Source organism: Lissotriton vulgaris, chromosome 9 (assembly GCF_964263255.1).
Source record: "Lissotriton vulgaris chromosome 9, aLisVul1.2, whole genome shotgun sequence".
Lineage (NCBI taxonomy): Eukaryota > Metazoa > Chordata > Amphibia > Caudata > Salamandridae > Lissotriton > Lissotriton vulgaris.
In genome coordinates, this window is record NC_141697.1 from 564,739,100 (window position 1) to 564,883,278 (window position 144,179).

General features: G+C 48.8%; 1 protein-coding gene across 1 annotated transcript; it reads right to left on the reverse strand.

The window, feature by feature from the left end:
- Positions 1-18,428: 18,428 nt before the first annotated feature.
- On the reverse strand, positions 18,429-115,332 carry LOC147691809 (adenylosuccinate synthetase isozyme 2-like). Its single transcript, XM_086938105.1, has 13 exons — positions 115,126-115,332; positions 114,304-114,406; positions 111,801-111,869; positions 111,414-111,464; positions 111,179-111,245; positions 107,976-108,083; positions 107,445-107,526; positions 81,406-81,532; positions 81,086-81,240; positions 80,756-80,880; positions 74,141-74,238; positions 63,382-63,531; positions 18,429-19,100 (listed from the first exon to the last, which is right to left on the reverse strand). Exons 1-13 carry the CDS (start codon positions 115,279-115,281, stop codon positions 19,048-19,050), a joined length of 1,344 nt encoding a protein of 447 aa, XP_086794231.1. The 5' UTR covers positions 115,282-115,332; the 3' UTR covers positions 18,429-19,047.
- Between the last annotated feature and the right edge of the window lie 28,847 nt (positions 115,333-144,179).

The window sequence follows — 144,179 nt, forward strand, 5'->3', positions numbered from 1 at the left end:
TACATCACCCCTAGTGCTCTATAGCAGCTACTGAATGGCACACACAACAGTCCATCTGGTGATGCGTAGTCTCTTAATCAGTGTCTTCTAACCTGTAGAACTAAGGAACAAGTTACTTACCTTCGGTAACGCTTTTTCTGGTAGATACTAGATCTGCCTGTGGATTCCTCACCTTGTGAATATCCCCCTTGCGCCAGCAACATTCGGAAATTCTTTTTTGTAGCCTCGCGCCGACGTGGATAGGACGTCACAGAGACACGGCTCCGCTCGCGACTCCGCTGACGTCACCGACGGCTATAATAGGCCCACGCCGGCGTGATGACATCAGTTCCGCCTTTTTTCCGTGCCATCGAGGCACACGGACGAACCAATGACAGTAGATATATACAAAGTATACACAGTACACAATAATCAAGGCAAAGCACACAGTGTAAAGCAAATGCAGGAAAGCAAATGAAACATTTCCTTGACATCAAAATAAATATACATTACATTACAATAACTCCGGCATAGAAGAGTGGACAACGGGGAGGCGGGTGGGTCAGTGAGGAATCCACAGGCAGATATAGTATCTACCAGAAAAAGCGTTACCGAAGGTAAGTAACTTGTTCTTCTGATAGATACATCTGCCGTGTGGATTCCTCACCTTGTGAATAGAGTCCCACAACAGTCCCCACTCCCGGAGGAGGGTGTCCACTCTTCTAAACCAGGAAATCCTGAAGGACAGAGCGCGCAAAGTGGCCGTCCCTCCTGACTTCGGTATCCAAGCAGTAATGCTTCGCGAAAGTGAGGAGGGAAGACCAGGTTGCCGCCCTACAAATGTCCTCCACAGGAACACCTCTAGTCAAAGCAGAGGTAGTTGACTTAGCTCTAGTGGAATGAGCCCTAATACCCTCTGGAGGTTCCTTACCGGCCAAAGAGTAGCAGATCTTTATACACAGAACGATCCATCTTGATAAAGTTCTTTTATGGACCGCTCTTCCCTTCTTGCAGCCAGCAAAGCCAATGAAGAGTTGATCGTCCAAGCGACAGTCTTTAGTTCTGTCCAAATAAAAAGACACCGCCCTCTTAGGGTCCAGACGGTGCAACCTCTCCTCCTCCTTGGAAGGGTGTGGGGGAGGATAAAAAGGTAGGGAGGGTAATGGATTGACCAAGGTGGAAAGGAGTCACAACCTTAGGAAGAAAAGCAGCCCTGGTCCTTAGAACCAACCGATCAGCATGTATGGACAGGAACGGGGGCTTGGAACTAAGAGCTTGAAGCTCACTCACACTCCTTGCCGAGGTAATTGCAACTAGGAAAACTGCCTTAAAGGTTAAAAGCCTCAAAGGACATTTATGAAGAGGCTCAAAGGGAGAGCCCGTCAGAAAAGTCAGAACAAGATTCAAGTCCCACTGAGGTACAATAGAAGGAGTGGGAGGAAACTTGTTTACAAGACCCTTCAAAAACCTCAAGACTACAGGAGACTTAAAAAGAGAGGGCTGATCAGGCAAACAAATAAAAGCCGACAGCGCCGAAAGATAGCCCTTAACTGTGGCAACCGCCAGCCCCTGTTGCGCCAAAGAAAGAGCAAACCGGAGCACATCTGATAAATGTGCTCTCAACGGGTCAATATCATTCTCACCACACCAAATAACAAACTTAGACCATCTATAAGAATAGACAGTCTTAGTGGAGTCACGTCTGGCAGACAAAATGACATCCACCACATCAGGTGCAAGAGAATAGGAAATCAGGTTGCCCCGTTCAATCTCCAGGCATGAAGGTGCAATGTCTGGAGGTGGGGGTGTAGAACCTGCCCCTCCATTTGAGAGAGGAGGTCTGCCCTGAGAGGGAGACGGAGCGGCGGGTGAGAGGAGAGGTGGAGTAGATCTGTATACCACACCCTTCTTGGCCAATCCGGGGCGACCAATATAACTTGGGCCTGGTCTTGGCGAATTTTCCTCAGAACCCGAGGAATCAAGGGTATTGGAGGAAACGCGTAAAGGAGTTGATTTCCCCAACTCAACTGAAACGCGTCCCCCAAGGCTCCTTGCTTCGGATACTGGAGACTGCAGAATGACGGGCAGTGAGCATTCTCGCGAGTGGCAAACAGGTCCACCTGAGGAGTCCCCCACGTCCGAAAGACGTGACGAACCACCTCCGGATGAAGCCTCCACTCGTGGTCGGCAGAGAACTGCCGGCTGAGACCGTCGGCACGCACGTTCAGAACTCCGGCCAGATGATTTGCCATCAGACAAATCTGGTGGTCCTGAACCCAGGACCAGAGACGCAGAGCCTCTCTGCAGAGACACTGCGACCCCACTCCTCCCTGCTTGTTGATGTACCACATCGCGGTCGTGTTGTCCGTCAGGACTTGGATCGACTGACCGCGAAGGGAAGGGAGGAAGGCCTTGAGCGCCAAACGTATCGCCCGCAACTCTAGAAGGTTGATGTGAAGCAACCTTTCCTCTGGAGACCAAAGACCCTTGACCTCCAGATCCCCCAGATGAGCACCCCACCCTAGAGTGGATGCATCCGTTATCACCGTGGCCACCGATGGAGGTAGATGGAAAGGCTTCCCTTGCGACAGGTTGCCTTCCACGCTCCACCAAGACAGATCCGCTGCAGTTTCTCTGGAGATCTTCACCGACTCCCCGAGATCTCCATTGTGCTGATACCACTGCCTGCGGAGACACCACTGGAGTGCCCTCATGTGCCAGCGTGCATGGTTGACCAGGAGAATGCAAGAAGCCATCAGACCGAGCAGGCGTAGGACCTTCAGGACTGGAACGACCGCTCCAGGGTAAAACAAAGGAATCATTTCCTGTATGTCACGAATCCTTTGAGGTGGAGGGAATGCACGACAAACAGTAGTGTCCAGTACGGCACCTATGAACAGGTTGCACTGGGAGGGCACCAGGTGAGACTTGGGTACATTTACCGAAAAACCCAACCTGAACAACAACTGAGTTGTCTCTTGCAGATGATGGAGCACCTTCTCTGACGACTCCACTTTGATCAGCCAGTCGTCCAAATACGGGAACACAGGTATCCCCGACCTCCTGAGATGAGCTGCCACCACCGCCATCACCTTGGTGAAGACTCGAGGCGCAGTAGTAAGACCAAACGGAAGGACCGCAAACTGGTAGTGCTGCGACCCAACCGTGAAACGGAGATACTTCCTGTGCGACTTCAGGATGGGTATATGGAAATACGAGTCCTGCAAGTCGAGCGACACCATCCAGTCTCCTTCCATCAACGCTTCAAGAACCTGAACAAGGGTGAGCATCTTGAATTTCTCCTGCTTCAGATAGAGATTCAATATCCTGAGATCCAGGATTGGACGAAGCCTGCCATCCTTTTTGGGGATCAGGAAATACCGGGAGTAGCATCCCTGACCCCTTTCCTGCTCTGGGACCACCTCTATCGCACCCTTTCGTAACAGAGTTAGAACCTCTTCCTGCAGAAGAGACAGATGTTCCTCGGAGCAAAAACCTTGACAAGGAGGGTAAACAGGGGGAAATTCCCGAAAGGGAAGGGCATACCCATTTTCTACAAGATTGAGAACCCAAAGATCTGTCGTAACCGATCCCCAATCCTGTAGAAAATGGGTAAGCCGACCCCCAACCGGACCCACATGATCCTGAATGGCGGATCTAGGGCTGCTTTTCTGCGGCAGGGGGGTTGGAAGAGGTGGAGGAAGAGGAGGGCTGACGTCCACGAGGACGCGCTCTTTGCTTTCCCCTGTACGATCTGTACACTAAATTCTGCTGCTGCTGCTGTAGCTGCTGCTGCTGTTGGCCTTGCCGGAAGTTCCGAAAGGAGCGACCAAAGCCCCTGAACCTTCTGCTGGAAGAAGTGCCCCTGATCTGGAGGCCCAAAGACTTCGCTGTTGCTCTGCAATCCTTGAATCTCTCAAGAGCAGCATCCGCCTTTTTCCCAAAGAGACCTGAGCCATCAAAAGGAAGATCAAGCAGAGTCGCCTGAACATCAGCCGAAAAAAGTCCGATGACTTCAACCAGGCTGACCTCCTAGTGGCAACAGCGGTGCCCATAATACGAGCCACAGAGTCAGCAGTGTCCAGACCACTTTGAATAACCTGGCGGGCTGCCGCCTGAGTGTCACAAATCACCTCCTCAAAATCCTTTCGGTTGGCGTCAGGAATTTTTGGAGCCAGGATACGCAAGGAGTCCATTAAGGCATGAACATACCTTCCCATTAGACAAGTGGCATTAGTTGACTTCAACGCCATGCTAGCCGATGAAAAGGTCTTTTTTGCCACCTGGTCCTGTTTCTTTGCTTCCTTCTCACAAGGAACCTGAGGAAAGGCACCAAGACTCTTCTTTGAACAGGCAGCCTGAATGACCAGGCTCTCTGGCGAAGGATGTGAAGACAGAAAAGCCGGGTCCTCAGGAGCAGCCCTGTACCTCCTCGCAACACTCTTCGAAACCGCAGGAGCCGACAAAGGTTTCTTCCACACTTCCATAATAGGATCAGTCAAGGCATCATTGAATGGAAGTAAAGGCTCAACCACAGAATTCGGAGAATGCAAGACTTCTGTGAGGATATTAGACTTGAACTCCACTGTAGGCAGAATCAATCGAAGAAGTTCAGCAGCCTTCCTCATAACCAGATGGTAAGGCTGGATATCCTTAGAGGGAGCACCCGAGCCTGAGGGCAACTCCCACTCGAGAGAAATCAAGAGTCCCTGAATCCGCCAATTCCTCAAAACAGCTCTCCTCTAGTTCACCTTCTTCAACATCAGACTGTGAGTCCATGTATCTCTGCTCCTCCAAAAGGCGTTGAGCTTCCCTTCTGGACCTCTCCTTCACACGCCTCGCAGCCGGATCCACCTGCGGCTTTGACGGATTCGGGTCCGGCGCCGGTATCGAATCTGACGGCACAGAAGAATGCCCTCGAGGATGATCAGGAGCAGGCGACGCCGGAATCGGCGTCGACGACTTCGGCGGAGCCGGGAACTGCCAATGCGGCGTCGGAGCCGGCATGTAAGGCATAAACAGAGCTGGAGGATAGGAGTGAGGAACTCCCAGGCTGAATGCCAAAGGACCCATGGGACCCGAAGGTGCACCAGAGGGGTACCACGCCCTTGAGAAGACACCATACATTGCGTTAAGAAATGCTGAACGGTCCTGGCCTGGAGCAGGAAAGGGCGGCTGAAAACCATCAGGCCGGTCCTGAAGAGGGATCGGATTAGGCTCTTCGACAGGCGCGGAATCCACATCCTCCCGGGCCTCTTCCTCTTCTCGGGCCGGGGACGGCGCCGGGGACGGATTCGGAACCGGAGAAGCATTCGGAGCCGGAGATGGAGATCGCCCACGCGACTCAGATGGCGAGGCCTCACCTTCATGCTCAGAGACTTCGAGGGTAACCACCTTCGAACGTACCTTCTTCGGTGACCTCGACCTCGACTCCGACTCCTTACCAGACCAACGTCGGGACTCATGCCTCCTCTTCTTGTGCTTCTTCTTAGACTTCGAAACATGATCAGACGCCGACTTCGAAGACGACCTCTCTCGAGAAGCAGATCTCGACCTCGCCCTGGACTTCGACCTCGCCCTTCGAGAACGAGACCTCGACGACTTCTCCTTTCCAGCTTTCACCTTAGGAACCAGAAGTTTGGCTTCTCTCTCCCTCAGGGCCTTCGGATTCATCTTCCGACATGAAGAACAATCCTCCACATCATGGTCGGAACTTAAACACCAGATGCAGTCTTCATGGGGTCGGTAATGGACATCATTTTACCGCACTCCCTGCAGGGCTTGAAGCCGGTTTTCTTGGATGACATCTTCGAAGAGACAGGATACAGAGAAGCAGAAATAAACAACAAAACGGCAACAATGTACCAGTAGGCTACAGAGATTCCCGATAACCGTTAGCGTCGACGACGCGGAAAAAAGGGAACTGATGTCATCACGCCGGCGTGGGCCTATTATAGGCGTCGGTGACGTCAGCGGAGTCGCGAGCGGAGCCGTGTCTCTGTGACGTCCTATCCACGTCGGCGCGAGGCTACGAAAAAGAATTTCCGAATGTTGCTGGCGCAAGGGGGATATTCACAAGGTGAGGAATCCACACGGCAGATGTATCTATCAGAAAAACCCACATCTATCACACCAGTGGGGATTTCCTGTTAAGAGCATTTTCCCCTAAAATGTGTTACCCTCATGTTTCAGAAGATTGCTTGTAGATGTTAAAAGAAAAAAGAAAACAGCATTGGCAATTAGTTTTCAGTTTAACAAAGTCCTTGTTTGACGTTCCTGCACCCTCATCACGAATATTCAGAGAAAAAACCCTCAGAGGCCCAATCCTCCAGCTACAACATACAGGTAAAGAAATAATCTCCATTATGTGCCCTTTAACGATAATTAAGGCTCTCCGTTTTTACTGATTTTTACGGATATATACAGAGAAAACATTCATTTTCTTGTCTGTAATTATTTTTAAAAAGGGATAAATACGGAAATTGGGTTGCTTTTTGAGTAATTCTAAACACGGTCTGAGGGGGGCGTGGCCAAGATGGCGGCAGAGTAGGACGTGCTTCTCTGTCCCTCTGGCGCCGCCTGACATTGCGCTTTGCATATCACCCTGACTAGTGCCCATCTTCGCTAGCAACGGTGCGCTCATGTGTCCCCCAGCTGCCCTGACGACATTGGGGCCCCTATTTTGGCGAGCTGCGCAGACAGAGTGGCTCCAGTCGGTGAGGCCTTGACCGGCTCCGGGCCGAGCGGACCTCTTAGCTGGAGGAGAGTGGAGGCCTGTGCTCACCGGAGCGGCATTGCGGCGGCCGAGTGCTGTTGGCCCCGTACTGGAGGTGTGGAGTGTGGCGCTGCGGCCTTGGAGGAGACGGGCAGCGGCGATGAATCTGGAGAGGCGCACGCAGGAGTGTGGAGCTGCGGCCTGACCGGGAGGAGCAGGGGCGGCCTAGACGTCTATTGCGGCGGCGGTTAAGGCCCCCGCGGGTCGGGCGTGTGCTCCCGCGCTGCGAGGCCTCGAGCAACGGTTGAGGGCGCCTTCTACCCTGGCTCGCTTCGAGTGAGGTGAAGAGCGAGAGGGCGGCCCCGGGAGACTTGAGACTCGGTCCGCAGGCCGGCAGACGGTGCGAGGCCTGCGCGAGTTGGCTAAGCGCTGTGACCGCGGCATTGAAGGCGTAAGCAGCCTTCCGTTTGCGATTCCGGTTGCCCTTGGATCAGGGGTCTTGTTGCCTGGAGGGGTCGGATTCCTTGGAGGTTGACGGCGGGCCCGGCCAGCAGCAGCGGATTGCTATTTCTTCCCCCCCGGATACCCATGAACGGTAACTCTGCGGGCGGCTGGGAGAGGCCTTGCCGGGGGGTATTGGACTGATTGCCTGCTTCTCGACCCGCGTATCGGCCTTGTCTCGTGGCGGCTTTCGGAGAGGCCGCTCTGGTGCGTGGGTCTGTGAGCAATTTGGGAGTCCCATGACTGCTTGGCTCCCGGACTCGTGGTACAGCAAGGGAGCGCGGGAGACGGCGAACGGCAGGCTTTAGCCCTGTGGAGTGGCCGGCTTTTGGGCAGTGCGGCTGGGGTCTCCCTTCAATCGTGCCCCAGCAGAAGAGGGCCTCTCGCCCTTGTGTTTGGACCGGGGTCTGCAGATTTGAGCATAGGGGTGCAGGAGCCCATCCCTGGCTGGTGCCCTTGTGCAGGCGGATCGTTATTGAACTGGCCTGGACTGTGCTACCCCTCTCCCTTTGGCGACGGGCCGCAGCGACCTGGATAGACTGCTGGGCCTTTGGGACATTGGCCGCTCTTCCGGGCACGGGGTGGGCCTGCTCTCTCCCCCCCCCCCCCCCCCCCCTGCTTTTGGAGATCTCTGTTGAAGCTGAACTTGTGTCTGGGGGCGAAAGTGTGGGCTCTCGGGTGGGCCCCTGTCCGTTGGCTGTGCCTCCTGCATAGCTTTGAGTGCTGGGGCACGGGCACTTTCAAGGGGCAAGATGGCGGCGGCCAGAAATCGAAGAGATAAACCCCTGAAGGATGTGCCCAATAGGTGACGGGGCAGTCTACCTCACCGGCTGCTGATAAATCCCAGCGCACTGATGATAGCGAAGCGCTGGCGCCAAGGCCTTCACGCTAGAATTGTTCTCTGCCATCAAGGAGGACATTTCAGAGCTTCGCTCACAACTTGCGTTGGATCTGAGCGAGATGAGGCGCGATGTGGACGCTGTGGGGGAGCTGGTGGCGACTCTTGAGGAGCATGACCTGGGGACGGCGGAGGACATCCATCAGCTCCAGCAAGATGTGATTAGCCTCACGAAGCAGAACCTGGACTTTCAGGCGCATGCAGAGAATAGATCTCGGCGGAATAATATTCGGATTAGGGCGGTTCCGTGGAAAGGAGAGGGGAATGGTCTGCCAGAGTATGTAGGAGCCCTTTTCCGCCAGATCCTAGATCAGGAGGACCTACAAGATATTCAATTGGACAGTGTCCATCGTGTGGGTCTGCCGCGGGGGCCAAGGCCCCTCCCCCAGACATTTGTGTGCGCGCACGGTTTTCAGCTCTAGGAGAGGATAGTCCCGAAAGCACGTGAATCTCAATCCCCTCTAATTCCACGACCACCATCCTGCGTTTTTCCAGGACTTGGCGGCCTCCACGCTTGTCAAGCGCAGGGAATTCAAACATATCACTAATCATTTGAGAGAGCAGGGCATTCCCTACTCGTGGGGTCACCCGTTCCGGCTAATTTTCAAGTTAAAGAGCAAGCTGGTTCAGGTCTGCTCCTTGGAATCGGCCTTTGACATTTTGGGACTGAAGCAAGCCGCTCCCACGCCTAGAAAGGATAGGTCGCCTAAAAGGCAGCGCAGGCGCTCAGCAGAGTGGCAGCGAGTTGGGAAGCCTGCTTCCGCTACTGACTTGTCAGCGGGCCTGCTGGAGAGGGGGGCTGCGGTTGCTTCCGTGGCCTTGATCACAGACACGTCCGGGGTCTCTTGAGGCCCGACGGCTTGGCACTAGCTGGGCCAGTAGCTGGCGCCGGAGGCAAACTGTTATCTCATGAAGTTTGATAGCACCCTTATGTCCTTGAACGGTGACGAGTCCTGTATCAGGAACTGGGAGGGTGAGATGTTGGTGTCATGTTCCCCTGCTACTGGGGCCGGTTTAAAGGACTGTTTTCTCTGCTCTTCTGTGATTTTTGAGTCCTTTGTTCATCTGGGTTTTCATGTGCTTGGGGCTGGGGTGGGGGGTTTGGGGTTGTTTTAGGGGCTCCGCATCAGCTTTCTGGGGAACGGTGCGAGGATCAAGGGAACAGGTGGGGCAATGTGGTACAATAGGGGCTTCAGAATAGGAACATGCTTTGGCTGTCTTTCCCTTTCATTGTTGCGATGGGCAGGGAATTGAAGGTAGTGAGTCTCAATGTCAGGGGTCTCAATAGCCTGGTGAAACGCGCTGCTATTCTATCCCTCCTGGAGGATGCGCAGGGTGGTGTGTGCTTGTTGCAGGAGACCCATCGCCTCTCTAAAGATGTCCGGCGCATGGCAGACAAACGCTTCCTGCTCCAGCTATGGTCCTCGGGACCGGATAAAAAGAACGGGGTGGCCATTCTTTCTAGCGAGCGCATTGTAAAATTATCTCCCAAGTGGTGGACATTAAAGGTAGATTTCTGGCTGTTCGCGCGCAATGGGGGAGATGCAATCCACAATAGGGTCCATTTATGCCCCAAATGTGAAGCAGGACTCCTTTTTTGCAGGCTCCTCTCACAGGTGTTGGCGTTGCCGGACGCCCCGATTCTGGTGGGTGGCGACCTGAATATTGTTATGGAAGCGGGGGTTGACAGGTCTGAGCAGAGGTCCCACCAGGCAGGGGAGATGTCGCAGGGAGGAAGCAGTGGCTCATAGAGAGAGGGTTGCATGATGTATGGCGCGTTCAGTATCCCCAGGAACACGACTATACCTACTACTCGGCGGCCCATAAAACATATGCACGTTGCCACGTCCTCTCTTGCCTCATTTGTCAGCAGCAGATATTGTGCCGGGTTCCTTGTCAGACCATGCGCTTATCTCAGTTGTCCTTACTTCCAGCGGCGCTAGGCCTCTGCCGGCGGGCGCCTTCGCGACTCCTTGCTTCACCCAGACTCTTTGGTTGCGAAGATATGTGACACTATCACTCATTACCTTGCCAAAAAGGAGGTAGGGGATACGGCTCTAGAATCGATCTGGGAGGCCCTGAAATTAGTAGTGCGGGCGAATTTATAGCGATTGCAGCGGCATATTCCCGCCTGCGCAAAGAGAAGCGCACTGAGTTGGAGAAGGAAGTTGGTGGCTTGGAGGAGATTCAGAAGAGGACTGGGGCTCCAAGGGTTTGAGGGAGTTGGAGGCGAAGCGGCGCATGTTGAAGCACCTTGACCTCGATAGGGCTGCGCATACCTTATTACATCTGCAACACAAGTTCTATTTCTGTGGGGACAAATGGGGAAGGATGCTTGCGCTCAGGTTGTGGACGCACACTTAATCGACCACTATCCAACCCATTACGGACCCTCTAACAACAGAGCACACAACTGATACTGCCATTGTGGATACTTTTCACTAGTTCTATCAGACCTTCTATAAGAGGGAGGGGCGGCTACTGGGGGGGTGGCGGATTATCTTGCGTCGTGTGACGTTACGCCCCTCCATTGGGAGATTCAGCGATCCGCATTGAGGAGGTCATCTCTGCTTTTTCAAGGTTGAAGGTAGCTAAATCCCCTGGGCCAGATGGCTTCTCCGCTATATTTTATAAAACTTACTGCGTGGAGCTGGCTCCTCTTTTAACTTGCCTTTTCAATTCCTTTCTTGATACGGGAGTGGTGGCTCCGTCCAAGGCAGAGGCGGCGATTAAGGTCATTCTCAAACCTGGGAAGGACCCTTAAGAGTGTGGCTCGTTTAGGCCGATTTCGCTGCTCAACATCGATGCCAAATTGTTTGCGGGTGTGCTGGCTGCGAGGCTTAGCCCCTTGATGGACGGAATCATTAAGCCGGATCAAGCGGGATTTATCCCAACTCGGCAGGGGTGGGACAACAGTTGCTTCACCTCATGGATTTGGTTCATCGCTCTCGGACGCAGGCTTTCTTGCTTCCTATCGACGCGGAGAAGGCCTTCGACCGAGTAGACTGGGACTACCTGTTCGCTGTGTTGAGGGCGTTCGGAGTGGGGGATAATTTCCTGCGGTGGGTGCAGTGCCTATGAGGCCGTGCGTGTAAATGGCTGTAGATCTGCCCTTTTCCCCATTAGTAGGGGAACGCAACAGGGGTGTCCCCTCTCCCCGTTGCTTTTTGCGCTCTATATGGAGCCCTTTGCTCAGCGCGTCCGGTCTAGCATAGATATCACCGGGATCAAATTTGGGGCTGATACCCATAAGATCAGTCTATACGCAGACAAATGTCATTCTGTCCTTGATCCACCCTCATTCCTCCTTGCGGTGTCTATCGACGGAATTCCAAAAGGCAGCGGGATATAAAGTCAACTTCTCCAAATCACAAATTCTTAATATTTCCGTCCCTGAGGCAGACGTATTGGATTTGAGGCAAGATTTCGCCTTCCAATGGGTACACTCCGACATTCCATACCTGGGTGTCCGATTGGCCCCATCTATTACCAAAACGGTGTCCCTGAACAAAGGTGCTGGTTGATCATGTCGCCAAAGCCCTTTCGGACTAGTCCAGTCTTAACTTGGCCTGGTATGGGAGGTTGGCTGCGATAAAAATGACTGTACTTCCCCGTATATTATACCTCTTTCAAATGCTACCTATGAGTCCCCCGCTGGGCACCCTGCGGAAGCTGCAGGGGCTCCTCAATAGGTTCTTATGCAACAATAAAAGGGCACGGCTGGCGTTGTCCATAGCGACTACCCCGAAGGCGGCAGGTGGGCTCGGCTTTCCCCTATTGATGGCGTACTTTCAAGCATCTTGTCTTAGGTACATCGTAGAATGGAACAGGCCCCAGTCTAGTAAGCATTGGAACTTTATGGACCAGACAGTAGCGGGTTGTAACATATGGCGGGAGTTGTGGTTACTGCGAAAGCATAGGGCTTGGGGTCTTCATTCCTCCCCAGTGACTTCCCCGACTGAAGGCATGGGATCAACTGGCGCAGCGAAAGGGGTAGACTATGTTCCCCTCCCCAACGACCCCTATCGTTGATAACCCGGACTTTCCACCGGGCCACGCATCCTCAGTCTTCCATCGCTGGCGAGAGGAAGGCTGTAAGAGGGTGGGTTCCCTCTGACTTGGATGGCCTGATTCCGTTCACCTGGTTACATACGGAGTTCTTCCAGCTGCCAATGGCTGATGGTTTTCACTACTCGCAAGTGGCGCATTGGGTGACCCAGCCAGCCAAAGTTGCCTCCATGTCCCGGCCCTTGATGGCGTTTGAAAAATGGTTGGTCTGCAAGAAAGACGACTGTAGACTCATTTCGAAGTTGTATGCAATGATTTTGAGTCAGCCTCGGAGGCAGCGTACGCCTGCACAAGTCCGCTGGGAAACTGAGTTAGGACGTCAGTTGACGAGAAAAGAGTGGGAGCATGTTTTCTATTGCGCACAGCACACGACCTCTAACACTGCAGGTACCGAGTTGGCCTACAAGGTGGCGGCCTATTGGTGGTATACTCCAGCGCCAGTTAAGGCATGGGATGTCACGAAGTCAGGCCTCTGTTGGCAGGGGTGTGGTCTCACAGGGACACTGGCGCACTTGCTATGGCATTGCCCGAAGCTGGGGCGGTATTGGACCATGATATTAGATGAGTTGGATGCTGCGTTTCAGATTACATTCCCCCGGAGGCCTGAACATGTGCTGTTGGGGCTTCCCCACCCTAAGTTCTTTCCCTTGCGCTCGCTGAAAGGCAGGCAGATTGCTTTGGCTTTGTTGGCTGCGAGGCATGTTCTCCTGGTGCATTGGGGTTCCCCGACTGTACCTGACACCAGAGACTGGATTCAAAGACTCTGGCAAATTCTAGCTACGGAACAGTTCCTGTTGGGAATGGATGGGAAAGGGCTCTGAATATGCTAAGCTCTGGGGCCCGAGAAGTGACACGCCCGAAGTACCTACAAATCCTGCAACTCATTCCTTTAGAGCCTGAGCCTGAGGGGGTTAAGCCTGTTTGAGTATTGCCTGGTAGAGCTGGTGGATCCTGGAGAGTGAACAGTGCAGGTCGAAGCTGATGTAGAGTGGGTTGGGAGTGGGAGGGGTCTTTTTTTTTCTGGTTCGTTACTTGATAAAAGCGGGGGTCATTGCTCAGGTGGGGCTGCTCCTCAAGCTCTTTCACTACACGAGGTCGTCCTCCAGGATGTTGGCCCAGACACTGTGTCATTAGTATAAGACTACGCCCTACCGGCAAGTTGAAGTAGGCAGCTGGGCTGTGTTCCATGACACGTTCCCGCACAATAAAAATGATTGACTATAAACACGGTCTGCCATGACTGCCAGGCCAATAAATGTGTGGGTTGATAGGAAAAGGGGTTAGAAAGAAAGGAATTTTAGTAAATAGGCTTTAAAAGCAGTAGATAGCACAAGGTTGATACTGAAATGTGTATATTTGCATGTATGTGCACTGATTTATCTTCCGCTGGTCTTTACAGAGCTGAAACATGGCAGGCATTCAAGTAGGAGTGCATATTTATTGGTTAAATAAATGTGGAAATATACAAATTTCAGCTTAATTTTTTTAACAAACCCCAAAATAAATATGGATAAATACAGAAAAAATTAGCAAAAAATAAATATGAATAAATACAGACGGAAATGCCCCCCTAAAAAATACCATAAAACCGGGAGCCCTAACCAGAATATGCAGAACAACTAAAAAAGCCTGCCATGAGGTCAGACCTAGAAACATGTATAGAAGAAGTGAACGCGTTCGATAAAGATTATCAGCACCTGAAATCTATTTCTGCAACCAGTCGGGAAAGCATGGTCTGACATTTTGTAGGCTTCTCCACATACAGATCATCAGAAATCAAGGTGGGCAGGGATTCAAAGCTACAATTTGACGCGCCTCCTTCAAAAAATTTGTTTTGAAGGCTTACAATAACAAAACCATCATGATATAGGAGTGTGATCTGAGAACGCCTTAAGATTGGTTTAGGGACAGGAGTGCAGAGAAAGTTGAACATGGACTATCTCACGGTTGGTGGGAGAGATGAGCAGGTCATCTATCCGTAATATAGAAATTGTGTGATCTGCGTACAAGGGCTAAGTGGCCGAATAAAGGGACACACAGAAAACAGCACAAGACTGACAATATATCTAATTCAATGGTATAGATCCTTCATTTAAAAAAAAAAAAAAAAGTCTACTACAGTTCAGATGTTGAATCCATTCTCCTGAGAGTTCTCTCAGGCAGGAGCAGTGGCCATAACAATGTGCAGGAGGGAGTAGGGAGCACTAATGTTTCAATTTCCAATATTCTGCAAGGTAGCGACACTTAAATACAGATCTTAAGACTCTAAAAGGTGCCTCTGGCTAAACTAAACGCCAATCCATTCTCCTTTGTTCAAGGTATCTCCGCCTGCATGGATACCCCCAGGCCCTGGAACGTTTCTTTGTTGCAAAGATGATCCATTCACATTTTGGGGTTCACAGGTACAAAAGAACCAATCCCTTACTACAATCAGACTGCAGCAGTGGCCTACCTTACACACTCTTGTAGACATAGGAATTACCTGGAGGTAAACTTAACACACCCACACTGACTCCATCCCAGATAAACCAGTTGAAATCACGTTTCCTTCGGTTGGTGGGAGCGTGAGGTGGCATGGAAAGGTTGTGTGTTTTGCCATAGGAGATGGTCAGAAATCCACAATGGAGTCGATCTCTGATAAATTCCTTTTTAAGATTAATTCCATCCATTGGAGACCTTAGCCCTGGATGATCAGCTCAGACCTATTATCCAGAGACGGAAGTTTGGAGCCAGCAAGTCCTTTTACATTCACCTACTTACGCCTGGCTGCAACAGAATCACAGAGAACTGCTAACAGTCTACCATAAACACAGCACACAAGAAAAATGGGGCAGCAATAAAGTACTGTAAACTTAACAGGCAGTAGGGAATTTATATGCAAGCGGAGCTGGTGCATTTCTCAGACTACAACTATCTAAGATGGCAGGATCAGGTGCAGTTAGGTGAGAGTAGGGATGGTTGCAAATAGTGTCAGGCTTATAGCTACACCCTTGGTAATGCCAGGTCATGCACAGACCAGAATCAAAACTGAACGAGGTGAGCGAGTTAAATCGCCATAAGTGGCAAAATTAAAAAACAAACATTCTAGTGATGCCAAGTTTGGGCTTTGCAAGAAAAGAGGATCAATTGACCTGGTACATTTGCCAGTACCTTTAAGATCTTCTACTCGCCTCAACTCATCAGAATACTAACCCATTTGAGGTACCAGGATGGCAGGACCTACCATATTGTAAGGCTTCCAGTTATGCTGGTAGGTGGAAACTAGAATAATATAGGCCGTGGGATGAGGTTATGAACCATTATTTCGCTCTTGCACTAGTTATTATGACCCTCTCTTGCCACCACCTCGCCCTATATTTTAAAGCAAGCAGGTGCAAGTTTAGAGACAGAAACCAGGATGTGCATCACAATGTCCTCCTTAAGATTAGACTCAATGCACCATTTTAGGCCACTACAACAAGGTGATGGATGGAATGCTTGAAGAAAACTGATCCACTGGCTATCGCTCATAACCGTACTCAAGTACATCGTTTTACGCCACCATGCCACCTCAATTTGGACCCCTCTATTTTCAAATCAGTCTTGACCCTGCTTCAACAGGAACAGTCCAGCTAGATCTGCCAGGCCCTCCCTGAACCAGGACACAAGCAACCCAAGACTGGTTTCATCCTTCAGTGGGGTGTAGCTTGGCTTCAGTGGTTCAGAGAGCCACGTCTGGGTATACCAGTCACACTTAGGGCGGTAACTGAATAACAAGGTGATGGATGGGATGCTTGAATGAATCTCAGCCACTGGCAATCACTCTGGGTAACACCCCAGTCCATCGTTTTTCGTCCACCATACCACCTCAGTTTGGACCTAGCCAAAGGCAAATCAGTCTTGGCCCTGCTTCAATAGGAACAGTCCCTACCTGAGGTGCCCGGTCAGGTCCCCACTGAACTAGGTAATACCAGTGGTTGAGATTAGTTCAAGCATTCCATCCATCACTTATTTATATTTTTAGAGTGTCGCCCTAAAAGGGGCGAGTATGCCAGACGTGGGTCAGTGCACAGAGTGTCACTGGAGTCAAGATATACATTGCTAATGAGCACCTAACTAGGTCGAAATCGGTCGGTCCTATGTCGCTTGCATTCCGGGTCAGGGAGGACCTGGCTTAGCAGTTCAAACTGGACTGTTCCATTGGAGCAGGTTCAAGACCGATTTGCATATGGCAGCGTCCAAACTTGGTTGACGTTGCAAGCAAAATAACGATGGATTAAACTCAGATCTGGGACAATGGGCGAGTGAAAAGTTTCAACACTCCGGCCATCATTTATTTAGTGATGTTGCTACTCTGGAGTAGTCAATAGCATCTCCTGCTCAAAAATTCCCCTTTGGCTCAGCTCCCTTGTGACCTGCATGGTCCCATCCCTCACAGGTTCTCCAAGTACTATACTCCCTGACATATGCCTGTGATCACGGTAGGGTGCAACCTTCGCAATCACCACCTCCTCCTTCGGAGTGGCGCACCTAAGTACATCCTTGGGCAAGAAAAGGTAATGGTACGCGGGGACAACGCATACCAGGCTGTCAACATCCGTGAGGATGCCGTGGTGTGCCACTGGATGCACTGATGGCCTTGGGTACGGTGGAACAGCCCTTTATGTATGCTGCTTTGGACAAGCAGGGATTCAGACCGCTTTCCCTATCTTTGATGCAGCTTTTATATGCAGATCCGCTGGCTCAGCTGACAATGAACAGGGTCACGTCGAGGGCGAAGCACGAGGCAGGACTGCCAGCTTTCCCCATTAATTTTTGTCTTGGTGCTGGAGCAATTAGCGGTCTGGATAAGGGGCAATCCTCTAATCAGGGGGCTGAAATGGTTTGTAGATTGGGAGGACAGTATTTCCCTCTATGCAGACGAAATCTTGCTAAATGTGGCAGACCCGGACACTACACTAAATACTACACATATTTGAGTTGTATCCTAAATACTCTGGGTATACCATAAATTGGGACACATCGTTAATTTAGGTACTCCATGGAAATAGATACCCCATGCTCCCCAGTGACTGTACAACACGGGTGGTGACAGAGGTGTTCCACTACCTGGGAATTTTTGTCTCTAGAGACACTGATGTCTTTCTCGAACACAACCTAGAGCCCCCACTTACACGTCTGCAAGGTGATGTCCAGCACTGGAGAGCCCTGCCACAGTCCCTATTGGGGAAAGCATCACCGCCCCGTATTCTCTAGATCCTGCACAACACACCATACCCGGTTCCGCCCTTACACTACCATGCGGTGGACACTGCTGTTCGTACACTCCTTTGGGATGGGGGAGCCACCAGGATATACATCCCAAAACGGACAAGGGGCTGACATGATGGCAGAATAGCACCCTTCAAAAATACTACTCGGCAGCTCAGCTCATGATGGTAAATCGCTAGGTTCAACTCCCCTCACAGCGATACAGAACGGACGAGCGAAATATGTAACCAGGGAGCTACCTTCGAGCCATCTATGGAGGGAGACAGTGCAAATCACTAACTAGCCCAATTTCATTATGGGGGGAGGTTTAACGTCCTGTATCATGACCGTTTGTAGAAGGGCCATGAAGATATCAGCAAAGTGGTGATTATTAAATATATGGGAGGCAACAAACCTAAATAGCAAGGATTGTCTCTGGGTGACACTGGGCATTATGGATGGCCAAGCGTGACATAGCTAAGATGTGGAGGGCTACGTTCACCCCAATTTTGAGGGAATGGAAGGACAACATGGACTGGTTTATACAAGCGGAGAGGGTGATCTAAGAGGGCTGAGGTTGTCCACATAAACGGTCGAAAGTGGAATATAGATGGATGCTTGGGGCAGCTGTTAGAGTCGACCAGGTGGAGCGGTCTTAAAGAACTTTGCACGAAGGGGCTGAAAAATGTTGGAGGTTGGGATACTGTGAAGAAGTCAGTGGAGGTTGGGATACTGTGAAGAAGTCAGTGGTGCTCGTCCACTGTTATGTATCTCAATACACTATACCATGATATGTGCTGTCATCGTAACGTTATGTTCGATTATTTCAATGAAAAGATTTGAAAGAAAGAAAAAAACAATGTCTTGCACATCGTATTAAAAACTTTTAACTCTGACAGCAAACCATAAGCTGGAATTTTCTGACTTTGTCCAACTATGGTTGCATTGAAAAGAAAACATGACATATTGCAGATCCTGGGTCTTGGAGGAGAGAATGTGTTTGAGGTCAGTCACCTAAGAAGAACCTTTTCCAAAATGTTACAATAATTACATCTCTTTATTGAAGTTTTTCTCAATCAAACAAGGTGTTCAAAAAAAATAAATGGAATCAAGTGCTCCCAGCTACATCGGACATCAGACCTCAGCCCTGCACTCGTAGGGTGTGCATGCACACAAAGGAAACACACAACTCCAGGTCCAAAACTCTACCTCTGTCTGCAGTCCTCAAGAGTCCAGGAGGGAAAAATACTCTTTGAAAACTTGGCTTGGCAATGACACCAAGGATGGAAAGCAGGCTGTTAAGTAGACAAACAACAAGACGAAAGTGATAAAGACACCAGGTGACCCCCTCCCCACACACTTTCCCTGGAATGTCTCTTAATAATGAGGGACCTTCAGTAAGAGGTATATAGGCTAAAGTATTGGGAGAAAGCATGCCATCAATCGGCATGCTCTTGAGCGCACTCTGCTTATTTACAATATAAAACAGGGTTGGGTTCATTAAAAAGTTCATTTGGAGGAATAGAGAACCAGTGGATCTTCCCTCCCTACTGATCCTGTGTACGTCTCCAGCTGCAGTCCTTAGGAGTCAGGAAGTGCTCTTTAGAAGAGAGAAGCCGGTCCATCCCAGAGAGCAAGATAAGGCAGTGTGTGATCCTCAGAAGAGCTTAATTATTGACTCGCGAGATTTACCAACTCCGATCCATTTAACTGTAGGAAAAAGAAATAGGAGTCATCAGTGAGGACCACCATATACTGTTCCACATTAAACAAACAAATCTGGTGTTCTGTAATCAATACCACATACGTGTATTGCCTACAGTTTGAGGCTACATCTCACGTAGAGCCACGGGTCTGGAGGCCACATCTCACGTACAGCCCCAGTTCTGGAGGCTATATCCAGATTATACAACCCAATTCTTGAGGTCCATTCATTCATTCTTAAAAGCTTTATTTAATCTTAAATACAAACAGAGATCATAAAAGCACATACACTATTAACAAGAATAAAATTCATCAAAAACTCCAGTAAATACATTTAAGGGACAGATAAATCCCAATTTTTGAATTAGCTCAAAAATTAGTTCCAAAGCTGTCTTTTCTTTACACGGGCCCAGAGGAAGTTTGCCATTACATAGCTAATATAAGGATCCGCAAGTTTTTTGAGATAGGTAAGGGCCACTCTACATTGCCTAAAATGGTGCAGTTTCAAAACTGGTAATAAATATCTTGCTCGCTCCTCTTTGTACAGATCACAGAATAAAATAATATGCAAGCCGGATTGATCTGACATTCCGTCACATGGACAAGCAGAAAGGTCGCTAAGCTAATATTTTCCCGCTGGATACCCTACCAACAGTGGAAACAGATTCAAACTGAATCTTACTATTATGAATTTGTGTTTTAGATTTAAAATCTCCTCTAAGTAATGATAGTCAGACTCTAGTAGGGGTGCAAAACTTGTATGTCATGACTGATGCCTTTTCATTTGTGTATCTCTGTACGCTCGTGGGCCATGTTAGCCAAAAAAAATTTTTTTAAATGTCTTTTGAAATTTGGAGACAATTGCTTGGATTTTTATACAGGTCCTCCATGCCCAGTCTAATCGGAGTCGATCTTACATAGCCCAACCATCTTACTTTGTGCACATTATCCAGCTTGAGGCAGTCCTTTATGATTTGTTGTGCTAGGGGGGAGCTTGTTCTTTCTCCAGATTGAGTGCCATAGCACCAAAGGGGCTAGTCTCATCTGATCGCTGATAAACGGAAAATCCAATTCCGCATGGCAGTTAAAATTGGGGCATGAAACCTGTAAGGCAATTAACCGTTTCAGAAATGTATCCTAAATAGTCTGCACATGAGTAATATTAGAAATACCCCACACCCCTGCTCCATAGGTGGTCAGGGATACTGTCTTTGCCTTGTAGATACTTTTTATAGTTCTTAGAGCCCAATCTTTTAGAAAATCTAATAATACCTGCCAGGCTTTTTTCCATTGCCAACCCCCTTTTTCGGTCGAGGACCGGAAATGCTGGCTTTGCCAGCTTCCGGGAGGAGTCGTATGTTTCTTAGTAGGGTCGTTTAACCCTCCTCTCTCCTTCATTGGCTGGCTTCCTAAACAGAGGCCAGCCATTGGAGGAGAGAGCCATCACTCTGATTTAGCCCCGTCTCTTTCGGATTCGGGGGAGTACATTTTGCTGTTCTTTAGCTCGTGACGTTGTCCGTCACTCAGGACAGCAAAACACGCCCCCGAATCCGAAAATGGCCGTGTGTTTCTCCGAGGCATTTCTGCTTTGCCTGCCTCGGAGAAGCGTGGTCATTTGGAGCGCTCCTCTCTCACCGAAGCACGAGGCACGGACGCGGTACTGGCTGAAGGCTGCAGGTGAGTCACGCAGCTTCAAGCAGCTCTTTGTGTCTGGTGCAGCAATCTACAGGGCCCTGTTGGTGAAGACGGGGCACGCACACATCTGCCGGTGCCCTCCTAGTACAGACGGCTGCAGCCGGCAGAGGACTGATCCCCTGTGTACAAGCAATGGCGAGCTGAGTGCGCCGGGATTAACCTCCTAAGTGGCGAACATGGACCTCTGCCATCCGATCTCACAGAGCAGGAGTGGGCGACTGCTGAGACAGCAGCCTGTCCACGGTACGTGTGCCTGAGTCCGTGCCTACCCGTGGTCTCAGAGCGAGCCCCGCACACCCACAGCCCCGAGCAGGGGGGAGAGCAGGCGGGGCGCGGCGTTGTTAGTGGAGAGATCCTCGGAGCTCCGCTGTCTCGGAATCGCGCCTAGAAGGCTGCGCTCTACCACAGCCGAAAACAGGGAGGGGGGGGTTAGGGCGGGCAATTTACTGTGTGCAGGGATATCGGGGGTTACGGGCGCATAGAATCGGAAAAGCGTCCACTGCGGTGCTCACCGAAGCAGCGAGCAGGCGATGTGAGAGGGAAGGCATCTAACATCCACCCCTCACCACAAATATATAGCACCAAAAAAAAGTTTCGGCTTTTCATCAGTGACCACCGAATAATTAACAGACGACGCTGAAAGCGGAGCCTGGAAGCTCGTGACCTGCCTCTCTTACCGCAGGGTATTAAGACACAGAGGTGGTGGGGGGATGGGGGGGGGGGGGAGTGAGACAGCGAGCGGGGGCAGAGTAGAAAAGAAAAAGAAACAAGAAGGAGAAGGGAGTGAGAGGGATAGGAAGAGAAGTGAGTGTGACAGAGAGATACACGGAGAAAAAGAGAAAAGGCGACAGCCAGGAAAGGGAAGGAAAGAAGAGACTGCAAAAGAGAGAAAGTGTGGGATGGGCAGAGAGGTACACCAAGCAAGGAATGAGACGGAGAAAACGAAGGCGAGCACGAAGTGCAGAGGAGGGAGGGCGGGATGGAGCAAGTGGAGCTAAGGGGGATGAAAATAGCGGAAGGAAGAAATGGGAGAGGAGATGGAGAAATGGTTGAAAGCGAGAAGTGCTGAGGAGAGGGAAGCGACGGACGCAGGGGCCCGTCAAGGGAGCGCGCCAAGCCCTCCGGGTTAGAACCGCAGAAGAAACAGGAGACTCCGAAAAATCGAGGAATATTAAGCTGCGATCCTGGCACTGGGGGGTTCGGAGGGTTTGTGAGCAGAGGGCTGCCTTTTGCCGCCTGTTCTCTGCAGCCGGTGAAATCCAACCCCGAAAAACTACTTAACATGGTGCCCTGAATCCTTTCTGCAAGCCTGGACGTGGGGCACTGGTTATCAGAGCATGGGGCCCTGAAACTCCATGTGTGCTTGGGCGTGGGGCCCCTGTGGCCGTCCCTGCGAGGCTGGCGCCCACCCGTACTCTGTGATTGGGGCCACAGGACAGGGGGCCCGGTCCTCCTCCTGTGACGGAATATACTGCGGAGGGCCGGGCCAGCTCCCCGCACCAGGCCTCACATTCCTGCTCAAGAACTTTTGCCTATTTTAGTAAAAGAAGGTCTCAGGGGAGAGGGTAAGGGAGAGAGAAATACGATTAAAGAGACGGGAAAAACACGGGAAAAACAACAGGGAGAGAGAGAACCCGAATGGGACTCGGATAAGGGTGCAAAAGGCATAGAAAGAAACAACATGAGAGGCAGAAAGGACAGGACTGTATAGCGCCACGAAGGGAGAACTATGGTTGAGTGGAGCGGGAGAAAACAAAACGCACTTCTCAGAGCTCCATTGGTCTCACATTGTACATCTCCCTCACTAAGACCCCATCAATCACACCACGTACATTTCAGATCTCACCAATCCGCAGCCTGTACATGCCCTTGCACCCGGAATCTTCCTGCCCCACACACAGCATGTGCGTCACAGACCTCCATCATTCGCAGAGTTTATCACTGATGCCACGGGTCACAGCCTGTACATCTCTCCGGTGCTTCTCTTGTACAAGAGTACGCAGGGCCCAAAGCTGTGCTCACGGAGCCCTCGGCTGGCGTCATTGAACGTCTGGGTGCCAGAACCAAGGCTTTTTAGTCTTGAATTCACCTCAACCCTCTTTCTTAACCAGGCACTCCCGCCTCTTTATCTCACTCTTGAATGTTCTTTTTGACCCCTGCCTTCCATCTTTGTCACTGTTTTCCAAGCATTCTCTTCTTCCCCCTTTTGTTTTTCTTTCTCTTGCTATTATCTTCGTCTGTTGAGGAAAAATAAGTCCCTGTCTCCAAATATGAGTGCCAATGGGTACCAAAATGCAACCTCAGACCAAATCCAGAGGCAAATGTATGAATGAGGCAATTCTCAGAGCATTGAATAGACCTTTTAATCTGAGGAATACTATGCCATATTTACCTCCGTAACGGGCCATGTTGGTCTGTTGGGGATATTAATGGAGCCCAGTGTGACGGGACGTTCATGAATGTGCTGGGTCTATGGGGCAATATTATGCATGTAAATGATGGCCATAAGATCCATAGATGTGAACACTCAGGGAGTTTGGAATTAACTCTATCTCCCAGCTTCGCAGACGGAAACATGAATGTGTGTGTGTGTGTCTGTGTGAGCGTGCCTGGGCGTGTGTGTGCATCTGTGTATGTGTACATGCCTGTGTGTGGTTGCCTTTGTATGTGAATGCATGTCTGTGTGTGTGCGCGTGCCGGGGTGTGCGCATCTGAGTATGTGCGCCTGTGTGTATGTTTGTGCATCTGTGTGGGTGCGTGCCTGGGCGCAAGTGCGTATCAGTGTGTGCATCTGTGTGTGTGTGCGCGTGCCTGGTCGTGTGTGCGCATCTGTGTGTGTGTGTGTGTGTGTACATCTGTGTGTGTGTGTGCATCTCTGTGTGTGTGCGCGCGTGCTTGCCTCTGTGTGTGTGTTAGCCTGTGTATGTAAAAGCATTTGTGCGTGAGTGTGTGTGCCTGTGGGTGTGTGCGTGTCCAGGGCAATGCAATCCTTCACTTCTTTCAAGATTAACATAAAAATGAATGTTCTGTTTGTACCACATGTGCCGTTGTCAGAATGAAATGACTGCGGATGTGGCCAGGCCTCGCCTCCACATAGGGTTCTGATTAGGTCTTTCCCGCCAGCCTGACGTGTTTTTACAGTTAGGCGGAGCTCGCTTTCTTGCCGGGCCTGGGCTCCCGCGGCGTTGAATATGTGCAGTGTTATCTAGGAGTCTCCCCATATCCTGTAAAGTGAGTAAAGCGGGGTGCAGTAGTGTTGGGGTGCAGAGAGAGTGGAGGACGAATAGAAGAACTTTGAGTTAGAAGTTTTAGGTAATTCACAGAAATATTCACATACATTTTCCCTTCTCTCCCTCTCCGATTCCCTGCCTCCTGGCTGCGCTTGCTTCCCTGCCCCCTGGCTGTGCTTGCTTCCCTGCCCCCTGGCTGTGCTTGCTTCCCTGCCCCCTGGCTGTGCTTGCTTCCCTGCCCCCTGGCTGTGCTTGCTTCCCTGCCCCCTGGCTGTGCTTGCTTCCCTGCCCCCTGGCTGTGCTTGTTTCCCGGCCCCCTGGCTGTGCTTGCTTCCCGGCCCCCTGGCTGTGCTTGCTTCCCGGCCCCCTGGCTGTGCTTGCTTCCCGGCCCCCTGGCTGTGCTTGCTTCCCGGCCCCCTGGCTGTGCTTGCTTCCCGGCCCCCTGGCTGTGCTTGCTTCCCGGCCCCCTGGCTGTGCTTGCTTCCCTGCCCCCTGGCTGTGCTTGTTTCCCTGGCTGTGCTTGCTTCCCTGGCTGTGCTTGCTTCCCTGGCTGTGCTTGCTTCCCTGCACCCTGGCTGTGCTTGCTTCCCTGGCTGTGCTTGCTTCCCTGGCTGTGCTTGCTTCCCTGCACCCTGGCTGTGCTTGCTTCCCTGGCTGTGCTTGCTCCCCTGGCTGTGCTTGCTCCCCTGGCTGTGCTTGCTCCCCTGGCTGTGCTTGCTCCCCTGGCTGTGCTTGCTCCCCTGGCTGTGCTTGCTTTCCTGCCCCCTCGCTGTGCTTGCTCTCCTGTGTGTGTGGCTCTGTGTGTGGCTCTGTGTGTGGCTCTGTGTGTGGCTCTGTGTGTGGCTCTGTGTGTGGTGGGGGGGCTCTGTGGGTGTGTGTGTGGGGGGCTCTGTGGGTGTGGGGGGCTCTGTGGGTGTGGGGGGCTCTGTGGGTGTGTGTGTGGGGCTCTGTGGGTGTGGGGGGCTCTGTGGGTGTGGGGGGCTCTGTGGGTGTGGGGGGCTCTGTGGGTGTGTGTGTGTGGGGCTCTGTGGGTGGGTGTGTGTGGGGCTCTGTGGGTGGGTGTGTGTGGGGCTCTGTGGGTGGGTGTGTGTGGGGCTCGGTGGGTGGCTCTGTATGTGTGTGTGGGTGGCTTTGTGTGGGTGGCTCTGTGTGGGTGTAAATGCAATAGGTCATGCATTTGCGAGCGATTAACCTATTGGCATTGTAAATGACACTGACATTTATTTAACGATCAAGCTATTGGCAATGTTAATGACAATGCCATTTATTTAAGATTAAAAAAAAAATGTCATGAGCAATGCCAATAGCTCTACCTTTAATAATGCCGAGACCATTGCATTGTAAATGCTTGTTTAATCTTAGGTGCCCACGTATGGTGCTTATCAAATACGACACTCAAGTTGGGGAAGGAATCGACTAACTCCCATTTGCGAGCCCCTAAGTAGAAGGATGGGGTTTTACCTCGCCCTGCTTGCCTTGCTATTAAGATAAACGATTTTGATTCCTTTACCCTTAGATCAAGGGAGCTCATAAATGCAGTAGAAGCGTTTAGCATATGTTGCAACGCTCTCCCCGTTCTGGCCACTAAGACATTATCCTCAGCATATGGAAGGAGAGGAAGTGATAGTGACCCGAAATTTGGAATGTCCTGGGGAATATCTGCCAGTGCCGCTCCTACCCTATTCGTTTATAAGGAGAAAAGGAAAGGGGTGAGAACGCACTCTTGCCTAACTCCTCGTAGAATCTTAAAGGAACGGGTATAAGCCCAGTCCTTACCATAATGCACTGAGGCGGTAGTCTGGGAGTAGAGCTGTCTAATGAACAGGAGTATTAGAGGATCCACCCCATGGCCTCCATTATCTCCCACAGCCTACTATGATTTACACAGTCAAATGAGGTTGAGAGATCCATGAAGGCCATGTAGATTGATTCACCTCTAGCCCTGGTATATTTTTCAACTATAAGGCTTAAGTTCAGGAACTGGTCAATGGTACCTCTGCCCCGTTGGAATCCGTATTGGGCTGGGATCAGTATATTTTTGTTATTTGCTCATTCTTCCAGCCGGTGGAGTAATAGCTGCCCCATTAACTTGGAGGTGCTGTCCAGGAGAGATATAGGCCTATAATTTCCTGGCTCGCTTTTGGCTCCCTTTTAAAAAATAGGAACGATAACACGTGTGCCCCATGATGCCAAAAGGCCATCTTTGGCAATGGCATTAAATACATTCTGTAATAGGGGTGTCCATAAGACATGATCTTCAAGAAACAGGTCTATGGTGACCCCGTCTGGGTCTGGGGCCTTGACACTGCTGCACCTATCCAGCCCTTTAATTATTTCCTCAAGGGTAAATACAAGAAAGTCAGTTTGAGGGACTGGGGGGATGCTCCAACAGCTGGGTTACCCCTGACCCAAAGATGTTCTCAAAATGAGCCACCCAAGCATCCTCACCCACATGGGATTCTAGGGTTGATCAGTGGCATCCTTAAAATAAGGTTGGTTACCACCCTCCAGAAGTCCCTGCCATTGTTAGTTATGGCAGCTCTATCCAGTTCTTCCCAGGCATCTTCTCTCAGGGCTTTCCCACTCTGCTTCCTAGAATCTTTATATATCTTTCGTAAGAATGTTATTCTCTCTTGGTTTCTGGGTACTTCTTGCAAGGATTCATGAAGGGTTTTTAGGGCTTAGGAGCATGCCCAATCAAACCAATGCCCCCGCTGATGCCTTACTTGAAGTTCTTTTACGGAATAAGGCCTTATTTACAGCCTCTAATAATTTTGAGAAATCCTGGATGATACATTCAGCAGATGGGTTTATATCCAAGCAATTTTGTATACGGTCCAGATTTTCTGTTATTATTCCCAGGGTTGTGTTTACCTCATCTACGGTAGAACATGATTCCACCAGAGTCTGTTTCCCATCTAGGATATCCGAAGTCATGATGTAATCAATAGGCGACTCATTCATTGCGTATGAAGGTTGTTACAAATTTCCCTTCATGTCCAATCGGTCTGTTTCTTATCTCCAGGTTTCTAATGGTCATAATTATTATTTATTTATTTATTTATGAGGCTTGTAAAGCGCGCGGCTACCCCCAGCGGGGGTGTCCCAGCGCTAAAGACTACAGGCTAGAAAGGAAAGGCATACTTATACAGAAGAAAATAGCCAGGTCTTCAGTCGGCTACGAAAAAGTGATTCAGACGGAATGAACCTGAGATCTAGTGGGAGGTTGTTCCAGAGTTTGGCCGTCATAACTGTAAAGGCTCTACCGCCCATTCTGGAGCGACGGAACCAAGGGACTATCATAAGCCGTAGGTTGTTAGACCGTAGGGATCTGACCGATTGGGAGAGGACAAGTCTCTTTCGTAGGAATCCTGGTCCTGACCCATTAAAGGCCCGAAAGGCAAGAGTCAGCAACTTAAACTGGATGCGACTGGAGATGGGGAGCCAGTGTAGCTCTTTACGGTAAGATGCAACCGACTGACGGTAGGGGATATTGCCAATCAGCCTCGCCGCCGCGTTCTGAACGATCTGTAGGCGTTCAATCTGATACAGTGGGGCCCCCGCGTACAGATATGGAAAAATCTTTCACATCATGCGTAGTTTCCAAAAACAGGCTGCTGTAACCTTGTTTATTTGGGTTTTACACGAAAGGGCATCGTCAAACTGAAAGCCCAAATTGCGAACAGTTTGAACAGGAATAGGGGGGGGGGGGGGGGATTGAGCACAGTAGGCCACCACAAAGTAGGCGGTATTGTGATTTTTTGATTAAAAAACAAGACCTTATCGGTGTTGAGCCTAAGATGGTTAGCAGTCATGCAGGAGCATATTTCGCCAAGGCAGTGCGGAAGTTGGCGAAGCTGGAGTCAGAGTGATCTCTAAATGAAAACACAAGCTGTGTATCATCAGCATAAGAGATCACTCTGACCCCCCACGACTCCACCACCTTAGCCAACGGGGCCAAGTAAACATTAAAAAACAATGGGCTCAGCGCAGAGCCCTGCGGAACTCCACAGACAAGGGGCTTACTCTCAGATTGAAATGGTTTAAGGAGAACGCTCTGCGTTCGTCCATTAAGAAAGGAGCTGATCCACGACAGAGCGGGACCATCCAATCCAATCTGCTTTAAACGATCCAATAGTATCTTATGGGACACCGTATCGAAAGCGGCGGATAGGTCGAGGAGGACCAACATGGCCTCCTCGCCCTTATCCACACACTCTCGAATGGTCTCAGAGACCTCCAGGAGCGCCGTCTCAGTACTGAAACCAGTTCTGAAACCTGACTGGGAATCATGTAGCAGAAAATTGGTCTCCAAATAGTCCGCAAGTTGTAACTGTACGGCCTTTTCCAAGACCTTCGCTGGTTTAGGGAGGAGGGAGATGGGGCGGTAGTTACAAAATTGCGCCGGGTCCACATCCACCTTCTTCAGGATGGGGACTAGCATAGCCTCCTTCCAAGCCGTTGGTAATTGGCCCAGATGTAGTGAGGAGTTCCAGATTGAAATAAGTGGTTCGATCAGAAGGGGAGCTAAGCTACCCATGACCTTGGGCGGGACCGGGTCTAAAGGGGAACCAGATTTACACTGAGTGCGCAGTTTAAGTGCAGACTCAGTGGTGAGATCCTTAAAAGCTACCAATGATGGCGAGGTATAATCCTTGATCTTAGCAGTAGGAGGGGATAGTACAGGAGTTAGGGCAGACGGAAAAGAGGAAGTAATTCTCTCAATTTTGTCTTGGAAATAATCAGACAGACCATTGCATAGGGTCTGGCTAGAGAGGTTCTGGGGAGTCATAGCGGGAGCGATAATCTAGCTCTGGCAGCCTCATCTGGAGTAAAGTGTCCAGTTCTGAAGGCCACACGTCCAAAATTAACATATCACAGACAAGCCAGAGAAGAGCTGCCAGGACATTGCAAGAACTATACAATACATCTAAAAACAAAGATGCAAGGATTAAAATCTTAATAGCTTACTAAAGAGACAGGTGAGTGGAAACAACTGTAAGAGTAATGGGAGATGGACAGGGATGAGGCATATTCTTATAAACGTGTGGGTCTAGAAGGACCATGATGCGAGATACAACCTAAGATGCAGACTCAACAGTAGCAAAGACAATCTTCAGAGAAAGGAGGACAAATGTGTGGAACAGTCTAGGGGTGTAGAATTTTATAAAATATCTGCTTTCCTTGGGAAGGGATACATCATAAATGTACTTGTCCTGTAAAAACTGAATCCACTTGTTACTTTGGTGCCATGCTATGAGGTGACAAATTATGGCAGTGTTGTCATTTCTTCAGAGCTCAGATAATAGCCTGATTATGAAGGACTTGTTATTATATAAGTGTTTGTATTCTTGTAATACCTCCTTTCAGCAAATCTATTTACCAGAGATGAAAATGGTGAGAAGTGGTCGTTCCAGGGTTGGAATACCCTTTTGAATCTGCACACAATATGAATCTGAACAGTCTTCACCAACTGCACTGTAATCTCTTCAGATACGGGGAGGGGTTGGAAATTTGCTCCAGACAAGGGCAGAATTAAAACTTTTTCCAGGACGGGAAAAACAGGGATTGTAGGGAGTGAACTTGCAAACGCTCATCAAACGTCATAGAGTTGCAACACCCACTTCTTTAAATTCTTGTGAATTCATGAAAGCTGCACATGCGCACCAACGCAAAGACATACCATGTATTCGTTGTGAGCAAAGAGTAAATTTATCATAACAGACCTTGGCTACTATTATTTCACTAACTTACTCTGAAACGTGTATGCTGCCAATTGAAGTCACTTTTGTTTTACTCAGATTATGCCCCTTAGTTGTGGAACACACTTGAGTGTCACCAGTAACGAATAGTTTTGAAAAATGAGCAACACATTCTCAGATAACAGGTCCACATTCGTGATGCTACGGCATCCTAGTGCTCTTTTGAAAAAGCTGACTGGCACACACGATAGACCATCTCATTATGCACAGCCTTCAACCAGCAGGTCTCTTAATCAGGATCTTCTCATTTGTGGAACAAAGGAACCCATAAATACAATGGACAATGGCAATATGCAAATCAGCTCTGACCCTGTTGCCCCATGGGAACAGTCCAGTCCGAACTACAAAAGCCATGTCCTTCCCAGAACGGAATCGAAACCGGTCCGGTCCTCGGATGCTTGATTCCGTTCTGGGAAGGACATGGCTTTTGTAGTTCGGACTGGACTGTTCCCATGGGGCACAGGGTCAGAGCTGATTTGCATATCGCCATTGTCTAACCCAGGGTGGTGTGGAGTGCAAAAAAACGATGGATTAGGACCCAGATCTTTTGACTGGGTTGAATGTGTGACATTGATCCACATTCGGTCCATCACCTGTTGTTTTTGCAATTCCGCTATAAGTGTACTGGGGATGCCCAGAAGTGGGTCCCAGGCACTCCACACCACTGGAGTCAAGCTAGCCGGGCTGATGAGAGGTGTTACCTCGAAACCGGTCCGGTCCTCGGATGCTTGATTCCGTTCTGGGAAGGACATGGCTTTTGTAGTTCGGACTGGACTGTTCCCATGGGGCACAGGGTCAGAGCTGATTTGCATATCGCCATTGTCTAACCCAGGGTGGTGTGGAGTGCAAAAAAACGATGGATTAGGACCCAGATCTTTTGACTGGGTTGAATGTGTGACATTGATCCACATTCGGTCCATCACCTGTTGTTTTTGCAATTCCGCTGTAAGTGTACTGGGGATGCCCAGACGTGGGTCCCAGGCACTCCACACCACTGGAGTCAAGCTAGCCGGCCTGATGAGGTGTTACCTCGAAACCGGTCCGGTCTGGTCCTCGGATGCTTGATTCCGTTCTGGGAAGGACATGGCTTTTGTAGTTCGGACTGGACTGTTCCCATGGGGCACAGGGTCAGAGCTGATTTGCATATCGCCATTGTCTAACCCAGGGTGGTGTGGAGTGCAAAAAAACGATGGATTAGGACCCAGATCTTTTGACTGGGTTGAATGTGTGACATTGATCCACATTCGGTCCATCGCCTGTTGTTTTTGCATCTCCAGGATCTTAGCAAACGCGGGCAGGAGAGAGATGGGCCTGTAGTTGGCCAAAACCTCAGGATCCAGACCAGGCTTCTTGAGTAGAGGAATGATCATCGTCTGCTTCCAGGCCTGCGGGACCACCACCCCCCCCCCCCCCCCACTCAAGGAAAGGTTCAGAATGGGATTCACCATAGGATTGATGACTTCCGCCAAAAATTTGGCGGGGCACGGGTCAAGAGGCGATCCAGATTTAAGTTTGGTCATAAGTTCCAGGGACGAGGGAACTGAAAGTGGCAGAAAGTCTGCCAAACCCGGAACCGAACAAGCTGTTAAATCAGACCCGCCCTCAATGCTGGGAAATGATACAGCCACCCTTAGGGGGAAAGAGTCCTGGATCGATTGTATCTTGATGGTAAAAAAGTTGGCAAGGGCACTAACCCACGGCTCAGAAGGGGCTGCCTGGGTCGAGAGAGTGCGAGGGGCCGTGAATTCCCTCACAATAGTGAAGATCTCTTTACAGGAATTCGAGGCAGTCTGAAGCCTCTTTGCAAAGTAACCTTTTTTTCGAGGAGGATGTCGCGGTGGTAAGCTTTAACAGATGTCCTGTAAGCAAGCCTGGCCGCGGAATCATACTGTGAGCGCCAAGCCCTCTCTGCCACCTTGCACTGCCGCCCCGATGCCGCTAGCGCTTCAGTAAACCAAGGGGCAGAAACCAGTTTGGCTGTTTTTCGGGGGGCCATCACAGGGGCAAGATCGTCCAGCCTGTCCTTCAGCCACGCTCGCAGCGACTCCAAGTATCCAGGTCTCCGGTCATAGGGCAGGGATAATCCAGACATGCCTGTGCCAGCATTTCTGGGGTCACTCGATGATACGCCCTAGGTGCTTGGCACAATTGCCGAAGAGCAGCACTAGATGGTTTTTTTGCCCCCAACACATAAAATTTGACCAGCCTGTGATCCGAACAGAGCACCGGAAGAGGTGTCAACATCTCAATAGAGATAGTGGAGAAAACCTGATCCAGGGTATGGCCTTTTTCATGCGTCGGTCCAGAAAGATACGGGTAGAGGCCTAAAGGAGCAGTCACATCAAACATTTTGATTGTGTCTGGGTCGGAACCATCATCCATATGGAGATTAAAATCTCCGGCCAGTATGAAATGTTCAGACCTCAGCACCAGTGCAGAAACTGCCGCCTGGAGCTCATCAAAAAAGGAGCCTACCGATCCAGGGGGCCTGTAGACTAAGAGCCCTTTAAAGGATTGGTGAGGCGATAATACTATGGAGAAGGCAAGAGATTTACATCCAGTGATAACATCCATAGGAATAGTGGAACAGGTGGCGAGTTTATTCACCACAAGTGCCACACCACCTCCCCTCCCTTTCAGTCTATCTTGTGAGGAAATATAAATTTTTGGTCATGTTATGTTCCCTAGCGCGTACCCCACCGACTCCATGTACCTGCTTAAAGTGCATGTAACTTCCCTCCTGTGCCAGCTATGAAGACGCAAATACATTTGCGTCCAACGTTAACTTGTCCTCTTTCAGATCCACCCTGAATGGATTATATAGTCCGTTCCTAAGTATGCAATGCCACCGTCTTTTTGCAGTACACTTTATGTGTTTTCCTGCTCTGGCCGAGTAGGCCCTGAATTTCTGCCATCGAGCCTCTTTCCTGGCTCCTGACTGACAGCCTCTGCCCAGGCTACCTCTGTACCCGTGAACTCTGACTTACTTTCAGCGCGGCCCCTCGCGCTCAGCTCAGCCTGCTTTCTGCCAAGACTGACTATAACCTTCGAGTTATCTGTTCCGCTCCTCGAGAATGCATTCCTGCCTACTAGCTCCAGTAAACATCCTCTCCAGCTGCAGAGCCAAAGGGCCGACCTGTCTCAATGCAAGTAATTCATAGCCTCTGTTACCATGCTTCCATGGAAGGCCCCGTGCCCCCACGCTTCTCATGCAGACACTTAGGCGCTTATACACGCATCCACAGTTAGCATAGAATAGCTTCTGCCCTAGAGACCTTTCCGCCCAGATAGTATGGTTCCTAAACATCAGATATCAGATACGATAAAAGTACAAGTTGATCTGACATGCCAGACTTCTGTCTCTTTCCGTCAGTGTAAATGTCAAGTCCCCTGCACCCCGTCAATCACACGTCATGCAGCTGCGCGCGCATCCAAGCTTCCGATTTCTGCTGACATTGCAACAATTCTGTTAGCACCACCCCTTGGTGCCACCCACTTGCGTCACCCATCAGTGACGTTTCTAGTACACACCTCTAGTTCACGCCTCTTGATTACGTACTAGTACCACGTGTATACTGTTATCTTGTCTTCTCTCAGCTGTTACGCCTCTTGCATTATTACTTATGATGTGAATTAAGTATATAAGCTATGTAATGTCAATAAAGTTTGCTCTATCCCTTCTGACACCCCTGTGGTGGTCAGAACATGATATCCTGGTCACGACCATTCCTTTTTAAGGAATAAAACCCCTAAGAAACTCTAACACCACGGACTCTGTCTTTTTTTCATTCCGATTGAGTTATTATTGATTAAGTACTTACCTGCATAGAAATTAAGAGTAAATTAATTATTTACGTCATTTTGGCGCCCGAACAGGGACCCTCCCCCACCTCACGCGCCGGTTGGCGCATTGCAAGCTCTGTCCCCTGCCGTCTGTTAGACGGAACCTACGCGTACCGGCAGGATTTCCTGCATCTCCCTCTGACTCAAGGAGGTGACGAAGACTGCGATCAGTGCCCAGACGAGGCGGTGAGGAGTGCGGAGGATCCCGACCAGAGCCTAGCCGAAAGAAGCAAGGTCCGAGGTGTCAAGAGGCCCACCAGGTTTCCGAAGTTTTCCGAAGTTTTCCGAAGTATCGAGTCGAGTCTAGTCGAGTTTTCCGAGGCCTTCTGTTTCCGTGCTTCCCGGTGAGTACCATTGCTGGGTCGTATCTAGACGGGTTTGGGTACGCAAGTCCGGTCTGCACTGTTTTTAGGCAGTGTATCTGTACTGTTTAGCAGTATATCTAGTATTCCGAATTTTTGCACTGTTACACCAGTGTATCTGTACTGTTGAGCAGTACATCCAGTATAGGGGGGTAGTCATCTATGTCTTAAATGTTCTTATGTGATTAATGTCGTGGTATGAATGTGACTGTTTAAATGTGTATTATTGTGTTTCTCGTATAAACTAGCTATCAAGAGTATTAAGGAATAAGGATTGAGCATTCAGTAATAAGTAAGCAAAATGCCGTTTTTCAACAAGTTAAAACAGATAGGAACTAGGAAAGGGATACTGGAGGAAGAAATTCCTATTCCCCCTAGGGACACTCCAGGTAACTTTATGTACAACAAACATGGCATAGATGCCATATTATATCTAGATTTATGGGCCGATTACACCAAGCACCTAGACGAAAGACACAGATGGCCTGTTACCGGAACATGGGATGCCGAGTGCATCATGAAGGTAGAAGAAGCATTATGGAAAAAGAAAGCTAGACAATCCCAGAAAGACGCCATAGAATTCTGGCGTAAGGAATCACATAAGCGTGCTGAGAAAGCACTCCGTAGAGAAGACAGACTTAAAGAATCAGAAAAGGCCCGAGAGAATGAATTAGTTATTGAAGGGATCCGAGTAAAAACAGAACAAATAGACCGTGCCCGAAACAATCTTGTAAACGGAATGTATCTCGCGGCCGAGGGCACATCTGAAGGCCTATCAGAAATACCGAAAAACTTACCGCCACCATTAGTTCCAACTAAAGTAATGCATAAGACTACTAAAGACATATTCTTAAATGCTTATCTAGAGGATGTAGCACCAGCTTACACCAATCTGCCTGTTCGTGCCCTGCCTACTGACAGGGATGGGGGTGGCACTACGCCCCCAGATCATGTTCCGCCAGTACCGCGACAGACCTCCCCTGTTCCGCCAGCTCCGCCACTTCCCGCACCCAAGATTGACCTACCGAAACAAGTCCTACCTGATCCTACTAAACGACAAACTCAAGTTCAGATCCAGACTCCGCAGAGAGATAATGCCCAAGCGTCCGCCTCAGGAGGTGCGACTGCGGGTCCTCGGACCCCGCCATTAACACACAGATTCAATTTAAGGGACACGCAGAATCCTTTTACGTTCCAGTCCCCCCGCCTTGACGCATTAAAGGAAAACATGTCAGTTTGTAGATATGATCCAGTACCCGGAAAAAACGATCTAATGATATTGGCATCACTACGATTAAGATCTGCTACTGATATCTTGCTATGCTATGTAGGAATGAAGGAGCGCCTCGATAGAATATATGAGTTTGTTCAGACAGGGAAAGACCCTGACAGTATCAAGGATGCCATGGATAAACAGAAAGTTGACATTCAAGCACAGATATTACGATTTTTCATAAATTGTCTAATAAGAGAACGAGACAGACCTGAGACAGATTAAAGTGAATTAGATGCACTAACCAAGTGGGGTCAAAATATAGCCGAAGGAAAACATGACAGGGGGGCTTGCATAGCCAGTATGTACCAGAAAATTAGAAGGGCAGTGATAACGGCACACCAGAAAGGGAATGACAAAGCTTCCTCCGAGGAGGAAGAAGACCTTGCAGAACAAAGAAGGTCTACAGATACTATAGCGTATGTAGGTAAGGGAAACTACCTTAGGAAAGGCATCCGTCCGGAAAACAAGAGAGTTTTTCTCTCTGCTTTAACAAACCCGAATTCTTCTGAACATCAGTTCCAGGAAACTGATAAAAGGCTTCGAGACCGAATGGGGTACCATGTACTCAATACTATGGATGAACAGGAACTAGCCCGGTCAGCCGTGTTATGGGCCGAAAACCCAGACATATATCATGATGATACGTTAGCACAGACATTCTTGAACCTTTCCCCAGACGAGCAGAAAATAGCAGGTGTATACATGATTCAGCACCTCCTCATCAAGTACAGAAACCATCATTCCGACCCAGGTCCCTTACACGAAACATTAGAAGCCCTACTCATGGATAGATGGAGAGGTTTCAGTACCAAGTTGATACAAATAATTCTAGAGCAACGACATAAGTATAACACCTTTATAAGTTCTGAATATGTTCCCCCCCCGCCCCCAGAAAGAAAAACGTACCACATGCAATGCCTGAGTGGCATTGAAAGTCAGAACCCCTTACGAGAAGTACACCCAGTTATGGGTGCGGATCAAGTTTTGAAGCGTGTGTATGTCCACACACCACTGACTAAGTTAGAACTGTTAGAAATTAAGAAATTAGTCCCGTGTCACGATAAAGACCCTGCAGGTTTTCACAGAGAGCTCAAAGACATGTTGTTAATGGGGGATTATACGTATGATGATATTATGAAAATGTTAAAAGTACTGTTGCCCACGGGCATTTACGAGAAATTAAAGGAAAAGGATTGGGAGGTGGGAGAGACAAAGATAGCATGGGCAGAAATAGAAGACGAAGAAAGCAAACGAATCCCAGGGGTAGGCCTTGGGGATAGGACTAAAGCATTGCCCGGATTAATAGTACAGGTTTTGCCAAGATTATTGACGACTAGAAAGGAAGATTGGGACGCCATCTCGTCCTGTAAACAGAAACATGATGAAGATACTAGTGACTTCTATTCAAGATTCGAGAAATGTTTCATTATAAATAGTGGCCTACAACCAAGCAGCGAGTCATATCCACACCTTTTCGTATCAAAATTAGTCGAGAATTCCCTACCGTTAGTTAAAAATAGAGTGTACAAAGTTGAAAGTACTTGGCAGGCAAATACGCCATCCCAGATGTTACAAATGTTACAATATCATCAGAACAGAATTAGGGAAGAACAAGATCAGGAACAGAAGCGTATGAAGGACACAAAAATGAAAATGTTAGTAGCTCAGACGGTCCCCGCCGACGGTCAGAGAAAAGGTGGGACCCAGACGAGTCATACTACAGCTCCCGTTAAAGGGACATGTAATTATTGTAAACAGCCAGGTCATTACGTACATGAATGCCCAGTCCTGAAACATAACATCTCAACAGGTAAAACTAAAGAAAGACCGCATCCGCCTAGACAAGATCAGGTTCAGCAACAGACCTCACAAAATGTACAGCCAATGCAGAATACACAGCCTATGCATGCTCCCTCTCATACAGCACAGACAGTAGCAGTACCACAGGCACAGCCCATTGCCGCGACTCAGCAAGTCTCACAACAGATGTACCAGTATGCCCAATCTGCATATCCAGATTACCCCCGATATACATGAAACAGCCTAGAGAGGGAAGGTGGTTTGCCTCTTATTGAAATTCCTGTAGATCAAGAAGGTCCTTATGTACACAGTCACGTATTGGGAAAAGACAGAAAGTTTTTAATTGACACAGGGGCAAGCCGCACCACTATCAGTCATAACGAAGTCCCAGGGGCACCCCTCTCAGGCTCACAGAACGTTTCCCTTGGTTTTTCAGGACAGCCTATTGTAAATGAAGTATCAGAACCAGTACCGTTGGCCGTGGGTCCATTATCACGAGTTACAGATTTGTTACTTACGAAATCATGTCCAGAAAATCTGTTAGGAATTAAAACACTGAAGGCTCTAGGAGCCATAATATGCTGTTCCCCGGAGGGAGTTAGACTCTTTCTACGGGATTTCAAGGGTCATTATGTTTTACGAGATTTTGATGTCAGATTGAAAAATGTACCAGAACACTTGTGGGCAAAAGGCCCAGCTGATGTAGGTTGTATGCATATCACTCCATATCGTGTTACACTCAAGACAGGAGTTGTTCTACCCAGAATCAGACAATACAAGTTACCACCCGATGCTGTAGTGGCTTTACTGAAAATCATTGAAGAGCTTATTGCCCAGGGAGTGGTCGTAGAGACCGACTCCAATATCTGTAATTCACCCATCATTCCAATTCTTAAACGTACAGACCCCAATGCACCGCCAGTATATCGGCTGGTGATTGATCTTCGAGAACTGAACAAATGCATTGTACCACAGTACCCTGTGGTCTCCGATATCTCTTCCCTATTGACTGCTATTGATTCAGAAGCAACGTTCTTTACCGTAATTGACCTCAAGAACGCTTTCTTCAGTGTACCTATTGATCCGGAGAGCCAATATCTCTTCGGATTCAGTTTAAATGGACGAAGTTTCAAATTTTCCCGCACACCTCAAGGATTCACAGAAAGCCCCAGCATCTATAGTCAAGCACTGAAAAGACAATTAGATTGTATTCAAATGCCAGTTAACACCGCTTTACTGCAATACGTCGATGATCTACTGATCACCGCACGAAGTGAGCCCGAATGTGAACAAGCATCATTGACAGTTTTACATTTCCTGGCCGACAAGGGACACAAGGTGTCTCCTTCGAAGCTACAATTCTGTGTTCAGCAAGTTGTGTACTTGGGTCACTTGCTGTCCAAAGTGGGGAGACAGCTCACTCCCGATCGCATTCAGTTAATTGTAAATATGCCAAGACCCCAGACACAAAAGGAAGTGCGGGCCTTCATAGGCCTCACCTCGTACTGCAGACAATGGATTCCTCAATATGCATTTCTAGCTAAACCACTCATCCAGTTAACGACACAGGAGGCAGCGACTTCGACTGTCCTCCCTTGGACTCAGGAACACACACAAGCCTTTGAGGAATTAAAGAAAGCATTATGCCAAGCACCAGTTTTAGCGACACCATGTTACAGCAAACCGTTTACACTTTTTGTTACAGAACGTAACGGTACAGCATTGTCTGTCCTCACTCAAGATCAAGCAGGTTCACATAAGCCTTGCGCTTATTTTTCAAGTACATTGGATTCAGTAGCCCAAGCACTCCCTGCGTGCTTAAAGTCAGTAGCAGCAACAGCGCTAGCAATCAGACAGAGCGATTCAATTGTTTTAGGCCATCAGTTAACAGTACAAGTTCCACACTCTGTAGAGGTTCTGTTAAACAGAACCCAAACTCAACACTTGACTATAGCACGACTGACCGGTTACGAATTGACACTATTCCAGCCACACATAGAAATCAGACGCTGCAGTATCTTGAACCCAGCAACACTGTTACCTACAGTTATGACAGATCCAGCTCCGCATGATTGCATAGAGATCATTAATGCAGTAACAAAGCCCCGACGAGACTTAACAGATGTTCCATTGACAAATCCAGACCTGACACTTTATGTGGATGGTTCATGTATGAGAACAAGTACAGGAGAGTTAGTGGCCGCGTATGCCGTGACCACTGAAACTGAAGTTAAAGACACACATCGTATTGATACACTGTCTGCTCAAGCGGCAGAGCTCATCGCTCTGACCCGAGCCTGTATTCTAGCCAAGAACAGAAATGTCAACATATACACTGATTCCCGTTATGCGTTCGGAGTCGTACACGACTTCGGCATGCTGTGGCAAGAACGAGGTTTCTTGACCTCTCATGGTGCCAAGATTCAACACGGTCCCCTCATTCAAGCACTGTTAGAAGCAATACATCTGCCTTCAGCCATATCCGTCATGAAGTGTAAAGCACATACTAAAGTCACAGATTCTGTTTCCCAGGGTAATGACCTGGCAGATCAGACAGCAAAATATACAGCACTGACTCACACTCAGACAACTGATACGACAAAGACAATAGGACCGACAAATTGCATGACCGTCAGGGATCCTGCACTAGATGTTATCGACATTCAGACACATGCTACTCCAGAAGAAATAAAGAAATGGATTGAACTAGGAGGGATCCAGACAGATCAAGGTTGGATGACGAAGGGAAAATCTACATGGTTTCTCCCTGACTCTATGGTTCAAGTCATGATAAATACAGCACATAGCCCAGCACACCTAGGAGAGAAAGCGATGTTAGACAGTCTACAAAATCTCTGGAATAATAAACACTTACGAGCAGCCGCAAAACAGAAAGTGCGTACTTGCATGATCTGTTGTCAGTTCAATCCAGGTAAAAGCGTCCCCGTAGAGCAAGGTGGCTTTCACCCTCCCGATCACCCTTTTGAAGTCCTCCAGATGGATTATATCCAGATGGACCGTTGTCGAGGATTTAAATATGTTCTCGTAGTTGTCTGTGCTCTGTCCCGCTGGACCGAAGCATACCCAGTCCCAGATTACACCGCTCCGACCACTGCCAAGCAGCTGGTTCGTGAATTCTTCCCACGATATGGCTTGCCTCGTGTCGTGTACTCAGATAACGGTCAGCCATTCTCATCTACCTTAATGAAAGAAGTTTCCTTATTATTAGGATACCAGTGGAAGTTCCATTGTGTCCGACATCCCGAAGCCGCAGGCCTTGTAGAGAGGCATAATCAGACACTAAAGATCCGCCTTGCCAAAATATGTCAGGAGAAAGGGGTCGACTGGATAGTCGCCCTGCCAGTGGCACTATTCTACATGAGAATGGTCGCCCATTCGAGATCAGGGCTATCCCCGTACGAGGTGGTCTTTGGCAGACCACCGAATATGTGGGGGACGCCCATTCCGAAAAAGATTACTGATGTTGATTGTAATATGTTGACAGATTACCTTGCCTCCTTGATGTCTGCACTCCAATCATGTCGTTCACAGGTTGCCGCAGCCTTCCCTGACAACACTGATGTAAAGCCACACGACGTCCGTCCTGGCGACATTGTGGTAGTTCGCAACTTCGACAGAAAGAGTCCGCTGGAGCCCCGCTGGAAGTCCCCGAAGACCGTTCTTCTCACAACAAGGACGGCCGTGAAAATCGAAGGAAGAAAGGGGTGGGTTCACACGAGTCATATAAAAAAATTCTCCGGACTGAAACCTGATCGAGACTCGTCCACCCCCACCAAAGACTGTGTCGAACAAAAAGACTTTACAGAATCGGAACGAGAAAGAACTCCTCAAGAAAATTATCGCATGAAATTACGATCTAGCAAGTCAGACAGTTTAATTGTTTAAGTCCTCCCCTAGGTGAATCGGTTAAATAGTTTCTGACATGTATCCCCTAGATCGAGATAGAGAGAGAGAGAGAGAAGCAAAGAAACGTACATACTGTAAATCACTTCGTAGTCACTGTATAGTGACACTATTAATCATGTTTATTCTGAGTATTTTAATTATTGTTGTCAGCATCGTTTTGCCTATCTATTACCCTATTTTCAAGCGTGAACAATCTACTTACAATGTATCTGCTGAACACACTTTTAGTGAGTTACCTCCGCACGAGCTTTCCTACAGACTTGCGCTGCGCAACAATACATTCATTAGTATGCTACATCATTCTCATCAAACTAACAATGCTACAAATTGCTGGATATGTGGCCGACTCCCTCCCTACCAGAATTACAAGGGAGCTCTGCCCCTCTTTCCGTACCCATTCACTCACAATGGCTCCTGCGGAGCATGGTTTAAGATAATTAATTCCTTAGATCCTGATATTGCTGTTTTCGATGGGGGCTGGGTTTGGGGAAATCTGAACTTAGTCCTGCTAGACGTCTGTTACCCAGATAAGGAGGGACTCCCCACTAGAATAGGAACTGATCTAGAAAATGAAGTGTATGGATTAGGTAATTATACAATTAGCCTTATGATTCTCACTGTTGAATCTGAAGCTGCACCAGTTCTACCCATTATGTCCGTATTGCCAGTCACTGGTGAATTATGTATCAAGAAGAAAGGTTCAGTACACTTAGGTCATAGTAAATGCACTACTGTGGTCGAATTCAGTGATCATGGAAAATCGTCCTTTAAAACTACTAGTCATTCTTACTTTGTTTGTGGCCATACCGCATACATACGTCTACCTCCAGATTGGGATGGTACCTGTTACATTGCATTCCTTCTGCCACCCGTTTTCCTAGCTCCCCCTGATTACCATAGAAATGCCAATCTAGTAAAGAACAGACTCAGAAGAGATATTCCACTTGTCGACTACACAGAAACGGCATGGGAACAGTACACCGACTTTAATAAAGGATTCTTTTTCTTTTTAGGACCTGTTCAGAATAGTAAACTAATACGCAGATTAACTAGAACACTTGAAGCAGTAGTAAATGAAACTGCCTCCGCCTTAGGTAACTTAACGGAAGAGCAGTCCGCCATGCGGGTTGTTGTCCTTCAGAATCGTCTTGTTATTGACGTCATCCTGGCAGATAGAGGTGGAGCCTGTAAGGTCATCGGGTCAAGTTGTTGTGTTTTCATACCACAAAACGCACCATCTGTATATCAAGCTATCACCCGTCTCCATAAAATTGCAAATCAGATACATCAGAATCCAGGCACCTGGACTTGGTCCGGTTGGTTCTGGACAACGTTAACAGCTTGGGGATGGAAGATCCTATCCTTCCTAGGCATTGGCCTAGTCCTAGTATTCAGTTGCTGCCTGTGCCTGCAGTGTGGGCCAGCGATTTGTGGACTGTGTGCCACGTCATGTATTGAACATTCCAGTTCTCTCAAAACGTAAACGAAAGAAAGAAGAACAAATGATGTTACAAGAACAATCTGATCGATTTATGAGGATCGATATATCATGAAGGGTCCGTAGGGAACAAGGAGGGAATGAGGAAATATAAATTTTTGGTCATGTTATGTTCCCTAGCGCGTACCCCACCGACTCCATGTACCTGCTTAAAGTGCATGTAACTTCCCTCCTGTGCCAGCTATGAAGACGCAAATACATTTGCGTCCAACGTTAACTTGTCCTCTTTCAGATCCACCCTGAATGGATTATATAGTCCGTTCCTAAGTATGCAATGCCACCGTCTTTTTGCAGTACACTTTATGTGTTTTCCTGCTCTGGCCGAGTAGGCCCTGAATTTCTGCCATCGAGCCTCTTTCCTGGCTCCTGACTCTGACAGCCTCTGCCCAGGCTACCTCTGTACCCGTGAACTCTGACTTACTTTCAGCGCGGCCCCTCGCGCTCAGCTCAGCCTGCTTTCTGCCAAGACTGACTATAACCTTCGAGTTATCTGTTCCGCTCCTCGAGAATGCATTCCTGCCTACTAGCTCCAGTAAACATCCTCTCCAGCTGCAGAGCCAAAGGGCCGACCTGTCTCAATGCAAGTAATTCATACCCTCTGTTACCATGCTTCCATGGAAGGCCCCGTGCCCCCACGCTTCTCATGCAGACACTTAGGCGCTTATACACGCATCCACAGTTAGCATAGAATAGCTTCTGCCCTAGAGACCTTTCCGCCCAGATAGTATGGTTCCTAAACATCAGATATCAGATACGATAAAAGTACAAGTTGATCTGACATGCCAGACTTCTGTCTCTTTCCGTCAGTGTAAATGTCAAGTCCCCTGCACCCCGTCAATCACACGTCATGCAGCTGCGCGCGCATCCAAGCTTCCGATTTCTGCTGACATTGCAACAATTCTGTTAGCACCACCCCTTGGTGCCACCCACTTGCGTCACCCATCAGTGACGTTTCTAGTACACACCTCTAGTTCACGCCTCTTGATTACGTACTAGTACCACGTGTATACTGTTATCTTGTCTTCTCTCAGCTGTTACGCCTCTTGCATTATTACTTATGATGTGAATTAAGTATATAAGCTATGTAATGTCAATAAAGTTTGCTCTATCCCTTCTGACACCCCTGTGGTGGTCAGAACATGATATCCTGGTCACGACCATTCCTTTTTAAGGAATAAAACCCCTAAGAAACTCTAACACCACGGACTCTGTCTTTTTTTCATTCCGATTGAGTTATTATTGATTAAGTACTTACCTGCATAGAAATTAAGAGAGTAAATTAATTATTTACGTCATTTGCCTAAAGATATTATAATCAGGGGGAATTGCCGTGGTAATATCGGGATTAGAAAGCTCCCCTAACCACGTCTCTGTCAACATCAAGCACAGAGGCTTTTCCGTGACCAGAAGATCGTAAATATCTAGAGCATGTCTGCTCAGTGATCTAGTATTTAAGAGCAGGCACAGATGCTTCACACTGTCAGCCTCCCTGTCAGATATAGTGGCCGGGGCATTGCCAGGCGACCACCCACAGCCAGGACACCGCCTCTTACCCCTATATCGACCCAGGAAGACTTTGTGACAGGAGCACGCAGCCCTTTGCAGGGACCGGAGCTCCACCGACGTATAACGGAGCATAATGACGATGGGAGTAGATATCACATGTAGACCAGCCCAGCCCGTCACACCGGTAGCCTCCGGGACGCTGACGGGCGCAGACTGGCTGAACTCTGGCATGACTCCGGCGGGAAACCAGCGTTCCCACTGCACGTATCCGCTGCGCGTATCCGCTGCGCGTCCACGTGACCTTATGTAGAGGTCTAGCGTCCTTATGACGTCTAGACCGCCGAGCAGAATGGCGCCGTCAGGCGTACACTCACCCAAGATGGCCGCCAAAAAACGAGTGACCGGGACAAGGGCCCGCAAAACGCGGTGCTTATAATATTAATGTGCAGGCAAGTGGGCAAGATGTTTAAAAACAGGGGAACAGGCAACACAAGTAAAATAAAATAGAAAATAGGCAAGTTTAAAAAGCGCTAAAGCGCGCAGCAAGCAACAGAACAATAGTAATGAGTGCTCTCAGTTCCACAACACTCAGTTTTATACTGGTGCATCCAACTGCCCAATTCATACTCCTTCGAACACAGATCGGGTATTAGCTGTCACAACATTGTTCATACCAAATAAATGGAGACTCAGGAAATTCAAGTGCCAAATTCCAGTGATACATTTATCCAACAACATCGAGCTTGCAGATCAAGCACGGCCTAATCAAATCAACACTAGTTCAACCCTGAAGGCAGTCTGGATACCAAGATACCTGAATCTGTTGCTTGGCTAGCCTCAACATCAGGGTTGGAGACAAATGCTGACAGAGCGCTACCTCTGCTAGATAATTAAGTAATTCAGAAGGAGAGAGCAATGGACTAGTAGCTCTAGCCCATGTGACCAGATTGATCTGCACATATATTTCCAAAGCTTCTTCTCTATAGTTCTATTGCGCACTGTGATAGCAACGTTAACATATCCTTCATCACAGCAATGGTCTACAGGCCCTCAAGATATCACCTAACCTTCCTCAATGAAATCCTTCAATCAACTCTCCACCTCCATAGCAATGCCAACAAAATCCTGATGACAGAAAACTTCAATTATGTCAGAAGTCGGACGTCACGGACCGACTTCCTCCATTCTCTTCCCCCATGATCCCCCTTTTTTTTCTCCTCAGTCTTACGATGCGGAAATCCCAGGTGCCGAATTAGAGTGGCCGTCCGGTTACTGGCCCTTTAACTTCGACCAGGAAGGAGCCGCAGACCCAGCCCCGGAGTCGGGGCCTCCGCTGACGAGCAAGATCTAAATCTCGACGACCAATGAGGAGGTCGAAGCGGAGAAGCAGGAAGTATCCGGAGTTGCTGACCCAGACGCCAGGACCACAGGACTCTAGTCGAGTGCCCAGATCCCGAAGGGAACCTCAGCGAGACCTCTAGAGCCAGGAGGCCAACCCTACGCTTCGCCCCGCCACTTCCACGGAGGAACGTGGCTCCAACAGGTGCGTCAACGTCTCCTGGGTCCCGGGAAGAGGGAGGATTGCCCCTGCCTGGGTGGGGAAGCCGGGGAATCAACTGGGTAGCCGGTTCTCTCGCTGCTCCCGGTGTTGGCCCCCCCCCCTTACACATCGTAGGACATGGGTGATCCCTCACCTCCCTTCCGAACACCTAAAGAAACTGTGCCTGAAACTTAAGGCTTTCTTTTCTTTTGTCTACATCCCCGCTGCCTGGAACAGGGATGACAAACAGGCCAGCCGATACCCTTCGACGGGAGTCCCAGTATGAGAAGACGCTCCAGACCCCCTCCAAGGACACTGTGTACCTTATTCCCCAAAAGACTGATATTGAAAAAGATATAATAAAATGACCTTATGAAAAGAGCAGCTGTCTACGTCCTTTATCCCTGCCTCGTGACACATTGTGGAGAATGCGGGCACTGTGAACTCCATAGCATAACGAACACGGAGACTCTAATCCAACACATTGTGGAGAACCAGAGAAAACTCGAATGGGCAATAGAGCGCCAGATGACGTCGGCTCAAGCCGATCGGGATACCTTCAAAGAGATGAAGGCTCAGCTGGATACTCTCCTCAAGGTGGCTGAACCCCCACCGGCCGGTCTGGGATTGAGGACCGGTAGACCATCCATAGCTGGCCCCGCGGTGTCACTCCAAAAGTACGTCCCTAGCGAGGACCCCCGACGCCTTCCTTCTTAACTTGGAGGGTGCCGCTCAGGCCTCAGGTTGGCCGGTTTCCAAATGGCCCTTCTTTCTGGCACCCCTTCTGACGGGGGAGGCGCAGGCTGCGTATCAAGTGGCCAACGCAGGGGGTGTGACCCCCTATGAAGAAATTAAAACTACTATACTTGACCATCTTGGCCTGGATAGCGAGGCTTATCGGGTAAAATCCCGGAAGGAAAGGGGCCTTCCAGGGGATACACTCAAAACCCTCTTCTTCAAGCTTAAGCTAGCCGCTGATAAATGGCTGAAACCTGGGGAGAAGAACAAGGAAGAAATTATGAACACGATCTACTTGGAGCAATTCCTGGAGGCCCTACCCATTCCCACCCAAAGGTGGTTGGGACAGCATTCAAACCTATCGGCGGACCAAGCCGTGGAAATGGCGACTTCATTTGCCAGGGCGCAACCCCGGACAATTCCCTGGGAGCCAGAGAAGGGAAACAAAGGGGTACAGACACCAAGAAAACCCCTCAGGCCTATTAAAGCCTTTGAAAAAAATACTGCCCCAACGACCAGAGAGCTATGCCCCTCGCGGACCCCAGTGCTTCGACTGCGGTATGTGGGGCCACATTGCTAGAGCTTGCCCTAAGAAAAGAACCGAGGAACCAATGGACGTGAGCTACGCCCCCAGAGACCTACTGTACACCACCGAAATGGGAGCCAGCTATTATGTAAGTCTCCTGTTTGAGGGGTCTTGGATAACCGCCCTCTTAGACTCTGGGTGTAAACAATCAGTGATACAGAAGGCCCTTGTCAAACCCCACCAGGTTATACCAGGACGCCAGGTAGCCATCCTGGGCGTACAAGGGGATGTGCGCGTTTATCCCACTGCTCGGATCTCCCTGCAGAATAAAAGCGCTATTAGATCCACTGTGGTTGTAGGCGTAGTCCCCACACTCCCAGAGAGACTCCTGTTGGGCACTGACAACCCAGACTTCCTTGCCTTGTTCATGTCCTACATTGATAAACAAATCCCCACTCGACACACAAGAGTGACACCAGCCCTTTTGTCCCCCGATCTCTGGGCCACCGATAAAAGCTTTCACTGGACCCAGATCAATGATAACGCCCTGTCTCATGCCTGGCAAGAAGCACGCACACCAACACACCGAACAGGGAGGACGTATCCCTCCTTCCAAATACGTAACGGACTCCTGTATAGAGTAGCTGACGCCAGTGCCCCCTTCCAATTGCTAGTACCCCGAGACTTCTGGACCAAGTCCTGTTCTTTGCACACTCCCATCTCCTGGCAGGTCACTCAGGGGCGGACAAGACAACACAGACCATATTACGACACTTCTATTGGCCTGGGATATACGCCCAAATAAAGAGATACTGGCAGGAATGTCCGGTATGTCAACTAAAGAATCCTTAACCCCCTGCTCTACCGCTTCAAACCATGCCTATCATAGGGAAAACCTTTGAAAGGATTGAGATGGATCTGATGGGACCCTTCCCTCGGTCGCCCAGGGGCTTTCTCTATGCACTAGTCTTAGTCGCCTATAGCACCAGATTCCCCTAGGCCTTTCCCTTGCGTGCTCCCACCACCCAGGCCATAGCAGACAGATTGGTGGACTACTTCTCTAGAGTAGGATTTCCCCGAGAGATACTGACAGATCAGGGAACTCCATTTGTATCAAAACTCATGGCTCAGGTCTGTAAGTTGTTGGACATAAAACACCTTAAAACATCAGTATACCATCCACAAACTGATGGCCTTGTGGAGGGATACAATGGTTCCCTGAAACTGACCCTCAAGAAGATGCTGACCAGCGAAGGGAAGGACTGGGATCGCCTCTTGCCCCTGGCCCTTTTTGTCATAAGAGGGCAAGTCCAAAGCAGTTTAGGGTGCTCCTCTTTTGAGCTCCTATATAGACGACAGCCAAGGACATTGCTGGATATGACAAGGGAAGATTGGGAAAAGGAGGAAAACGCATCCCAGGAACTCCTAGAGTATTCTCAGCATCTCAAATCCCGCATAGGCAAGTTACGGGATCTAGCCCATACCAACCTAGAGAAAGCACAGAAACGCCAAGAACACTACTACAATAAGGGGAAGAAATGGCGAACCCTACAGGTGGGAAATTAGGCCTCGGTACTCCTTCCTAAAGCCTTGTCTAACATCAAAACCAACTGGAATGGGCCCTTTCGGGTAGTGGAGGTTCTGGGGAAAACAACCTACCGCCTACAAATGGGGCCCGGACGGACAAAGACTCTCCACATCAACGTCCTAAAGAAGTGGCTAGGCCCCCTCCCCAAGAACGTTCAATTGACCCATCCAGAGACCTGCACCCTGGAAGATCTAGTTGTGAATGACATCCTTTCCTGCTCCCAACTTAACAATCTATTGACCCTCCTGGTTCCCTTTAAATCCATGTTCTCCGATCTACCAGGAAAAACTCCTCTAGTCGAGCATGCCATTAACACCCAAGCAGGAAAGGTCATTAAACAAAAACCATATCGGATACCAGCAGCTCGTTGCAACGAGATCTCTGCTGAGGTTGCCAGCATGTTACGCCTGGGAGTTATCCGCCCTTCTCAAAGCGAATGGTCATCTCCCATCGTATTGATACCAAAACCTGATGGGTCTATCCGCTTCTGTATAGATTTCTGCTGAGTTAATTCCATCTCAGACTTCGATGCCTACCCCTTGCCTCGTGTAGATGAATTAACGGAAAAGCTCGGGAATGCCAAGTATATCACCACGATCGATTTGACCAAAGGGTACTGGCAGATCCCCCTAAAGGAGAGCGATCAGAAAAAACGGCATTCTCGACTACTGAAGGCCTCTTCGAATTTACTGTGTTACCCTTCGGGTTACATGGGGCCCCAGCAACCTTTCAGAGGTTGATGAACAGGATCTTGCAGCCACACCAATCTTTTTCCTCAGCCTATTTGGATGACATCATGATTTATAGCGCTTCTTGGGAAGACCATCTGAAACAATGTCATCTGAATCTGAGGGATCTATATGCTGCGGGCCTGCACATCAACTCAAAAAAATCCCGTGTGGGATTCCATCGAGTAAAATATCTTGAGATACCTATTGGGGTATGGTTGCATAGCTCCTCATGAAGAAAAAAAAAAATCAGAGCCATCCAGGATGCTCCTCTTCCCCGCACAAAAAAAGATGTACGGGCGTTCCTGGGTCTCCTTAGATATTATAGGAGGTTCATACCCAATTACTCTGCCATAGCAGCCCCCTGACTGACCTCCTAAAAGGGACACAAAAGAACGGAGCCATTCTTCTTTCCCCCACGAGTCTTCAAGCCATTACAGACTTAAAACAAGCCATCAATAGCAGACCTGTACTCACGTCTCCCAACTTGAGTCTCCCTTTTATCCTTCAGACTGATACCTCAGACCTAGGAATCGGGGCTGTGCTGTCGCAGGTCACCGAAGAGGGGGTGGAGAAACCTATAATCTTCATAAGCCGTAAGCTGTCCCCAAGGCAGAAGAACTACCCCATAATAGAGAAGGAATGTTTGGCCGTAAAGTGGGCCATAGAGAAGCTAAGATATTACCTCGAGGGCGTGCATTTCACGCTATTTACGGACCGTGCTCCTTTAGTGTGGATATGCCACAATCGGGGTACCAACCCAAGAATTCTGAGATATTTCCTATCCCTACAACCTTTTTCCTTCCAAGTTCAATATCGTTAAGGAACAGCCAACTCCAATGATGACTTTCTCTCAAGAATCCCTCTCGTCCCCAAACGAGACGAGTCTAGGGGAGGGGTGTGTCAGAAGTCGGACGTCCCGGACCGGCTTCCTCCATTCTCTTCCCCCATGATCCCCCCTTTTTTTTCTCCTCAGCCTTACGATGCGGAAATCCCAGGTCCCGAACTCGAGTGGCCGTCCGGTTACTGGCCCTTTAACTTCAACCAGGAAGGTGCCGCAGACCCAGCCCTGAGGCGGGGCCTCCGCTGACGAGCGAGGTCAAAATCTCGACGACCAAGAGGTCGTCGAAGCGGAGAAGCAGGAAGTATCCGGAGTTGCTGACCCAGACGCCAGGACCACAGGACTCTAGTCGAGTGCCCAGATCCCGGAGGGAACCTCAACGAGACCACTAGAGCCAGTAGTCCAACCCTACGCTTCGCCCCGCCACTTCCACGGAGGAACGTGTCTCCAACAGGTGCGTCAACGTTTCCTAGGTCCCAGCAAGAGAGAGCATCGCCCCTGCCTGGGTGGGGAAGCCGGGGAATCCTCTAGGTAGCCGGTTCTCTCGCTGCTTCCGGTGTTGCGCCCCCCCCCCCCCCCTCACACATTGTAGGACATGGGTGATCACTCACCTCCCTTCCGAACACGTAAAGAAACTGTGCCTGAAACTTAAGGCTTTCTTTTCTTTTGTCCACACCCCCACTGCCTGGAACGGAGACGACGGAGAGAGGCGGTCGCAGTGAATCAAACAGGCCAGCCGATATCCTTCGACGGGAGTCCCAGTGGGAGAAGACCCTCCGGATCCCCTCCAAGGACACTATGTACCTTATTCCTCAAAAGACTGATATTGAAAAAGATATAATAAAATCACCTTAAGAAAGGAGCAGTTGTCTACGTCCTTTATCCCTGCCTCGTGACAAATTAGTACGTCCCCTCTCCTTCAAACAGGCCATGAATGGTCCGATGCACCCAAGTGGTTACACGCTGGGTCTGATCTTGAAACCTCAAACGCAACAATACACCCAGAGATATGGTCAGACTTGTTTCAATTCCATTATCCAAACAACCAACCTACAAACCCAACAGCTGCATCAGTAAATACATGTCTTTCAGTCTCATCAGACACGTCACAAAACGAATGCAGGAAAAGTTAGAAAAAACTTGTACTACCATCAAAGCAAGTCAATAAGACTGAATTGACTATGAAACCCTGTAGCACAATATCTTTCTTATCTGGTCTAGACACCCTATAATCAACCAAAGCCAAAAACACAATTTGGGCATTAAATCAAGTGGTTCTGTTACGAACTAGCCAAACTGAAACACACAAACAATCTAGAAAGCCACTGATGCAAGTCAAATCAACTAAAACGCAACATGCTGCAAGGGACACAGGAGAGGGTGCCGTAGAGCCATCAAGAGAACTAAAAAACATTACTTTGCCAAACACATTAAATTAGACATCCAATCAAACAAAAGAAATCTTCACTATTGAACAGCAATTGTTTAATTTTGAAGTCCTGAAAAATAAAACTAGGCACATCACAACAAAACTGAGTACTTAATTCAGTTCACCACTTCAATTGTACTGCTAAAATGAGTTTTCCCTTATTCACCCCCCCCCCCAAACAATATGAAAACCCCCGAAAATTCTAATCCTGGAACTCAAGATGACAGTACCTAATTCTCCTATGGACATTGGCTTAGCCCCATATGCTTCAAAAAACACTTGTAAATATGAGTGGCTGATACAACAATCGTGATCAAAGTCTCATTTTTTTTTACATGTTCAAGCATTTTGAAATGAGCAATCATTATCGCTATCCTAAATAAATCAACAGAAAACCCTAAAACCGTATCGCCATAACGCCAGTATTTGGCTAAATAAGGCTTTCAGCTTCCCCGATCAAAGGTTGCTGAGAGCTAATTACGATCTGCCTTGGGTTGTCTTTCACTGAAGGATACTGAACATGTGCACAGCATTTAGACTCCAGTCTCAGAGGGAGTAGGAGCCCGGCTCTTGGCCCTGAGAAAATGGGCAGCGAGACTTGGGTCCAATTCCTTGCAGTGTTCCATAGAAACAAAGTTGCTCAAAGAACCCCACCCCCTATCTTTTGTGAAACTGCATTTTCATATAAATTAGGGTATACCATATGTGACATTTTCCTGCAAACGTTTCTTCTCAAGTTACATGGTTCCTTCATTGCCTGGATGGGAAAAGGATCTCCAGTGCAATGCACACATGACAAAGCCGTTTAGGAAATGTAAAGCAAGGATTTGAGAAATATCAGCCAAGCAAATTTACAAGACACTGCTATGTAGATTCTGACTAAATAGCAGATACACAGATGAGCCAAACTTCGTAACAAAGCTGGTATTATTTAAATCAATATGCCACCCTGCTCTTTTCCACTACATTGAACTGGCATTTCCCACTGCAAGAGATGGGGATAAACTTGGTACTCTATTCAAAACAGCGACCGAGTCAAAAAGAGAGAATCTTTAGTCAATTCTCATGGAGGAAACCATTGTAATGTACTATTCCAAGATAATCTCAATGGCTGGATATAATACACTTGAAAGGCTTATTATCCAAACTAGTTACATTTACAGATCGAATCTAAACAAGGTGGTTCTTCCAATGGGCCAAGCAGCTGGCATGGATCTAACAACTGTAATATGTATCAAAGTGATACACAAAGAAAGCATTCTTTAAAGGAAGGCATTTGAGATCTGAACTCTTGGTAGTGCCTGTGGCTGCTAAACAAGGCATGATAATCTGACCAACATACAAGACTTCCTTTCTAGAGCTTGGTGGCAATACATCATTTAGCAACTTGTTCAATCTTCATCAGAACGGTTCCTGAAAAAGTCTCCCAGTCTTGAAAAAGTGTCACTTACGAGGAACAGATAACTGAAAGAAGATGAAACTTGCTAAATTTAGCCAGTCAGAGAAGCAATACTAATTGGGCCATTTAGGAGCATTCACCGTCACGTTACACCTCCTGTATCTCAATACATGTATATCACCTTGAAAACTAGAAGCAAAGGGGGCAAGACATTGAATAGTTGAAGGTTCCTGCTGATGAGAAATAAATGATTTGTGAAACCTATCCCTATACCCTTCCAGGAAGCAAACAGAAGGCATTTCATAGCTCATTCAATAGCTCAACAGGAGGCCCCCGTTTCAGAAAGAGAAGAGGGAACACCTCAGCTAGTCTTCACATGGGGATGTAGAAGTCTGTTCAGAAAGTCTACTTCAATGTTGTTCTCCCATGCCAAAAGACGAATATTTGAGGGGGTTTAAGTCCAGAGCTTAAGACTCGGCTCCCATAAATGGGAGTTCGAAATTCACACAGTTGATGAGCTAGGCCCTAGTTTCGGTAAATTAAGAAAGAACTTCAGTGCCAAGAATTTGGACTTACTGGCCGATTCCTGAGACCACAATGTATGTATTTAGGGGGAATATAGGAGTAAATCCTTCACTGTACACCGTGGTGAAAATTGAGGGGGTCAGACTCCAGTAAGGAGCCCAGGCTGCATCAAAGAAGGTTGATCTTCATTTAAGGCTGTGATACTCCAAGCACGGCCCTCCTGACCTTTATATGCGGCCCCCTGGGCAGCAGCAGCACTGGGCTTCTGTTAACTCGACTCAGCACTAACATGACATTTAGAAAAAATATATACAGCAAGCACTTATTTAAAGGTTAATTGCAGTTAGGGAAAGGAAGTAACTAGGCCCTTGACTTTAGGAACACCTTGATTTTTTTTAAGACAGCAAACGTGTAAACATACCATAGTCTTTTAAAAATTCAAAAAGTTTATTTCATAGACCTGTAGAACCATTTCAACTTACTAAATCAAATTATAGCAGTGCACTTAAAAGTTTTTTTCTTTAAGTGATGGTTTCAAACATGAATTTAGAAAGGTTCATGCCCCCCTACCCTGACAACAATGCCATTAGTGATTACATCCAATCACATGAGGTGGTTTTGAACAGCATGCATCCTGAAATCATGTATTTCGAGTTCTTCTTATAGGTGATAATGAAAAAAAGGAGGAATTGAAATAAAACATTTGCCCAGGGTCACACAATTTGGACAAGTGGAGAAGCCAGGATTCATCCCAGGTTTTCTTGTTTCACATTGCACAATTAATTTCAGCCACAAAATATATATGCATTGCTCCCCCTACACTGACTTGACACCCCGCTGGCATCAGTGTGGCACTCGGTCACACCAAAGACTGAACTTTGCGGCCCCCAGGAAAATGTTTGAGTACCCATGATCTAAGGTAAAAGAACCAGTACCCACAGTTTCCAACAACAGTCTCCAGTGCTGTGGCATATGGTGTTTTGGACTCCTTTCAGCCACAACGAAAGGGAAACTTGTACGCTAAATGCCACGCCTTCTCAAACCCCCAACCTGAGACTTACTATCTTGAACGCACGTAAATTAAGGTGTCATTAAGAACCACACATCTTTCAGGAGCAAATGAAGTAAAAAAAAAATTCAGGTCATGGGGCACTGGGGGATTATGTTCAATGTCACATCAACTACTCCCATCAACTACTACTGCCTCAATCTATGGTTGATACCAAAAACGAAACAAAAAACGTTATTACCAAAGAAATATCTGGACCCAATCCGGAAATGGTGGGATAATGCACACCATGTGAATCAAGAACAGGTTTGTACTGCAAAACTGAAGCTGTGTGTTGGAACCAGGGAACGTTTGTCCAACTCTCAGGGGAGAGATAAGGGATTCCTACAGAAGCTTGGTCCCAAAGAAAAATCCCAGACAGACAGGCCTTGTACACCATGACCAAGTAAACAGGACACTAAATAGTAGTACACCCAGAACACCAATTAGTATTTGTGCGAATCTGCTTTTAAGTCATTTGTGCTGAAAGATCCAGATTTTAGCCATTGGCTAAAAAAAGGCATTAGCGTAGTCCTCAAATGCAGAGCAAGAACAGCAATCGTAAATGACGGCAGAGACTGAGTTAAGAGCAGGACTACCTTGCACTCAGAATACACAAAGTAAAAATAACATTTGCCTAAACTGCTCTCATAACAGGAAGAAAATCCTATTAGGCCCAGTCGGTAAAATCTTTTCCATTCTCAAAAAGTCTGTGAACTACCTATTCCAAATGGAAATACCAAGTATAAATAGGTTGGTTCGCACAACTCCGAAACATAGTGGGTTGAAATTCGAACGACCTAATCAATATTCATGAGTTAGGTTGCAAATTGTCTCACTACAACTGGACGCCATCGCAGTGATGGTGGCCTGCTGGAGACCGAAAACCAAAGAGAAGAAGAGGTATGCAGTTCCTGTGGGGGAGGAAGGAGGAGGCTGGGTCAACACCCCTACCCTAAGGTGAAGACGGGGTGTCTCCCAATTTAGAAAGTGGGACTCACACACCCGGGAGGATGTCAGGCTTCATCATAGGGCTTGCTCCTCGTCAGGCCGGCGCTGCAATGCCTGACGGGCACCCTATGAGGGGCTCTTGGAGAAAAGATGGGATCTGGCAGTAGCCAGGACGGTGGCATAGTTGCTTTCTGCGGTTCGACTTGGTGTCAGTCGGTTTAAGTGAGGTTGGTCAGCCCTGGGAAGAGAGACTGATAACATGCGATTTTGGAAAGTTGATTTTGAAGCCAGAGGCTTGTTTGAAGGCTTCCATCTCCTGCATCAGAGGAGGTAAATAGGTGGGAGGTTTTGTCTGCGCAGTCATCAGCGTAGAGTGTAATTTATGCTTCCTGCACCCCTTCTATAGTTCCCCAATACCAGTTTCCATGCATATTCATTCGGGAAGGATAGAAAAAAAGTAGAAGGGACAGAGGGGAATCCCGAAGAGTGGCCCTAGTGCTAGCAAAAGAATGCGACATCAATCCATTGACCTGAACAACTGCCTTAGGCTGCAGTTAACTGCATCATATCCAGCAGCAGAATTGCACGCCGAAGTACACATAGCCAAAAAACAGGCCTAAATAGCCTTGTCAGGGGGTGGGCTGGGAGTTCCCCAATTAAGATACTATCAAGCAGCTCAACTCCGTTACATGGTAGAATGGTCTAGGTCATACACGGAGAAGCACTTGTGCTTCCTAGATCATGCTGTGGCCGGCATAAAGATTTGGAAAATACCATGGCTGCCATAACCAGACCGCACTCCAGTGATCTGTGCCACCACAGGAGTCTGGGACATGGTACAATGCCAGTGTAAGCTCTCTAACCGCAGAGCACCCAACCCCCTTTATAGGGAACCCATATTTCCCGCCAGCAGTACATGGACCTTCATTCGCGCCCTGGCAAGCTCCCAACTGCAAAAGGCTGGGTTAACTCGGAGGTTGACAGGATTATGGAGCTTAAGGAATCTATCCCCAACTAATGTCTCTTACAGATATATCGTTACACAAGTAGTAACTTGTGCATCTGAAAGAGACACTTTAGTGATAGATTCCTTACCTTAGAATAGATACCCCAGCAATACCAACCCCGGTGGTGGGTCTGCAAACCAATAATCACACCAGAAACTCCTGGAGGACGGAACGGCCAAAGAAGCCATCCCTCCGGACTTAGCTGTCCAGGCAGTAGTGTCTTGCGAACGTGTGCAGCGAGGCCCACGTAGCTGCCTGACAAATGTCCTGCAAGGGGACTCCTCGGCCCAGGGCAGTAGTAGTCTCTGTGGCCCGAGTGGAGTGGGCCCTCAGCCCAACAGGAGGTTCCTTCTTAGCCTAGGAGTAACAAGCTTGGATGCACAACACGATCCACCAAGAGATGGTCCGCTTGTGCACCGCCCGTCCTTTCCTAGCGCCCACGTAACCAACAAAGAATTTGTCATCCCCCGGAACTGGCATTTGCGATCCAGATAGTAAGAGAGGGCACGTTTTGGGTCACGACGGTGGAGCCTCTCTTTCTCTTTCGAGGGATGCGGAGGCAGAAAGAAGGTTGGCAAGGTGATGGACTGCCCGATGTGGAAGGCTGCGACTACCTTGGGCAGGAAAGAGGGTTTTGTCCGCAAAACAACCTTGTCCGAATGGACCGAAAGGAAAGGAGGTTTAGAGGAAAGAGCCTGCAGCGCACTCACTCTCCTGGCAGAGGTGATGGCAACCAGGAAAGCAGTCTTAAGTGTAAGAAGACGGAGAGGACAGTTATGAAGCGGCTCAAAGGGAGCGCACATCAAGTAAGTTAGAACCAGGTTCAAGCCCAATGGGGCATCACGAAAGGAACAGGAGGAAACATACAAGTGATGCCCTTTAAGAACCTGTTTACAATGGGGGACTTGAACAAAGAAGGCTGATCAGGTAGCCTTAAGAAGGCTAAAAGGGCAGAAAGGTAGCCCTTGATAGTGCCCAGAGCAGAGCCCTGCTGGGCAAGAGAAAGAAGGAAGAGGAGAACCTCAGAAAGAGGGGCATTGAGGGCAGAGGTGATGGCAACCAGGAAAGCAGTCTTAAGTGTAAGAAGACGGAGAGGACAGTTATGAAGCGGCTCAAAGGGAGCGCACATCAAGTAAGTTGGAACCAGGTTCAAGCCCAATGGGGCATCACGAAAGGAACAGGAGGAAACATACAAGTGATGCCCTTTAAGAACCTGTTTACAATGGGGGACTTGAACAAAGAAGGCTGATCAGGTAGCCTTAAGAAGGCTAAAAGGGCAGAAAGGTAGCCCTTGATAGTGCCCAGAGCAGAGCCCTGCTGGGCAAGAGAAAGAAGGAAGAGGAGAACCTCAGAAAGAGGGGCATTGAGGGGATCCACAACCTTTGCTGTGCACCATGCCACAAATCTGTTCCAGCTGCAGGCGTATACAGAGTTTGTGGAGGGACGCCTGGCTGCCAGAATGACATTACAGACTTCAGGAGGCAAGTCAAATGGCCTCAACTGTCGCCGCTCAATCTCCAAGCATGGAGGTGGAGACTGGGCAGGTTCGGGTGGAGGACCGTCCCCTGCTGCTGCAACAGAAGGTCCTCCTGAAGAGGCAGACGAATCGGAGGACCGACTGACATACTGAGTAGCTCAGGATACCAGCACCTCCGCGCCCAGTCCGGAACCACAAGGATGACCTGGGCCCGGTCATGCTTGATTTTTTTCAGCACTCTGGGCAGAAGTGGTATAGGCGGAAAGGCGTACAACAGACCGCAACTCCACTCGCGACGAAAAGCGTCCCTGACCAGAGGCCTCTGATCTCCGCCTCTCCCATGTGGCCTCCACAGCCCTGGAGGGACGCGTCCGTCACAAATACGTGCTCCGGTTGGGGAAGGGAGAGGGATCTGCCGCTGACCCAATCGCGGTCCGTGAGCCACCACTGTAGCTGTCTCGCAGTGCCCTCCGAGATCAGGACATGGTCGGAAAGGTTGCCCTGATGCTAGGCCCACTGAAACTTCAGGTCCCACTGCAGAGCCCGCATCCGCCACCTGGCGTGATGCACCAGAAGGATGCAGGAGGCCATCAGCCCCAGAAGCCACAGCGTCAACCTGACCGAGACCCGGGATAAAGGCTGAAAAATCGGAATCAGAGCCGGAATATCCCGGACCCGCTGTTCGGGAGGATAAACCCAAAACTGCGCCGAGTCGAGGACCGCTCCGATGAAGAGGAGCTTCTGAGAGGGGCACAGGCGTGACTTTGGCACATTGATGGAAAACCCCAGCTGGTGCAGGAGGTCCGCCGTTGTCTGGTCGTCGAGGTAGGGGAGGACAAACCCCTAACCTGCGCAGATGAGCTGCGACCACCGCCATCACTTTTGTGAACACCCGTGGGGCGCTGGTAAGGCCGAAGGGGAGCCGGTAAACTGAAAGTGCTCGTGGCCTACTGTGAACCGCAGGTAGCGCCGGTGGGCAGGCAGGACGGGGGATGTAGAAATAAGCATCCTGCAAGTCCAACGCTACCATCCAGTCTCCTGGGTCCAGGGCAGCCAAGACCTGAACAAATGTCAGCATTTTGAACTTCTCCTTCCGGAGAAAGCCGTTGACGTTCCGTAGGTTCAAGATAGGGCGCAGGCCCCCTTTGCCCTTCTTGGGTACCAGAAAGTAGTGGGAGAAACAACCACACCCTACTTCTGGCCCAGGAACGCGCTCGATGGCCCCCTTGGCCAAGAGGGCCGTAATTTCCTCTTGCAGAAGTTGCAAATGATCCCCCTACACGCGGTGATATTGCGGTGGCATGGCTGAAGGAGTCGTCTCGAAGGGGAGGGAGTAGCCCCTCCGGACGATTTGCAGCACCCACACGTCCGACATGACAGTGCGCCAGTGGAAGTGGTGATGGCCCCCCACTGGCGTCACATGGGCCTGAAAGCACGGACTAGGAGGGTTTCGGGGCAGATGCTGCAGGGGAAGGTGTGGACTGGCCTCGCCGTTGTCCCTGACCGCCACACAGCGGTTTCCACAGCCGCCACCGCACTGTGTATTAGTCTGCGGCGAGTGGCTGGCAGCACATGTGGGCGCGCCCTTTCCTTGGCCACGAAAGGAGCGAAAGGCACCCGTTTGATGGCGTGGGGCCGAGAGGCCCAAGGACTTGGCCGTAGCCCTGGAGTCCTTAAAACGCTCAAGCGCATGGTCTGCCTTGTCGCCAAGGAGGCAACGGCCATCAAACGGCATGTCCAGAAGGGTGGCCTGGACATCAGCCGAAAAGGTGGCGGTCCTCAACCAGGTGTGGCGTCGAACTGCCACCGTCATTGCCATCGCTCTGCCCAGTGAGTCCGTGGTATCCAGCCCACACCGGATGGCGTAGCGTGCCGCATCTCGACCCTCCACAAGGGCTTGGGCGAAGTAGAGGCCTGGATAACCAGGCTCTCGGGGGTGGGATGGGTGGACAAGAAGCAAGGGTCGCCCGGAGCCAAGCGGTAGCGTCTGGCCACGTTCCTATCCACAGGCGGACCTGTAGCGGGCCTGGACCAGGTGCCCAAAAGAACGTCACACAAGGCCTCATTAAACAGCAGCAGAGGCTCAGCCGAGCTGGACTGCGGTTTAAGGACCTCAGTGAGTGAGTGGGCCGGTTCGTGGAAATAAAAATCTCCGTACGACGTCGAGAGCGGCGCCGCTTCGGCGCCGGAACAGAATCGAGGGCAGTGGGGGCATGCGGCGCCGGGGCCTGAGCACCCGATGGCGTCGGAGCCAAAGCACCCAACCCGCTAGGCCCCCCCCCAGCCAGGACCGCTGGGCCCGAAGGTGCCATGGAGCCCGGCGGAGGAGGGAGAGACCTCATGGCCATAAGGAACCGCTCGATCTCCTCTGGCGTCGCATCGTGCCCAGGGACCGGAGGGTGTGGGGCAGGTTGTGACGCCTGCGACTCCGCCGGAGCCGCGTGGGTGGTGTCACCCGAACCTCCAACCGCGTCGGGGTGGGTCGGAAGAGCGAAGACGCCTTTCAGACCTCTCATGCCTCTTACCTGAGGACCTTGATCCCGAAGACCGATGCCGACTCTCGGAGCTATGAGGGCTCCGACCCCGCGACCGGTTCCTCGACCTCCTGTGGGACCGGGACCCTGAACGGCGCGGGCCGACTGCCGGAGCTCAAGTCGCTTGCGGGACCGCTCCCGCCTAGCCTTAGACGGCAGGGCCCGGCAGTCGGAGCAGATTCGGTCGTCGTGGTCGAGGCCTAGACACTGAAGACACCAGCGATGGGAGTCGGTAACAGACATCAGTCGGCTGCACTTGGAGCAGGGTTTGAACCCGGGCATCCCTACCGGCCCAGTAGGAGTCGAATGACTCGAGAAAAACAGATCAAAAGATCAAAAAAGTTTAGTAAAAAAATGACTAAGGGGTAGAGCTTCTCCGTATCTGCTCTAGCTGGCGCGGAAAAAAGAACTGATGTCAGGTCGCGAGGGCGACGTCTAAGTACTCCAGCGACGTCATTCCGGCGCTAACGACGGCTACGGAGCCACGGACGACTCCTACCGACGCGCAGGGGTATTGCTACGCAAAAGTTTCCGGATCCAGTCTGACGCCTGGGGATATTCTAAGGTAAGGAATCGATCACTAACGTGTCTCTTTCAGATAAGTTCTTTAATGGCCTACTAGTGCTCTCTACGTCACCAGCACAAGGACGCTGGGAGCATGAATGTGAACGCACCTTCACTGCCAAAGAATGAGGCGATATTTGGCACAGGGCCCACACTTTTGCATGCAGTGCGTATGGTAAGGCAATTATAGTCAAGATTGCCCTCCACTGGTACTTTACACATGTGAGGGTGGCTAAGTGGAAACAAGGCAGGATGCAATTTGGAGGCAGGGTGGACAAACTGGCACACTTACACATCTTCTTTGGCACTGCACCAAATTAAAATAATTTTTTGACTGACATTGAGATTTGTAACACGATATCCCAAGATTCCCCAGTTACATCCCTTTAGGACTTCCAAATCCTCTTATACACCCTTTAAAGTAGTTGAGGGGGCAGACTATTACACTAGCACTTGGTGCAGCTAAACAGGTCCTCTTGCCTCACTGAGGCTCAGACTTGGTGCAGTCACACCTCGACTGGCATCCCATGTGTTATGGGATCTCCTGGGGATGGAGAAATTAACTGCAGCCATATCCAGTACGCAACCACACTTTGATAAAACGTGGGGGCCTTGCGTAAGAATCCTGTTAGATGAAATCAGGGAGCTAACTTGCTAAGCCTACTTAAGAGTTCTTGGCCTTACCCACTTGGGCCATGATACTAAACGAGGTGTTAGGGACGGCTTCCCCTATTTGTTCCCTGTCTTTAGTACTTGTTGCTCTACATTCTTATCTGTCCTGAGCTGTCGGGGGGGGGGGGTGTTTAATATCGATCCCTTCCTCCCCCCTCTTTCTTCCCTTGGCCCTCTCCCCATCCCCCCCGCCACCAGATTTACCTCCCACCTTCCTACCAACCAATCTTCCCATTATCGTGATTTTATTATTGTCCCCCACCAGCCTTTGGATGTAGGTGGGATTAAAGTTGTATTGAAGATGGACTAAAATCAATAAAACAGAGTTAAACCTAAAATTACCTAGCACCAAGGACAGCGTAAACAGCTGCCTGGGATGCACATGGTTTGGTAATACCTGTAATAGGAGAACGAGGAGAAAAATTGAAGGTTGCAAACACATCCCTAACCCAGGAGTGGCTTAGTTTTTACCAGTTAGTCACTGGACAGCCCCAAATTAGGGACAACAGGTGGAAGGGTTCAATTTGAATGCTGAAGCCAATGCTAGATCTCTCTTCCAAGAGATGAGAGCATGGTGAGGCCACTCCCTTCTCGGCCCTCAGAGGGTTTGGCTTGTGTTGAACTGTGTTGAAGACACTAGGAACTGCAATGGGGGAGACCTCTGAATGTTTTCCTCTCAGATTTCAAGGTAAAGAACCTGTTTTGGTGTTTAACAGCACACTCCCTGAGGAAAGGTAGGAGAGCACAGGTTCTGCAGCTGGTTACAGGAACTCTAGTTTTACAAAATGGCAAAGAGGCTCTGGATCAGTGAAATGGTATACGACTGCAGGGCTAATATAACAGTGGTAGTTCTTGGAGGTGGTGTAGACATGAGGTTTCGTTAAAGCAGTCTGGAAAGGGGCATGCTAGATAAGCTCAGAAGCCCTAATTCATCGTCAGTGACCAACATGCACCAGAAAAACAGCCGTATGTATTTTCAGATACTTAACAGGCCACAAAACATATCCTGCTGCATTTCCACTATGCGCTGAAAAGAAAAATAAAACAAATACTAAATGTCTTTTCCTTATTTCTAAGGGTATCTTTAATTTATTTTTAGGCCATACACAAACTGTTGACGGTACAAGTCGGTGCCTTTTGTTAAATTCAAGATTCAAAACCGATCTATTCAGAGAAAGACACAGCATGTCGCAAATGTATAGTGTTGACCTGCTATGGGAGAAAAAGGAATAGCTAACAAACTGACATCCAGCTGCCCGAGCACTTTCAAAACGAAACGTCAAACTGTGGATTAAAGCTCAAAGAAAAACAGCTGTTTAGAAAAAGAAATTCAGTTGAGGAAAAACGAGAGAATAAGAAAGAAAAGATCCATTAATATGCATGCTTAAAATTAGTAAAGGTTTTAATTGATGGGGAAAGTTTCAAAGAAAAAGAATTCAGGCACATCAACATTCTGTGAGTGCTCTATTGCAGGATGTGATTGGCTCCTTCTCACTCCAGATTAATTTATCTCCACTCAGCAGATACCAACACTCACAACCCAGCATACTGCTTGTTGTATGTGAAGGTAGCGAGGTTTCTGCGATCACCTACAAATCACCTAAAGGTCACAAAGTTGTTTTCTCAGTGCTCTCCGCTGAGAGACATGGATAAGACCAAACCGGTACGCCTTTGCCTCATCTTCGGATACTGGGGATTAGAGAATCCAAAAGTGAGCAGACCCAGCCATTAGAAGGGGCATTACAAGCCCAGAGAAAGGATTGGGCACTGAAAGAGGTAATAGGGACAACAAGGTGTATTTTGTTTATGATTTAAACATACCTGGCACTTGCAGATACTCTTCAATGAACCGGATGTATTTCTGTGCATTCGCTGGCAGGTCTGAGAAGCTCCGGGCGTCCACTGTGCTGCACTTCCACCCTTGGAGAGTTGTGTAATCCACATCTACCTTATTCAGCACCTCTTGATTGGCTGTGGAGAGAAATCATTTGAAATAAACGTTCTGCTCTCTGATTTGCAAGGACCCGTGCCCTCATAGAACATCCAGTCTCACACTCAACGTACTCCCAACTGGGGCAGAGGATCAAGAAGACTGCAGCTGCACAGACTCGATAACTCTGCTGCAGAGCCAGTGAGGTCAATGGGGCTGCAGCTGCACAGACTAGAAAGATCACAACCACAGAGATTGTAACCACAGTGAGTTAGGAAGCCCACTGTTGTACAGCCCCAGAGATCGCAGCCATCCAGCTGTAGCAGTCGAATTAAGTCAACAGTTACAGTTTCTAGCTTTCCGGGGGCCATCCAGCTGAACAGATCCAGCCCTATCGAAGGGCTAGTGTTTCCACTAGCATTAAAAAGTGGAAGGCTAAAAAGAGTGGAGTTTAAAAAGCGTACATAAAACCTCTCTAAGATAGTGGCCTGGGTAATGTAATCCTGCATATAGTGAATCTGAAAACATCAGACGTGCTAAGAATCGAGCTCAATTCACATACCGAAAGTGCTTTTAAAAACAAGCATTTGCAATGCAATAGGTCTCGCATTTGCGAGAGTTTGAGCTATTGGCATTGTAAATGACAACGCCTTTTATATATGTGTTTTGAAAACTTGCAAACGGTGTGAAAATACGCACTTTGTACTTATACAAGCAAGGTTGGCAGTAAAGAACAAGTTACTTACCTTCGGTAACGCTTTTTCTGGTAGATACTATATCTGCCTGTGGATTCCTCACCTTGTGAATATCCCCCTTGCGTCAGCAACGTTCGGAAATTTTCTTCGTAGCACGCCGTCGTGGGCGACGTCACAGGAGCACGGCATCGCGCGCGACTCCGTCTGACGTCACCGACTCCATATTAGGCCCACGCCGGCGTGATGACGTCAGTTCCGCCCTTTTTTCCGTGCCTTCGAGGCACACGGACGGACCAACGATAGCAAATATGCAAATATACAATGTACACAGTACAAATAGAACCAAATCAATACAACAGTATTATAATCATATATACAAAAAGACCAGGTATAGCAGAGTAGACAAACGGGGAGGCGGGTGGGTCAGTGAGGAATCCACAGGCAGATATAGTATCTACCAGAAAAAGCGTTACCGAAGGTAAGTAACTTGTTCTTCTGATAGATACATCTGCCGTGTGGATTCCTCACCTTGTGAATAGATTCCCACAGCAGTCCCCACTCCCGGAGGAGGGTGTCCACTCTGCTACACCAGGAAGTCTTGGAGGACAGAACGCGCAAAGTGGCCATCCCTCCTCACCTCGGAATCTAAGCAGTAATGCTTCGCGAAAGTGTGGAGGGAGGCCCAAGTCGCGGCCCTGCAAATATCCTCAACAGGCACACCCCTAGACAAAGCAGATGTTGCAGACTTTGCTCTAGTTGAATGAGCTCTAATACCCTCAGGAGGGTCCTTACCCGCAAGGGAGTAGCAGATCTTGATGCACAGGATTATCCATCTGGAAAGAGTGCGCTTGTGCACCGCTCTGCCCTTCTTGCAGCCAGCAAAGCCAACAAACAGCTGGTCGTCCATCCGGAAGTCCTTAGTCCTGTCCAGATAGAAGGACACCGCCCGCTTAGGGTCCAGGCGATGCAGTCTCTCTTCCTCCTTAGACGGGTGAGGGAGAGGATAGAAGGTAGGAAGGGTAATGGACTGCCCAAGATGGAAAGGAGTCACCACCTTAGGCAGAAAAGCAGCCCTGGTCCTAAGAACCATCCTTTCTGCATGAATGGTCAGGAACGGGGGTTTGGAACTTAGAGCTTGAAGCTCACTTACCCTCCTTGCCGAGGTGATTGCAACGAGGAAAATAGTTTTAAAAGAGAGAAGCCTCAATGGACACTTGTGCAAGGGTTCGAAGGGAGAACCCATTAAAAAGGTCAGCACAAGATTCAAATCCCACTGAGGAATAATAAAAGGGGTAGGAAACATATTCACAAGACCCCTCAAGAATCTCACAACCACCGGAGACTTAAAGAGAGAAGGCTGATCCGGCAAACATAGAAACGCCGATAAGGCCGAAAGATAGCCCTTGACCGTGGACACAGCCAAACCTTGCCGCGCCAGATAAAGGGCAAACTGTAAAATATTAGACAAATGAGCCCTCAAAGGGTCAATATCCCTCTCCCTGCACCAAGAAACAAATTTTGTCCACCTATAGGAGTAAATGGACTTAGTGGTGTCACGCCTGGCAGAGAGAATGACATCCACCACCTCGTGTGGAAGAGAAAAAGAACTCAAGTTGCCCCGTTCAATCTCCAGGCATGAAGGTGTAATGTCTGGAGGTGGGGGTGTAGAACCTGCCCCTCCAACTGAGAGAGGAGGTCTGCCCTGTGAGGGAGACGGAGCGGCTGGTGAGAGGATAGGTGGAGTAGGTCCGAATACCACACCCTTCTCGGCCAATCCGGGGCGACCAAAATGACTTGGGCCCGGTCTTGACGAATCTTCCTCAGAACCCGAGGAATCAAAGGTATGGGGGGAAACGCGTAAAGGAGACGACCTTCCCAACTCAACTGAAACGCGTCCCCCAATGCTCCTTGCATCGGATACTGGAGACTGCAGAATGAAGGGCAGTGAGCATTCTCGCGAGTGGCGAAAAGATCCACCCGAGGAGTCCCCCACATCCGAAAGATGTTGCGAACAACCTCCGGGTGAAGCCTCCACTCGTGGCCGGCAGAAAACTGCCGACTGAGACTGTCCGCACGCACGTTCAGAACCCCGGCCAGATGATTTGCCACCAGACAAATCTGATGGTCCTGAACCCAGGACCAGAGACGCAGAGCCTCTCTGCAGAGACACTGCGACCCTACTCCTCCCTGCTTGTTGATGTACCACATCGCAGTCGTGTTGTCCGTTAGGACCTGGACCGAACGACCGCGAAGGGAAGGGAAGGGAGGAAGGCCTTGAGCGCCAAACGTATCGCCCTCAATTCCAGAAGGTTGATGTGAAACAACCTTTCTTCCGGAGACCAAAGACCCTTGACCTCCAGGTCTCCCAGATGAGCACCCCACCCGAGAGTGGATGCATCCGATATCACTGTGGCCACTGATGGAGGTAGCTGAAAAGGCTTTCCCTGTGACAGATTGCCTTCCACGCCCCACCAGGACAGGTCCGCTGCAGTTTCTCTGGAGATCCTCACAGACTCCCTGAGATCTCCGTTGTGCTGATACCACTGCCTGCGGAGGCACCACTGGAGCGCCCTCATGTGCCAGCGTGCATGACTGACCAACAGAATGCAAGAAGCCATCAGACCGAGCAGACGAAGGACCTTCAGGACTGGAACGACCGCTCCAGGAAAAAACAAAGGAATCATTTCCTGTATGTCGCGAATCCTTTGAGGTGGAGGGAATGCACGACATACAGAAGTGTCCAGTACTGCACCTATGAACAGGTTGCGCTGGGAGGGCACCAGGTGAGATTTGGGTACGTTTATCGAAAAACCCAACCTGTGTAACAACTGAGTTGTCTCCTGCAGATGATGGAGCACCATCTCCGGCGACTCTGCTTTGATCAGCCAGTCGTCTAGATAAGGGAATACAGGAATCCCTGACCTCCTGAGATGCGCCGCCACCACTGCCATCACCTTGGTGAAAACTCGAGGCGCAGTAGTAAGTCCAAACGGGAGGACCGCAAACTGATAGTGCTGCGATCCCACCGTAAAACGGAGATACTTCCTGTGCGACTTCAGGATTGGGATGTGAAAATACGCATCCTGCAAGTCGATCGACACCATCCAGTCTTCTTCCATCAGCGCCAGAAGAACCTGAGCAAGGGTGAGCATTTTGAACCTCTCCTGTTTGAGATAGAGGTTCAAAACCCTGAGATCCAGGATACGCCGAAGCCTGCCATCCTTCTTGGGAATCAAGAAATACCGGGAGTAGCACCCTTGACCCCTCTCCTGCTCTGGAACCACCTCTATCGCTCCCTTTCGAAACAGAGCCAGGACTTCCTCCTGCAGGAGAAGCAGGTGGTCCTCCGAGCAATAACCTTGGCAAGGAGGGTAATTGGGAGGGAACTCCTGAAAAGGAAGTGCATACCCATTCTCTACGAGATTGAGAACCCAAAGATCTGATGTAACCGATTCCCAATCTCGTAGAAAGTGAGTAAGCCGACCCCCTACTGGCCCTACATGATCCAGAATGGTGGATCTAGGGCTGCTTTGCTGATGCGGGTGGGGGTTGGGCATTATTGGAGGAAGTGGAGGAAGAGGAGACTTGACGTCCACGACCACGACCCCTCTGTCTACCTCTATAGGACTTATATAGAGGGTTCTGCTGCTGCTGCTGTTGTTGGCCCTGCTTGAAGGGACGAAAAGAAGATTTTCCAAAACCCTTGAATTTTCTGGCTGCAGACCCTCTCATCTGCAGACCCAACGATCTCGCAGTGGCACGGCTGTCTTTAAACCTTTCCAAGGCCACATCTGCCTTCTTACCAAAAAGGCCAGATCCTTCAAAGGGTAAGTCCAACAAAGTGGATTGTACATCCGCTGAGAAATCAGATGATTTTAACCATGCGGCACTCCTAGTTGCAATGGATGAGCCCATAATTCTGGCAACTGAATCCACAGTGTCCATGCCGCTTTGGATGACCATGCGGGCCGCAGCCCGAGTGTCAGAGATGACTTCATTAAAGTTTTTTCTATCCTCCTCAGGAAGTTTTGGTGACAACTGCTTCACTGAGTCCATCAGCGCGTGCACATATCTACCCAGAAGGCAAGTGGCATTTGACGACTTTAGAGCCATGCTCCCAGAAGAGAAAGTCTTCTTCGCAGCCTGATCCACTTTTTTTTGACTCTTTGTCAGCAGGCACTTGAGGGAAGGAGCCTGCCGCCCTATTAGAACAAGCCGCCTGAACCACAAGACTTTCCGGAGACGGATGCGTAGAAAGAAATGCAGGGTCATCAGGAGCCACCCTATAGCGCCTTGCAATAACCCTTGAAACTGCAGGAGCAGACAACGGCCTCTTCCAAATTTCCTTAATTGGATCTGACAAGGCATCAGTAAACGGCAAAGTTGGCTCCACAATTGAGGATGGAGAATGCAGGACTTCCGTGAGAATGTTGGGCTTGTACTCCACCGTGGGCAGCTTTAAGTTAAGAAGCTCAGCAGCCTTCCTAATAACCACATGATAAGGAGCCACGTCCCTTGATGGTGCATCAGAAGTCGAAGGCAGACCCCACTCGGGAGAGAGTTCCAGACCACTAGCATCCCGAAGCTCTTCGAAGTCATCACCATGATCAGGAAGCTCACCTTCCTCCACATCTGAACTCTCATCATCCTTTTGCTCGAGAAGACGCTGAGCTCTTCGCCTCGACCACTCCATTCGAATCGAAGTCGACGGATCCGGTAACGACTCCGACGGAGCCGGTTCCGACGTCGCTCGAGGAACCGAAGCAGGAGGACGAGAGTCAAGAACAGGTGTGGCACCTCGATCTCGACTGCGAGGTCGATCCGGAGTCGGCGAAGCCGCATGCGGAGTCGAGGACCTCGGTGGAGCCGTACCGAGCCAAGGTGAAACAGGCGCCGGCATGAAAGGCATAAATGGAGCAGGGGCATACGACTGAGGAATACCCAGGTTGTACGATAACGGACCCATGGGGCCACCAGGCGCTCCAGCGGGGTACATCGCCCTAGAATAAACTCCAAACATCGCATTGAGAAAATGCGAGGGATCCTGTCCAGGTCCAGGGAAGGAAGGGTACGGACCTACCGGATGTTGCAATGGAGGCCGACCCGACACATCCTCATCCTGACCTTCTGGATTCACAGGAGTCTCCGCCGAAGCCGGTTCTTGAACCACCTCCTCTTCTTCATGCTCCGAGGAAACCGGCTCCGGCGCCGGAGAACCCACTCTTGACATAGCAGGTGAAGGAGAGACAAAGTCCTTACGGTGTTTGTGAGACTTTCTCTTCGAGTCAGAGGAATCCTTCCCCGAATGATGTCTCGAACTGTGCTTCCTCCTCTTATGTTTTCTCCTCGAAGAGCTCGAAGCATGCCCGGAAGCCGACTTAGATCTAGACCTAGACCTTTCTCTGGACTTCGACTTCGCCTTGGACCTCGAACCAGCTCTGGACCTCGACGCCGATCTCGACCGAGACCTTTGCTTCGACTTCGATCTCCGTGACGTAGATCTCGAAAGTCGCCCAGAGTCCTTTTTCACCTTCGCCAAGAGCAACTTTGCTTCACGCTCCCGAAGCGCCTTCGGATTCATCTTGAAACAGGACTCGCAGTTCTTGACGTCGTGGCCCGATCCAAGACACCACAAACAATCCTTATGCGGGTCCGTGATAGACATCATGCGGGCACAAGACCTACATGGCTTAAAGCCTGTTTTCCTCGACGACATCTCCGGAGAAGAACAAAGTCGCAAGAGAGAAACAGTGACAAATAATAGTCAGAAAGATACTAGGTATCGCTGAAGATCCCGAAAACCGTTAGCGTCGGAGACGCGGAAAAAAGGGAACTGACGTCATCACGCCGGCGTGGGCCTAATATGGAGTCGGTGACGTCAGACGGAGTCGCGCGCGATGCCGTGCTCCTGTGACGTCGCCCACGACGGCGTGCTACGAAGAAAATTTCCGAACGTTGCTGACGCAAGGGGGATATTCACAAGGTGAGGAATCCACACGGCAGATGTATCTATCAGAAAGAGGTGCAGTTACTGCCAGCCTTGCTTCTCGTAAGCAAGGACTATAAACATGCTTGCACGTTTTCAAAACATAAATAACAAGCATTTGCAATGCAATAGGTCTCGCATTAGGAACTTTGAGCTATTGGAATTGTAAATGACAAATTTTGTATTTATGTGTTGGTTTTGAAAATAGCTAAATTAATAGCTTTGTCATTTACAATGCCAATAGTTTTAACTTTTGCAAATGTGACACCTATAGCATTTGTAATGCAATATGTGTTGTATTTACGTGACTTAGATGTATTGATATTACAAATAACAATGGCTTTTATTTTTTTTAATAATTAAAACTTAAATAAAAGTTCTTGTAATTTATAATGGTAATAGCTTAAACTTTTGTAAATAACTTTTGTGAAGATTATGTTCAGTGTATTTTATTGTGACGAAAATCCAAGAACAGAAGTGAAATATTAACATCTTTTTGTGACATTTGTAATAATGCTTGAAACATTGAGAGAACATATTTGAACCAGTTGTTGAATGGTTGCACAGATTGATTCTGTGGTAGCGCACAGTGATGTTGTGGTGGTGCTGAGTGAGAGCGATAAGACAGACAGACAGAGGGAGGGAGGGCGATAAGAGACAGACAGACAGAGGGAGGGAGGGCGATAAGACAGACAGAGGGAGGGAGGGCGACAGACACCCTATCTCGCTGACCGAGGTGCCCCACCTAGCAGCTCCAAATTTTCTTGTCCTAAGAGTTGCAAAATGTGGGGCATTTGGTGCCATGTATCAGGAAAAAAGACTGAATAGTGGGACGACTCTGCAGAGAACAAGATGGCTGGCCACCCTTGCAGCAAGGCAGGTTGATAATGTGTGTGGTACATAGATTGGTGAGTAATCTCTGATCTCAGATTGGAATAATCATAACATATCTTGAATGGGTTAGTATCCCTGCTGAAGACACTGTAGGTCACAGGTTTGCAATTGTGGAAATTGTTCGCTGGGGTAAAATATTTTATTGTGGAGATAGTTATGTAATGTGCAGGTCACAATTGCCAGTTCAAGTGAAGTGCCCAGCTGCAAATAGCACAAATACGTACAATTAATTATTTCCAGGTTTAGCACTCAGTTTTTTGTTCTTCTATGGTTAACATGAGTTCCATTGAGTTTGGTAGTATTGGTACATACGGGCGCAGGAACAGGTCTCGTTTAGCATATGGCTTTAATTGCCTATTGCAACCACTAACGTGCTCAATATAGGGTCATAGTATTTTGTGGCTGTTTACTCTGTGGTGTTGGCCCAACATTATGGCTTTGATAATATGAAAAAGTATTTAATTACTGCAAAAATAACCAGCTTAGATCTGTCAGCAATAGAAGTTGCTCTTTATGTCTGGGCGTGGTTTCAGACTCGAGACTCGCGCTCTCCCGAGGTGCACTCACTCACCTCTTCCCACTGTAAGTGGCTCTCTCTAGGTAACTCCCCTCCGAGATCTTAAAGTACAAGGCAGGCAAGTTGGCATTTAACTTAGGCAATCTGTACTGGAGCAAGAGATGATGTGATGGGGTTGGTCCCTAACACACTTTTGGCATAGGAATAGTCGTCCAGTCCTCCTTAATCGAGATGGCTTTCTTTTTTGCCAGCACAGCCACAGAAACATCATATTGCACTCGATGGAAAGACAACACTGTAAACGCATCACAGCAAAGTGATACCACACAGCCACAAACACGCACGCACGAAACCCACCTATACGTCACGCATAGACTTTGCCAGATAAGCTCTAAAATTTTGTAGCATTGGAGAAGAACATTTCTACATTTTTTAGTAGTCAAATGTAAGCAAAATGAGGGTCGAATCAGCCAAGAGAAGATAATTTGCTATGGGGCAACACTTGGTCATCAGAAAGGCATTATTTCACAGTTCATGCATACTGCGGGTGCATAAATGCTATTAAACAAGGAGCGGCTGAGCCGATGGGGGGAGGGAAAGTGAAAGCACGCGATTCGTGTGCTGTGCTGCCGGGTTCTCTGCCGAAGGAAGACAGGAGTTGGCACGCGCGGACAAGAGATGTGCACGCGCATGGAGTGCACATCTCCTGTCCGTGCATGCCACCTCCTGTCTCCCTTCGGCAGAGAAAGCGGAGACTATAGGCCTCGCCAAGGGAGCAGCGCATGCGCTGCTTTTCGCCAGGCCGAGACCTAAAAATCTTGATTGGGTCTCCAGCAAGGTGGGCAATTCCCTGGGGTAAGCAAGCAGAAAGCATTCCCCTCCCAATGCTTGACATTTAAACCTGGCTTTACCAAAATATGTTGGCGATAACATGCGAGAAAAACCCATATCAAAATGAGATATTATGTAAAGAATAAAGGGGACCCCTTAAGAGAGTACAAGGGCTTGCTATGGCAATCCCAAAGTGCTCGGCTAGAGGGTAGTGTGGTCGAGCAGCCTTAGGCTTAACTGAGGAGTGCAAGACATCTGAAAATACACACAATGGTCAATAAATGAGACACCACTCAAGGAGGAGATCCACCCCAATTTACAAAAATAGCAAGCATCTTTATACATGTTTGGGCATCAGTAGAAAATCGTTTAGGTAAGTGTGTTTTTAAATACGAATTTCCTTTCATTCAAAAAGTTGACAGTGCAATTTCTGGAGGCTGCAATGTTTTTCTATGGGAGGAAAAGTCAATACAGCATTCAGGTATAGTGCAGTGACTTAAGGGACCCTTCTCCAGGAGTTAGGGTGAGTGGTGGGCAAGGTCCAAGGCAGCACCAGCAGAACAGCACTTGCACCACTAGGGCAGCCGGGTGCATAGGAGCACAACAACGCCAGGAGTCCAATATTATTCTATACGAAACTGTTGAGGGCAAAAAGAGGCTGCAGGTTTTGACTGGGGGACCACTGAAACAGCGCAATTATACTTTCTATGGGTATTGCACAAAAGAAAACAATTCACATGAGAACAAGAGCAAGGATGCATTCATGTTGTTTATGTGGATTCAGCTTCTCCTGGAATAAAGAAAGACACAATGGGCTAGATGCATCATTGTAAGGTTTTGCGATTCCTTATTTGTGATTTTTAGGGAATCTCAAATAAGGAATCGCAAAATGGTATGCATGATTTTATTCGCATAATATTTGCGATTCGGTAATCGCAAACATTATGCGAATTCCTAATTGCGATTTCGCAAATCCCATTGATTCCTATGGGCCAAAAGGCCCATAGGAATGAATGGGAAGGCATTCACATTTTGCGAATTTCAAATTGCGATTCGCAAAATGTGAATGCAATTTCAAGGGTGCAGGGGGGGGGGGTTCAAAGAACCCCTTCCTGCACCCCTGAAATTGAATGTAATTGCAATTTACCCACACACACACACATAACCCAAGGCCATGTGTGTGTGTAAATGAAAACTTTCAAATATGCAACTAGTGCATGTTTGAAATTTTCGGTAAATTAACATAAAGTTCAACTTCATGCTAATTTACCCCTTCCAAATTGCGAATTCGCAATTCCAAAGTAATCATGCATTGCATTTAAGAAATCGCAAAATTGCTGTTTCTTAAATGCAATCGCAATTTAAGAAATCGCAATGAAATTGAGATTTCTTAAATTGCGAAAATGGCAAAATGCTTCATGCATCCCAAAAACGGGATTTGCATTCGCAAACGGCCGTAATGTGCCATTCGCACCGTTTGCGAATGCAAAAACCCTTGATGCATCTAGTCCAATATGTGAAGCAAGATGGCAACTAGACATTAGCCACTTGAAATACAGGTCTACATCAGCTATAGTTGACCTAAACGTGAGCAATACACAATCTGTACTTTTGTGTGTTGCCACCGCTGAGGCTTCCCTAAAACGGTCTACAGACTTGGGTATCACCTATGCTAATATCCTCCAATTACAACTGTGCACCCTCTTTCCACAACCTCATATACTGACCTGGAAAGTATGGAATCTTTTTTCCGTTCAGGCAGTACTCCACGCCTACTTTAATCTCTTCCAACCCATCCAGGATATCCAGCTTGGTCAGAGCAATCCTGCAGAAAACACAATAGAGTTAACCAGTGTTTTTTTTAATCCTGTAAGCACCACTGTCCTACATTAGCACCAAAGAGAAGGAAACGCTCAAAGCAACTGGTAGAGAGACCAAGGTGCCCCAGAAGAGCCCTGCCATGATTACACAACTCTGACTGGATGCAGAAACAAGAACTTTAGAAAGGATTATTTGGCAGACGAAGGAGTGATGGAAATGAGTTCCGTAAACCAAGATCTGACTAGAATAAAGTTTTTACTGAGATTTAGGGAAATCGCAATGAATTAACCAAGGGTAAACCAAAGAGTATCAGCTGCAGTGCAAATTTGTCAGAAAGAGAAAGTCCAAGGAGTAACCCATTGTTCAGACACCCCAGGATATTGCGGCATAGATTTGCAAATTTTGCAGCACAAAAAGTGAAATTTTGCGGTACAAAAAGTGACATTTTGCTGCCATTCTTTCGGCACTTTATTTTACTTGTAATCATTACTTTTCTGTCTTAAATCAATGGAAACTGTTTAAGCAGAGTATTCCACTTTCAAATAGGCATGTTTAAAAAGTGTCTGAGAGTATTAGTTTGCTATGCCAAGTCCCCAAGTCCTGTAATGGCTTGCAGCAACATTTTTCCCATGTTGCTGGCAGGCAATCAGAGAACCTGCAGGACTCCGATTTCCGCAGGAGCAATACGGCCCAAGGGAAATAAAAATCCCTGAGCCAATCGTAACGCTCTACTTTTAAATTTGTGGTCCCGCAATAGTCTAAGACACTCTTGCATGACTAAATTCACCCCTGCTGGGTTCCGAAACAAGAATAGAGGGGATGCGTTGGTGCTCAATGCGGTCTACTCTAGTCTCAGAACGGGGTGTAGGCACCCCTTCCATGACCGGTAGTTTACGACCTACCACAAACTAGCATTTTGGGTGAAAGTCCGGGTCTTGCGGTAGATTCCGATCATTTGTTATTCACGATAGGCAATAAATTAAGGCCTTCCAGCCCTTGCATCTGTTTGCTAGAAATTGTGGAAGGTGACAGCTACATTTCATGCTTTGTAAGAGACTGAGTGAGAGTGCTGTGGAAATACACAGCCCGTGAGTGGACAGAGAGAGGGCAGGAGGTGAGCCCACGAGTGGAGCGCGCACGCTTGAGAGAGCAGTCTGCTCATTTCCAAGCACTGCACTCATGCGTGTGGCGCGCCGCTGCGAGCTCCCGCAAGGTGGACGCCGCCACAAGCAAGAGTGCAGTGCTTGAAAATGAGCAGAGCGAAAGCTAAAGGCCCTCCTATGCAGAGCATGCAAGCTGCGTAGGCGAGACCTAAAAAGAAAAAAAAATAGATAGCAGAAACTCCTGTTGTCGCTTATGGGGAGGGCTGCCCTTTACAAAATGAAATGTATTCACATCCTATAAAACTCATTTGAGGTTCTGGATTTCTTCTTCAAAAACAGTGGACACAGTGACCAGGACGCCATTATAGGATGGGGAAACTCCAAGAATAACCCTGCCTACGCCGACTACGAAATGCCTAGAGTGTGGAATTGCTTCCCCCAGTCTGCATCCAGGAGGATTCTGGACACTGGTGGGAGCGTGGCCATTATCCTCCTGGACCTCAGCGCCGCGTTCGATACGGTGAACCATGATCCCCCTCCTGGCCCGCCTTAACAACTTGGGAGTCACGGGGAGCGCCTCGAGTTGGCTCAAATCCTTCCTGGAGGGAAGGGCCTTCAAGGTGTTCGAGGAAAACATCTCCTCGTGCCCGGTACCATTGCAGTGTGGGGTCCCGCAGGGATCTTCCCTGAGCCCCACGCTGTTTAATGTGTACATGGCTCCCCTGGCGGGACTAGTGGCACCATTCGGGATCCAGCTGGTGAGCTACGCTGATGACACCCAGCTTGTGGTCTCCTTGAACAGGAACGGGTCCTCCTCTGTTAATCTGAGGATGTGCCTTGAGGCGGTCGCGGGATGGATGGACCAGTCTCAGTTAACCCCTTAAGTGCTGCCTCGGTGCATTGGCCGACAGCAGCACTACCTCCCCAGTGCTGCGCACGACCATTGGACGTCCATTCAGCACTAGTTCCAATGGACAGCGCAGCACTGGGGAGGAATGTTTAATAGCATCTATGAGGTTAAAGCTAAATGGAGGAAAAACGGAGGTGATGCTCTTGGGGAAGGGAGCCTCCTTCGATAACTCAGAGGCTTGGCCACTCTGTATGGGATTAGGACCATTGCCGAAACCAGAGATCAAGAGCCTCGGTTTCTGGCTTGACACAGAGCTTTCCTTCCGTTATCAGGCTAGGAAAACCACGGCCACTTGTTTTGGATTATTAAGGATGATCCGTAAGATCCTCCCCCTGTTACCGGAGGCAGCAAAAAGGACACTTGTCCAATCTCTGGTTCTATCAAGGATAGATTATGGCAATGCCATCTACCTGGGCGCCCCTGCAGGGGTAATCCAGCGGCTCCAGATCGCACAAAATTTTGCAGCTAGAATCCTGACAGGCACTGGCCCTAGGATGTCAGCTAAACCGGCCCTGAAGAAGCTCCACTGGCTCCCAGTGAGGGAACGGATTTCTTTTAAGGCCTTATGTATTACACATAGGGTCATGCATGGACAGGGTCCGGTCATTTTGAGGACCTTGATTAGGCCCTATAAGTCCCGGAGAGACCTGCGCTCAGATGATCAGAATTTAGCTGAGATCCCGAGAGTCCGTAGATCTAGGACCGGGGGTCGTCTCTTTTCTCTGAACGCAGCCAGGCTGAGGAATTCGCTCCCCCCCCCCCCTCCGACATGAACCCAACCTGCTGATCTTTAGAAGGAAATTGAAGACCTGGCTTTTCAGCAGAGTATAAAGCTAGATTTATACAGTGATGTAAATAGCTCCTGATCCCGTCGCTGTGTACTCTCTGGGCTCCGTACAGCGCTGGGATGCTCCTGAGTAGCCATGCGCTATATAAGAGTCTGAAAATAAAAAAATAATAATCTCTACTACTAGGCAACACAGCTCCACTTGGTCAATGATTGGGCTTTCTCATCACAACAGGAGCCATGGCTATTGGCAGACAAGCGAGCGATGGACCTGGAGGGCTACATCTGTTGCATATATAGGGCAGGAAGAAGTTACATCCTTCTCTTCAAACAGCGATTGAAATCTGGAAAAAAAGCAACAAATGCTCTAGGGTGGAAGAGTAAAGCCATGCTCGAAACCCAATCACTTGCTAGGGTACAAGTGATAGGTCATAAGAAATGGAACCTACTTTGTTTATCGAAGGTGGGTGATGGATGGTCCGATGGTAAATTTATACCCTTTTCCAAACTGCAAGATAACGAGATGGCAGGTAACCCATACCTCCGATACCTGCAACTGTCATAACTTTCTTATGAAGTTGGTGAGGGCGATCTCGTAAGCAGGGGCAGCTGCTCCGCTGAGGCGGAGCAGCGTTGCCCCACTGATCTCAGAGCAGTGGAAAAGGGAAAATAAAGCGATAATAGCAAGGTTATCATCATTTTATTTTTCTCTTCTGCGGGGCTGATAGCTCAGGGAGGAGAAGTGGACTGCACACTAAGCTGGCAGAACTGCTTGGCTGGCCGTCTCGGACACAATCCACTCCGGTCAGACTACTAAGCAGCTCTGATCGTCCTGAGCCCAGGACTAGAGTTGCAGAGCTTCTCAGAAGAGCTGCAACCCGACTTCCACTTGTCTGTTTATAAATTACATTGCAGGCGTGTTGTCCAGAAAGATCTGACCTCAAGGGAGGAAGGCCTTTAGCACCAGATGTATCGCCAGTAATTTCAACAGCTTGATGTGCAACATCTGCTCTATTAGAGACCAGAGGCCTCTGATCTCCAACCTCTCCAGACGGGCTCCCCCACCCTAGGGTGAAGACACTCGTGATCTCTAGTCACCGGAGAGAGGGTGAATCTGTTTTCCTTATGTAAGCTGTACACAGTGCACACACACACACACACACACACACAGATCAGCTGGAAGTCACTGGAGACTTTGCACAAGCTTCCCGCACAACAGAAATCTCCACAGCTGTATCAAAGGATGATACCCATCCTCCAAAAGTTTGTGATTTTTTGGGTAAGGGGGGGGGGGGGATGAGGGCTAGGTTGCTTCCCTGGAGTGGTTGGGGAGAGGACAAAGAGGAGGAGGTGGGTAGGGAGCAGGATAGCTCGTGTTCGACGTTTGCCTCCTCTTCTATATTGCTTGTAGAGGAGTTAACGGTCAACAGCTTCAAAAAGAAAAGCCCCTGCGGAAGTCACGAAAATTGAAAACAGAGGTCAGTCTCTGGGTTGTATTCGAAGAACAACAGAGCAGGCCGTGGCTTTACTGTCCTTAAATCTCTCCAGTGCAGAGAAGGCATTGGAGAGGAGATCAATCAAAAAGGAGTTCCATTAGTACCAACTGTATGTATGGTGAAAATCCCGAATTTCTTAACCAGTAGAGCATAGGGAGACTGATGTCCTCATAGCTCTTACCACCGATTTAGCAGAATCCAGGCCAGACTATCACCTGCTTTGTGGCAGCATTACTATCTCCAATCAGCTCTGTGATATTCGGAGATGGTGGTGTTGTGTGGTGTGCCAGTGGCGTTGTTTGCAGCACCAGAAAAGTGTCTAGCTCAGAGGAAGAATGCATGATGACCAAAAGATGTGGCGTCACTCTCAGCATTGATACCGTTAATATATTTGGAGTAGGAGTTACATTTTTAAAAGTCTCGGGGGCAATGGTGCGAAGGGAGTCTGGTGGTAGGACAAATGCAAACCTCCTAAGAGTAGGCTACAGGACCATTGAGGCCATCCACCACACCAGAAGGGACCATGGCTCTGCAGAAGATGCTGAACATAGTGTTCAGAAAGGCGGATGGATTTGTCCCAGGTGTTGGAAACTCTGGGTACAGGTGATGCAGCTAGGGCCTTGGAGACGGTGCAGCAGGCGGTCGAGTGCCCGACCAGGCTCAGAGTCAGACCGAGACAAATGTTCCAGATCTTCCGTTTGTTCTTCCGTTGGTTCTTGGTCCAACGCTGGGTGTAGTTAAAGGTCGTGGTTACTTGCTTGGTGACATGTGGCGGCACGATTCATGCCCCCTCTTTTTCATATGCTTCTTTCTAGAGTATTTTGATGCAGGAGGTGACTCTGGTGTCTTCAACGTCAATCGAGATTTAAGCACCCACGCCGGTCTTCCCTCTCTGGCCATAAACATTTTGGCCTCTCATTACTTGAGTGCTTGGGCATGCATATCTTTTTTTTTTTTTTACACAGTGCACAGGTAAATCACATTATGGTCAGATGCCTAGGACCACCCGCATATGTTGTAAGAGTCCATAACAGACATCTGCCCAGCATAGTCCTGACAAGATTTGAATGCAGACTGCGTATTCGCAACATTTCAAAGGAAAACTGCACCAAATAGTTTATTCAAGAAAAATCCTCCACATCATTGACACTTCTGAGGCTCTACTACACGTCCATGGTGCAGAAAAAAGGAGAATGGACATGCTAACTGAATGACTTTCAAGCTCCAGTAACCTCACAAGACGTCATGCGTGGTACCAGGTGGAGCTGGCACCCCTTACAAAAGTAGAGGTATTGAAGAGTTTCCGGAACCATACAGGGACCTGGGATATTTAAAAGGGGAGGAATCCACAGGTAGTTTTTATTATAACACTCAAATTAGACAAATAAAGTAGCCAGATCCTACTATTTTAGGGAGTATAACTCATTATTTTACCTACCAGTACATAAAACACATTTTAAAAAGATAACGCTGCAAATAGGCTGAATCTTATTGTTGTGATAAAATGTACACCATCATAGGCGAAGTCATGGGTTCTAAAGGACACCTGCTATCACGGTACTACATATACTGCCGATAATCACCGACTACCGAAGGTTCTGTCTAAACCAACCAAAGAGAGTGGCAGATCAAATTAGAGATTAAAAATTTCCACTGTGCTATTTAAGTTAGATAAAGCTAAATGGTTTTTTTACTACCCTTACCACTGATAATCGGCTGCCACTGGGGCTTCAATCCACAGCTAGCTCAAACACAGATTCAAATTTGCATTTTTTGATCTCAGGGGCCAAGCTCAACTTCTCATCCGTTATAAGCAATTCGGTCTCGAAGTGCTTTAAAATACTTAAGGACTGTACAATATCAGGCAGCAGTAAATGTCATGCAAACGATACAAGGGTATACAGGATTACATATGTTCAGACACTGTTAGCTGCAGGGGGAAACACTTCTCTTTGAAGAAGTTCTCCTACTGCAGGCACGACATCCTTTGGTGCCTTCTTTACCCCCGCCATCCACCCAGTTGTCCGTGCCTTCTCCTCCGCCCGCCCTCCCATTGTCTGTGCTGTCCCACCCTCCCGCCTGCCCATTGTCGGTACCTTCTCCCCGCCCTCCCTCCCGCTGTCCGTGATGCCTACCATTTGCAATGCAATAGGTCTCAATAAATGTGAGACCTATTGCATTACAATTGCTTGTTTGTCCCTGCCACACTGAGTAAAAATGCTTACGCGCTGAATCCGTTGATCATGTGGGCATATCGAACGAGGACCAGGTCCAGCCAACCACAACGCCGCTTCCTCCCTGTAGTCACCCCAAACTCCCGGCCGTGCGATTGCAACAGATCACCAATGGCCTGTGGATGGTAGAAGAAAAAAAACTTGACTACCAAAGGAGTTTAGAGCATCGAAAGATCTTCTTGAGAATGTATGTGATACTTCTCCCAAAAGGCTGCTGTGCAATAGCAAAATCTTAAGAGAATGGACAACATCCACACAGCCTTGTGTGCTGCACAAGCTCCCAGCCCTTCCTCTAACAAGACAGGGACAATAGGCACTCACGTTAGTCTGCTCTGTTGGGAAGGCTCCCACTCCAACCCGGGTAGTGTAGGCCTTGACAACCCCATACACCTTCCCAATGTATCGAGGTGGGATCCCGAGGCCTGTACAGACTCCGCCCACCGTACAGTTGGAGGAGGTGACAAAGGGATAGGTGCCTGCAAGCAAGGAAACAGAACAGGATTAAGCAAAAAAAAAAAGAAAGTAAATAAAAGTTTTTAAAGTTAAAAACAAATGTATCTTCTCTGTGCTCAGCAGGGTATCTCAACAAACAAGACAAGAAATTACATTAGAAGTAGAAAGTCGAATAGTGGATCTCTTACCAAAATCTATATCTAACAGAGCTGCGTTGGCCCCCTCTACTAAGATCTTTTTCGGGGGTCCATGCAAGGCTTGGTACATGAAGTAAACACCGTCCTTCACAAGGGGTTTTATCCTCTCAGCATACTCCTGGAAATCGAATGCAATATTACTGAGCAAGCGAAATAAGAGATGTGCAGGATTAACAAGTGCAACATAGGAGGTATTTTTCCACAAAAAAAGACACGGGCCCTTGACATATATATTTGTCCAAGCCATTTACCCCTATTATATCAGTATGGATACACTTCAGGAATATTAGATTAGGATCAAGCACAGCTATTTTAATAATTCTTTTGTGATTCAATCTTTCAAGGTATCCGAATGTTCTTCATGATGTGCTCATCGTGCAAGGTGGATCTTTTTTTGTGGATCCTTTTGTATTATCAGCATAGTTGCCACTACTCTAATTTTTTCTTTCTACTCTTAAGCTTCATTACACCAGATCGATGGTCATTTACCCAGGATCAGTCAAATATTTTTAAAGTATATGGTTAAACTTTTAGATTATCTGATATGCCATCTTAAATGCAGCCTACAAACAGTCACCCCACTCACCAAGTATGTCTGAGAAAGCTTCTGTCTAATATAGAAATGCTTTAATGGTGTTTATGATTAGATTCACTTGTTTGTATGCTTATGAAAAAGTTCACACCACAACATCAATAAGTACATCCATTTAACAAAAACATACATAAAACAGTTGGCTCACACAACACAATTTAACACAGTGAGCTATAGTGTCTAACAAATTAAGAATTCGTATTTCTTTAAGTATGTTTTGCACCACTGTTCATGAACTCCCAAAAAGAGGAGTGTGCCCATTCAATAGGCCCAAAAATCCATTGATTCAAAGATTATGTTGAGCTTATATAACCTATACATCTCCTATAATGAACTAATTCTCCTCCAAAAGACTAAAATCTATGGAAAGTAGGGCTCTCTATTTGTAGGCGTTCTTGATTTTGATCCCTCCCCATGGGCCTAAACGGGACAAGGCCCTGTTTGGTAGAACATTTACAGCAGCATCACCAATTGGATATCACAGTTACGCCCTGTGGGCACTTGATGGGTAGCAAAGTCAAGGTGCACTCTAGGAGATAGGAGGTGGTTAGAGACTCCGATACAGCATACAAAAACAGATAATCAGTTACATAAATTAGTTCTCTGATGAATAAGACTATTTAAAAGTAAATAACATGACAAAAAAGTAGGACATTTGTACTAAAAAAATAAAAAATAAAAAAAGATCAACTGAGACCCAGAACACTAATAGTTTGTTATGTTTTCAGGCTTCACCGACCAGGGAACTTTTAGCGGTCCGCAGGCAAAAGCCTTTTGTGGGCCATACCAAAAACTCAAAGGGCTCACTGCACACCATTGGTTGGCTTGTCACCCGCATCTGCCCGCTTCTTAGTCAATGGCGTGCCTCCTTCTTGTGTTAATCCCACTCATGGAGCATAGCCTCTTCAACGGCCTTTCGATTAGTGGACTTTTGTCCTTCCACCACTAACATTTGGGGGATATACTGATTTTCTTTTTTTGATAATCACTCCATGAGAGTGCCTGTGTTCTCTCGATTTTTATCCTGTCCTGCTTACCCCAGTTCAAATACAACTCACCTGTTTTATCTGTTCCATCCACTTTTGCTTCCCTACACTTCACTAAACTTCAAACGTCAATTTAATTTACTTATTTTTTTTCTTGCTGATGTAAGTAGCCTCATGGCATCTACTATCGTTTAATTAAAAAAAATAGCGCTTGCGTCCTTGCGTAGATGCCCACATACATAATGAGATGTCCAGCAACAGCGGTTGTGTCATCGAACCTTTTCCCCTTTTACTGGCGATGCTGCACAGCACTGGAAAAAAGCATTTGCATAACCAATAGGTCAACAAAGCGAGAGCTATTGGCTTGGTCATTGCTTGACCTAATAGCTTCGTCAGTGCTTGTTATAACATGGAACTCTATGACCAGGTGGATTGGGGACTGGTTTGGGCAGGGTCATGGGTGCCCAATGTTGCCTTCAGGAGTTCTCTGGTCTACTGACAGCCAATCAAGGGACAGGATGTAGCCTTGCGGTTAGAGGGGTCGACCTCGAAGCTGGGGAACCTGTTCGAGTCTCGGCAACGCCGCTCAACATCCTGTGATTCTGGGCAAATCCCTTAATCTTCATGTGCCTAACAAAAATGAATGTGTCCGTCTGTAACGAAACTGGTGCTCATGTAAAGTGCTCTGATACCCGATGTCTTGGGTCTAGTTCGCGCTATATAAAACTATAATTTTTTTTTTAAATCAATAGGACAAAAAAATTAAAGACAAAACGTATGAATGCATAAAGCTTGCTATTAGTCTGCTCTCCCCTACATTTTGTGTAAACTGGGTGTAAGTTGAGACAATGCAGTAGGTTTGAGTTGTTTAGCCAAGTTTCCATTAAAAAAAAAAAAACATCCAAAATGCTGCAAACCCAAAAAATCAAGAGTCCAAACAGATTAGTTGAGGGTTTTTAAAGGTCAGCTCACACAAAAGAACAAGTTACTTACCTTCGGTAACGCTTTTTCTGGTAGATACTATATCTGCCTGTGGATTCCTCACCTTGTGAATATCCCCCTTGCGTCAGCAACGTTCGGAAATTTTCTTCGTAGCACGCCGTCGTGGGCGACGTCACAGGAGCACGGCATCGCGCGCGACTCAGTCTGACGTCACCGACCCCATATTAGGCCCACGCCGGCGTGATGACGTCAGTTCCGCCCTTTTTTCCGTGCCTTCGAGGCACACGGACGGACCAACGATAGCAAATATGCAAATATACAATGTACACAGTACAAATTGAACCAAATCAATACAACGGTATTATAATCATATATACAGAAAGACCAGGTATAGCAGAGTAGACAAACGGGGAGGCGGGTGGGTCAGTGAGGAATCCACAGGCAGATATAGTATCTACCAGAAAAAGCGTTACCGAAGGTAAGTAACTTGTTCTTCTGATAGATACATCTGCCGTGTGGATTCCTCACCTTGTGAATAGATTCCCACAGCAGTCCCCACTCCCGGAGGAGGGTGTCTACTCTGCTACACCAGGAAGTCTTGGAGGACAGAACGCGCGAAGTGGCCATCCCTCCTCACCTCGGTATCTAAGCAGTAATGCTTCGCGAAAGTGTGGAGGAAGGCCCAAGTCGCGGCCCTGCAAATATCCTCAACAGGCACACCCCTAGACAAAGCAGATGTTGCAGACTTTGCTCTAGTTGAATGAGCTCTAATACCCTCAGGAGGGTCCTTACCCGCAAGGGAGTAGCAGATCTTGATGCACAGGATTATCCATCTGGAAAGAGTGCGCTTGTGCACCGCTCTGCCCTTCTTGCAGCCAGCAAAGCCAACAAACAGCTGGTCGTCCACCCGGAAGTCCTTAGTCCTGTCCAGATAGAAGGACACCGCCCGCTTAGGGTCCAGGCGATGCAGTCTCTCTTCCTCCTTAGACGGGTGAGGGGGAGGATAGAAGGTAGGAAGGGTAATGGACTGCCCAAGATGGAAAGGAGTCACCACCTTAGGCAGAAAAGCAGCCCTGGTCCTAAGAACCATCCTTTCTGCATGAATGGTCAGGAACGGGGGTTTGGAACTTAGAGCTTGAAGCTCACTTACCCTCCTTGCCGAGGTGATTGCAACGAGGAAAATAGTTTTAAAAGAGAGAAGCCTCAACGGACACTTGTGCAAGGGTTCAAAGGGAGAACCCATTAAAAAGGTCAGCACAAGATTCAAATCCCAATGAGGAATAATAAAAGGGGTAGGAGGAAACATATTCACAAGAGCCCTCAAAAATCTCACAACCACCGGAGACTTAAAGAGAGAAGGCTGATCCGGCAAACATAGAAACGCCGATAAGGCCGAAAGATAACCCTTGACCGTGGACACAGCCAAACCTTGCTGCGCCAGATAAAGGGCAAACTGTAAAATATTAGACAAATGAGCCCTCAAAGGGTCAATATCCCTCTCCCTGCACCAAGAAACAAATTTTGTCCACCTATAGGAGTAAATGGACTTAGTGGTGTCACGCCTGGCAGAGAGAATGACATCCACCACCTCGTGTGGAAGAGAAAAAGAACTCAAGTTGCCCCGTTCAATCTCCAGGCATGAAGGTGTAATGTCTGGAGGTGGGGGTGTAGAACCTGCCCCTCCAACTGAGAGAGGAGGTCTGCCCTGTGAGGGAGACGGAGCGGCGGGTGAGAGGATAGGTGGAGTAGGTCCGAATACCACACCCTTCTCGGCCAATCCGGGGCGACCAATATGACTTGGGCCCGGTCTTGACGAATCTTCCTCAGAACCCGAGGAATCAAAGGTATGGGGGGAAACGCGTAAAGGAGTCGATCTCCCCAACTCAACTGAAACGCGTCCCCCAATGCTCCTTGCACCGGATACTGGAGACTGCAGAATGAAGGGCAGTGAGCATTCTCGCGAGTGGCGAACAGATCCACCCGAGGTGTCCCCCACATCTGAAAGATGTTGCGAACAACCTCCGGGTGAAGCCTCCACTCGTGGTCGGCAGAAAACTGCCGACTGAGACTGTCCGCACGCACGTTCAGAACCCCGGCCAGATGATTTGCCACCAGACAAATCTGATGGTCCTGAACCCAGGACCAGAGACGCAGAGCCTCTCTGCAGAGACACTGCGACCCTACTCCTCCCTGCTTGTTGATGTACCACATCGCAGTCGTGTTGTCCGTTAGGACCTGGACCGAACGACCGCGAAGGGAAGGGAGGAAGGCCTTGAGCGCCAAACGTATCGCCCTCAATTCCAGAAGGTTGATGTGAAACAACCTTTCTTCCGGAGACCAAAGACCCTTGACCTCCAGGTCTCCCAGATGAGCACCCCACCCGAGAGTGGATGCATCCGATATCACTGTGGCCACTGATGGAGGCAGTTGAAAAGGCTTTCCTTGCGACAGATTGCCTTCCACGCCCCGCCAAGACAGATCCGCTGCAGCTTCCCTGGAGATCTTCACTGACTCCCTGAGATCTCCGTTGTGCTGATACCACTGCCTGCGGAGGCACCACTGGAGCGCCCTCATGTGCCAGCGTGCATGACTGACCAACAGAATGCAAGAAGCCATCAGACCGAGCAGACGAAGGACCTTCAGGACTGGAACAACCGCTCCATTGAAGAATAAAGGAATCATTTCCTGAATGTCGCGAATCCTTTGAGGTGGAGGGAATGCACGACATACAGAAGTGTCCAGTACCGCACCTATGAACAGGTTGCGCTGGGAGGGCACCAGGTGAGATTTGGGTACGTTTATCGAAAAACCCAACCTGTGTAACAACTGAGTTGTCTCCTGCAGATGATGGAGCACCATCTCCGGCGACTCTGCTTTGATCAGCCAGTCGTCTAGATAAGGGAATACAGGAATCCCTTACCTCCTGAGATGCGCCGCCACCACCGCCATCACCTTGGTAAAAACTCGAGGCGCAGTAGTTAGTCCAAACGGGAGGACCGCAAACTGATAGTGCTGCGATCCCACCGTAAAACGGAGATACTTCCTGTGCGACTTCAGGATTGGGATGTGAAAATACGCATCCTGCAAGTCGATCGACACCATCCAGTCTTCTTCCATCAGCGCCAGAAGAACCTGAGCAAGGGTGAGCATTTTGAACTTCTCCTGTTTGAGATAGAGGTTCAAAATCCTGAGATCCAGGATAGGCCGAAGTCTGCCATCCTTCTTGGGAATCAAGAAATACCGGGAGTAGCACCCTTGACCCCTCTCCTGCTCTGGAACCACCTCTATCGCTCCCTTTCGAAACAGAGCCAGGACTTCCTCCTGCAGGAGATGCAGGTGGTCCTCCGAGCAATAACCTTGGCAAGGCGGGTAATTGGGTTAACTCCTGAAAAGGAAGTGTATACCCATTCTCTACGAGATTGAGAACCCAAAGATCTGATGTAACCGATTCCCAATCCCGTAGAAAGTGAGTAAGCCGACCCCCTACTGGCCCTACATGATCCAGAATGGTGGATCTAGGGCTGCTTTGCTGATGCGGGTGGGGGTTGGGCATTATTGGAGGAAGTGGAGGAAGAGGAGACTTGACGTCCACGTCCACGACCCCTCTGTCTACCTCTATAGGACTTATATAGAGGGTTCTGCTGCTGCTGCTGCTGCTGCTGTTGTTGGCCCTGCTTGAAGATTTACCAAATCCCTTGAATTTTCTAGCTGCAGACCCTCTCATCTGCAGACCCAACGATCTCGCAGTGGCACGGCTGTCTTTAAACCTTTCCAAGGCCACATCTGCCTTCTTACCAAAAAGGCCAGATCCTTCAAAGGGTAAGTCCAACAAAGTAGATTGTACATCCGCTGAGAAATCAGATGACTTTAACCATGTGGCTCTCCTAGTTGCAATGGATGAGCCCATAATTCTGGCAACTGAATCCACAGTGTCCATGCCGCTTTGGATGACCATGCGGGCTGCAGCCTGAGTGTCAGAGATGACTTCATTAAAGTTTTTCCTATCCTCCTCAGGAAGTTTTGGTGACAATTGCTTCACTGAGTCCATCAGCGCGTGCACATATCTACCTAAAAGGCAAGTAGCATTTGACGACTTTAGAGCCATGCTTCCAGAAGAGAAAGTCTTCTTCGCAGCCTGATCCAATTTCTTAGACTCTTTGTCAGCAGGCACTTGAGGGAAGGAGCCTGCCGCCCTATTAGAACAAGCCGCCTGAACCACAAGACTTTCCGGAGACTGATGCGTAGAAAGAAATGCAGGGTCATCAGGAGCCACCCTATAGCGCCTTGCAATAACCCTTGAAACTGCAGGAGCAGACAACGGCCTCTTCCAAATTTCCTTAATTGGATCTGACAAGGCATCAGTAAACGGCAAAGTTGGCTCCACAATTGAAGACGGAGAATGCAGGACTTCCGTGAGAATGTTGGGCTTGTACTCCACTGTGGGCAGCTTTAAGTTAAGAAGGTCAGCAGCCTTCCTAATAACCACGTGATAAGGAGCCACGTCCCTTGATGGTGCATCAGAAGTCGAAGGCAGACCCCACTCGGGAGAGAGTTCCAGACCACTAGCATCCCGAAGCTCTTCGAAGTCATCATCATGATCAGGAAGCTCGCCCTCTTCCACATCTGAACTCTCATCATCCCTCTGCTCGAGAAGACGCTGAGCTCTCCGCCTCGACCACTCCATTCGAATCGAAGTCGATGGATCCGGCAACGACTCCGACGGAGCCGGTTCCGACGTCGATCGAGGAACCGGAGCAGGAGGACGAGAGTCATGAACAGGCGTAGTACCTCGATCACGACGAGGTCGATCCGGAGTCGGCGAAGCCGCATGCGGAGTCGAAGACCTCGGTGGAGCCGTACCGAGCCAAGGTGAAAGAGGCGCCGGCATGAAAGGCATAAATGGAGCAGGGGCATACGACTGAGGAATACCCAGATTGTAAGATAATGGACCCATGGGGCCACCAGGCGCTCCAGTGGGGTACATTGCCCTCGAATAAACTCCATACATCGCATTGAGAAAATGCGAGGGATCCTGCCCAGGACCAGGAAAGGAAGGGTACGGACCTACCGGATGTTGCAATGGAGGCCGACCCGACACATCCTCACCCTGACCTTCTGGATTCACAGGAGTCTCCGCCGAAGCCGGTTCTTGAGTCACCTCCTCTTCTTCATGCTCCGAGGAAACCGGCTCCGGCTCCGGAGAACCCACTCTTGACAAAGCAGGTGAAGGAGAGACAAAGTCCTTACGGTGTTTGTGAGACTTTCTCTTCGAGTCCGAGGAATCCTTCCCCGAATGATGTCTCGAACTGTGCTTCCTCCTCTTATGCTTTCTCCTCGAAGAGCTCGAAGCATGCCCGGAAGCCGACTTAGATCTAGACCTAGACCTTTCTCTGGACTTTGACTTTGCCTTGGACCTCGAGTCGTCTCCAGACCTCGAACCCGCTCTGGACCTCGACGCCGATCTCGACCTCGACCTTTGCTTCGACTTAGATCTCCGTGACGTAGATCTCGAAAGCCGCCCAGAGTCCTTTTTCACCTTCGCCAAGAGCAACTTTGCTTCACGCTCCCGAAGCGCCTTCGGATTCATCTTAAAACAGGACTCGCAGTTCTTGACGTCGTGGCCCGATCCAAGACACCACAAACAATCCTTATGTGGGTCAGTGATAGACATCATGCGGGCACAAGACCTACATGGCTTAAAGCCTGTTTTCCTCGACGACATCTCCGGAGAAGAACAAAGTCGCAAGAGAGAAACAGTGACAAATATTAGTCAGAAAGATACTAGGTATCGCTGAAGATCCCGAAAACCGTTAGCGTCGGAGACGCGGAAAAAAGGGAACTGACGTCATCACGCCGGCGTGGGCCTAATATGGGGTCGGTGACGTCAGACGGAGTCGCGCACGATGCCGTGCTCCTGTGACGTCGCGCACGACTGCGTGCTACGAAGAAAATTTCCGAACGTTGCTGACGCAAGGGGGATATTCACAAGGTGAGGAATCCACACGGCAGATGTATCTATCAGAATAGGATTATACAATTAATGTAGCTCACATAGTTGGGAGTTCCATTTCACAAGGTAGTCACCGAGTGGAGACCAGTGAAGGACTGTACTGGTTTTAAGTTGTTGCAAGGTGACTAGATAATAAATAGTTAGAATAGCCAAACAATACCTCACTCCCAATATATTACACCTAAGGGCACGGTGTCTTCAAACTGACCAATCAAGATTTTCAGATATCAAGGGCACAGACAGGATCTCAAGCAAGAAGGACATGGAACTGGATTTTGAAATCAATTGTCAATCACAGATCTACACATCTCCAGAACTGTTTGGGCTAGAATGCCTTTAATACTGTTTCAGGTTCAGGGCGACCACCTCCAGCCGAATAGATCTCTTTACAACAAATGCGCTACAACGCATTCCATTACAACGCAGTTGTTACAACGCGAACCATTACATCGCAAGTCGTTACAACGAATTGCTGTAGGGGGCATGCTGGATTTAGGAATAGTATAATTTACTATTCCTACTCTAATTTGTGCAACATTAGGGAAGGAGTTGGATTGTAAATCCAACACCTTCTGCCCCCTACAGCAAGTCGTTTTAACGACTTGCGATGTAATGGTTCGTGTGGTAACAACGCGGTCATTGTAACGACCGCATTGTAGCACATTCTTTGTAAACAACGTCTCCCGTCTCCAGCCACCTGGACACTACCATTAAGCCATGGGAGAAGAGAACACGCATATCTCTCTCTTGTTCCAAGCTGCCCCTAAAGCACCATTCAAGTTGACAGTGCAGCTTCAAAACACCCAGGGTCCTGAAGAACAAGTTACTTACCTTCGGTAACGCTTTTTCTGGTAGATACTATATCTGCCTGTGGATTCCTCACCTTGTGAATATCCCCCTTGCGCCAGCAACATTCGGAAATTCTTTTTCGTAGCCTCGCGCCGACGTGGATAGGACGTCACAGAGACACGGCTCCGCTCGCGACTCCGCTGACGTCACCGACGCCTACAATAGGCCCACGCCGGCGTGATGACATCAGTTCCGCCTTTTTTCCGTGCCATCGAGGCACACGGACGGACCAATGACAGTAGATATATACAAAGTATACACAGCATACAATAGTCAAGGCAAAACACACAGTGTAAAGCAAATGCAGGAAAGCAAATGAAACATTTCCTTGACAACAAAATAAATATACATAACAGTACAATAACTCTGGCATAGAAGAGTGGACAACGGGGAGGCGGGTGGGTCAGTGAGGAATCCACAGGCAGATATAGTATCTACCAGAAAAAGCGTTACCGAAGGTAAGTAACTTGTTCTTCTGATAGATACATCTGCCGTGTGGATTCCTCACCTTGTGAATAGAGTCCCACTCCCGGAGGAGGGTGTCCACTCTTCTAAACCAGGAAATCCTGAAGGACAGAGCGCGCAAAGTGGCCGTCCCTCCTCACTTCGGAATCCAAGCAGTAATGCTTCGCGAAAGTGTGGAGGGAAGACCAAGTTGCCGCCCTACAAATGTCCTCCACAGGAACACCTCTAGCCAAAGCAGAGGTAGTTGACTTAGCTCTAGTGGAATGAGCCCTAATACCCTTTGGAGGTTCCTTACCGGCCAAAGAGTAGCAGATCTTTATACACAGAACGATCCATCTTGATAAGGTTCTTTTATGGACCGCTCTTCCCTTCTTGCAGCCAGCAAAGCCAATGAAGAGTTGATCGTCCAAGCGACAGTCTTTAGTTCTGTCCAAATAAAAAGACCCGTCCTCTTAGGGTCCAGACGGTGCAACCTCTCCTCCTCCTTGGAAGGGTGTGGGGGAGGATAAAAGGTAGGGAGGGTAATGGATTGACCAAGGTGGAAAGGAGTCACCACCTTAGGAAGAAAAGCAGCCCTAGTCCTCAGAACCATCCGATCAGCATGTATGGTCAGGAACGGGGGCTTGGAACTTGGAGCTTGAAGCTCACTCACCCTTCTTGCCGAGGTAATTGCAACCAGGAAAACTGCCTTAAAGGTTAAAAGCCTCATAGGACATTTATGAAGAGGCTCAAAGGGAGAGCCCATCAGAAAAGTCAGAACAAGATTCAAGTCCCACTGAGGTACAATAAAAGGGGTAGGAGGAAACTTGTTTACAAGACCCTTCAAAAACCTCAAGACTACAGGTGACTTAAAAAGAGAGGGCTGATCAGGCAAACAAATAAAAGCCGACAGCGCCGAAAGATAGCCCTTAACTGTGGCGACTGCCAGCCCCTGTTGCGCCAAAGAAAGAGCAAACCGGAGCACATCTGACAAATGGGCCCTCAACGGATCAACATCATTCTCACCACACCAAATAACAAACCTAGACCATCTATAAGAATAGACAGTCTTGGTGGAGTCACGTCTGGCAGACAAAATGACATCCACCACATCAGGTGCGAGAGAATAGGAAATCAGGTTGCCCCGTTCAATCTCCAGGCATGAAGGTGCAATGCCTGGAGGTGGGGGTGTAGAACCTGCCCCTCCATCTGAGAGAGGAGGTCTGCCCTGATAGGGAGACGGAGCGGCGGGTGAGAGGAGAGGTGGAGTAGATCTGTATACCACACCCTTCTTGGCCAATCCGGGGCGACCAATATAACTTGGGCCCGGTCCTGACGAATTTTCCTCAGAACCCGAGGAATCAAGGGTATGGGAGGAAACGCGTAAAGGAGTTGACTTCCCCAACTCAACTGAAACGCGTCCCCCAAGGCTCCTTGCATCGGATACTGGAGACTGCAGAATAACGGGCAGTGAGCATTCTCGCGAGTGGCAAACAGGTCCACCCGAGGAGTCCCCCCACGTCCGAAAGACGTGACGAACCACCTCCGGATGAAGCCTCCACTCGTGGTCGGCAGAGAACTGCCGACTGAGACTGTCCGCACGCACGTTCAGAACACCGGCCAGATGATTTGCCATCAGACAAATCTGATGGTCCTGAACCCAGGACCAGAGACGCAGAGCCTCTCTGCAGAGACACTGGGACCCCACTCCTCCCTGCTTGTTGATGTACCACATCGCGGTCGTGTTGTCCGTCAGGACTTGGATCGACTGACCGCGAAGGGAAGGGAGGAAGGCCTTGAGCGCCAAACGTATCGCCGGCAACTCTAGAAGGTTGATGTGAAGCAACCTTTCCTCTGGAGACCAAAGACCCTTGACCTCCAGATCCCCCAGATGAGCACCCCACCCTAGAGTGGATGCATCCGTTATCACCGTGGCCACCGATGGAGGTAGATGGAAAGGCTTTCCTTGTGACAGGTTGCCTTCCACGCTCCACCAAGACAGATCCGCTGCAGTTTCTCTGGAGATCTTCACCGACTCCCCGAGATCTCCGTTGTGCTGATACCACTGCCTGCGGAGACACCACTGGAGTGCCCTCAGGTGCCAGCGTGCATGGTTGACCAGGAGAATGCAAGAAGCCATCAGACCGAGCAGGCGAAGGACCTTCAGGACTGGAACGACCGCTCCAGGGTAAAACAAGGGAATCATTTCCTGTATGTCGCGAATCCTTTGAGGAGGAGGGAATGCACGACAAACAGTAGTGTCCAGTACGGCACCTATGAACAGGTTGCGCTGGGAGGGCACCAGGTGAGACTTGGGTACATTTATCGAAAAACCCAACCTGTACAACAGCTGAGTTGTCTCTTGCAGATGATGGAGCACCTTCTCTGACGACTCCGCTTTGATCAGCCAGTCGTCCAAATACGGGAACACAGGTATCCCCGATCTCCTGAGATGAGCTGCCACCACTGCCATCACCTTGGTGAAGACTCGAGGCGCAGTAGTAAGACCAAACGGAAGGACCGCAAACTGGTAGTGCTGCAACCCAACCGTGAAACGGAGATACTTCCTGTGCGACTTCAGGATGGGAATATGAAAATACGCGTCCTGTAAGTCGAGCGACACCATCCAGTCTCCTTCCATCAACGCTTGAAGAACCTGAACAAGGGTGAGCATCTTGAATTTCTCCTGCTTCAGATAGAGATTCAAGATCCTGAGGTCCAGGATTGGCCGAAGCCTGCCATCTTTCTTGGGGATCAGGAAATACCGGGAGTAGCATCCCTGACCCCTTTCCTGCTCTGGGACCACCTCTATCGCACCCTTTCGTAACAGAGTTAGAACCTCCTCCTGCAGAAGAGACAGATGTTCCCGAGTGCAAAAACCTTGACAAGGAGGGTAAACAGGGGGGAATTCCCGAAAGGGAAGGGCATACCCATTTTCTACAAGATTCAGAACCCAAAGATCTGTCGTAACCGATTCCCAATCCTGTAGAAAATGGGTAAGCCGACCCCCAACCGGACCCACATGATCCTGAATAGCGGATCTATGGCTGCTTTTCTGCAGCAGGGGGGTTGGAAGAGGTGGAGGAAGAGGAGGGCTGACGTCCACGAGGACGCGCTCTTTGCTTTCCCCTGTACGACCTGTACACTGAATTTTGCTGCTGTTGCTGCTGCTGCTGTTGGCCTTGCCGGAAATTCCGAAAGGAGCGACCAAAGCCCCTGAACCTTCTGCCGGAAGAAGCGCCCCTGATCTGGAGGCCCAAAGACTTCGCTGTTGCTCTGCAATCCTTGAATCGCTCAAGAGCCGCATCCGCCTTCTTCCCAAAGAGACCTGAGCCATCAAAAGGAAGATCAAGCAGAGTCGCCTGAACATCAGCCGAAAAGTCCGATGACTTCAACCAGGCTGATCTCCTAGTGGCAACAGCGGTGCCCATAATACGAGCCACAGAGTCAGCAGTGTCCAGACCACTTTGAATTACCTGGCAGGCTGCCGCCTGAGTGTCAGAAATCACCTCCTCAAAATCCTTTCGGTTTGCGTCAGGAATTTTAGGAGCCAGGATACGCAAGGAGTCCATCAGGGCATGCACATACCTCCCCATTAGGCATGTGGCATTAGTTGACTTTAAGGCCATACTAGCCGATGAAAAGGTCTTTTTTGCCACCTGGTCCTGTTTCTTTGCTATCTTCTCACAAGGAACCTGAGGAAAGGCACTAAGACTCTTCTTTGAACAGGCAGCCTGAATGACCAGGCTCTCCGGCGAAGGATGTGAAGACAGAAAAACCGGGTCCTCAGGAGCGGCCCTGTACCTCCTTGCAACACTCTTTGATACCGCAGGAGCCGACAAAGGTTTCTTCCAAACTTCCATAATAGGATCAGTCAAGGCATCATTGAATGGAAGTAAAGGCTCAACCACAGAATTTGGTGAATGCAAGACTTCTGTGAGGAGATTAGACTTGAACTCCACTGTAGGCAGAGTCAATTGAAGAAGCTCAGCAGCCTCTCTCATAACCAGATGGTAAGGCTGGATATCCTTAGAGGGAGCACCTGAGCCTGAGGGCAACTCCCACTCTGGAGAGAAATCAAGGGTCCCAGAATCCGCCAATTCCTCAAAACAGCTCTCCTCTAGTTCACCTTCTTCAACATCAGACTGTGAGCCCATGTAACTCTGCTCCTCCAAAAGGCGTTGTGCTTCTCTTCTTGACCTCTCCTTTACACGCCTCGCAGCCGGATCCACCAGCGGCTTTGACGGATTTGGGGCCGGCGCCGGTATCGAATCCAACGGCACAGAAGAATGCCCTCGAGGATGATCAGGAGCAGGCGACGCCGGAATCGGCGTCGACGACTTCGGCGGAGCCGGGAATTGCCAATGCGGCGTCGGAGCCGGCATGTAAGGCATAAACAGAGCCGGAGGATAGGAGTGAGGAACTCCCAGGCTGAAAGCCAAAGGACCCATGGGACCCGAAGGTGCACCAGAGGGGTACCACGCCCTTGAGAAGACACCATACATTGCGTTAAGAAACGCTGAAGGATCCTGGCCTGGAGCAGGAAAGGGCGGCTGAAATCCATCAGGCCGGTCCTGAGGAGGGATCGAATTCAGCTCATCGACAGGCGCAGAATCCACATCCTCCCGGGCCTCTTCCTCTTCTCGGGCCGGGGACGGCGCCGGAGACGGATTCGGAACCGGTGAAGCATTCGGAGCCGGAGATGGAGACCGCCCACGCGACACAGAAGGCGAGGCCTCACCTTCATGCTCGGAGACTTCGAGGGTAACCACCTTCGAACGTACCTTCTTCGGTGACCTCGACCTCGAGCCCGACTCCTTACCAGAGCGACGTCGGGACTCATGTCTCCTCTTCTTGTGCTTCTTCTTCGACTTCGAACCATGATCTGACGCCGACTTCGAAGACGACCTCTCTCGAGAAGCAGATCTCGACCTCGCCCTGGACTTCGACCTCGCCCTTCGAGAACGAGACCTCGACGACTTCTCCTTTCCAGCTTTCACCTTCGCAACCAGAAGTTTGGCTTCTCTCTCCCTCAGGGCCTTCGGATTCATCTTCCGACACTAAGAACAATCCTCCACATCATGGTCGGAACTTAAACACCAGATGCAGTCTTCATGGGGGTCGGTAATGGACATCATTTTACCGCACTCCCTGCAGGGCTTGAAGCCAGTCTTCTTGGATGACATCTTCGAAGAGACAGGATACAGAGAAGCAGAATAAAGTAACAAAACGGCAACAATGTACCAGAAGGCTACAGAGATTCCCGATAACCGTTAGCGTCGACGACGCGGAAAAAAGGGAACTGATGTCATCACGCCGGCGTGGGCCTATTGTAGGCGTCGGTGACGTCAGCGGAGTCGCGAGCGGAGCCGTGTCTCTGTGACGTCCTATCCACGTCGGCGCGAGGCTACGAAAAAGAATTTCCGAATGTTGCTGGCGCAAGGGGGATATTCACAAGGTGAGGAATCCACACGGCAGAAGTATCTATCAGAAATAACTTTCTGCAAAGCCAATTCTTGTTAACTCGATGTAAACCCTCGATGCTTCTGAAAAACATCTTTCCCCAAGGCAATAACCTTGGGGAAGCATGCATGGCTTTAATGTTGAACATCACTGTCCTAGACCAACTCCAGTGACTGGGGAGACTGTCAGGCCAGAAAAGAAGTGCACAGCGCAGGACAGAAACGCATCCCAGACCATGCTAATCCCTTTACCCAAGGCCCTTTCACAGCACAGTTCTCTTCTCGAGGTAATACCTTACAATTGGCGACGTCTACTGTGCTCTCTGCTACTGCCATTACTGCTCCATCTCTTGTCAGAAGCAACAGTCCACTTTAAGGACTAAACTATGCAATACACTCCTAACAGGTTCCTTGTCAGAACCTCTTTAAGAAGGCCACAGGGCAATCAGGGAATACCTGGCCAAACCATGGTGGTTTTGGCCCTTTCACTCCTGATGTCCCGGGGTCCAGCCTACTATGGATCCTGAGCAACTGGACCAAGTACCTCTTCTGCAATTGACAGAGTGGTCGGGGCTCTAGTATTTGTCTGGCAAATCCCAGTCCCACCTTTCCTGCAATATGGTCGGTAATTCCTCATTCACTTGTAGCCACATCCAGGGAATGATGACTAGTAGGCCTTACTCAAAAGTGCCTCTTTGATTCTTAGGAAATAGTCAAAAGTGTCTTTGGGGCTGCAGCGAGTTCCCCCCGGGCACAACAGGCCCGACTCAAATGTTACCCACTCCTGCAGCAGGGAAGTGTTCAGTGTTCCAGTGGGTGCCCCAACCGCAGGCACTTGCAAAATCTGCTCCTGTTTGGAGAAGTCACGCTGCTCGAGGTAGATGCAGCAGCACCCGACAGGCATAGGCTCTCTCCCAAGCGGCATTGCCAGCTTCCTCAATGATCAGAGATGCTCCCAGCTTTCCTAGGCCCAGCAAGTCTGTTTTCCCAGCACTGGGATGGGGAGGTTGATCTTCATGCTCCAGATCGGATCCCAGCAATGGAGCGACGTCCTCCTCGGTGTCCTTCAAAGTCCTCAGGGTCGGTCAGGGTCAGATCTCAAAGTACAGGCTCCACCCGCAGGTCTCAGCTTCTACTTTCTCAGGAAAAAGCTAGAGCTTTTGGCAAAACTCAGTACCAGCAGCCCCTTCTGGCATACAGGGTTGCCACGGTACTTGCAGTCAAATCGTAGGAGCCTCCGGTGCAAACACCAACATCACAGTGGAACCTCCAGGCATACGGGGTCGCAGCTGAGCCATACACGAGTCTTGGTGGGCTTGTCGGAACAAATACTTCAACTGTGTGAGGTTTGTCCAGGCCCCTTCCTTGTGGTCGATCACTGAATCAAAGAGCAATCTTCTGAAGTTCACAGGGAGGGGGAAGAGTCTCTCCCTTCCTCTAGTGGGTCCCACCCAGCTCACAGGTATGCAGCAATACACAAATGTATTAGGGGAGGTGGGGGGGGGGGGGATCCTCTACTCCTCTTGCCTTCACAAAGCAGGCCTGGGATCCCCAAAATGGAACCCAGGGTCCTCCATGTAATGTACTACTGCAGGCACAGTTTAATCAGTGTATGGACACAGGACACATACTGTCACGTCCATGTACTGTGCCACACCAGGCAGGCATACAACCAGTACACACAACCACTCCATGCACACAGTTCAGTACTGTATGTATCCTTTCTGTATTGTACCATGGTGTACAATTTGAAAACATACACACTGTCAGCACACACACTCGCCATGTGCATGCTGCACAACACTTCACCATCATGTACTGCAATTCTTGCAAGCACACATACACCCAGCACATGCTTCAATTACGCATACACTACACAGCACTAAGTCTCTTATGTGATGTATTCCTTGTAGGCATACATACATTAAGTAAATGCACCAAAAATGCTTGTACTGTTCAGCACTGCTCTATCCCTATATTTTACCCTTCCAAGGCGCACACAGCTCCAGCTCAGAAAAGCACAAAGCAGCAGAACTTTTAAATGGCTGAGTGAGTTCATCAGCCGTACTCCAGTGACACAGGTTAACAAGCATTTGCAATGCAATAGGTCTCGCATTAGGAAAGTTTGAGCAATTGGTATTGTAAATGACAATTTTTTTATTTATGTGTTGGTTTTGAAAATAGCGAAATTAATAGTTTTGTCATTTACAATGCCAATAGTTACATTTGCGAAAGTTATGACACCATTTGTAATGCAATATGTGTTGTATTTACGTGACTTAGATGTGATATTACAAATAACAATGGCTTAAATTTTTTTTTAAGAATGAATACTTAAATAAAAGTTATTGTAATTTATAATGGCAATAGCTTAAACTTTTGTAAATAACTTTTGTAAAGATTATGTTCAGTGTATTTTATTGTGACAAAAATCCAAGAACAGAAGTGAAATATTAACATCTTTTTGTGACATTTGTAATAAAGCTTGAAACATTGAGAGAACATATTTGAACCAGTTGTTGTTGAATGGCTGCACAGATTGATGCTGTGGCGGCGACGAGTGATGTTGTGGCGACGACGAGTGATTGCGTTCATTGATGCTGTGGTAGCGCATGGTGATGTTGTGGTGCCCCCGAGTGATGCTGTGGTGATGCGATAGAGTGAGGGCGATAGTTATGCTATGCTATGTTTTGTTATGCTATCCTTTGTTTTGCCATGCTATGTTATGTTTTGTTATGCTATGTTTCGTTGTGTTTTGTTATGCTATGCTATGTTTTGTTATGCTTTGTTTTGTTATGCTATGCTTTGTTGTGTTATGCTATCCTGTGCTATGTTTTGTTATGATATGCCATGCTATGCTATGCTATGTTTTGCTATTCTGGTGTGTGGTTGTGTGTGTGTGTGTGTGGGGGGGGGGGGTTATGTGTGTGTGTGGGGGGGGGGGGTTGTGTGTGTGTGGGGGGGGGGTTATGTGTGTGTGTGTGTGGGGGGGGGGGGTTATGTGTGTGTGGGGTTGTGTGTGTGGGGGGTTGTGTGTGTGGGGAGGGGTTGTGTGTGGGGGGGGGTTGTGTGTGGGGGGGGGTTGTGTGTGGGGGGGGGTTGTGTGGGGGGGGTTGTGTGTGGGGGGGGTTGTGTGTGGGGGGGTTGTGTGTGGGGGGGGTTGTGTGTGTGTGGGGGGGTTGTGTGTGTGTGTGGGGGGGTTGTGTGTGTGTGTGGGGGGGTTGTGTGTGTGTGGGGGGGTTGTGTGTGTGTGGGGGGGTTGTGTGTGTGGGGGGTTGTGTGTGTGGGGGGGTTGTGTGTGGGGTTGTGGAGGGTTGTGTGTATGGGGGGGGTTGTGTGTGGGGGGGTTGTGTGTGTGTGTGGGGGTTGTGTGTGTGTGTGGGGGTTGTGTGTGTATGTGGGGGGTTGTGTGTGTAAGTGGGGGGTTGTGTGTGTATGTGGGGGGTTGTGTGTGTATGTGGGGGGTTGTGTGTGTAAGTGGGGGGTTGTTTGTGTAAGTGGGGGGTTGTGTGTGTAAGTGGGGGGTTGTGTGTGTAAGTGGGGGGTTGTGTGAGGGGAGTTGTGGGGAGTTGTGGGTGGGAGTGGGGTTGTGGGTGGAGGTTGTGTGTGTGGGGGTTGTGTGTGTGGGGGGGTTGTGTGTGTGGGGGGGTTGTGTGTGTGGGGGGGTTGTGTGTGTGGGGGGGTTGTGTGTGTGGGGGGGGGTTGTGTGTGTGGGGGGGGGTTGTGTGTGTGGGGGGGGTTGTGTGTGTGGGGGGTTGTGTGTGTGGGGGGTTGTGTGTGGGGGGGTTGTGTGTGGGGGGTTGTGTGTGGGGGGGTTGTGTGTGTGGGGGGGTGTGTGTGGGGGGGTTGTGTGTGGGGGGGGTTGTGTGTGTGGGGGGTTGTGTGTATGGGGGGGTTGTGTGTGTGGGGTTGGTGTGTGTGGGGGGACGGTGTGTGCGGGGGGGTGGTGTGTGTGGGGGGCGGGGTGGGTGGGTGTGTGTGGGGGGTTGTGTGTGTGGGGGATTATGTGTGTGGGGTTGTGTGTTTGGTGTGTGTGTGGGGGTGGGGTTGTGTGTGGGGGGATGTGTGTGGGGGGGGGGTTGTGTATGGGGGGGTTGTGTGTGGGGGGTTGTGTGTGGAGGTTGTGTGTGTGGGGGGGGTTGTGTGTGTGGGGGGGTTGTGTGTGTGGGGGTTGTGTGTGTGGGGGTTGTGTGTGTGGGGGGGTTGTGTGTGTGGGGGGGTTGTGTGTGAGGGGGGGTTGTGTGTGAGGGGGGGTTGTGTGTGTGGGGGGGTTGTGTGTGTGGGGGGGGGGGTTGTGTGTGTGTGTGGGGGGGGTTGTGTGTGTGGGGGGGGGTTGTGTGTGTGGGGGGGTTGTGTGTGGGGGGGTTGTGTGTGTGGGGGGGTTGTGTGTGGGGGGGTTGTGTGTGTGTGGGGGGGGGTTGTGTGTGTAGGGGGGTTGTGTGTGTGGGGGGGTTGTGAAGGGTCGGGCCTGTGGCTCGGAGAAGGGGCTCAGTTTCCCGAGGGAGGGCTACTGCCTGCTCGGCCCAGATGTTACAGTCTGCTCGAGAGTCTCTGGCACCGTCAGAGATGGAGAGAACATTCATCCTGGGGGGTAAATACTAGGAGGGAAGGGCGGGGGGAAGAGAGGGAGGAGTGAGATCACAAACAGAGTGTGAGAAATTTAAAACAAGCCGCACAGGACTAGATGCTTGACCGCTATTATTTAAGATGTAAATAAAAAAAAATTTAAAAACGAGTTGGCCGAGCCGTGCGGAAACACATTTATTGGGAGGGTGTAACACCCCAAACACCTTTCCCGTCCCTAAAGATGTGCCTCTCTCCCTGCAGGCTCTGAAGAGACGGCTGTGTAATGGGGGGGGGGACTGTCCGTGCTGATTGTGAACTCTTACGGACGGTTTGGACAGGCTCCGAAGAGGCAGCTGTGTACTGGTAGGAGCTGGCTTTCACTGGAAGGGACAGTCGGTGATGTCTCTGAAGAGTAGCCGCTGTCTATTGGGAGGGGATAACCGGACAGGCTCAAGAGTGTTGTCTACTGAGAGGAGCTGTGTGTGGTTGTGTGCTGAGGGACAGTCCCTGGTGCCTCTGAAGAGATTGCTGTTAACACAAAGGAGCTTGTACGCAGTTGTAGAGACAGCCCCCGCTCTTCAGAGACTGTTCTGTACCGAGAAGAATTTGCATGTGCACGAGAGGGACAGTTGTGTAAGGGGGACAGTCAGAGCTAGCTCAGAGTGAACTGGCCAGCTCACATATCACATGGAAAACTAAAGACTTCTCGTGACTCGTGAAACTGGAAATGTAAAGGGAGTGTCATGACCCCGCACATAGCAAAAGGAAGGCTGCAGGAAATAAATAAATAAATATTGCATTGATCTGTCAAGAACCTCTTATCTTATCCACTTGTTTAAAAATCACCCATTACTTTCTGGAAGTCGGAGTCAGTAGTGTCTAGGCTCCGTGTAAGAAAAAATGTTTGAAATAAAAAAAGTATGTGTATCAACCTAAGGGATGACTGAAAAATGTGTAAAACAGGTGAGACATGGCGCACATCGACTCGCTAAAGACAGCTTTCTTTCCGAATGAAGTACTCCCATGTCCTGTGGAAGACAAATGCAGCCGGGGAAGAACGCTTCATTTTAAAAGGAGAGCGCATGACGGTCACTGCTTAAGAGTGCATGTCTACTCTGAGAATTACATGAGCAGCTGAAAGCCACCAAATACTCATGTGGTGGCACTCATGCAAGGAATTCTGAGACGTCACAGCCAGCTCATAGAATACATGGAAAACTAAAGCCTTCTAGTGACTCGTGAAACTAGAAATGTAAAGGGAATGTCATGACCCCGCACATAGCACAAGCTCTCGGCATTGCTGTGGCGGGTTTGTGGGGTTGTGTGTGGGGGGTTGGTTGTGTGTGTGTATGTGTGTGTGTGTGGGTTGTGGGAGGGTGTGTTTGTGTGTGGGGTTGTGTGTGGGGGGGGGGGGTTGTGTGTGTGTGTGGTGGTGGGGGGGGGGGGTGGGGGGGGGTTGTGAAGGGTCAGGCCTGCGGCTCGGAGAAAGGGCTAAGTTTCCAGAGGGAGGGCTACTGCCTGCTCGACCCAGATGTTAGTCTGCTCGAGAGTCTCTGGCACCGTCAGAGATGGAGATAAAATTCGTCCTGGGGGGTAAATACTAGGAGGAAAGGGCGGGGGAAGGGGGAGAGGGATCACAGAGTGTGAGAAATTTAAAACAAGCCGCAGAGGACTAGATGCTTGACCGCCATTATTTAAGATGAAAATAAAAAAATAAAAACAAGTCACTAAGGGCTGCATGCAGGGGAGAAACTGTTCACTGACCGGCACCCAGTTCGCTACATAAGACCACAGTGCAGCGGCCACTCGTTTCCACTGTAAACAGGTAGGGATCACGATCTCAATGGCAGGCTGACTGGACCCACAAAAAAACCTATGGGTATAATCAGAAAGGGGGGGCGAAAGGGGTGTTTTGCTTCAAAGAAAACCTTAGCATGATTGGATCCGTATGTATACCTTTTTGATTTATTAAAAAAAATAAACGGAAACCTAACACAAGGCGTCTGTGCAGCAGACGCTATGCTGATAAAAGTTACGCAGATGCAGTTTTGCTAAAATAAATGCTGTGCAACCTGCCAAATCACACACGCTACCTTCTTGATTAGAAAAAAGCTGCAACATAATGCGCGGCATCCATGAAGTGGGCGCTGTGCTTATGAAATCTAAGCTACAGGGATGTTGTGTTAAAATGAAAGCCACACGGCCTCCATGCTCACATTAGAACTATGCCTTGGGGAGAGGATGTTGTCTCACAGCTAGACTGCCGACTTTGGAGCTGAGGGGAAGTCATTAAAAAAACGTGGTGCGCGCGCCACGATGTGATGGGAGTGCAGCTCTGAGAGACACAATAGTGCATGTATGCACGAGGACCTGTGGCGCACACTGTGTGCTCATGGTGTAAGTCCATGAAGACGTAGAAAGTGAGCCAAGGCTACAAAAACACATGAAACCGGACAGAAAAACAAAAGGAAACTAAATTACTGGGATAGCCCCGGAGCAGAGAAAAGTGCCCCAACCTGAAGTGTTGTGGACAAGAGCTCAGCGAGGTGGCAGTTAGTCTCGGATATGTACAGCCTCTTTGGTGTGGAGTTTAGGCCAGGTGAAACAGAGCAGTTTTGGCGAGGGGTTGGGAATGTAAGTAGTGCTCGTGTAAATAATGACGACCGAGCAGCTGCGGCGATGGTAATGTAGCTGGTGCTGGTATAAAACGCTCCAATGCCTTTGTGTTGATTTCGTGCTTAAAAAACTCCCAAAAACAAATCAACCGAATAAAAATTGACGGAAGTAAAATTTAATTAAAATCCGACGGGCGGAATTGCGGTCAGTCAGTGGAGGAATCACAGACAGCCTTTTGAAGGTACCGGCGACGGAGTTTAAGTAAAGCGATTGCTGCCTTTTCACTTTTCTAAGGTGCCGGTGGGTGAGTGTAAGTAAGTAACAAGCTCTCGGCATTGCTGTGGCGGGGGAGAGGTAGCGCATTCCTTTGACGTCTGATGGGCTGGGAGCCTGTGAAGTGATGCGAGGCAGAGACAAATGGTGGAATGGTGGTGTGTGAGCGGCTTCCTTTTAAGTCTGATTGGGTGGGGGGGTGGGGGGGCGGGGAGCAAATGGCGAGCGCGCGCACGGAGCACATGCACTGTCCATAATACGCATTCAAAAGCCCTCTTGGTAAGCTTTCCTGGAGCACCTCTCTATATCTCTCGCATAGCGATTGCTTACGCAATACGCTAGGCGAGACCTACAAAGGATCTGCTTACTCCTACTGATCACTACACCATATGCTGCCACCAGCGTGCTTCGGCGGTGACCTTCCAACACTAATAGGGTAGCTAGTGCTTCAGGCACTCCTCCTTGTCCAACAAGAGTACAATCTGTGATACAGGTCTACGTCATGGCACACATGCATGATCCATGTTTGCCTATGACAAAACCACAAAATATCAGTATTAGGAATCCAGACAATAGTACAGATGGGCACTTAGGACAGGGGTACACGTCTTATCATGCAGAGAAGTTTTTCGTCCCAACAAACCTTACGCAATGTCACTTTCAAAGGGAGTCTAAATTACTTTCCTTGGCTGCTTCTGTCAAGCCAGTAAAGGAGGGGGAGGGACAACTATGTTGCCATAGTTGTCCACCAAGTAGCTGTAATGTATGACAAGGCCTAGAGAGGTTCTCGCGTGCAGGTGGGAGACAAGGACCTCCCAGTTCAGGAAAAAAAATGGATTTAGCTTCAAGAAGCTTAATATTACAACTGCCCACTTGGTGCTCAGAGTACGCCACAGAAGACAGACCAATTCAGGAATTGGCTGTATTAAATGGTCAGTTTGAACACAAAAATATATCCTAGCCAGTCAGCACCTGGTACAACATCCCTGGAATACCACTTGGGCGCTCTGCAGTCAAAAAGTAGAACTTTGATTTGTTGGAGGCCCTATAGCATTGACCTATCTTTCACGCTACAGTAATACACCAGTAGTCATCAGACTAATCAAATGCGCAGATCTAGAAGGCTGACCCAAAGTATCTATATATATATATATATATATATATATATATATATATATATATATATATATATATATATATATATATATGGATACTTTGGGTCAGCCTTGTACATCTGAAATGCACATCAAATCGTGAAAACTGATGAGTTCTCAATATAGCGCCTAGTATACATACCTATACAAAAGGGGATGATGGACGGAGCGTTTGAACAAATCAAACACTCACCCCCAGTCAACTGATCTGGGTTTAATCCATCACCATTCTTTAGTTCACTCAGCCACCCCAGTTCAGACATGGCTATATGCAAATCAGTCTGACCCTGTGCCTCATGGGAACAGTGCAGCCCAACCTGCCAAGCAATGTCTGTCTTGGACCGGAAACAAGCATCCTGGGACCGGTTTTGGATTCATAATCCTCATCAGCCAGGCTATCTTGAATCCAGTGGCCAAGTGAACAAGGGACTCACGTCTGAGCATACCCTGCCACACTTAGGGCGAACAAAGCGATACAAAAGGGGATGATGGACGGAGCGTTTGAACAAATCAAACACTCACCCCAGTCAACCGATCTGGGTTTAATCATCACCATTCTTTAGTTCACTCAGCCACCCCAGTTCAGACATGGCTATATGCAAATCAGTCTGACCCTGTGTAGTATAAATACCTAACAGTTAATGCTGAAGCACAGAGCCATCAACTCTTGCTTGGGCAACAGAAGCGCAGGGGCGTAACCAATCAGACCTGCAGATCATTGGCCTAAACCTGGAACTATCATCTTGTTTACCTACAGCTTAGCAAGCCATGACTATTTGACATACTGTCAACTGTGCTATCCACAAGCAGACTGTCAGTGGCTATGTCAAAACCACACACACAGATGTCAGCACATCTGTCAGGGAGAAAAAGTGGGAAAAGTGGCCCAGAACTGCCCTTCAGTGTCTCCTGTGCAGGTGTTAAGTAGGAAGTAAGATTAAATCCCTTCATCATGCTTTCTCTACCACATTTTGCAGGGGAAGGAGGGGCGAACTATCCTACTTTTATCTATCAGTCTTTTAAGAGTGGCGATGCATTTTCTGCTCAGAGTTATGAGCTGAAATGATTTAGGAGGAACACCATGCAGGGATACCTGGTAGGACCAATATAAACTAGGTAACCTCACTGATCATCTCATGGATTGTGGGCGACACCATTAGTCTTCCAATGCCCAAGCACAAATCAGCTCAAGGCCTCCTGGTGAACTCCAAAAACATACATTTATTTTCCAATCGCACTCCCTGCTCTCAGAGTTGCTGCAGACAGGCGAGTCTATAGTATAGATGTTGCCAGCGCAAACATTGTTTAACAGTCAACTTTCATTTCTCCAACTGAACCCTTCCCTCAGCCCATCTTTACAGCCAAGCTCTTGATTTTACTGCTCTCTCCCTCAAGCAAGCTGAAATCTAGATTGCAGTCTTTATTTCCACACCCTCTTCAGTCTTGCTAGGGCCTCTACCTGCTATGAAGCGTCCACTAAATGACATGTTCAAACTGTATGGACTACAAAAGTAAATAAAAGCAACAATATTTCTCGATAGGTATTTGTGTAAACATCAAAATGGAGTTCCACTGCCATTTGTAAAACAACTGTGTTTGCACGTCTACCTTTTTGCACACTACACATGAAAATAATGGGTCCTTCCTAATGCCGTTTTCCTGTAATGTGTTACCGCAACAGGTGAATGTCATCAGCTTAACCAAACACAAAGCAGGGATGAATGAACAGGAGCATTTTCTCTGTAGATCACCTTTTTTTGCTTGCTTGTTTCTGGTCCAGGGAAGACCTGGCTTGGCAGTTTGGGCTGGAGAACAGGGTCAAGACTGATTTGCATATGGCTGGGTCTGAACTGGGGTGGCAAAGTGAGCTAAAGAACGATGATGGACTCAACCCAGATCTATGATTGGGGGAGAGTGTCTGAAACGTTTCAGCGCTCCGTCCATAATCTCTGCTTTCTGAAATCCCTTGCAGTCACTGTGGTTGCCACTACTAAGATGTTATCTATCTATTCTTAAGCGCCATTACACCAGATAGATATCCATTTAACATCTTATTTTTAAGCTGTATCCAGGTATGCTCAGAAGCTAAGAAAACACATTTAACAGAAATGTAGCCACTTGTTGCATTCAACTCACCTTAAGCTGCTGTAGTTCCCCTTCCACATCGATACTCAGCGTTGGATACATGTTGAGGTACTGTTCTGCCAGGACCTTAAACCTAGAGGATGGGAGAAGAGATGCTCAGTTAATCCACTCTGCAAGTCAATAGGATGTTACTGCTGACATAGGTGACGGGGAGGGCTTCAAGGCCAAGTGAATGGGTTACAGCCAGGCATTATTAATTGTTTGAATGAAGAATTGTGACACCTAGTATATATGTCCTGAAAAAAATATCGATTAAAAAAGAAAAAAAAATGAAGTAACAGATTTTCTCCTGCACACATGAAACATTCATGTTTATTCTGCTGTTGTATGTGTGGCTACCTCTACAAATAGGAGATGGACAACATAACTATTTACCTAATAAACACTTTCTTTCCAAGAAATGGAGGGAAATTGCCCAAAGTGATAATAGATATACAAGGCTGTACACGTTTCTTATGGGGGGGGGGGGAGAATGTGGAGTCATGGGTTCCGAGGGGTCTAGAAACAACCAAATTAACTCACTTTTTAGAGAACTCCTCAAAATCAGCAAGAAGGTCACAAATGCGAAGTCCGGTGCGAGAGGCCTTGGATGAATAGACAGGCCCAATGCCCTTCTTTGTGGTACCAAGACTGCAAAAAAACAAAAACAACAAAAAAGCTAGTAGTCGAAGGCCTTAGGGCAGGGCTTGATTTGTATTGGAGTTTTCTGGTGCACGGCACCGGCACTTATTTCAAACCACCAGTGCTTACTTCTGACAGTCCACCACAAGGTGGCACGGTGTATTTATTTTTAAGCAGAGATTTAAAAAGGATTTAAAAATTACAATAATAGTACCTTGTCCAGGTCGTTCTTACAGATTTGGGTGCTATTGAACAGTTCAAATTGTCACAATTGTTTGAGTGTGATGGTTAGTAGACAACAGTAGCACTTGTATTAGGCAGCGCTATCAGGGGCATTGGGTCATGCAAGCTGCAGTACCCTGAGGAATACCTTGGGCCCTTGCACTTTTTAATTATTTATTTTTTAATTAGCCCTGCCCGAGTTCGAAGAGAGTGGCACTGAAACTTGTATCCTGGCACCAAATCTTCAAATGTCCTTTCCTTTTAAAAGTCTTTTTCGCCCCAGATTTTTCTTGAGACAGTGAGGGTGTGCCTTTGCAGTATAATAATCGGTTTGCAGTTGCAACATCCAGGTCTGTATAACTGGCTTAAACAGGCATCGTGCCACTTTCAAGGTCAAGCACAGAGTTCAAATGCTCTGGGACCTAAATGTGGGTTTTACATCTCTGTAAAATGAGTGAACTAACTGTGGTAACTAGCATGTATCTCGAAGATGCAAACCGTGCCACCTTAGACCACTACAGGTGCATACCCATTCCAAAGCATAGTCCACATAAGCAGCAAAAAGGTATGCCCAATTTTTTGCACATCTCCAGGTATGACGTAAAACAGGTCATCAGTTTCAGGTTACCTTTGATACTCTGTTGCTCTGGGTCAAAGTAAGGTGATGAAATGTATATTTTGGTCCCCAAAAATGAGTGCAAGTGCCCACCACCTTACCCACAGACTCTACAACATAGGCATACAGCAAGACGCCCTCAAGTGGATCCCCTCCTTCCTTACAGGACGCACACAGAGCATCAGACTGCCTTCCTTCCCCTCTGCACCTAAAGGCATCATTCCTCAGACCCAATCTGTTCAACATCTACATGAACCCCTTCCACCCCTCCAGACGATGTAAGATTTGACAGACTCAACATAATCTCCTACGCAGGACACACTCAACAGATCCTCTCACTCACCGAGGACCCCAGCAACACAAAATCCAACTTCTGCTACGTAATGACCAACGTAGCCAAATGGATAAGAGACAACTGCCTCCAACTCAATTCTGACAAAACCGAAGTACTGATCTTCGGGAAGAACACCTCCGCATGTGACCACAACCTGTGACCTGCAGAACTCAGACCAACACTCACACCGATCCACCATGCATGCAACCTCGGCATCATCCTCAACAGCCAACTGACCATGAAATGACAAGTCAACCCAGTAGCCGCCTCCTGCTTCCACACTTTGCATGCTCAGCAGAATCTTCAGATTGCTCCCAACCAACACCGTAAAGACCGTCACTCAGGGCCTTAGCACCAGCCGCCTCGGCTAGGGCAAGGCCCTCTACACCAGCATCTCCACCCAGCTCCTCAGAAGACTCCAGACCATACAGAAAGCTACAGACTCATCCTGAACCTCCCCAAACAAATTTTTTGCGAAAAGTGAGACACCGGGGGGTCCCGATGCCTATGGTAACATCCTGCACACTTTCACATGAACCACTGGGTTCTCCTCAGGTGTATGTATATATCAAAATAATGATAATTCAAACTGTTTTCATTTGTATCAATATTCTTTGTTTATTCCTTCTTTTTCATTCACTTAAATCCTTTTGTTTTCAAAACAATCTTAGGTCTCATCTCCCATTTACCCAATGCATTTCGGGTCTATGGTGACCCTTCTTCGGGGGTCTGATTGGTTCCGAGCCTATGTTCATTGTTTATGGAATTGTGTGCGCTCAAGAAATCAAAATCACTCTACTACAGCCTCCAGTTCTGTTGACGTTACGTCAACAGAACTGGAGGCTGTAGTAGAGTGATTTTGATTTCTTGAGCGCACACAATTCCATAAACAATGAACATAGGCTCGGAACCAATCAGACCCCCGAAGAAGGGTCACCATAGACCCGAAATGCATTGGGTAAATGGGAGATGAGACCTAAGATTGTTTTGAAAACAAAAGGATTTAAGTGAATGAAAAAGAAGGAATAAACAAAGAATATTGATACAAATGAAAACAGTTTGAATTATCATTATTTTGATATATACATACACCTGAGGAGAACCCAGTGGTTCATGTGAAAGTGTGCAGGATGTTACCATAGGCATCGGGACCCCCCGGTGTCTCACTTTTCGCAAGACATTGAAGAAGTGGTTTCAGACTAAATCACCAAAGGTAGCAGTGCACAACAACGAAAAAGATTTAATCATGAATAAGTGAATTAGAAGAGTGCTGGACGGACCCTATTACGATACCTCCCCAAACAAACCCACATTACCTCCCCACCAGAGAGACCACTGGCTGCCCATCCAGAAGAGATGCCAATTCAAAATCCTAATGCATACCTATAAAGCCCACCATGACCTAGTACCTGCCTACATCAATTGAACTCCCACAAACCCTCTAGACACCTGCGCTCTTCATCACTCGCCCTCACACACCCACCCCTGCATCGTTTGCAGCGGTGGCCAATCCTTTTCCTACATCGCTGCCTAGACCTGGAACGACCTTACCCTCCAGCTCCGTACAGCCCCCTCGCTGGCAGACTTCAGTCAGACTCTAGACCTGACAGTGTTGCACTTCACAAATGCAGTTTGATTGATTGACCTCCTACAACTACCGACACAAATTAAGTAATGGAGGAAAGATTGAATGGCGATGTGCAGGGACACACTTGTATCCAAGCAAATTGCCAGGTGTTGGTGGCTCACCAGACAGAGCCACCTGACGGAAAATTAAGCGCAGATCTAAGTTTCAAGTCTCCAATGGAATCTGAACTAGCACTATATTAGGAACCCCGAAGCTCTAACCCCTCATAAGCTTAGGACATCCTGGATCCGAAACCCGCAGTTCCCCAAGTTCAAAGAAAAGCAAGATTTCTAGGCTAGACTCACTTTTTGCCAGCCTGCTGCTGCCGCTGCAGCTCCTGGATTCCATCAGCAGCTTGGTGGAAGTTAAAGACTAAGAGAGAAACCAGAGACTTTACTGTAGGGTGCTTTAAAAAGTACAGAATCCATCACACCAGCACAAAAAATAAACAATAAATAAACCGCTAGAGCCCATCATACCTATCACTTTCCCATCTGATATTCCATTAACAGACTTACTCCAGCCTCAGCAGTCACTTACCTATGTGTGCTCTGTCTGAAATGACTGTCCGTGACTCCCAGCCATGTAGCCCTAAGAAGTAAGAAGAGCGAGAGTGATCAGAGGAGAGCCATCACACAGTGAGATGATGTGGTGCTAAAGAACAGGAGTGGGGCATGTGTTGTTAGAGTCACTCACTGTCAAGCACACACAAGGTTCGTTCAGTATACTTTATTCGGCTTACATAGCCATACAAAAAAAAAATACAATAAACATGCTGTTAAACTGAGAGCAGTACAAATTGTGAATCAAAAGATAAGACAAAGACAATGAAAACATACAATTCAAATACAAGTAGTGCAACAATACATCAATGGTGAAAAAGGTGCAATAAACACGGGACCACACAAGGTGATATGCAGCACTCACCTGGCCCCTTCTTACAGTTCTTCTCAGCTTCTTCAAAGAGCCCAGGGAGATGTATCACAACACCGTTGCCTTAGTCAAGAGTAAGAGAAAGATAGTGTCAGGACAGCAAGTCTAGAAGAGGACAGAAACAGATCCAAGCGTAACATAACACACAGTAATCTGGCTCAGGTCAAAGGGAGTGACACAGGGCCCTAAACCTGTAACACTCACACTAGCGCCCACAGAGGAAGATGGGGAACATAATCTGAAACCTCTGTTCCCAGAAGTTGAAACAAAGACTACCTCCATTCTCCGGACCACATATCTTGAACACACTGCTTGACTTGGGCCTCTCTGCAGGGTCATCCCCAAACTTTTTGCCTCCCCCCCCCCCCCTACACTTTTTCCTGAATTTGTTGCTGTCATCTTAGGGCTTTGCACTTAACCACTGTCAACCAGTGCTAAAGTGCTTGAGCTAACTCCCTAAAACATGGTTATAATGTCTTATACCCAATTGGTATATTTTCTTGTAAGTCCTTGTAGAGTGATACTACATGTACCCAGGGCATGTAATGAAATGCTACTAGTGGGCCTGCAAACAGTAACAAACTAAAGGAGGTAACCCGTAAACCCGGTAGAGTCCAGGGCAACGGTGTGTAACATACCGTTGTGATTCATTCGCTCCTCATGGTCATGTAATTATCTGTAACCTGGTCCTGAAGATGGCCTTACATTGCAAATAGGCTGAAACTGTCGACTTTTACAGCTAAATTTACGGCGCCTTTCTTGTTTTTACCCATTCAAATTACTCTGTATTCACTTGCATTTACTGTTGGGGTATTACTACGAATACACATTGTATACAAGTTGTTTTGTTGTGCGCCCCCTGCCCGCTGTACATACTTCCTCATGTGCCACTTGTGACGTTCACCATTTCTGGAGGACGTGCGCACAGTATAACACAGGTTACATGCCATTTAATGCAACACAGTGAATTATTTGCCTTTAAATATATGGTACTATATACAAAAGTTTTTCTTTGCAAATTATTGTCCCCATGTGCTCATAGCAACTACTTGTGCTCCCTTTGAAATTGTCTGACAAAAAATACCCCATGAAACATTGTTGTATGTTACTAGTGGGCCTGAAGCACCGATTGTGCCATCCACTTATGTTGCACCTTAAAACATGCCCCAGGCCCACCTTTGCAGCCTGAATGCAGTTTTAAACTGCTGTGTCGACTTGGCATTAAAACTTCTTAGCCAAGCATTGAATTTGCCTTTTTTTCCATAGACGTACCTCCCAAGGTAGCTCATAGGGCAAGGTGCTTTGTAATTTAAAGGTCTGATGTGTACTTTCAAGTTTTTCATGTCCTGGCAGTGAAAAGACCCTAAATTCGTAATTCACTACTGTGAGGCCTACCCGACCCAAAGAATAACAGAGGATTTCTTATTACATTTAATAAGCTGCAATTTCAAACTGGTAGCTTCTAGCTATGGCGTGTTCGGGGTCTCTGGAATCACAGTTTAAAATCCTAACTTGTGGAGAAGTCAAATTCTAAATTGCCATTCTGAAAATGCCACTTATAGAAAGTTGTTACAGCAAACAAATGATGGACGGAATGCTGACAATGCAAACATTCTCCCCCAGTCAAAAGATCTGGGTTAAATCCATGTTCTTTTGCCCACTAGGCCACCCCAGTTTGGACCCAGCCATATGCAAATCAGTCTTGACTCTGTGCCCCATGGGAACAGTCCAGACCAGGTCCTCCCTGGACCGGAAAGTCGGAAACAAGCATCCTGGGACCAGTTTCAGGGTATGTCACCCTTCTTCAGCCAGACTAGCTTGAATCCAGTGGCACATTGAGCAAGGGACCTACATCTGGGCATACCCATTCCACTTAGGGCTTAAAGTGTTACAGCAAACAAATGATGGACGGAATGCTGACAATGCAAACATTCTCCCTCAGTCAAAAGGTATGGGTTAAATCCACCGTTCTTTTGCCCACTACGCCACCCCAGATTGGACCCAGCCATATGCAAATCAGTCTTGACAATGTGCCCCATGTTAACAGTCCAGACCGTACTGCTAGGCCAGGTCCTCCCTGAAACCGGTCCCAGGATGCTTGTTTCCGGTCCAGGGAGGACCTGGCCTGGCAGTTCAGTCTGGACTGTTCCCATGGGGCACAGGGTCAAGACTGATTGCATATCACGGAGTCTTCGCAGAAAGCACATTAATAGGTCTGAAATCGTCATTTATCTGCCCCCTGAGTGCAAATACGTAGGTTAAATACCCGTCACCAACTAGCCCCCCACCTGCTTGTTCCCTCAAATAAGTGTGCCAATGATCCAAAAATATTGCAATCTGTCCCAAAGAGCATTGTGCATTTACACCAAGAGGACGTGGGATAGGTGTCAAAATGTTAACGCGAGTCACAAACAAAAAAGAAGAACAGTAGGGACTCAGGCATGCAACACACAGCTCTCTGGATGCTTCCAGTGGATAAGTACAGGATGCTTCTCACCGATGAAGGAGATGGCTTTCTTATTCAGCACACCACTAGGCAGAAGGTGGAAGTCATACTCCACAGAATCCACGACCACGGTGTGTCCAGCGTTGTTACCTCCCTGATTAAAACACAAAGGGGGGTTTACTGTAAAATGTCACATTGGTTTACTTCCCGCCGAAACACAAAAGGTGGCACGGTTAGTGCCAGACTCCCTGTTGCTACACAACACCCGTGCCACTCAGTCGATGCCCATGTAGCTCAAGGGCGTGCATGGCTGTCACTACTGTACTGGAGCGTAACTCTTATTTGTGTAACCGGTGCAGTGGGGCCGCAGCACATAAGGGCCCACTGAACCTTCAGTATGACCATTTCACAGTTCAAACAGCGGGGAGGGGATAGAAAGTGGGATTACAGGGCACACGAAACACCGGTTACGCCGCTGCCTTGTCTTACAGTACACCTGATCGAATAGGTGCAGTCTTTCCATTTGTTAACGTAGTGTCTGAAGAAATATTTCCCACTGAAATGCCCTAGTGGGCAATGTCGACACATCGTCCGAGAATAATGATGCAGCATTTAATCAGTTGCGAAATGTTGACGATGCATTATGGGTAGATCATATTGTATTCGCTGTGTATTATAGGCTAACATGGCAAGAGATAACTTCCGACCTGAAAATGACTATCCTTTCACCGCAGTCGTCCATTAATATGTACATTTAAATAAAGTGGACTGTCCTTCAAGTTGACTAACTGACCTTCACATTTGCCCCTCAATCAATAAACTCCCACCTCTGTGATGGGCGGTGCTTCACGTCTCCTCTAAGCGGGCTCTTACCTGACACCTGCACACCAGGTCCGCGTCCATGGCAAGCAGGTCGACTACCTTCCCTTTGCCCTCGTCGCCCCATTGTGCGCCCAGCACTACTGTCACCCGGTTGCCCCCGTCGCCACCCTCCAGCGTCCCGTTGGTAATGCCGCTCAGAGCTGCCATGCTGCAATTAGAGAGCAGGAAAGGGCGCCAAGAACCGCTTCCGCCCTCACCAACATGGCGGAGACTCCCGTCTTCCCCATCAAATATGGTGGAGGGTCTTTTTCCGCCTTCACCATTGCAACGTGATGCCGCAGAGACTCACATCCGGGTTCGTCACGTGACGTTTCAGAGTACTATCAGGCTTGACACTGTGCTCCATGGGAACAGTTCAGGCCAGGTCCTCCCTGAAACCGGTCTCAGGATGCTTGTTTCCGGTCCAGGGAGGACCTGGCTTGGCAGTTCGATCTGCACTGTTCCCAAGGGGCGCAGGGTTAAGACTGATTGCATATGGCTGGGTCTTCGCAGAAAGCACATTTATGGGTGTGAACCCGTCATTTATCTGCCCCCAGAATGCAGATACGTAGGTTAAATACCCGTCACAAACTAGCCCCCCACCTGCTTGTTCCCTCGAATATGTGTGCCAATGATCCAAAAATATTGCAATCTGTCCCAAAGAGCATTGTGCATACACGAGCTTAGAAGGCTGGTGACACGGCGCACGTGTATCTATAGAATTTGCGGGGGTGATGCCACTGCACGGGGGTCTGTAAAACTGGAAGTTTTTGGAGGCCCTGCGATTGTATGCATTGTGGCGCTGAAGCATGTCTGTCTGTAACCCTTGCAAGGTTGGTGGTACTGCACTCACATATCTGTAAGTATCACATACCCGATGACGCAACGTATTTGTGTGTCTCTAGCACTGTGTATGTGTGTAACTAACGCAGGATTGGTAGCATTGCATTTATATCTACATAGCTCACGTGCTACGTGCAATGCACCCGTGCCTGTGACTATGAAGACACGTCCGCAAGGCACGAGTTTGTCGTAAACAAAAATCACAACGTGCTGCACAGGTGTGGATGGTTAGGAGTCAGCTCCTAAGCGGGGCACAAGTGCAAATTAGTGCAGGTCTTGTTGCTCTCTTGTTGTGGGGGAGTTAGGCACAATAAACACCGTTTATGTATTAAAGGTGCTTTTATTAACTAGGTAAAAGGGCCCACAGGGAGCCATCAGAAGGACGCAGCATCTGACAGATGACAGCGGTGACGTCACTTATGTAGTCCCCGAACATTCGGGGATGACAGTGAGTGACGTACATCCATGGAAAAAGAGAATGCATTCGTGAACCAGAAGAATGAAATACATATTCAACATCTCCCTTTCCCCCCAAACAAACACAAGAAGTATATGCATGAACAAAACTCTATCACTCCATCACGTAGTCCTCAAAACGTTTAGGCATCCTGACAGCTCCTGACTTAGACTGTACACCGGAGGTACTTGGGCACATACTCTCAGTCATTAACTCATAAGAGGATTTATTCCGCTCACAGGACCGTACCAACACAGAGCTGTCTTTGTCAGTTAGTTTTGTACCTGTTTCTGTCCTGGAACCCCTTGATCTCTCACCACTGTTCATAGATACGTTGAGGCTATCGTCTAAGTTTGAATAGCTTTGGTTCTCTGATACATTTTCCCACTCAAGTACACTCTTGTTCAGACTTCTCTCCTCTCCATCCATGTTTCTCATTATTATCTTTTCCTGCCCTTTTTTCAATTGTACTATATCGTCTTTGCTCCGCCATCCTTTTCCTTCAACGCACACAGCTCCTCCAGTAGCATGACATACTTTCACTGGATTACTGAACTTTGTCTCCCCCTTTGACATTATGCCAGGTTTCGTTAACAAAACCCAATCACCAGGTTTTATGCTCTTCTCTTTGACTCTGTTTACCATATCTGAATACCTCTTTGTCTTCTCCTGTTTGTTCACAATACGCTCTTTTACCTTGCGATCATTATCATTTATCTCATCAGACGTGATCTCCTCTTTATTCCACTTACTGAATTTTGGCGTAAGCATACAATTACATTTTCTACCCATCATCAGGTAAAATGGCGGATATTTTGTTGTTTCATTGGGCGTATTGTTGTACGCATTTATATTCTCTCGAATGAACTCCTTCACACTAATTTTCGATGCCACAGCTGACTGGATGCCTTCTTTTATGAATTTGTTTACTCTCTCCACCTGACCATTACTCTTGGGGCTATATAAGGGGTCTTTTCCTGTTTGATCCCTGCATTTGTTAAGAACTCGGTCATTTGACGAGAAAATAATTGAGTACCATTGTCTGAGACTAAGATTTTTGGCTGCCCTTCGCTTGCAAAAATTTTCTCCAAAAATATTATCACCACCTCTGTTGTCACAGTATTCACAAATTTATAGTGTACCCATTTCGAGTAATAATCTGTTAGCACAATTAAGTTTTTACAGTCATCTTGCAATATATTAAATGGTCCTGCAAAATCTATCGCAATCTTTGTCCATGGCCCATTAGGTATTTCCACTATTTGCAATTCATTCTTAGAGACTTTCCAGTGCTTGTCAGATCTTAGGCATTGTTCACACTTGTCAATGTAGTCTTTTATTTCATTATCTACTCCTAACCACCAATAATGCATCCTTAGAATGTTCCTTGTGGCCGTGCTACCTGGGTGACCTTTATGTGCCAATGTAATGATTTTCTGTCTTAATCCTGCTGGCGGTACGAACAATTCACCCTGTTTCAGAAAACCACACTCTATTGTCAGTTCATTATTTACTTGCTGGTAACTCTTTAATTCGCTGTGCAAGTTTTTTTTATAGGGGGCCACTTTGTTTTCACATGGTTCATCACCTTTAACAAAGTTGTATCTCTTTCCATGTTTTCAAGCCATTCACTCTCTGCAATGGATCCACTACACATGGCAGTAGCATCTACCCATGCCACCACGCACTCAGTGTCATCGAGTGACTCCTCTGTTTGAACATTCACTGGTAGGCGGGATAGACAGTCAGCTCTACAGTTCTTACCACCTTTTATGTTCTGTATTCCGAAGTTATACTCTTGGAGTTTTGAGAGTAACCGTATCAATCTTGAGCTTGCCCTGCCATTGCCCCGACCTTCATCGTCCATCATGTAAACCAATGGTTTATGATCCGTGATTATAGTGAACCTTTTGCCCCACAAATAGTCTTTTAATTTTTGGACAGCCCAGACACATGCCAGCTTTTTGCGTTCGATGGTACTATATTTTTTTCAGTCTCATTTAACCTTCTTGATATGAACGCAATGGTGTTTTCTTTGCTACCGTGAAGTTGACAGAATACCGCTTCTATCCCTTGGGCACTTGCATCAACTGTGATGACATTTTCCAGTTCCGGATCATATGGTTTTAGAGCAGGAGCACCTGCTTTTTTTTTTTTTACTACTTTGAACTCTTGCTCTTGTTCATTTGACCAGTTGTATACCACATTTTTTCTTAGTAATTTCCTCAGTGGTTCTACTTTCTCAGCATATCCTTGAATTAACTTTGCATAATATTCGCTTAGGCCTAAAAATGATTTTAAGCTCTCTTTATCTTTTGGTTCTGGTGCTTTTCTTATTGCCTCTACTAGATCATCTTTTGGTGTTATCCCCTCAGATGTCAAAACGTGTCCCAAGTATTCAATTTTGTTTGTCATAAACTTGCATTTGTCTTTTGAGACCGTCATTCCTCTTTTTTTCAGGATGCTTAACACCTTTTCAAGTATTTCCAGATGATCTTGTGCAGTCTCAGAATGTATGAGGATATCATCCTGGAACGCCTCAACACCCCTCATTCCACTGAATAGGATGTCCATCAATTTTTTAAAAACACCTGATGAGGAAGCTAGACCGAATGGTAGGCGGATGTATCTGTACGCTCCATACGGTGTGACAACGTAGTCAACCTCTTTGAATTTTCCGTCAAACATACCTGGTGGTAAGCTGCTTTCAAGTCTATTAGAGTGAAATACTTCGACCCAGTAGAACAAGTTACTTACCTTCGGTAACGCTTTTTCTGGTAGATACAATATCTGCCTGTGGATTCCTCACCTTGTGAATATCCCCCTTGCGTCAGCAACATTCGGAAATTCTTTTTGGAACTTCGCGCCGACGTGGACGCGGACGTCACAGAGACACGGCTCCGCTCGCGACTCCGCGGACGTCACCGACGCCTACAATAGGCCCACGCCGGCGTGATGACATCAGTTCCGCCCTTTTTACCGTGCCTTCGAGGCACACGGACGGACCGATGACAGTAGAAATGTACACAATATACACAGTATAGAAATAAAAGTAACACACACAGTGTGAAGCAAATGCAAATAAACATATTACAATAAAGCAATCCATTAGAGATACTCTGGCAAAGAAGAGTGGACAACGGGGAGGCGGGTGGGTCAGTGAGGAATCCACAGGCAGATATTGTATCTACCAGAAAAAGCGTTACCGAAGGTAAGTAACTTGTTCTTCTGATAGATACATCTGCCGTGTGGATTCCTCACCTTGTGAATAGAGTCCCACAGCAGTCCCCACTCCCGGAGGAGGGTGTCCACTCTTCTAGACCAGGAAATCCTGAAGAACAGAGCGCGCAAAATGACCATCCCTCCTCACTTCGGTATCCAAGCAGTAGTGCTTCGCGAAAGTGTGGAGGGAAGACCAAGTTGCGGCCCTACAAATATCCTCTACAGGCACACCTCTAGCCAATGCAGAGGTCGAAGACTTAGCCCTAGTCGAATGAGCTCTTATGCCCTCTGGTGGTTCCTTACCGGCCAAAGAGTAGCAGATCTTAATGCAGAGGACGATCCATCTCGACAAAGTCCTCTTATGGACCGCTCATCCCTTCTTGCAGCCAGCAAAGCCAATAAAGAGCTGGTCATCCATGTGACAGTCTCTAGTTCTGTCCAAATAAAAAGACACCGCCCTCTTGGGGGCAGACGATGCAACCTCTCCTCCTCCTTGGAAGGGTGAGGGGGAGGATAAAAGGAAGGGAGGGTGACGGATTGACCAAGGTGGAAAGAAGACACCACATTCGGCAGAAAAGCAGCCCTGGTCCTTAGAACCATTCGATCAGCATGAATGGACAGGAAAGGGGGCTTGGAACTAAGTAAGAGCTTGAAGCTCACTTACCCTCCTTGCCGAAGTTATCGCAACGAGGAAAACAGTTTTGAAAGTCAGGAGCCTCATGGTACATTTATGAAGAGGCTCGAAAGGAGCACCCATTAAAAATGTCAGAACTAGATTCAAATCCCACTGAGGCACAATAAAAGGGACAGGAGGGAACTTATTAATGAGGCCCCTCAAAAACCTCAAAACTATAGGAGATTTAAACAGAGAAGGCTGGTCAGGCAAACAAATAAACGCCGACAGCGCTGACAGATAACCCTTCACCGTGGCAACAGCCAGCCCCTGCTGAGCCAGAGAAAGGGCAAACTGGAGAACATCAGATAAATGGGCCCTCAAAGGGTCTATGGACTTCTCCCTGCACCAAACAACAAACTTCGACCACCTATAAGAATAGATGGACTTAGTGGAGTCACGCCTGGCCGACAAAATGACATCCACCACATCGTGAGGGAGAGAAAAAGAAATCAGGTTGCCCCATTCAATCTCCAGGCATGAAGGTGTAAGGTCTGGAGGTGGGGGTGTAGAACCTGCCCCTCCAACTGAGAGAGGAGATCTGCCCTGTGAGGGAGACGGAGCGGCGGGTGAGAGGAGAGGTGGAGAAGGTCTGAGTACCACACCCTTCTTGGCCAATCCGGGGCAATCAATATGACTCGAGCCCGGTCTTGGCGAATTTTCCTCAGAACCCGAGGAATCAAGGGTGTGGGAGGAAACGCGTAAAGGAGTTGCGAACTCCAACTCAACTGAAACGCGTCCCCCAAGGCTCCCTGCATCGGAAACTGGAGGCTGCAGAATGACAGGCAGTGAGCATTCTCATGAGTGGCGAACAGATCCACCCGAGGAGTCCCCCACATCCGAAAGATGTCGAGAACTACCTCTGGATGGAGCCTCCACTCGTGATCGGCAGAGAACTGCCGACTGAGACTGTCTGCACGAACGTTCAGAACTCCGGCCAGATGATTTGCCATTAGACAAATCTGATGGTCCTGAACCCAGGACCAGAGACGCAGAGCCTCTTTGCAGAGACACTGCGACCCTACACCTCCCTGTTTGTTGATGTACCACATCGCGGTCGTGTTGTCCGTCATTACTTGAACCGTCTGACCGCGAAGGGAAGGGAGGAAGGCCTTGAGCGCCAGACGTATTGCCCGCAATTCCAGAAGGTTGATGTGACGCAACCTTTCTTCTGGAGACCAAAGACCTTTGACCTCCAGGTCCCCCAGATGAGCACCCCACCCGAGAGAGGACGCATCCGATATTACTGTGGCAACCGAAGGAGGAATCTGAAAAGGCTTTCCTTGAGACAGATTGCCTTCCACACTCCACCAAGACAGATCCGCCGCAGTTTCTCTGGAGATCTTCACTGACTCCCTGAGATCTCCGTTGTGTTGATACCACTGCCTGCGGAGGCACCACTGGAGTGCCCTCATATGCCAGCGCGCATGGTTGACCAACAGAATACAAGAAGCCATCAGACCGAGCAGGCGAAGGACCTTCAGGACTGGAACAACCGCTCCAGTGAAAAACAAAGGAATCATCTCCTGAATGTCGCAAATCCTTTGAGGGGGAGGGAATGCGCGACAAACAGTAGTGTCCAGTACCGCACCTATGAACAGGTTGCGCTGTGAGGGCACCAGGTGAGATTTGGGTACATTTATCGAAAAACCCAACCTGTGCAACAACTGAGTTGTCTCCTGCAGATGATGGAGAACCTTCTCCGGCGACTCCGCTTTGATCAGCCAGTCGTCTAGATACGGAAACACATGTATCCCCGATCTTCTGAGATGAGCTGCCACCACCGCCATCACCTTGGTGAAGACTCGAGGCGCAGTAGTAAGACCAAACGGAAGAACCACAAACTGGTAGTGTTGTGACCCCACCGTAAAACGGAGATACTTTCTGTGCGACTTCAGGATGGGAATATGAAAATACGCATCCTGCAAGTCGATTGACACCATCCAGTCTTCTTCCAGCAGCGCTTGAAGAACCTGTGCAAGAGTGAGCATCTTGAACTTTTCCTGTTTCAGGTAAAGGTTCAAGATCCTGAGATCCAGGATAGGCCGAAGCCTGCCATCTTTCTTGGGGATCAGGAAATACCGGGAGTAGCACCCCTGACCCCTTTCCTGCTCTGGAACCACCTCTATCGCACCTTTTTTGAAAAGAGCCAGGACTTCTTCCTGCAGGCGAAGCAGGTGGTCCTCCAAACAATAACCCTGGCAAGGAGGGTAATTGGGAGGGAATTCCCGGAAAGGAAGTGCATACCCATTCCCTACAAGATTGAGAACCCAAAGATCCGATGTAATTAATTCCCAATCTTGTAGGAAATGAGTAAGCCGGCCCCCCACTGGGCCCACATGATCCGGAATAGCGGATCTAGGGCTGCTTTGCTGCGTTGGCTGGGGGTTGGGATGGAGAGGAGGAGGAGGAGGATTGACGACCTCTAGGGCGGGATCTTTGTCTGCCCCTGTACGACTTGTACAGCGTATTTTGTTGCTGCTGAGGCTGCTGCTGGGAAGGTCTGTAGGAGCGAAAGGAAGATCTTCCGAACCCCCGGAAGCGTTTACCAGTAGTTCCTCTGGACTGAAGACCCAAGGACTTTGCAGTGGCCCTACTGTCCTTAAAACGTTCCAAGGCAGCATCAGCCTTCTTGCCAAACAATCCTGAGCCATCAAAAGGCAAGTCCAACAATGCAGACTGGACGTCCGCAGAGAACTCTGATGACTTAAGCCAGGCGGCCCTCCTGGTGGCCACAGATGAACCCATGACCCTTGCCACCGAATCAGCAGTGTCCAGGCCACTCTGAATCACCTGTCTCGCAGCTGCTTGAGTGTCTGAAATCACCTCCTGAAAATCCTTCCGGTCATCTTCAGGAATTTTCGGAACTAGCTGCTTGACAGAATCCATCAAGGCATGGATATACCTCCCCATCAGGCACGTTGCATTGGTTGACTTTAAAGCCATAGTGGCTGATGAGAAGACCTTCCTGGCTCCCTGATCTTGCTTCCTGGATTCCTTGTCCCCAGGAACCTGTGGGAAAGCTCCAGGAGACTTCTTAGAGCAAGCAGCCTGCACCACCAAACTCTCAGGCAAGGGATGAATCGATAAAAACGCTGGGTCCTCAGGTGCCACTCTGTACCTCCTTGCAACTGTTCTTGAAACTGCAGGAGCAGACAAAGGCTTCTTCCAAACCTCATAGATGGGCTCAGTCAAGGCCTCGTTGAAGGGTAACACAGGCTCAACTACTGACGAGGGAGAATGAAGAACCTCAGTCAAGATGTTAGGCTTATAGTCAGCAGTAGGAAGAGTAATGTTCAACAGACTCGCTGCTTTTTTAATAACAGTGTGATAAGGCACCACATCCTTTGATGGCACATTAGAAACTGAAGCCAACTCCCATTCAGGTGACAGTTCAAGCCCACTGGCCTCACACAAATCCTCAAAAGGATCCTCAGAATCCCGTAACTCTCCTTCTTCAGTATCTGAATATAGATACCTATCCTCTTCCAGGAGCCTCTGAGCCTTTCTCCGAGACCTTTCCTTCACAACCGAAGCCAAACGGTTCGGAATCGACTCCGACGGCGCCGGAGCCGGCGTCGAACCCGACGTCGGACGAGGCTTCTCAGCTCGAGGTCGGACAGAATCTTGCCTCGGAGTCGTAGGCATCGGCGTCGATGTGACTGGCGTCGACGGAGTCGGCGTCGAGCGCTTCGGCGTCGACGACACCGGAGGTGTCGGAAAATGCCAATGCGGTGGTATAGCCGGCATAAAAGGCATGAAGGGCGCAGGGGCGTAAGCCTGGGGAACACCCAAGTTGAAAGCCATAGGACACGTGGGACCAACAGGTGCACCAGACGGGAACATTGCCCTAGAATAGACACCAAACATGGCGTTCAGAAACTGAGATGGATCCTGACCTGGAGCTGGAAACTCAGGATAAGAATCTCTGGGTCGTTCCTGAGGAGGCGGAGTCGAGACAACGTCGACCTCTTCAACGAGTCCTGGAACCGGGGTCGACGAACCCGCAGGCACCGGAACCTCGACTTCACCAGCCCCCTGCTCCTCACCTTCATCCTCCTGACCAGAAGGATTGGATGGAACTGGAGAATGGACCTGCTCCTGTGATTCGGGTGAACCTGGTTGTGAAGCCTCAACAAACAGAGACATGCTCCGACTCCGAAACCACCACCTCTTTACTCAGGAGCTTAACCTGGGACTTCGGTCTCGAACCAGAGTCTTTTCCGGAGCGATGACGTGACTCGTGGCTCCTCTTCTTGTGCTTCTTCCTCGAAGACTTCGAAGCGTGGGCTGAAGACGACTCCGAGCGTGACCTCGATCGAGACCTCGACCTCGATCTCGAACGACGAGTTCGAGACTTCGAAGATTTCTTTTCCTTCTTACTCTTAAGCTTAGCCACAAGGAGTTTCGCCTCTCTCTCTCTTAGCGCCTTCGAAGTCATCTTCTTGCAGCAAGCACAGTCCTCGACGTCATGGTCGGAGCTTAAACACCAGACACGTTTACCAGTAGTTCCTCTGGACTGAAGACCCAAGGACTTTGCAGTGGCCCTACTGTCCTTAAAACGTTCCAAGGCAGCATCAGCCTTCTTGCCAAACAATCCTGAGCCATCAAAAGGCAAGTCCAACAATGCAGACTGGACGTCCGCAGAGAACTCTGATGACTTAAGCCAGGCGGCCCTCCTGGTGGCCACAGATGAACCCATGACCCTTGCCACCGAATCAGCAGTGTCCAGGCCACTCTGAATCACCTGTCTCGCAGCTGCTTGAGTGTCTGAAATCACCTCCTGAAAATCCTTCCGGTCATCTTCAGGAATTTTCGGAACTAGCTGCTTGACAGAATCCATCAAGGCATGGATATACCTCCCCATCAGGCACGTTGCATTGGTTGACTTTAAAGCCATACTGGCTGATGAGAAGACCTTCCTGGCACCCTGATCTTGCTTCCTGGATTCCTTGTCCCCAGGAACCTGTGGGAAAGCTCCAGGAGACTTCTTAGAGCAAGCAGCCTGCACCACCAAACTCTCAGGCAAGGGATGAATCGATAAAAACGCTGGGTCCTCAGGTGCCACTCTGTACCTCCTTGCAACTGTTCTTGAAACTGCAGGAGCAGACAAAGGCTTCTTCCAAACCTCATAGATGGGCTCAGTCAAGGCCTCGTTGAAGGGTAACACAGGCTCAACTACTGACGAGGGAGAATGAAGAACCTCAGTCAAGATGTTAGGCTTATAGTCAGCAGTAGGAAGAGTAATGTTCAACAGACTCGCTGCTTTTTTAATAACAGTGTGATAAGGCACCACATCCTTTGATGGCACATTAGAAACTGAAGCCAACTCCCATTCAGGTGACAGTTCAAGCCCACTGGCCTCACACAAATCCTCAAAAGGATCCTCAGAATCCCGTAACTCTCCTTCTTCAGTATCTGAATATAGATACCTATCCTCTTCCAGGAGCCTCTGAGCCTTTCTCCGAGACCTTTCCTTCACAACCGAAGCCAAACGGTTCGGAATCGACTCCGACGGCGCCGGAGCCGGCGTCGAACCCGACGTCGGACGAGGCTTCTCAGCTCGAGGTCGGACAGAATCTTGCCTCGGAGTCGTAGGCATCGGCGTCGATGTGACTGGCGTCGACGGAGTCGGCGTCGAGCGCTTCGGCGTCGACGACACCGGAGGTGTCGGAAAATGCCAATGCGGTGGTATAGCCGGCATAAAAGGCATGAAGGGCGCAGGGGCGTAAGCCTGGGGAACACCCAAGTTGAAAGCCATAGGACACGTGGGACCAACAGGTGCACCAGACGGGAACATTGCCCTAGAATAGACACCAAACATGGCGTTCAGAAACTGAGATGGATCCTGACCTGGAGCTGGAAACTCAGGATAAGAATCTCTGGGTCGTTCCTGAGGAGGCGGAGTCGAGACAACGTCGACCTCTTCAACGAGTCCTGGAACCGGGGTCGACGAACCCGCAGGCACCGGAACCTCGACTTCACCAGCCCCCTGCTCCTCACCTTCATCCTCCTGACCAGAAGGATTGGATGGAACTGGAGAATGGACCTGCTCCTGTGATTCGGGTGAACCTGGTTGTGAAGCCTCAACAAACAGAGACATGCTCCGACTCCGAAACCACCACCTCTTTACTCAGGAGCTTAACCTGGGACTTCGGTCTCGAACCAGAGTCTTTTCCGGAGCGATGACGTGACTCGTGGCTCCTCTTCTTGTGCTTCTTCCTCGAAGACTTCGAAGCGTGGGCTGAAGACGACTCCGAGCGTGACCTCGATCGAGACCTCGACCTCGATCTCGAACGACGAGTTCGAGACTTCGAAGATTTCTTTTCCTTCTTACTCTTAAGCTTAGCCACAAGGAGTTTCGCCTCTCTCTCTCTTAGCGCCTTCGAAGTCATCTTCTTGCAGCAAGCACAGTCCTCGACGTCATGGTCGGAGCTTAAACACCAGACACAGCAGTCATGTGGATCGGTGATGGACATAGTCTTGCCACATTCGCCGCAAGCCTTGAAACCAGTCTTCTTCGACGACATCTCGAAGAATATAAAGTTATACAGAATAACAGGTAAATAGTAACAAAGTTACTGAAAAGCTACATCACGATCCCTGAAAACCGTTAGCGTCGACGACGCGGAAAAAAGGGAACTGATGTCATCACGCCGGCGTGGGCCTATTGTAGGCATCGGTGACGTCAGCGGAGTCGCGAGCGGAGCCGTGTCTCTGTGACGTCCGTGTCCACGTCGGCGCGAAGCTACAAAAAGAATTTCCGAATGTTGCTGACGCAAGGGGGATATTCACAAGGTGAGGAATCCACACGGCAGATGTATCTATCAGAAACTGATTGCAATATGTCTTGGATCTTTGGGAGAGGATGGCAGTTTACTATGATGTTCTTGTTTAGACTTCTGAGGTCTACACACAACCTTATTTCTCCTGTTCTTTTCTTTTTAGAAACTACTATAGCCGATACCCACTCTGACTCATCAGCTTCTTCAATTACGCCTTAATTGCTCAATTTATCCAGGACCTCTTTCAACTCTTTTTTTATCGACAATGGGATGGTTCTCACCTTATGTTTACTCGGCACAACCCCTTCTTTCAGTTTTATTTCATGCGTGATTCCTTTGGCGCACCATATCTCATTTTTGAAAACCTCCTGGTACTTCTCCATAGTACATTTAATTTCATTCTGATGGTCATCTAAACATACACTGTTCACCCAATCCTCTCTTAATATTATGGGATCCTTTGCTCCTGGTATTAACATTACTCCTAACTTCGCCAAGTCTCTCCACCCAATTAAAATCCTCCCTTTTTCTGCCACATATTATTATTATTATTATTATTATTATTATTAATAAAGGCTTTTATATCGCGCTCTATTACTAAAAAAATAGTATCCTGGCGCGTTGAAGGCAGAACAGTTGGGAGAGGACTAATGACTAATAACTGAACATAGGAAAAACAGTTTAAACTATTGTATTAAAAAGGTGAGTTTTTAGTCCTTTCTTAAAAGCATTGAGAGTCGGAGCAGTTTTTAGGTGAAGGGGAAGGGTGTTCCAGGATTTTGCTGCTCTTACCGAAATAGATTGGCCACCAAGTCTGCAGTATTTGAATTTGGGAACGGACATTTGGCACAGGTTGGCCGATCGCAAGAGGCGATTAGGGACATACAAACGGAACATTTTCCACAAGTAGATAGAGCCAGTTTGATGAATAGCTCGGTAGGCCATCACTAGGATTTTGAACTGAATCCTGAGGGCAACAGGAAGCCAATGGAGAGCACACAACAGGGGGTGTGCACTGGAACGCCTAGGAACATTGAATAAGAGCCTGGCAGCAGCGTTCTGAATGACCTGGAGGCGGTGAATCAGGTATGCTGGTAATCCGCCAAACAGTCCATTCGCGTAATCCAACCTAGAGAGAATCAAGGCGCGAATAACGGTCTCTTTAGCTTCTTTCGGCAGGAGAGGGAAGAACCTACGTAGAGTTTTTAGGGTGGCAAAACAGACCCCCGTGAGTTTCTTAATGTGATCCTCAAACTTAAGGTTCTTACTGAACCAGACTCCTAGGTTTTTTACTGGGCCAGATGTGGCTTTTGGAGGGGGTAGGTCAGCAGGCCAGAGACGCTCATTAAAGTCCTCAGGGAAAGAGCCATACAACAAGATCTCAGATTTACTTTCGTTGCATTTCAGCTGGGCACGTGCTAACCATTGAAAGACAGAGGACAAACAATGTTGGGCCACCGACGTATCTAAGTTACCTCTGGGCCAGGTAAACAAAAGCTGCGTGTCGTCGGCGTATGCCATAATTTTTGCACCCAACTGTTCAGCAAGGTAAATCAAAGGGGTAAGATAAACATTAAAAAGTAGAGGGCTTAGGATGGACCCTTGGGGAACACCTGTAGAAAGTAATTTAGGGGTGGAGGCAAAAGGAGGCAGCCAAATTTGTTGTGTGCGGTTATCTAAGAATGAAGTTAGCCAATCAAGTGCAGGGCCGGTAACACCTATATCAGCTAGTCTGGCGAGTAGGAGGGAGTGAGGCACCGTATCAAAGGCAGCAGAGAGGTCCAATAAAATCAGAGCCGCTCTGCCACCCTCGTCAAGACACTCCCGAATGGCCTCCGAGATTTCAACTAAGGCCGTCTCGGTGCTATAAGTAGCCCTAAAGCCAGACTGAGCTGGATGTAGAGCCTCTGTTGATTCGACAAATTTATCCAGCTGCTTGAAGACGGTCTTTTCACAGATTTTTGCAAGAGCTGGGAGCAGGGATATAGGCCGAAAATTGGACGGCGTGGTCGGGTCTAGACCATTTTTTTTAAGTAATGGGAGCAATTTTGCTTGCTTCCAACAAGCGGGGACAGTAGCCGTAAGGAGTGAGAGGTTAATAAGCTGGGTAACCTCATTTCCCACTGTTTCTGCTAAGCCCGCAAATACTCTAGCCGGGCAAGGGTCAGAAGGAGATCCTGATTTTAAAGCAGCAATAGTAGAGCTGATATCAGAATTTAATTGGGGGGTGAATTCAGCCAACTGCTCAGTGCGTGGGGGCATTGAGGGAAGCAGAATAGTTAAAGGTAATGTAGAGCCATTACAAACCTTTTGCAGGTCCTCCTGGATTTTAACAATTTTTTCAATGAAGAACTCAGATAGTTCTTCACACCATTCCTTTGATGCAGGTAACGTAGGTTGAGAAGCACAGGGAGATGTAAAGCTTTTTACAATAGTAAAGATTTCCTTACTGTTGTTGTTCGCTTTGTTAATACGTCCTGTAAAATAGCTACGCTTGGCAGATCTAATGGCTGCATAATACTTTTTTTGTGCAGCCCGCAGATCTTTTTTTGTCTCGGGGAGATAAGCTTGTCTCCACGCCCTCTCAAGCTTTTTGCAGCCTGATTTGAGGTCGCGGAGGGCATGGGAAAACCAAGGTTTGAAGGGGGTAGAACGGAGCCTGCAAACCCGGCTGCTATTAGTTGATGCAGCAGTCGCGCATTCCATCCATGAATTAAATGCGCTGGCAGCAGCCTCAATATCAAGGGGAAGCAGAGGACGAGACGCATCAAGTCCCTCAGAGAGGGTATTCAAATTAATCTTCTGTGTGTGGGCAGTTTGGGGTTGAGCCGCAACAGAAGTCAAAAGAGGCCAGGAAAATCTGACAAGCTTATGGTCAGACCAGATTACTGGCTCAGGTTGGGCCATAGTAATGTCGAAATTTGAGCATACCAGATCCAAGATATGTCCTCCTAGATGGGTTGGAGCATCCACCCATTGTCTTAACTGGGCCATAGAAAGAGCTTCTGTAAGGCGAACTGCCTCTGGCAGGTCCGGACAGTCAACATGAATATTAAAGTCCCCCAGGAGGAGATACCGGGAATGGCGTAAGATCCGAGGGACTATTAACTCTTCTAGGGCTTGTACAAAATTACCCACGTGGCCAGGAGGGCGATAGACCAACGTACCGCCGATGGAGGAATGAGCGTTGAATTTTAGGGAGAAGTGAAGCATCTCGGCTTCAGGCAGTTGTTGTTGGGAGTCGTAAGAGAAAGTCCACTGTTCTCTAAAGACAACCGCAATCCCACCACCTCTACCTAGGGGTCGATCAGATCTAGAAATCCTGAAACCGCGTGGAATGGCCAATTCAACAGAGGGGGCACAGGTTTCATTAAGCCAGGTTTCCGTTATAAAAAGTAAATCTAGTTGACTTTCACTCAGCAGCTCATAGATATCTGCGGCATGTTTAACCAATGACCTGGCATTGATCAAACCCGCTTGAACCAGTGAAGAATCAGAGGGTCGGAGGTGTACATAGTTGAGCATAGGCTGAAAGCAAAAGTTACAGACCTGGCAGACTCGAGATGCACTGTTTCCCACTTCCCAAGAGGTGTTACATGGGCAGGGACTGGGTTTCAGCGTCATGAGGTACCCGCGTGAGTACCGCATGGAATTGTTAGAGGGACGCCTGGGAGCGTTAGTATAGATGTTGGCCCTGGGCCCGTCCGAGGCACGGACGGGCACAGACGGGCCCTCCTTTGGCGCTCCTTCGGCGCGCAGACGGCGCGCCCGCTGCGCGTGGCCGCTGCGCGTCTTAAAGTGCATGTTTATTTATAACCACAGCCCCTCCCTCCGCTGGACCGCTAACTCGGGTCCAGCCGGGTCCGAGCCTGACTAAAGATGGCGCCCGTCTAGCCCTCCACAACAATCGGCACCAGGGAGCCGCGGTGGAACGGGGCACAGGGGGGCCAAATCACAAGCGCTATGAAGGTAACAGTATTTAAAAGTTTTTAAAAGGCACAATACTAATTGCAAACATTTATAAAATCAATTGTAGGAAATTTTACAGATGACTCGGTAATTCAGTGGGAGAGAGCAGAGGAGAACCCTCGCAATCTGCTCGCCTTCGCTAAGCGAAATATCGAGGTGCTGCCACAACAACAAACATAGATCTTAGTATCACTCTCCCTCTAAAGGTAACTGTATCACAAAAATATCCTATCATATTTATGTCTTGCTCACCAAATGCTTTTGGGTTCACGTCAGATTCCATTAACTCTACATCATGCCATTTCTCTTCGAATAGTTTATCTGACACTGTAGTGATTGGTGATCCTGAGTCGGCCGTGAATTGCAGCTCAACATCACCAATTTTTACATCACCAATAGGTCCTTTTATTTTCCCATCGACCATTTCTACGTACAAAATTATACTAGCACACATTTCTTCATCATAGTCTACTACTGTATTTACGTTTACATTACTATACACCTTTTTTGTTTTACATAAGGTAGAATAGTGTCCAAACTTTTTACATTTTATAAATTTTTTAACTATTGCAGGACATGTTTTGCAGTCTGCAAATGCTCTTTTGACCCGCACCTGAAACAACTTAATTGTCTTCCTCCTACCTTTTTCTCACTCCAATTTTTCTCATAGTTTTTGTTTTCTCCTTTTCTTTTGTCCTGTAGATAAAATACATTAGCATTACCACTTGCATTAGACAACTCTTTAGTAGATACTAAAGACCTTTCTATCCCTTTCGTGATATCTACCACTTCCTGCAGCGTTGGTATTTTACATGCAAGCAATCTTTCCTGTACCTTTTTTGAGTAGCAATAAAATACAATCTGGTCTCTGATATAGATATCAGTCATGTCCTCAAATTCGCATTCCTTTGCTAGGACACGCAAACATGCAATATACTCATCAATAGTTTCCCCTTCTTGCTGCTTCCTTAGCGCAAACTTGTGCCTCCCTACCATTATGTTATTCTCTTCATCAAACTGTACTTCAAGTCTTTTTACTGCTTCCTGGTATTCATTTAATGGTATAAAGTCTCCTGGGGGGCTCTCATACTCAGGTAAACTGTCGAACACTTCCTGCCCGGCTCTCCCTAGAAGACCAAACAATAGCAAACATTTCATTTCGGCGTCATATCCTTTCCCATCTATGGACACAATATAATTCTCAAATGCCCTTATCCACTTTTTCCATTTCATTGTAGGTTTTCCAGGTTCATCAAGAAAGAGTGGTGGCACACATATGTTATTGCTTTGTGCCATATTAATTCACAATCCTTTTCTTGGTATGTTTATATTTCCTTTAGTTTTTTTTTCTTTAAATTAATGGCTTATTACGATTTTTTATATTCTTGTCTTCACCTTACTTGGTGTGTACACTTTGCTGCCTCATGCGCTATTTCTCTGTTGCCACACTTTTTTTTCCTGCTTATTACCAACTTCTTATTCCATGTATTTTATTTGTACTTTTTATTTTCTTAGCTGAATAAGGTTTAGCGCGTTTAGTTTGCACTGCTCAAAATCGCCGCTTTTGCCGTGACTCGCGCATTATTTGAAATATATTATGTACCGTGTTTATTTCGAGGTAACTTTCCTTTTCCAAAATGGCCGCACGTTTTTTATGCTCGCTGACGTTTACAGCTAGCATCCAATGATCACGCAGATGCCAAGCCTTCCGTTCCCAGCATGCCTCACGTGACACAGCTGACAGGATTCCACAGCACGCTTACACCGGCAGCCTTTTCCTCACAAGTAAAGTCTCACGATGCACTTACTTCTGTTTCTTTATTTTATCATTTTCCGCATCCCTTCATCTCTCTCATTACCGGATACTCCGCGGTTGATTTTTCGTTCAATACCGCAATTCTCCTCTTGAGATTTCCATTACCCGTGGGCCCATCACCTATCCCACCCTCGTTGCCAGTTGTTGTGGGGGAGTTAGGCACAATAAACACAGTTTATGTATTAGAGGTACTTTTATTAACTAGGTAAAAGGGCCCGCAGGGAGCCAGCAGAAGGACGCAGTCACCGGCAGTGCGGACACAGCATCTGACAGATGACAGCGGTGACGTCACTTATGTAGTCCCCGAACATTCGGGGATGACAGTGAGTGACGTACATCCATGGAAATAGAGAACACATTTGTGAACCACAAGAATGAAATACATATTCAACATCTCTACAATGCAATTGTTTGCAACTGCCGTATTGACTGAACATTTCACTTATTCAGTAGTGTAATTCTAAATTTCACCGCCCGCACTCCGGGAATAACTGTACACGCTCCCACCCTGAGCGAGAGGAGTGAGAGAGGGACATGACCGCCCTGGTGTGAGAGTGAGGTCACAGCGCACTAATGCCAGGGAGAGAGATAAGGCTCAGCCCTGGTGCAAGGGCGGAGGCTGGGAAGCAACTCGCTCACAGCGCACCAATGCCACAGAGGGAGGGAGGGAGAGAGAGAGAGATGAGCTAAGTAAACCCCAGTTCTGGTGACAGAGCAGGGACTGGTGGGGGGGGGGAGTACTTAGGGAGGGGAGCCTCAGTCTTGGTGAGAGAGGGGTTGCTGGAGGGTGGAGCAGTGGTCGAAGTGGGCGGGAACGGCAGGGCACGGCGTGCCCCTACTTCTTTAATTCTGTAGATTCCGTTCCCCTACTTTTTTATTATGAACATGCGTCCCTGGACGTCAGAAATATTCTGTTCGCGGACGGGCGGGGAGCAGAGAAGGAAAAGGTCTCTGTCTCTTACTTCCTGCCCAGACAAGACAAGGAAGGTGTCCGCTTCTGCTCTGCCGCTGGCAGCTGCCCCCTCTTTCTTACTCCTATTCCCTCTGGTTCTGTCTAACTCCTTCTCAGTTTTCGGACAACCATGAATCAAGAAATGGTTCTCACCGTCTCTTCCTGTTGTCCATTTGTACCCCTGTGAAATGGATGCAAAAAAGAAAACCACTTTTGCTGGAAATGCAGTTTTAAAATTTTTCTATTCCAAAGTGCAGCCTTGAAAATAAAATGTTCAAACTCTGAAAAATAATTAAATAAAGCAAGATGGAGTGTTCTTAAAGTGGCCAGATAATTCTTTTCAAACCCCAACACATTTGTGCCACTTTACAGAGTTTGCCAGTAAAGTGCTACTTTTGTTTTCTTGTCTTTCAATTAACACCCCACTTCTCCTTGCGTATGTCCAGGGTCGGACTGGGAACCAAAACCGGCCCTTGCACAGTGCTCGACCGGCACCCCCTTCCCCCGGCCCTGTAACAAAAACCACCCCCAGGGCCCAAACCGGCCCCCACACCCGTACGGCGCACCGGGGGATTGCCCGGTGCCCGCTACGGCCAGTCCGGCCCTGTGTATGTCTGCCCATCAGAGTGAAAGAAATGCTTCACAAACGGGCTCATGGGAGGGGGCCTCCCGGGGCCTCTAAGGGATGGTGTGGGAAGGCCATGGAGAGGGTACACCTCTCAGGCAGCCAGTTCAGAGACTCGGCAGGGTGCCCATTGTCAGCACTTTAGCCCACACAAGTTTAACTCAGCCCTCAAGCAATTCTCACACCTTCAGTTCGAAATTGCAGAGGCCGACCCATGAAGTGGGCCTCAAGGACCAGCGCCATAACGGCTGCCAGCGCCCAGGAAGGATCCGGTTCTAGCCGCCGAGAAGGGCCCTAAACTGGAAGGGGCACTCTCGTCGCGGCAACAACTTGCGCCAGGATGGCGCCTAGGCATCCGGCCAATGGGGGGACCAGGTGAGGTTGACCCTCCCCCAGATGGCAGACCCGCCCGTGCATGGCGGGAAAATCGTGGAGGAGGTATAAGACGCTGCTTCCCGTAACTCCAGCTCTCACTACATCGTGGAGCTGGGGAGCGGCGCAGAACAATTTTGAGTTTGTGATGCCCTTGAAGGAAGATGGATAGAGCAGCTCGTCGGGCTGTATTGTGGCTGCTTTCAGCCGGAGGACCCACTGCGCCGTATGAGAGAGGGTAAGATATCTCCCCACGAAGGGGTCAGGCAGCAGGCAAACAGCGCAGGAAGAATTTTAAATAAACCGCTCCACTCCGCAGGCGCCGGGAGGGTGGCAGACCGGTTTGCCCAGCTCACAGTTCATGTGTGGCGGAGAACCGGGCGTTCGGGGATCAGGACGCCGAGGACGGAGGGAATGCCCAGGTCCACAATCACGCCTCACCATGTTCCCCCCCTGGGGTACCCACCAGCAGAGGACCGCCACAGCGGGACGACCCGACTCTGGCGGACAAGGCGGGATGCAGAGAAGGGATGCCGGAAGGGCGCGGGCCGGGGCAACCCCTCGGGCAACAGTAACACCACGGAGGCAAAGCGGAGGGAGCAATCAAGATGGCAAAGCGTCGTGTGAGGGGGTATCGATTCTTGGTGGCCGAAACAGAGCATGAAAACACCGCCCCCCCCCCACCTCCGACGGAGTTGTGAAGCCCGGGCGAGTGACGCGGGCAAGGTCCCCAGCGCCCCAAGCAACAAGGCATCGGTGGAGGAAGCCCTGATCGGCTGTGGTGGAGGAAGCCCTGTTCGGCGGTTGCCGGACAGTACAGGACAGCAGTATGGACGAAGCCGAGAGCTGGGTGAGTAATAAGGAGGGCTAGAGCTGCTGACTTTCTACTTCAGTAAGCAGGTTCGAGTCTGCTGTGGAGTCCCAGGCTTCCCCAATAACCACCAATATACTGGTTGTGGTTTGCAGGATACGTATTTATTTATATATATATACACACAAGGAAGAGCGCCGGGCGTCTTACTCCGATCGCGCTCCGAATCGCTCTGTCTCGGAGCGAACCGCCGTTCGCGCATGCGCCCTCGCGTGCGCTCTCGCCCGATGCGTGTTACGTCATGACACTGCCAAGCCATGTCTTCCCTGGTCAGGAATCAAGCATCCTAGGACCGGTTTCTGGCTATCAGCCGTCTTCAGCCAGGATAGCTTGACTCCAGTGGCGCAGTGAGCACGGGACCCACGTCTGGGCATACCCTTCCGACATAGGGTGAACATAAAAAACAAACTAGATGATGGACAGAATGTTGCACATTTGCAAAATATTCACCCCCAGTCACAGATCTGGGTTTAATCCATTGTTATTTTGCTCACCAAGCCACCCCAGTTCAGACATGGCCATATGCAAATCAGTCTTGACCCTGTGCCTCATGGGAACAGTCCTGCCCGAACTGCCAAGCCATGTCTTCCCTGGACCAGAATCAAGAATCCTAGGACCGGTTTCTATCTATCAGCCGTCTTCAGCCAGGATAGCTTGATTCCAGTGGCGCAGTGAGCACATGACCCACGTCTGGGCATACCCTTCCCACATAGGGTGAAAAAAAAAACAAACAAGATGATGGACGGAATGTTGCACAATGGCAAAACATTCACCCCCAGTCACAAATCTGGGTTTAATCCATTGTTATTTTGCTCACCAAGCAACCCAGTTCAGACATGGCCATATGCAAATCAGTCTTGACCCTCTGCCTCATGGGAACAGTCCAGCCCGAACTGCCAAGCCATGTCTTCCCTGGACCGGAATCAAGCATCCCAGGACCGGTTTCTGACTATCAGCCGTCTTTAGCCAGGATAGCTTGACTCCTCTGGCGCAGTGAGCACGGGACCCACGTCTGGGCATACCCTTCCCACATAGGGTGAATAACAAAACAAACAAGATGATGGACGGAATGTTGCACAATGGCAAAACATTCACCCCCAGTCACAGATCTGGGTTCAATCCATCGTTATTTTATTCACCAAGCCACCCCAGTTCAGACATGGCCATATGCAAATCAGTCTTGACCCTGTGCCTCATGGGAACAGTCCAGCCGGAACTGCCAAGCCATGTCTTCCCTGGACCGGAATCAAGCATCCTAGGACCAGTTTTTGGCTATCAGCCGTCTTCAGCCAGGATAGCTTGACTCCAGTGGCGCAGTGAGCACGGGACCCACGTCTGGGCATACCCTTCCGACATAGGGTGAACAACAAAACAAACAAAATGATGGACGGAATGTTGCAAAATGGAAAAACATTCACCCCCAGTCACAGATCTGGGTTTAATCCATTGTTATTTTGCTCACCAAGCCACTCCAGTTCAGACATGGCCATATGCAAATCAGTCTTGACCTTGTGCCTCATGGGAACAGTCCAGCCCGAACTGCCAAGCCATGTCTACCCTGGACCGGAATAAAGCATCCTAGGACCAGTTTTTGGCTATCAGCCGTCTTCAGCCAGGATAGCTTGACTCCTGTGGCGCAGTGAGTCGGGACCCACGTCTGGGAATACCCTTCCCACATAGGGTGAACAACAAAACAAACAAGATGATGGATGGAATGTTGCACAATGGCAAAACATTCACCCCCAGTCACAGATCTGAGTTTAATCCATCGTTATTTTGCTCACAAAGCCACCCCAGTTCAGACATGGCCATATGCAAATCTGTCTTGACCCTGTGCCTAATGGGAACAGTCCAGCCCCGAACTGCCAAGCCATGTCTCCCCTGGACTAGACTCAAGCATCCTAGGACTGGTTTCTGGCTATCAGCCGTCTTCAGCCAGTATAGCTTGACTCCAGTGGCGCAGTGAGCACGGGACCCACGTATGGGCATACCCTTCCCACATAGGGTGAAGAACAAAACAAACAAGATGATGGACGGAATGTTGCACAATGGCAAAACATTCACCCCCAGTCAAAAATCTGGGTTTAATCCATCGTTATTTTGCTCACCAAGCAACCCAGTTCAGACATGGCCGTGTGCAAATCAGTCTTGACCCTCTGCCTCATGGGAACAGTCCAGCCCGAACTGCCAAGCCTTGTCTTCCCTGGACCGGAATCAAGCATCCCAGTACCGGTTTCTGGCTATCAGCCGTCTTCAGCCAGGATAGCTTGACTCCTCTGGCGCAGTGAGCACGGGACCCACGTCTGGGCATACCCTTCCCACACAGGGTGAACAACAAAACAAACAAGATGATGGATGGAATGTTGCACAATGGCAAAACATTCACCCCCAGTCACAGATCTAGGTTCAATCCATCGTTATTTTGCTCACCAAGCCACCCCAGTTCAGACATGGCCATATGCAAATCAGTCTTGACGCTGTGCCTCATGAGAACAGTCCAGCAGGAACTGCCAAGCCATGTCTTCTCTGGACCGGAATCAAGCATCCTAGGACCAATTTCTGGCTATCAGCCGTCTTCAGCCAGGATAGCTTGACTCCAGTGGCGCAGTGAGCATGGGACCCACGTCTGGGCATACCCTTCCCACATAGGGTGAACAACAAAACAAACAAGATGATGGATGGAATGTTGCACAATGGCAAAACATTCACCCCCAGTCACAGATCTGGGTGTAATCCATCGTCATTTTGCTCACCAAGCCACTCCAGTTCAGACATGACCACATGCAAATCTGTCTTGACCCTGTGCCTAATGGGAACAGTCCAGCCCCGAACTGCCAAGCCATGTCTTCCCTGGACCAGAATCAAGCATCCTAGGACCGGTTTTTGGCTATCAGCCGTCTTCAGCCAGGATAGCTTGATTCCAGTGGCGCAGTGAGCACGGGACCCACGTCTGGGCATACCCTTCTCACATAGGGTGAACAACAAAACAAACAAGATGATGGACGGAATGTTGCACAATGGCAAAACATTCATCCCCAGTCACAGATCTGGGTTTAATCCATCGTTATTTTGCTCACCAAGCCACCCCAGTTCAGACATGGCCATATGCAAATCAGTCTTAACTTTGTGCCTCATGGGAACAGTCCAACCCGAACTGGCAAGCTATGTCTTCCCTGGACCAGAATCAAGCATCCTAGGACCGGTTTCTGGCTATCAGCCGTCTTCAATCAGGATAGCTTGACTCCTGTGGCGTAGTGAGCACGGGACCCACGTCTGGGCATACCCTTCCCACATAGGGTGAACAACAAAACAAACAAGATGATGGACGGAATGTTGCACAATGGCAAAACATTCACCCCCAGTCACAAATCTGGGTTTAATCCATTGTTATTTTGCTCACCAAGCAACCCAGTTCAGACATGGCCATATGCAAATCAGTCTTAACCCTCTGCCTCATGGGAACAGTCCAGCCCGAACTGCCAAGCCATGTCTTCCCTGGACCGGAATCAAGCATCCCAGGACCGGTTTCTGACTATCAGCTGTCTTTAGCCAGGATAGCTTGACTCCTCTGGCGCAGTGAGCACGGGACCCACGTCTGGGCATACCCTTCCCACATAGGGTGAATAACAAAACAAACAAGATGATGGACGGAATGTTGCACAATGGCGAAACATTCACCCCCAGTCACAGATCTGGGTTCAATCCATCGTTATTTTGCTCACCAAGCCACCCCAGTTCAGACATGGCCATATGCAAATCAGTCTTGACCCTGTGCCTCATGGGAACAGTCCAGCCGGAACTGCCAAGCCATGTCTTCCCTGGACCGGAATCAAGCATCCTAGGACCAGTTTTTGGCTATCAGCCGTCTTCAGCCAGGATAGCTTGACTTCAGTGGCGCAGTGAGCACGGGACCCACGTCTGGGCATACCCTTCCGACATAGGGTGAACAACAAAACAAACAAAATGATGGACGGAATGTTGCAAAATGGCAAAACATTCACCCCCAGTCACAGATCTGGGTTTAATCCATTGTTATTTTGCTCACCAAGCCACTCCAGTTCAGACATGGCCATATGCAAATCAGTCTTGACCTTGTGCCTCATGGGAACAGTCCAGCCCGAACTGCCAAGCCATGTCTACCCTGGACCGGAATAAAGCATCCTAGGACCGGTTTCTGGCTATCAGCCGTCTTCAGCCAGGATAGCTTGACTCCTGTGGCGCAGTGAGTCGGGACCCACATCTGGGCATACCCTTCCCACATAGGGTGAACAACAAAACAAACAAGATGATGGATGGAATGTTGCACAATGGCGAAACATTCACCCCCAGTTACAGATCTGGGTTCAATCCATCGTTATTTTGCTCACCAAGCCACCCCAGTTCAGACATGGCCATATGCAAATCTGTCTTGACCCTGTGCCTAATGGGAACAGTCCAGCCCCGAACTGCCAAGCCATGTCTTCCCTGGACCAGACTCAAGCATCCTAGGACTGGTTTCTGGCTATCAGCCGTCTTCAGCCAGTATAGCTTGACTCCAGTGGCGCAGTGAGCACGGGACCCACGTATGGGCATACCCTTCCCACATAGGGTGAAGAACAAAACAAACAAGATGATGGACGGAATGTTGCACAATGGCAAAACATTCACCCCCAGTCACAAATCTGGGTTTAATCCATTGTTATTTTGCTCACCAAGCAACCCAGTTCAGACATGGCCATATGCAAATCAGTCTTAACCCTCTGCCTCATGGGAACAGTCCAGCCCGAACTGCCAAGCCATGTCTTCCCTGGACCGGAATCAAGCATCCCAGGACCGGTTTCTGACTATCAGCTGTCTTTAGCCAGGATAGCTTGACTCCTCTGGCGCAGTGAGCACGGGACCCACGTCTGGGCATACCCTTCCCACATAGGGTGAATAACAAAACAAACAAGATGATGGACGGAATGTTGCACAATGGCGAAACATTCACCCCCAGTTACAGATCTGGGTTCAATCCATCGTTATTTTGCTCACCAAGCCACCCCAGTTCAGACATGGCCATATGCAAATCAGTCTTGACCCTGTGCCTCATGGGAACAGTCCAGCCGGAACTGCCAAGCCATGTCTTCCCTGGACCGGAATCAAGCATCCTAGGACCAGTTTTTGGCTATCAGCCGTCTTCAGCCAGGATAGCTTGACTTCAGTGGCGCAGTGAGCACGGGACCCACGTCTGGGCATACCCTTCCGACATAGGGTGAACAACAAAACAAACAAAATGATGGACGGAATGTTGCAAAATGGCAAAACATTCACCCCCAGTCACAGATCTGGGTTTAATCCATTGTTATTTTGCTCACCAAGCCACTCCAGTTCAGACATGGCCATATGCAAATCAGTCTTGACCTTGTGCCTCATGGGAACAGTCCAGCCCGAACTGCCAAGCCATGTCTACCCTGGACCGGAATAAAGCATCCTAGGACCGGTTTCTGGCTATCAGCCGTCTTCAGCCAGGATAGCTTGACTCCTGTGGCGCAGTGAGTCGGGACCCACATCTGGGCATACCCTTCCCACATAGGGTGAACAACAAAACAAACAAGATGATGGATGGAATGTTGCACAATGGCAAAACATTCACCCCCAGTCACAGATCTGAGTTTAATCCATCGTTATTTTGCTCACAAAGCCACCCCAGTTCAGACATGGCCATATGCAAATCTGTCTTGACCCTGTGCCTAATTGGAACAGTCCAGCCCCGAACTGCCAAGCCATGTCTTCCCTGGACCAGACTCAAGCATCCTAGGACTGGTTTCTGGCTATCAGCCGTCTTCAGCCAGTATAGCTTGACTCCAGTGGCGCAGTGAGCACTGGACCCACGTATGGGCATACCCTTCCCACATAGGGTGAAGAACAAAACAAACAAGATGATGGACGGAATGTTGCACAATGGCAAAACATTCATCCCCAGTCACAGATCTGGTTTTAAACCATCGTTATTTTGCTCACCAAGCCACCTCAGTTCAGACATGGTCCATATGCAAATCAGTCTTAACTTTGTGCCTCATGGGAACAGTCCAACCCAAACTGGCAAGCTATGTCTTCCCTGGACCAGAATCAAGCATCCTAGGACCGGTTTCTGGCTATCAGCCGTCTTCAATCAGGATAGCTTGACTCCTGTGGCGTAGTGAGCACGGGACCCACGTCTGGGCATACCCTTCCCACATAGGGTGAACAACAAAACAAACAAGATGATGGACGGAATGTTGCACAAATGCAAAACATTCACCCCCAGTGACTGATCTGCGTTTAATCCATCGTTATTTTGCCCACCAAGCCACCCCAGTTCAGACATGGCCATATGCAAATCAGTCTTGACTCTGTGCCTCATGGGAACAGTCCAGCCCGAACTGCCAAGCCATGTCTTCCCTGGACCGGAATCAAGCATCCTAGGACCGGTTTCTGGCTATCAGCCGTCTTCAGCCAGGATAGCTTGACTCTAGTGGCGCAGTGAGCACGAGACCCACGTCTGGGGATACCCTATCCACATAGGGTGAACAACAAAACAAACAAGATGATGGACGGAATGTTGCAGAATGACAAAACATTTACCCCTAGTCACAGATCTGGGTTTAATCCATTGTTATTTTGCTCACCAAGCCACCTCAGTTCAGACATGGCCATATGCAAATCAGTCTTGACCCTGTGCCACATGGGAACAGTCCAGCCCGAACTGCCAAGCCATGTCTTCCCTGGACCGGAATCAAGCATCCTAGGACCAGTTTCTGCCTATCAGCTGTCTTCAGCCAGGATAGCTTAACTCCAGTGGTGCAGTGAGCACGGGACCCTCGTCTGGGCATACCCTTTCGACATAGGGTGAACATAAAAAACAAATAAGATGATGGATGGAATGTTGCACAATTGCAAAACATTCACCCCCAGTCACAGATCTAGGTTTAATCCATCGTTATTTTGCTCACCAAGCCACTCCAGGTAAGACATGGCCATATGCAAATCAGTCTTGACCCTGTGCCTCATGGGAACAGTCCAGCCCGAACTGCCAAGCCATGTCTTCCCTGGACTGGAATCAAGCATCCTAGGACCGGTTTCTGGCTATCAGCCGTCTTCAGCCAGTATAGCTTGACTCCAGTGGCGCAGTGAGCACGGGACCCACGTCTGGGCATACCCTTCCCACATAGGGTGAACAACAAAACAAACAAGATGATGGACGGAATGTTGCACAATGGCAAAGCATTCACCCCCAGTCACAGATCTGGGTTCAATCCATCGTTATTGTGCTCACCAAGCCACCCCAGTTCAGACATGGCCATATGCAAATCAGTCTTGACCATGTGCCTCATGGGAACAGTCCAGCAGGACCTGCCAAGCCATGTCTTCCCTGGACCGGAATCAAGCATCCTAGGACCAATTTCTGGCTATCAGCTGTCTTCAGCCAGGATAGCTTGACTCCAGTGGCGCAGTGAGCACGGGACCCACGTCTGGGCATACCCTTCCCACATAGGGTGAACAACAAAACAAACAAGATGATGGACGGAATGTTGCACAATGGCAAAACATTCATCCCCAGTCAAAAATCTGGGTTTAATCCATTGTTATTTTGCTCACCAAGCAACCCAGTTCAGACATGGCCGTGTGCAAATCAGTCTTGACCCTCTGCCTCATGGGAACAGTCCAGCCCGAACTGCCAAGCCATGTCTTCCCTGGACCGGAATCAAGCATCCCAGGACCGGTTTCTGGCTATCAACCGTCTTCAGCCAGGATAGCTTGACTCCTCTGGCGCAGTGAGCACGGGACCCACGTCTGGGCATACCCTTCCCACACAGGGTGAACAACAAAACAAACAGGATGATGGATGGAATGTTGCACAATGGCAAAACATTCACCCCCAGTCACAGATCTGGGTTCAATCTATCGTTATTTTGCTCACCAAGCCACCCCAGTTCAGACATGGCCATATGCAAATCAGTCTTGACGCTGTGCCTCATGGGAACAATCCAGCAGGACCTGCCAAGCCATGTCTTCCCTGGACCGGAATCAAGCATCCTAGGACCAATTTCTGGCTATCAGCCGTCTTCAGCCAGGATAGCTTGACTCCAGTGGCGCAGTGAGCACGGGACCCACGTCTGGGCATACCCTTCCCACATAGGGTGAACAACAAAACAAACAAGATGATGGATGGAATGTTGCACAATGGCAACACATTCACCCCCAGTCACAGATCTGGGTGTAATCCATCGTTATTTTGCTTACCAAGCCACTCCAGTTCAGACATGGCCACATGCAAATCTGTCTTGACCCTGTGCCTAATGGGAACAGTCCAGCCCCGAACTGCCAAGCCCTGTCTTCCCTGGACCGGAATCAAGCATCCTAGGACCGGTTTTTGGCTATCAGCCGTCTTCAGCCAGGATAGCTTGATTCCAGTGGCGCAGTGAGCACGGGACCCACGTCTGGGCATACCCTTCTCACATAGGGTGAACAACAAAACAA

Coding starts and splice junctions, on each gene's coding strand:
- LOC147691809 (XM_086938105.1), bottom strand. CDS start 115,281: ATGGCAGCTCTGAGCGGCATTACCAACGGGACGCTGGAGGGTGGCGAC. Junction 81,241..81,405: donor TCTGTTAGATATAGATTTTG/GTAAGAGATCCA, acceptor CCTTGCTTGCAG/GCACCTATCCCTTTGTCACC. Junction 19,101..63,381: donor AGAGTATCTGCAAGTGCCAG/GTATGTTTAAAT, acceptor TTTTTCCTACAG/TTAAATGGATCGGAGTTGGT.